Source organism: Schistocerca nitens, chromosome 10 (genome assembly GCF_023898315.1).
Source record: "Schistocerca nitens isolate TAMUIC-IGC-003100 chromosome 10, iqSchNite1.1, whole genome shotgun sequence".
NCBI lineage: Eukaryota > Metazoa > Arthropoda > Insecta > Orthoptera > Acrididae > Schistocerca > Schistocerca nitens.
In genome coordinates this window covers 15,289,551-15,433,729 of record NC_064623.1, presented here as the reverse complement: position 1 = coordinate 15,433,729, position 144,179 = coordinate 15,289,551, and the positions used below count along the sequence as shown (strand labels likewise).

The 144,179-nt window shown below is 43.9% G+C and overlaps 1 protein-coding gene across 1 annotated transcript; it reads left to right on the top strand.

The window, feature by feature from the left end:
• Window positions 1–67,247: 67,247 nt before the first annotated feature.
• Window positions 67,248–143,297, top strand: LOC126209804 (uncharacterized). Its single transcript, XM_049938940.1, has 5 exons — window positions 67,248–67,294; window positions 83,578–84,589; window positions 107,131–109,497; window positions 128,510–128,596; window positions 139,184–143,297. The coding sequence occupies exons 1-5, from the start codon at window positions 67,248–67,250 to the stop codon at window positions 143,162–143,164; spliced, it is 7,494 nt and encodes a 2,497-aa protein (XP_049794897.1). The 3' UTR covers window positions 143,165–143,297.
• The last annotated feature ends 882 nt before the right edge of the window (window positions 143,298–144,179 follow it).

The following is a 144,179-nucleotide window of genomic DNA, read 5'->3' as shown; positions in this document are numbered from 1 at the left end:
GTATTGAGCCTAGCTACAACGACCTTGTGATCACTAATCCCTGTATCAGTCATGATGCTATTAGCTCTGGACTGTTTGTGGCTAAGAGGTCAAGTGTGTTTTCGCAACCATTTACAATTCGCGTGGGTTCGTGGAGAAACTGCTCGAAATAATTTTCGGAGAAAGCATTTAGGACAATCTCGGAAGATGTTTTCTGCCTACCACCGGTTTTGAACAAGTATTTTTGCCAACATATCGAGGGAAGGTTGAAGTCCCCACCGACTATAACCGTATGAGTGGGGTAATTTATTTGTTACGAGACTCAAATTTTCTCTGAACTGTTCAGCAACTATATCATGGGAGTCTGGGGGTCGGTAGAAGGAGCCAATTATTAACTTAGTTCGACTGTTAAGTGTAACCTCCACCCATACCAATTCGCACGGAGTATCTACTTCGACTTCACTACAAGTTAAACCACTACTGACAGACACAAACACTCCACCACCAATTCTGCCTAATCTATCTTTCCTGAACACCGTCTGAGACTTCGTAAAAATTTCTGCACAACTTATTTCAGGCTTCAGCCAACTTTCTGTACCTATAAAGATTTCAGCTTCTGTGCTTTCTATTAGCGCTTGAAGCTCAGCGGCTTTCCCAGCACAAGTATGGAGGGGAACGCGTTACTACACCACTGTCATGGCCATTGTCAGTTTAAGAGACCGGAGCCGCTACTTGTCATTCAAGTAGCTCCTCAATTTGCCTCGCAAGGGCTGAGGATATCCATTAAAACGGACAGTAAAACACGAAGAATGACCGGCACCCCAGCAGGGGCTGAGCAGCCGTGTTGCGTTTCGGTAGCGGGAGAGAGCGGCGATTTCGATGCTGGAGTACCAGCTATTCTTCGTGTTTTACTCTCACTTTTAATGCATAGCGATAAAACGAATAACGCACTTGACAAACTTGGAACGACTGTAAATAAATGAAATAATTTTAGCTTTTACAATAATTTTGTTTGTAATGGTGTGCCACAGAAATTTGAGGTACTACTGAATAAACCAGGGAGAAGGAGATTCGTTAATTAATTCGCAGAATTGTGCCGATCCGTCACAAGGGCGTCATCCGAGCCGTCCCGTGGGCTCCAGCCAGCTTCCTCGCACCAGGTTTCCGCAAGAAAGGCACAAACGTCACCACGCTGGGCAGTCGCTTCTTAAGCCGTCTTCACACGGGACGTGAAGGCGCACGTGGACAAGGAGCTGGTAACGTCACAGTAAGGAATTCCACGTCCCACTACACTGCGGAGCGTGAAAATAGGGATTCTGGCCAGTGAGACGCAGAACATAGGGACCTCCGTATTGTATGGCGTTAAACATAGTATTTGGAAACTTTTATTTCTGTTAGAGTACGTGGTGCGAATAGAAGCTGTTTGAAAGCATCAGCAAACTGAGGACCTCTCGAAGACACGTCGTTTTAGCTACCATTTGTTATAATAAAGAGAGAGGAAACCACATATCGGCAGATAAATACTTCCTGTGGTTGACGCTTTTAATGTTATAACTTGGGTGCTACGAAAGTATACCGTTTCAGTGCTACGGCACAACGATGATCTGTCAAAAGCCCATTTTTTTTACAATTTGAATATCAAATATCAAATGCTGCCATTTGCAGATACAGCTTTTAGAAAGTGCATGGTTTATACGGCTGTTAGGTCGAAGATGTAGAGTAGTTCATAGCTTTGTGAGCTCACGAATGGAAGGTAGTGCGTTTGCGGCCACCTCACTTTCAAATTTTTTTTCTTGATCTTTTGTTTTCTAAAGTATTCTGGGGATTTTTTATTCATTTAATAGAGATACAGTATCTCAAATGCATTTGCTGCAATGGCCAGAAGTCTTGACGTGAGTACCAGTCTACGTCTGCAATTAAACTCAAGCTACACATCGTAAGTTTTTGCTGTTATGAAACTTTCTGTAAAATACATACACTTTCCTCTCGGTTTGTGGACGGCTTCGTATCTGTATCTTGCCGGTAAATATAATTTTAAATGATGGTGGGCAGCTTCGAAAAAATCTCCTCTTCCATGCGAATGAAATACGACTTGAAATCAATGTGATGAAGTGCGTTATTTCAGAGCATTGGTAGTCAGTCCAACATTAAAAAAAAAAGCCTTCTAGTATTACATGTGATTCAAAAATATTTCTGTTTGCTGATGACATCAGCTTGGTAGTGAAGGATCTTGTTTGTACTATTGAAACAGTGTCAAATAATGTAGTTCATGAAATAAGTTCTTGGCTTGAGGAAAATAATTTGATGCTAAATCACAGTAAGACTCAGTTTTTACAGTTTCTAACTCACAATTCAACAAGAACCGATATTTTGATCAGACAGAATGGACATATTATAAGCGAGACGGAACAGTTCAAGTTCCTAGGCGTTCGGATAGATAGTAAGCTGTTGTGGAAAGCCGAGGATCTTGTTCAGAAACTAAATGCTGCTTTATTTACCATTAGAACAGTATCTGAAATAAGTGACAGTTCAACACGAAAAGTAGTCTACTTCGCATATTTTCATACGCTTATGTCGTGTGATATTATTTTTTGGGGTAATTCTTCTGATTCAAAAAGGGTATTTTTGGCTCAAAAACGGGCTGTTCGAGCTATATGTGGTGTAAGTTCGAGAACCTCTTGTCGACCCCTATTCAATAGTCTGGGAATTCTGACAGTGCCCTCACAGTATATATTTTCTTTAATGTCGTTTGTTGTTAGCAATATTAGCCTATTCCCAAGAGTTAGCAGCTTTCACTCAGTTAATACTAGGCAGAAATCAAATCTTCATGTGGAATGCACTTCCTTGACTCTTGTGCAGAATGGAGTGCAGTATTGTGCTGCATCCATTTTGAATAAGCTACGACAAGAACTTAAAAATCTTAGCAGTAGCCCAATGTCTTTTAAGTCTAAACTGAAGAGTTTCCTCATGGCTCACTCCTTCTATTCTGTCGAGGAACTCCTGTAAGAACTAAAAAATTAAGCAAATTCCAGTGTTACATTGTTGATTTTCTTTATTTAAACTTACGACTTGTCGCCTGAATATGTTTTTTATATTTCATCTTATCTGTTTCTACTATCGTGTTATAATTTCATGTATTGACTCGTTCCATGACCATGGAGACTTCTCCTTAATTTGGTCCCACGGAACAATAAATACAATACAATACAATACACTCCGACTTTGGGAGTCGTATGAATGACACGATGGGCAGTAATTTTTTATGCTGACTCCGGTACACATTGCAAAACAGAAATTGCAAATGCCTACCAAACTACGAAACAAAATGAGCCTGTATGTTGTTATTATTAGTACTCTATTTAAATCCCTCTAATATCTACATCTACATCTACATGTATACTCTGTAAATGACACATAAGGGCTGGCAGAAGGTTCATCGAACCACCTCCACAATAATTCTGTATTATTCCACTCTCGGACAGCGCGCAGACAAAACAAACTCATACATCTTTCCGTGCGAGCTCTGATTTCTCTTATTTTATCACGATGATCGCCCCTCCCTATGCAGGTCGGCGTCAACAAAATTGAGCCGTGCACGGCTAACGTTTATCCCATTTATTGTTTGTCATCTTCTACTGCGGTACTGCCGCCTCGTTTTCTTATTCCACTTACTGGCGTCACTAACTCCCTGCCTTACTTGCCCCTGAGCGGCAGCAGCAGCGAGTATCGACAAGTGCACTGTCGTACCATCTCTGGAGCGACCGGTAGTATTTCCGGGCCGTCGTCTGTCTGGCAGTCAGTTCGGGACGAACCAGCAGTGCAGTCGGGATGCGGCAGCAGTGGAGTCGGGGGACGGAGCGCCGGTGGGGCGCCGACAGCCGGTGCTCGCCGACCGCTGGCGACACACTCGCACTGTCCGACGGAGGGAGATTGGGGCGGAACGACCGTTCGTTGGTCGTTCGGTTGGTCGTCTCATCGGCGGACGTACATTTGGTCCTTTCACCGTTTCCGGGCCTGGGCAGTTGGTTGGTAGGCGTGAAGCAGAGGTTATCTGTTGGTGGGTCCGCTGACTGTCTGTCGGTTGGGCTGTCGTCGGATAGACAATGGTTGGACCCACTGCCAGTCTCACCTACGCGAGGGTTAGTGTTTGAATTCCAGACCGACCCTCGGAACTTCTGAGCGCCCTTGGGTGTACTGCCTTTGCTTGTGTCATCTTGTTTTATGTACTTGTACGGCTTCTAGCCGATTTGCCGGCCGATGTGGTCGAGCGGTTCTAGGCGCTTCAGTCTGGAACCGCGCGCCCGCTCCGGTCGCAGGTTCGAATCCTGCCTCGTGCATGGATGTGTGTGATGTCCTTAGGTTAGTAAGGTTTAAGTAGTTCTAAGTTCTAGGGGACTGATGACCTCAGATGTTAAGTCCCATAGTGTTTAGAGCCATTTAAACCATTTTCTAGCCGATTTTTAGATTCAGGTTGTTTTGCCCTTAAGGCCTTCAGCCTAATTTAAGAACTGTTTTACATAAAGCCTTTGGCATTTTTAAAATTAACGTTATTGAGTTTTAAGTGTTGGGCCTTCAGCCGATTTTGAATTTAAGTTGTTTGCTCTTAAAGTGTCAGATTCTTTGGGCCTTCAGCCGATTTTGAATGAAAGTTGTTCTGCTCTTAAGGTGGTAGATGGTTTGCACCATCAGCCTAATTTAAGAACTGTTTTATGTAAAGCCTTTGGCATTCTTAAAATTGACGTTATTGACTCTTAAGTGTTGAGCCTTAAGCCGAATATGAATTTAAGTTGTTTCGCTCTTTAAGTGTCAGATTATTTGGGCCTTTAGCCAATTTTGAATAAAAGTTGTACTGCTCTTAAGGTGGTAGAATGTTTGGGCCTTGAGCCTAACTTAAGAACTGTTTTATGTAAAGCCTTTGGCATTTTTAAAATTAATGTTAAGTGTTGTACCCGTGGTCTAGGGGTAGCGTCTTTGATTCATAATCAAAAACATCTTCGGTCCCGGGTTCGATCCCCGCCACTGCCTAAATTTTGATAAATAATCAGCATTGGCGGCCTCATTCTGCCAACGGCCTTGTCAAAGAGGGCGGAGGAGCGGATAGAGGTTCAGGGCACTCTCTTGTCCTAGGGGTGGGAAATTGCCCCTAAAGGCGGAAGAATCAGCAATGATCAACGACATGAGGATGCAGAAGGCAATCGAAACCACTGCATTAAAGACACGTAACGTGTATCCACAGGACATGTGGCCTGTATTTGAAGAAGTGTCATGATGATCTCTCCATTGGCAAAAGATTCCGGAATAGTCCCCCATTCGGATCTCCGGGAGGGGACTGCCAAGGTGGAGGCTACCATGACAAAAAGATTGAATAATCAACGAAAGGATAACGTTCTACGAGTCGGGGCGTGGAATGTCAGAAGCTTGAACGTGGTAGGGAAACTAGAAAATCTGAAAAGGGAAATGCAAAGGCTCAATCTAAATATAGTAGGGGTCAGTGAAGTGAAGTGAAAGGAAGACAATGATTTCTGGTCAGATGAGTATCGGGTAATATCAACAGCAGCAGAAAATGGTATAACAGGTGTAGGATTCGTTATGAATAGGAAGGTAGGGCAGAGGATGTGTTACTGTGAACAGTTCAGTGACCGGGTTGTTCTAATCAGAATCGACAGCAGACCAACACCGACAACAATAGTTCAGGTATACATGCCGACGTCGCTAGCCGAAGATGAACAGATAGAGAAAGTGTATGAGGATATTGAAAGGGTAATGCAGTATGTAAAGGGGGACGAAAATCTAATAGTCATGGGCGACTGGAATGCAGTTGTAGGGGAAGGAGTAGAAGAAAAGGTTACAGGAGAACATGGGCTTGGGACAAGGAATGAAAGAGGAGAAAGACTAATTGAGTTCTGTAACAAGTTTCAGCTAGTAATAGCGAATACCCTGTTCAAGAATCACAAGAGGAGGAGGTATACTTGGAAAAGGCCGGGAGATACGGGAAGATTTCAGTTAGATTACATCATGGTCAGACAGAATTCCGAAATCAGATACTGGATTGTAAGGCGTACCCAGGAGCAGATATAGACTCAGATCACAATATAGTAGTGATGAAGAGTAGGCTGAAGTTCAAGACATTAGTCAGGAAGAATCAATACGCAAAGAAGTGGGATACGGAAGTACTAAGGAATGACGAGATACGTTTGAAGTTCTCTAACGCTATAGATACAGCAATATAGAATAGCGAAGTAGGCAGTACAGTTGAAGAGGAATGGACATCTCTAAAAAGGGCCATCACAGAAGTTGGGAAGGAAAACATAGGTACAAAGAAGGTAGCTGCGAAGAAACCATGGGTAACAGAAGAAATACTTCAGTTGATTGATGAAAGGAGGAAGTACAAACATGTTCCGGGAAAATCAGGAATTCAGAAATACAAGTCGCTGAGGAATGAAATAAATAGGAAGTGCAGGGAAGCTAAGACGAAATGGCTGCAGGAAAAATGTGAAGACATCGAAAAAGATATGATTGTCGGAAGGACAGACTCAGCATACAGGAAAGTCAAAACAACCTTTGGTGACATTAAAAGCAATGGTGGTAACATTAAGAGTGCAACGGGAATTCCACTGTTAAATGCAGAGGAGAGAGCAGATAGGTGGAAAGAATACATTGAAAGCCTCTATGGGGGTGAAGATTTGTCTGATGTGATAGAAGTAGAAACAGGAGTCGATTTAGAAGAGATAGAAGATCCAGTATTAGAATCGGAATTTAAAAGAGCTTTGGAGGACTTACGGTCAAATAAGGCAGAAGAGATAGATAACATTCCATCAGAATTTCTAAAATCATTGGGGGAAGTGGCAACAAAACGACTATTCACGTTGGTGTGTAGAATATATGAGTCTGGCGACATACCAACCGACTTTCGGAAAAGCATCATCCACACAATTCCGAAGACGGCAAGAGCTGACAAGTGCGAGAATTATCGCACAATCAGCTTAACAGCTCATGCATCGAAGCTGCTTACAAGAATAATATACAGAAGAATGGAAAAGAAAATTGAAAATGCGCTAGGTGACGATCAGTTTGGCTTTAGGAAAAGTAAAGGGACGAGAGAGGCAATTCTGACGTTACGGCTAATAATGGAAGCAAGGCTAAAGAAAAATCAAGACACTTTCATAGGATTTGTCGACCTGGAAAAAGCGTTCGACAATATAAAATGGTGCAAGCTGTTCGAGATTCTGAAAAAAAGTAGGGGTAAGCTATAGGGAGAGACGGGTCATATACAATATGTACAACAACCAAGAAGGAATAATAAGAGTGGACGATCAAGAACGAAGTGCTCGTATTAGGAAAGGTGTAAGACAAGGCTGTAGCCTTTCGCCCCTACTCTTCAATCCGTACATCGAGGAAGCAATGATGGAAATAAAAGAAAGGTTCAGGAGTGGAATTAAAATACAAGGTGAAAGGATATCAATGATACGATTCGCTGATGACATTGCTATCCTGAGTGAAAGTGAAGAAGAATTAAATGATCTGCTGAACGGAATGAACAGTCTAATGAGTACACAGTATGGTTTGAGAGTAAATCGGAGAAAGACGAAGGTAATGAGAAGTAGTAGAAATGAGAACAGCGAGAAACTTAACATCAGGATTGATGGTCACGAAGTCAATGAAGTTAAGGAATTCTGCTACCTAGGCAGTAAAATAACCAATGACGGACGGAGCAAGGAGGACATCAAAAGCAGACTCGCTATGGCAAAAAAGGCATTTCTGGCCAAGAGAAGTCTACTAATATCAAATACCGGCCTTAATTTTAGGAAGAAATTTCTGAGGATGTAGGCCTACCCCTGGAGTATGGTAGTGAAACATGGACTGTGGGAAAACCGGAACAGAAGAGAATCGAAGCATTTGAGATGTGGTGCTATAGATGAATGTTGAAAATTAGGTGGACTGATACGGTAAAGAATGAGGAGGTTTTACGCAGAATCGGAGAGGAAAGGAATATGTGGAAAACACTGATAAGGAGAAGGGATAGGATGATAGGATATCTGCTAAGACATGAGGGAATGACTTCCATGGTACTAGAGGGACCTGTAGACGGCAAAAACTGTAGAGGAAGACAGAGATTGGAGTACGTCAAGCAAATAATTGAGGACGTAGGTTGCAAGTGCTACTCTGAGATGAAGAGGTTAGCACAGAAAAGGAATTCGTGGTGGGCCGCATCAAACCAGTCAGTAGACTGATGAAAAAAAAAAAAATCCTGTTGCTTCCGCAGTGGCCGTGAATACGAGTTCGGACTGTGAAAAACATAAGAAATGCGCGGCGCTGCAGTACAACTAAAAATTGCTAGCAGACGGCATTCCCCGATGTAAGCGGGAAATCAAGCGAAAATCACCGTAAGTACAAATCAACTTTCTTAACGAGCTGTTTTTCGATCTTAAAGCAAATCAAAATGTTAATAACTTAATTACAGACCACGGTTGTATGTTCGAGTGTAACAGACAGCCGCTTATTTTGGCCCTTTTCCACAACTTAAACTACCTGTCCTGTCCTGCGGGTTTTGCAGGGCGTATCAAAAATAATTTCGCATTTGGAGGAGAAAGTTGATGACTGAAATTTCGTGAGAAGATTCTCCCGCAAAGAGAATCGCCTCTGTTATAATTATGTCCGTTTGAGATCCTTATCACGTTCGTGACGCTCTCTGCCCTACTTCGCGATAATACAAGGAGGGCTGCTTCGCTGAATTTTCTCGCTGTACTCCGTTAATCCTGCGTGGTAAGGATCCCAGACTATGCAGCAATACTCCAAAAGAGGACGGACAATCGTAGTGAAAAAAAAAAAAATGGTCCAAATGGCTCTGAGCACTATGGGACTTAACATCTGTGGTCATCAGTCCCCTAGAACTTATCGTAGTGCAGGCAGTCTCTGTAGTAGATATGTTACATTTTGTAAGTATTCTGACAATAAAACGCAGCTTTTGGTTTTACTTCCCCACAACATTTTCTATGTGTTCCTACGAATTTAAATTGTTCGTAAGTATAATTCCTAGGTATTTTGTTGAAATCACGGCCTTTAGACTGATTTATCGTGTACCCGAAATTTAACGGATTCCTTTTAGCACTCATGTGGATGACCTCACACTTTTCATTATTCAGGGTCAATCGGCAATTTTCGCACCATTCAGATATCTTTTTTAAACCGTTTTGCAATTTGTTTTGATCTTCTGACGAGTTTACTAGACTCTAAACGACAGCATCATCTGCAAACAACATAAGTCGGCTGCTCAGATTGTCTCCTAAATCGTTTATATAGATACGGAACACCACAGCATCTACAGGGTGTTACAAAAAGGTACGGCCAAACTTTCAGGAAACATTCCTCACACACAAAGAAAGAAAATATGTTATGTGGACACGTGTCCGGAAACGCCTACTTTCCATGTTAGAGCTCATTTTATAACTTCTCTTCAAATCACATTAATCATGGAATGGAAACCCACAGCAACAGAACGTACCAGCGTGACTTCAAACACTTTGTTACAGGAAATGTTCAAAATGTCCTCCGTTAGCGAGGATACATGCGTCCACCCTCCGTCGCATGGAATCCCTGATGCGCTGACGCAGCCCTGGAGAATGGCGTATTGTATCACAGCCATCCACAATACGAGCACGAAGAGTCTCTACATTTGGTACCGGGGTTGCGTAGACAAGAGCTTTCAAATGCCCCCATAAATGAAAGTCAAGAGGGTTTAGGTCAGGAGAGCGTGGAGGCCACGGAATTGGTCCGCCTCTACCAATCCATCGGTCACCGAATCTGTTGTTGAGAAGCGTACGAACACTTCGACTGAAATGTGCAGGAGCTCCATCGTGCATGAACCACATGTTGTGTTGTACTTGTAAAGGCACATGTTCTAGCAGCACAGGTAGAGTATCCCGTATGAAATCATGATAACGTGCTCCATTGAGCGTAGCTGGAAGAAACTAAAATGAGCTCTAACATGGAAATTAAGCGTTTTGGGACACATGTGCACATAACATCTTTTCTTTATTTGTGTGTGAGGAATGTTTCCTGAAAGTTTGGCCGTACCTTTTTGTAACACCTTGTATAACACTAGCATGGGGAAAGCCACAAATCACTTCTGTTTTATTCGATGACTTTCTGTCAGTTACTACGACCTGTGACCTCTCTGACAGGAAATCACGAATTCAGTCACATAACTGAGACGCTATTCCATAAGCACACAATTTCACTACAAGCCCTTTATGTGGTACAGTGTCAAAAGCCTTTTGCAAATCTAGAAGTACGGGATCAGTTTGATATCGCTTGTAAACAACACTCAACACAGGGGGGGGGCCCAAATGGCCTGCGCAGATCGGCGAATATTTCGTCGTTCTGCGCATGACGTCAGCATAGGAGCACGTTGTGTCGAGGCGCCAAAAGAGCTGTTTTACCGGTGTTGTTGTTTTGCTTTAGTTTATGGTGTTGTTGCGGTGATTTGTAAAAGTGTTGCGTTAAAATGCATGGGTGTGCTGTGACAGGGTGTCTGTCGTACAGCCGAAAGACAAAAGTCACGGATATAATTTATCATTCGTTCCCAAAGGACGTTAAAGTGCAGAAGGCCTGGATTATGAAGTGCCACCGAAAAGATCCTTCAATGTTGCGTCGTCAGCTGTTTGTTCGTTACATTTCACATCCGATGATTATCTACGTGACTTGCGAGCAGAACTTCTCAATCTACCGCCGAAGAAAACACTTAAACCAGACGCAGTGCCGAGTGTAAATATACCAGGAAGTGTTCCCAGTGTTAGTGGAAATTCAGGCCCTGATGACACAGTTTCTCCGAATAGGGCAGACAGGTTGCAGGCAAGAAAGACAATGAAAAATGCAATTGAGCACCTGGTTAGTGTGTCTCCGAAAAAAAGAAAAATAGACCAGTCAACAGCGACAGATGACTGTGACACTGATAGTAAACAGATTAGCGAACTCTGTAAACGTATAGAAGAATTAGAATACAGGAACCGCAGACTGACAGCTATGTGTGCAAATCTCAGGTGTAGTGAGAAGCGTTTGAAACTCAAAGTGAAAGCTTGTGGTGAGAAAATAAAATATCAACAAAAGTGTCAAAAGAAGCAAGTGCAGGAGAAAGTGACTCAAATATTAGGCAAATTGTTTTCAAAAACACAGATAAACTGCTTGTTGACTGGAAAGAAACGAGCAAAATGGCAAAGAGAAGATATTTGTAAAGCGGTTACACTTCGTGCTGTGTCTAGGAAGTGTTATTTGTTTTTAAGAAATCAGGTTGGTTTCCCACTTCCAAGACTGTCAACACTTAAGAGATGGACGTCACGCTCTTTCAGATGGTTTCCTGGTGTGCTGACAGACGTTTTGCAACTAATGGAAGCCCACTCATCTGTATTGACAAAAACTGAACGTGTGTGTGTGCTATCATTCGACGAAATTAATGTAGACAGCAATATTATTTATGATCCTGTTGAAGATCGTGTTGTAGGGCCACACAGTAACGTGCTATTTGTTATGGTACGTGGTTTGTTTTCTGGATGGAAGCAACCCGTTTACTATGATTTTGACACACAAATAACAGCTGATCGGTTAAATAGTATTATCTGCTCTGTACAAGATGTTGGTTACCACGTTGTTGCGGTAGTGTGCGACCTTGGAACAAAAAATCGATCTGTGTGGAAAGATTTTAATGTGACAGAAACAAATTCCTGCTTTTCCAATCCGCAGTATGAAAATAAACGAATCTGGGTGTTTTCTGATGTTCCGCATTTGTTTAAATTAATGAGGAACCACTTTCTGGATGACGGACTAAAGCTTCCAAGTGGAAAAATTGTTAATAAATCTATTGTAGAAAGACGGCTCGCATTAGATAGGAGTGAAATGAAGTTGTGTCCTAAACTGTCACAGCTTCATCTCAGTGTCAAGGGGAGAGAGCGTCAAAGGGTTTATTTGGCAATGCAACTTTTTTCGAGTACTACAGCTAAAGCCATAAAGTACCTAATGCCTGAAGAAGAGGAAGCAGCAAATTTTTTTCAGTTAGCAAAAGACGCATTTGACATTCTGAATGCTCGGAGGTACAATAAGAATGTGTTATCATGTGGTTATGGGATACATAAGGATGTTCAAGAAAGAATATTGAGAGAACTGTATACGTGTGCCGAAAAAATGCGCGTAGGCAATGCAAATCACTTGCTCCCATTCCAGAAAGGCATTATGACAACTGTTCGGTCATTATTTGGACTGTTTTCAGATCTTCAGCCACTACAAATAACATATATTTTAACTGCAAGATTGAACCAGGATGCACTGGAAAATTTTTTCTCACAGATCAGAGGAATTGGTCATTTCCATTTGAACCCTTCTCCAACAGAAGTAAAATATCGATTACGGCTGTTACTGCTGGCACACAATGGTCATGACATTCCTCTGTCAAGTGACACGTCAGTAGAGGCAGATGAGTGTGACGGATTTTTGACCTCACATCTGTTCACAGGAATTTTGCCTGACATGAGCGAAGCATTGCAAATGATAGATGGTGAAAAAGAGCTACGAGATATTAACTTTCCTGTTCAACCTGCACCAGAAGAGTCTGCTGTCAAAGAGGGATGTGACTGCTCTGCAGAAGGATTCCGTTACCTGGCTGGCTACATTGCATATCGTGCAAAGAACTGTGACAAGACACTGGGAACGCCGTCTGCTGATATTTTAAGTCCTCCAACAAATGAAAATTGTGGTTGGGTTGAATTTCTATCTCGCGGTGGGCTTACAGTTCCAACAGACGAGTGGCTACATAAGGTGTTTCAGTTTGAAATAATTTTCAATGAATTTAATGGATTGGATAGTATTTCCAAGGAAAAAAATATAGTGAAAACAATATGCACTGCTGTCCAAACTAAATATACGGAATTTTCGTTACACGTTATAAAACTCTATGTCAGAACACGACTTTTCATTCGTATGCGGTTCCTCAATACGAAGCATAAAATGCAGAAAGCAGCAGCAGCACAGAAGCGGAAATCAAGACAGTGGCACTCTTCTTCTACTGCAAACATCTAAACAGGTAAATCAACTGTTTTAAATAATTTCCTGAGAACTTTATTGGTGTTATAAGTAGTTGCTTGTCCTTAGTAAGAGTCGCTTGCTACGCTAGCCGCTGCCTCGCTCTGCTCCTACAGTGACGTCACTGCGCCAGCCAACCAGAGCCGATTTAGCTTCGGGCCCAACCTCCCTTTTAAATAACCTTGACTCAAAAGTTCGTGTGTTCAAGAGCTAGTTGTGTTTCACGAGAATACGCAACGAAGGAAAAGGTAGCAGCTTACACGCAACGTCTTATCGAAATGAAATAAGATACCAATACTGCTATGAGATAATCTGAACAAAGAGCAGCACAGAGGACCTGACCTGACACAAAGAGAAGCAGTCGCGAGCTGAAAGCTTCACACCTTGCAACACACGCACACTATTGTTACAGACACCGAAAACTTTTCCATAAGTTCTCCACGTAGATGTGAGCGCCTTGAACGGGTGCAGCACAAGGGCAGTCTCCACTTACTCAGACGGAGAAACCACGCCAGGTGAAACACAAGTACATTCCGCTTATGAATCCTGGCACATTTGCAGGGCCGTTTGGCTATGTATCGAGTACATGTGTTGTTATGTTGGCTGGGAATCAGACATTGACTGTGGCGGCTGTGCGATTTATCGGCACGGAGCAGGCGTTCAGTCTGTGACGTGTTTGTGATGACCTGTGTCCACTGACGGATGTAAGACTGTTCGTTGCGCTGGCTGGAGAATAAGGAGTTTCCAAATGACAAAGGAATTGTCGGAAACGATTGAGGCTGCAATTACAGAAAACAAGCGCTAAAAGTAACGAATCTCACCTTTCCTTTAAAATTGGTACGGAAAACTACCATGCAAGGCGTGTATTCATCTTACCACTTCAGAGACTGAACAGAATCATAACACTTCAGAGAAATATCAGTGAGGCGAGGAGCACGACAAGGCTGTGGGTTCGTTCGAGAGGATACTCAGCAACCCAGCTTTTACTTAAGATCATTTTAGGACACATTTTGAATTCTGCTGTTGAATAAAATGCCTTTTCTCTAAATCCTATTCGTGTGGTGTTTCCGAACGCACTGAGAGACACAGCAAATGCCTGTTTTGCCAACCTCTTAAATAATTGTAAACCCTTGTCTGTGTGTGTAACTTCCTTTAGTTTCCATAAGTTAGTTAGCCTGGACACCATTCTGCTGGTTTTGACATTTGTCATGTCGATTACTGTCAGAATTAATTGTGTTTCTTTTTTCATTTTGTCTGTATTACACAATTTAGAATAGAGAGGGAAACAAAAGTTGGTATTTTTTTTATTTTTCTTGCTCCAGGGATATCACTTCATTATAGAAGGCCATACATTGGTGGTTGTACAAAAAGGCGTTGTACGTTGGCACTGAGCACTAGCTTAGTGCTGATACTGGTCCTAAATTTAGTTGTTGTTGTTGTGGTCTTCAGTCCTGAGACTGGTTTGATGCAGCTCTCCATGCTACTCTATCCTGTGCAACCCACATCCTTCTGAATCTGCTTAGTGTATTCATCTCTTGGTCTCCCTTGTAGCGTTGCTCTTGGGGGACGAAAAGAAAAAGAATTGTTTTTTTATTTTTTTTTTGAAAAATGTCGAAAAAGTTAATATTTTGGTGGGCCACTTGGCAACAGAATCAGGGATTGATTACACTATTATAATAGCATACGTTGACCATTAAATACCTGAATAAGAGCAGCATATTGATATATATATTTGAGATCGCTCGGAAGAAACATTATCATTTCTGTGTATTTTTATAGTCGCGATGTAGTCATACCCGGATCAACACTAAGGGACCAGAAGATTTATAGACTTTAAAAGAAATGCAACACTACACAAAAAGATATTGGTTCAGAAATAATAGGAAAACGATAATGTTCCTTCTGCCTCATGCTCATTCGGCCCATCAGCATGATCGTAATTTCTGGTGATGAAGTAACACAAAATAATTAATATTCATCTTAATAAGGAGATGGAATTATCAAGGTTAATTTACGAAAATAAGCACACTTATCTTTAACACACGTTTTTTTAATGCTACGTACCTTTTCATATTAAATTACAATAGATGACCATTGTGGTTAAATACTTTATACATAACAGTCAAAATGTCCTCTTGATGCTGTCTGTTCGATATCAGTTACAAGAAACTACATGTTTTCTGATTGGAAAAAATAACAGTTAGCGTATTCACTCAATATTTTTACATAGAATATAAAATACAGTTGCGGAACGCAGCAAGTCCGCGTCCGCCTCTCATGGAATACAAACAGTAAAAGGTGAGGCGCCAAAAGCCTCATTTGTCTTGAAACAACAGAATTCTTTTTTACACCATTAATCGATACATGTACATAGAGATTTACTGGCACCGCGCAAGAACGGCAAAGATAAAGAATAATAGATTATGTCGCTGCTATGCGATGGTTCATTTCTTTTACCTTACAATTGTTCGTTAACTTAGGCCATCAGGCGTTTACTATTGAGCGTATATTAATGTTTGTGAGGCGAAAATTACTAATATTACACTACCTCCCATGAGGAGGGAAGGAATACCGAAGGTATTACTTTCATCCTCATGCCCATTGGAATATTTGTAATTTTCGGGTGTAACATACAGGTTATTAAAAGTTTCATTTCATATTCATTCCATAATAAAAGTATTAACGCTTCAATTTGTAATTACTGACGGTGGATCATTGTGAATTTGTTCTGTGTGTCTATCAGTGTTTGCATGGATTCAGTGCATCTTTACAAGTTGATCCTGAGGAGTGGATAGGATCAAGGATCTTAAAGGATTCGCACTTAGGAAAGGGATTCAAAATCACAGAGAAAACAATAAATATTGCAGTGTGCACTTAAAATAAAATCTATCACTTCAAGCATGTATATCTAATATGTATCTTGCTGCAGCTTGCTTACTACTCTTTGCTCATTTCTTAGACTAAGTCAAGTTTACGCATTACGCATTTGGGCATTAATTATCATTTGTATATATAAGCCTCTCACTAGAGTGTTGTCGTTTGCTGCTGTCGCGACCTGTGAAGCTTGGGCGAGATCCTTATTCTATTTGCTGCTAGCTTGTGAATTTGCAGTATCGCTAATGCTCAGTAGTACCGTGAAGTTGGCATAATAAACCATGCTACTTATATGTTCTTTTACTCAGCTTGTTTATAGTCTGGACTCATCTTACTTTGCGTTATATAATAAACTTCCTTTTTATTCCATCATGCTTTTACTTAAGGTTAACGTCAGGCCTTTTTAGAACAATTGCACTGCGTTATCAATTTGTTCATGCTTAATCCTAGGTATCTGTTTACTTCAAAGAGATGTTATTTCATCGCTGGCACAGTACTGTGCTGGAAGTTACAAGTTAAATCTACCGACTGTTTTTCGCTAACAGGTGGTGCCTTATTTACGTCACATTTGAAAATAGGGAATAACCTCATGGAATCGAATATTTTCTCACAACTTTCCTCTTTTGTCTGGACGTTTAAGTATTTCCTTTTAAAACAGGTCATTAATTTGTCCTCGATTAAATTTCACTTACTAATACTAAGCACATATAATCATCATTTTCATATTACTATTTAGTGAGAGAAGTGCATTATTCGCTCCTTCCTGCTCATTCTCAAATTACTATTTAGCGAGAGAAGTGCATTATTCGCTCCTTCCTCTTTCCTCATTTTAGTACATCGGGGCTAATTAATACCTCTCGAGTACATAATTTTTCTTACATACTAATTTATAACTAAAATTGAAAATCGCCTCTAGGACATGTCCTCCTGTTTACATAAAGATTATTCATGTAAATACTTGTCTACAACTTATTCTGTATTTTATTTTCCAGACGCGTTGTTTTAATACATAGGTTGCCTTTTAGCACCGGTTAACGTCAGTAGTCAGTTCAGTTCCGTTCTTGTTACTCATTGGTTAATCCTGATCTCCAATACCTTAGAATTTTCTTACAGCTTAAATTAACTTAATTCCTGGCGCTATAAAATTTTCTTAAATCATGATGGTGGAACAATCCTTTGATTTTATTCGTGGCAGGGTCAGATAACAAATAGCTACCAATGTGTGGTTTCCTCATTATCACAAAGGGACCTTCATAAATGTGTTGCCACTTACGATTCTTCTTTAACAACAGGGATGGTTTAAAGTGAGTCCTGACTAATACCTTTTCTTCTTCTTTGAAATCTATAACTCTGTTTACCTTCTTATCAAATGCCTTTTTTCGGAGGTTAGCATACGTTGTCAATGATATGAGAGCTTGCCTGATTTTTTGCGTCTAGGTCCAATTCGTTGTCTTGTAACTCTGGAAGGGGGTCTATGCATTCAAACCTGCAGCATCCTCTAGGAGGCTCAAAGGTGCTGCTTTTAATTTTCCGCTCGACGCTTACTTTCCTGCTGATTTATATTTCTTAAAGTTTCTTCCGTCTGGAACTGGTGTTGGTTTTGTGGTACGAACTCGGTTGGAAATGGATCTTGTTGTCCTGGCGCATTCGCTTGCGCATAATAAATTTGCGTATTATGCGGGCGTTTAGGCTTCAGACTTCAGGCTTCAGACTTCGCTTGTTGCGTGAAGTCTATATTTTGTGGCTGAAAGGTATTTTGCTGTGGCTTGTGTTGATTGTAACCGTTACTGAAAGGTGTACATTGGTCTCCACCTTGATTATGCCATTTATTTCTTTTCCACTGACGATTTGAATCGTAAGACTGATCGTTTTGATAATTACCGTTGATCGGTTGCGTGTTTCCATATTGCTGGGGCTGTGTGTTATAATGTGCATTTTCGTACTGAGGTGGTGACGAATTATATATTGGATTGTATCTCTGGCCGTTATTGTACTTATTTTTGTATTTGCTGTTGGAGTACGTAGTGTGTTTATTTTTGAAACCGTTGTGGGGTTGGTACTGGCTGTCGCCTTGACGCGCTTTCGCTCGGCCACCATTGTTGCCTGCATATTCTGTATTGTGCTGGCCGCCTGCACTGAAGTGAGCGTTGCCAATATCAACTCGAGCGTCCTCGTAAATCAGATCTAACGAGTCTAACACAGATAGGAAAGTGTGCGTATCGTCCTCAGACACGTTTACTAACTTTTCTCTGATCGCAGTAGGTAGCTTAGTTTTTAGAATCATAATAACGTCTTTGGGGGTGATCGGCGAATCCCAGAACTTGATTTTCGCTAAATACTTTTCAAAATATCTTCTAAAACTACCGCGCTTACTGTTAAACACTTCGGCGTTGTAAACCTCTTTTCTCAGGCGCTGCTGCACACCAGAACTCCAGAATTTAGCTAAAAACATCTGTTCAAACTCTTTGTAACTTTTACAAGAGTCGACCATTTCGGTTCCCCATAAGGCAGCATCGCCTACGATAAATCCACTAACGAACTGAATTCGCTGGCGGTCACTCCAGCTATTCGGGAAAATTCCTGAAAAATTTCGGAGGAACACTATAGGATGAATTTCTCTTTTCTGTGGGTGAAAGGTCGGAAAAATACGATGTTTGATCACGCTTTCCTCCTGCATCAAACTGACAAAAGTGGGTGGGCTGGTACTCTGGTTAACTTGTGCTTCTATAGAACTATGAGCTTAGCATTATCAAATTGTGAACGGTAATGTACCTGCTGTTGTTCATTACATCGTGGTGAATTATTCCACTCTCCTGACACGGAAGGTGGGGAATTTTCAACTTGACATTCTAGTGTACGAACTTCATCAACTATCTGTTGACGCCATTCAGGTAAATCTTGAGCTAACGTTCGTCTTATCTGGCCTAATTCTGACATCACCGTGTCTCCTGTTTTTCCAGGGGCTGCCAATATTTCAAAGGTCACGTTTTTGACAGTTTCCCTGAGTTCGTTCTTGACCTTGTTTTCTATGAATCCGTCTTTGTTTTTAATCCACTCTTGGTAGTGGTCGGACAATGCTTCAGCATGTGCCTTAACAGTATTCTTTATTTGATCCTCTACATTAAGAGTCTCAATCTGTTTGGAAAGATCATCAACAACATCCTCGATCCTGTCAACTGCGGTTTTAACTCCTTTGACCTCATCAGAGATTGCAGTATAATCTTCTTTTAAGGTCGCAGCTTGTTTTTGATATTCCATCACTTTTGAATTTATTTCTCCTTTGGCTGCTTCGATTTTTTCATCTAACCGTTTTGAAATATCCTCTATTTTTGACTCTACTTGTGTGTCAATTTCTAGCCTCATGGTCGTGATCTGACTACTGATTTGTCTTTGGACATTACCCAACAGGGTATTTAAATCAGCTGTTATGTCTGCCTTTAGTTCGGCCTTTACCGAATTTAACCGTGTATTTAGGTCATTTATCTCCGTTTGCAGATCTGTTTTTACTGAATTTATGTCTGTTTTTACTGAATTTATGTCTGCTTTTACTGAGTTACACAGATTTGTAAGGACCTGATTTTTATTATGCCGTCTTTCGGCCTTCTCTTTTTCTTCGCGGGCCTTTTCATCTAATTTTTCCTGCTTTTCACGTTCCTGTCTTTGCGCCTCTCTCTTTTGACTTTCGAACTTGCGTTCCATTATTGCTTCGATCATTGCAGCCAAGTCATTTTTTTTCAAAAGCGGGAATAGTTTGCACACTAGGACCAACTTCTAAAACTTCGGTCGAGGCTGCTTCTGCCTCCGCTCGTGTACCTATCGCGCGTGATCGTAATGGATGGTGAGGTCCATTCGTATCACCGCTGTCGTCTGGTTTTGTTTGTGTCCGCTGTTTACCGTCAGCCATGTTCATGAATTATTTGTCAAACGTCAAAATGCTACAGATATTGTTTGTCACTGCCGTCAGTCGTTTGTCTGTGACGTAGTGCTATGGCTTACTGGGACCTAAGATGAAATTTAAACTCTGGGTAACAACTGACGTTCATGTACGCCAAGAAGACAAGATGGTTCCTACTAATTACAAACAAATGAAATATCACACGTTTTACCAGTTTTGAGCGTAGTTATCCGCCATATCGTAATTTAATTTTTTTTTATGCACTGACAACAATGGTACACTTTCACTGAATTTAACTACATAAGAGTGGACTATGGACAAATTGAAATAAAGCTGTTTCAAGGCAAGGAAAGACAGGTTTACGTTCTGATCAACTCGAAAGACGCTACGTCACTACGAAAGCTTGGCTACTGCGTATAAAAATTTGACTTACTATGGCCGTCTTGATGATGATACGGCTGGATACTCGCGTTTTTTGGTAATTTCATCAATCGTTCTCCTGGATTAATTAAAAGCTTTTCCCACTTCTCTTTCTCGGTTGAATTGCATCCACATGAAAAAATGAAACAATTATTAGAACAAGCACTGAAAAATTTTTTAAACACATACATGAAATGATTTTTTGATCAAGTCCCTGTTCGGGCGCCAAGTGTAGCGTTGCTCTTGGGGGACGAAAAGAAAAAGAATTGTTTTTTTATTTTTTTTTTTTGAAAAATGTCGAAAAAGTTAATATTTTGGTGGGCCACTTGGCAACAGAATCAGGGATTGATTACACTATTATAATAGCATACGTTGACCATTAAATACCTGAATAAGAGCAGCATATTGATATATATATTTGAGATCGCTCGGAAGAAACATTATCATTTCTGTGTATTTTTATAGTCGCGATGTAGTCATACCCGGATCAACACTAAGGGACCAGAAGATTTATAGACTTTAAAAGAAATGCAACACTACACAAAAAGATATTGGTTCAGAAATAATAGGAAAACGATAATGTTCCTTCTGCCTCATGCTGCATTCGGCCCATCAGCGTGATCGTAATTTCTGGTGATGAAGTAACACAAAATAATTAATATTCATCTTAATAAGGAGATGGAATTATCAAGGTTAATTTACGAAAATAAGCACACTTATCTTTAACACACGTTTTTTTAATGCTACGTACCTTTTCATATTAAATTACAATAGATGACCATTGTGGTTAAATACTTTATACATAACAGTCAAAATGTCCTCTTGATGCTGTCTGTTCGATATCAGTTACAAGAAACTACATGTTTTCTGATTGGAAAAAATAACAGTTAGCATATTCACTCAATATTTTTACATAGAATATAAAATACAGTTGCGGAACGCAGCAAGTCCGCGTCCGCCTCTCATGGAATACAAACAGTAAAAGGTGAGGCGCCAAAAGCCTCATTTGTCTTGAAACAACAGAATTCTTTTTTACACCATTAATCGATACATGTACATAGAGATTTACTGGCACCGCGCAAGAACGGCAAAGATAAAGAATAATAGATTATGTCGCTGCTATTCGATGGTTCATTTCTTTTACCTTACAATTGTTCGTTAACTTAGGCCATCAGGCGTTTACTATTGAGCGTATATTAATGTTTGTGAGGCTAAAATTACTAATATTACACCCTCTACGTTTTTTACCCTCCACGCTGCCCTCCAGTGCTAAATTTGTGATTCCTTGGTGCCTCAGAACATGTCCTACCAGCCGGTCCCTACATTTCGTCAAGTTGTGCCACAAACTCCTCTTCTCCCCAATTCTATTCAATACCTCCTCATTAGTTATGTGATCTACCCATCTAATCTTCAGCATTCTTCTGTAGCACCACATTTCGAAAGCTTCTATTCTCTTCTTGTCCAAACTATTTATCGTCCATGTTTCACTTCCATACATGGCTACACTCCATACAAATACTTTCAGAAACGACTTCCTGACACTTAAATCTATACTCGATGTTAACAAATTTCACTTCTTGAGAAATGCTTTCCTTGCCATTGCCAGTCTACATTTTATACCCTCTCTACTTCGACCATCATCAGTTATTTTGCTCCCCAAATAGTAAAACTCCTTTACTACTTTAAGTGTCTCAATTCCTAATCTAATTCCCTCAGCATCACCCGACTTAATTCGACTACATTCCATTATCCTCGTTTTGCTTTTGTTGATGTTCATCTTATATCCTCCTTTCAAGACACTGTCCATTCCGTTAGGGGATGTATAGCACGTGCTAATATTGTACAGAGTTGTTATGACATTTCCGCGAAAACTCTGAATTAAGACCAATCCGAGGCAGAAGCGCTGACATGGTCATCATCTGACACAGAAACTGAAGCAAATATTTACGGTTTCTTCACGATTAACACACAGTTCATTGATTCCAGCCCGTGTATTGGGCCGTCTAACATGATCTCTGTTTTGATGCTTTAATGGTTCTAAGTCATTTCCAGCTGTAACAAATGTGGTGTCATCTGCATGCAGTGTGGAGTCGATAGTGTTGCACTCTTGTTGCCAAAACCTGCTGCCAACCTTACACTAAATCGCAAGCAGTATCTTTGGTTACTGCTCTCTTTACTAATATTCATTATATACCATTGCTGTCGTCTTTTCTCACTCTTTGTCCAAGTTGTCCAACTTCTCTTAAGTATGCTCTCTGTGCTTCCAGTCTCGTGCTAAATCACGTCACAAAATCATATCACGGAGCTACTGAGACAACCCAAAGACACATTCTGACTGTTCCAGAACACCTCAGAGGGCTACAACACCAAGAAGAACCGATTCTCGCCGTTTGGAAAGCTCAATGTGTAGTATCTTTGGTTATTTCTCTGTTTATTAATGTTAATCGTACATCATTAGTGTTGTCTTTCCTAATATCACGTGCAAGTTTAACATCTTCCTGAAATTTGCCTTTCTCTTTATTAATAATGATAATACATGATAAGTGTGAGTACTGCGTTTTGACTGTGATGTAACAATTTATTATCATTATTAATAAACACAGATGCATGCTTAGAGAAGACGTGCAAAAAATGGTTCAAATGGCTCTGAGCACTATGGGACTTAACATCTATGGTCATCAGTCCCCTAGAACTTAGAACTACTTAAACCTAACTAACCTAAGGACAGCACACACCACCCAGTCACCACGAGGCAGAGAAAATCCCTGACCCCGCCGGGAATCTAACCCGGGAACCCGGACGTGGGAAGCGAGAACGCTACCGCACAACCACGAGCTGCGGACAGAAGACGTGCAACTCAGAAATGATGTTAGAAAAGACAACACCAATGATGTACGATTAATAGTAATAAAGAGAGCAATAACTTAAGATACTACACAGTGAACTTGTCAAAACCCGATGAGCGATTTTTCTTGATGTTATAGCTCTCTGGGATGCTGTGGAATAGTGTGTCTCTAGTTTGCCTCAGTAGTTCTATGACGTTAATGACTTCTCTTTTTTTTCAGATTGCTAGTAAAGAGCTTGGTACTTCGTTATATGCTAGTGATTCTCCGTTGTTTTTGCATTCAAGAAGCAGGAGGAAGGTTAGACCTTTGGAGGGTGCGTATTTTTGGATTACAGGACGTGGTAAGTGTGAGAACTATGTTTTGACTAGTGTGTAACAATGTATTATCATTATTAATAAAGACAGAGGCATACTTAGAGAACGAATAAAATTTCGAGGTGACAGATCATCGTACTAGTCGAGTCATTTACATAGATTATTAATAGTAATCGTCCAAACGCAAAACCTTGACATTAGAACATTTGATATCATATTACTCAACTGCACTATATGTTTTCTATCACTGAGGCATGACTGAGCAAAGAGGATTCTAAGTCTCTAAATCCGTAGCGTGCAGTTATTTTCTTTTTTAGCAGAATCATGTAGTTGGCACTGTCAACTACTTTGCTGAGACCCACGAACGTACTATTAAGCGACCTCTGCTCGATTTCTCAGCTTTAATTGGCACGGTTGTCAAGCCTGGCACGAGTCCAGCATTACGAACACGGCTTAGGTTCCACCAAAGTTGGAGAGCACAAAGTACATAGCTTTCTTCTCGATGAGCTCGTAGAAGTCGAAACTGTATAGTACCTCCAGTTTCCTAGTCGCGGCTCTGCGGGAATTTGCATAACAGATTTCGTTAATTTCCCCAAAATAAGAAACAGCTGTTAGTTTCAGTAATCTTCATTGTTTATTGGTGCTTCAGGCTTCAGACATATATCCAAACCATTGAAGTTGCTATTAACATCGAACAACACTTTAACACATACAGCACATGTATCTCCTGACATATATGATAACCGACTAGCTTCTTCGTTTTCCTGTGTCAGACACGTTGCACTTCTCCAAAGACAACACAGTTCTTACGTACAGTGGTTGTTGTGAATACTAGTAGAGACAAAATTAGACTCGAAAGTTGTCTTTTTTCTGAACGTGACTTTTCATGTTTTGCCTGTTATCTGAGTGTTACAGTAATCCACACATGGCGTTAGTACAAGCACTTGTGTGAATAAGTGTGTTCTAGAATTTCGATTTGAGTAGCAATTTAGGTAATTAATAGTTAAATGTTTGACGAAATCTACAGTTTTGACGTAAATTACAATACATTATGTTCACTCTTTCCATCAACTTTCTCAGTGGCATATAAATTATGGAAAGGTAATACGTATTCTAAAAACAGATGTAAATATTGAAGCTAAGCGTTTCATCGGATTATGAGTCAATTCACATTTGTTAATAGTTCGGTTGGCTTTTCGCTTTTTTAAAAAATATATGACTATTAAATTGCTTTTCAAGATTTCTCTTTTGATATCCAGATGGCTGTATGCATGGTCGTACTTAATATATTTCAGAAGTCCATCTTTTCTTTATCATTACGTGAGAATCAAAGATGAACATTTTTGTAAGTAACAAATATATTATGATGATCTATATGTCTTCATGTGTGGGTCTTATTTGCTCACATCCGACCATACAGAACTGTATTGCAATACCAGATATATGGCAAAGCAGTATTGCAGTATCCAACAAATCAACTAAAAACATACAACATCCCCTACAATTCCATATACAATCCACTATTAAAGGAATTCTATTAATTTTACTTACATAGGAGGTGGAGTTTACTTATTTAGGCTACCACCACGTTTGTTATCATGTCCAGAAAAGTAAAATTTCTCTCAGGTTCTACATGAATGGCTTATTTCAATAGTGGCACAAGTCCATTACCTCCACTTTTCTGTCTGTAATGCTTCTGAAATTAATGAGGCAAACAAACAGAAAGAAAGGTTCATCTCTAGCAAGAAGCCATATGCTTGAAAATTTATGGTATCTCAACTGCAGATTTTTCAGCGCTCATTTAACTTGAGGACTCTGTATCTCAATATAAACAAAAATGGACTAGTAGCACTATTGATATAAGCCCTTCATGTGTGTGTATAAACTATGTAAATGTGAAAGTATTAGTATAAATAACATCAAAACTCGTTCGAAATATTATGGACTGCGTTTGAAGATTTGAGCCGGCACTTTTTCCACTGCACGGGAAAAATTTTACAATACATTTTACAGAATAAAAGGAAGTGTACAATAATCATTCCGTTATGGGAACATTCATTAAGCATAGGACCTGAACGGTGATGTTCAGCTAATTCCAGTGGCATACGCAACAAGAGAGGCATTGCGCATCAGGGAGACGATTACCTTTAAAAGTCTTTTAGTGTAGTATCAAGAACACTTACTTCCCCACCACATTTGTTTCATAAAATGACGACGACGGGAAAACCGGAGGAATGTTAACTCACAGAGAATTGTGCCGGAAGGTGCTCTCGCCACGTACCGTTCTTGAATCCAGCTGGAGAGACTGCAAAATGGCGGTGGCAGCGGAAGTACCCTCCACCGATCACCACAGGTCGGCCTGCGAGGTGTAGATCACGCCGCAATACGATCGGCGGATATTTTCCTGAAACCCACTTCCGCCAATTCTTGTTGGTGGTATTTAAATGACCTCTTAAAACAACAATAAAAATAGTCATGATGCTTTTGGGTGAGCCTTTAAACTGGCAAAAACTGTTGCACCGTATAGGAAATATCACTTTTGCCAACACGCAACAGAAGTATGCACTGACGGAAAAAGGAAACCGGAACACCGAGGTTGAGTTGTGCTACATAAACGAAAGTTGGTAGGCGTGTTTCTACGTCTGGAAGATGATGTCTACTCACATTTTGCACCATTTACACAAGAGTGAGGCTAGTATCGCCAATATGAAGATGAAAATCAGGTTTGCTTTAAATATACGCTGTATTGGAAGCGAGCGTTACTTATGTCTGAGAATGGACACGATGAATTGATGTTAGTTAAGAATGCCTTTAAGGCGACAAAGACGTCACTATGAAGATCTCTCTGAACTTGGCCGAGGTCGAGTAAAATGGCCACGAGAAGCTGGATGTTGCTTCTGCAAAACTGCAGAAAGACTTGCTAGGAAGGTTGACACTGTACACCGATTGCTGGCAGCGGTTGTCATTAGAATGTACGGTCGCAAGAAGACCGCGATCCAGACGGACATACGGTGCTGTCGAGAGGGAAGACAATACTGGTCGGCGTATGGCGCTGGTACATCGTACTGCATCTGCCGCAGCAATTTGAGCAACAGTTGGAATCGCAGCGAAACAACGAACGGTTCCAAGTCGGTTACTTCAAGGACGGCTCCGAGCCAAGTGCCCTGTAGCGTCCATTCCACTGACCCCAAACCACCGCCATTTGTGACTTCAGTGGTGTCAAGCTAGAGTTCATCGGAGGGTAGGACGGAGGTCTGTTGTGTTTTGTGACGAACGCCTGCTGTGCCTCCGAGCCAACGATGGCCGTGCGTCGGTTAGGATGAGGGCAGCTGAGGGCCTGCAAATAGCTTGTCTGCGTGCTGAACGCACTGGATCAACAGCAGGAGTTATGGTCAGGGGTGCGACTTCGTGTGACGTGGTTATACCACGCACCCTGACTGCAAAACTGTACGCCAGTCTTGAGATTCGAACTCTTGTGCTGCCAGTCACGAACGGCATTACAGGGGGTGTTTTCCAACAGGATAACATTCGACCTCAGACCGCTGTTGTAACCCAACATGCTCTACAGAGTGTCGACGTGTTGCCTAGTCCTGCGCGGTCACAAAATCTGTCTGCAGCGGACGACAGCCCCAGCGTCATCCACAAGTAGTACTAAATGTTCCTCTACTGAAAACACTCCTGTCCGCTACTGCTGTTCCATAAGCTCGAAGCTGGAGGCAGTTTGTAAAATAGAACTATTTTGTTAGAGTAATTATGGTATAGCTTTGAGGAATGAAATAGTGAAGGCAGCAGAGGATCAAGTAGGTAAAAAGACGAGGGCTAGTAGAAATCCTTGAGTAACAGAAGAGATACTGAATTTAACTGATGAAAGGAGAAAATACAAAAATGCATTAAGTGAAGCAGGCAAAAAGGAATACAAACGTCTCAAAAATGAGATCGACAGGAAATGCAAAATGGCTAAGCAGGGATGGCTAGAGGACAAATGTAAGGATCTAGAGGCTTATCTCACGAGGGGTAAGATGGATACTACCTACAGGAAAATTAAAGAGACCTTTGGAGAAAAGAGAAGCACTTGCATGAATATCAAGAGATCGAAATCCAGTTCTAAGCAAAGAAGGGAAAGCAGAAAGGTGGAAGGAGTATATAGATGGCCTATAAAGGGGCGACGTTCTTGAGGACAATATTATGGAAATGGAAGAGGAGGTGGATGAAGATGAAATGGGAGATATGATACTGCGTGAAGAGTTTGACAGAGCATTGAAAGACCTGAGTCGAAACAAGGCCCCCGGAGTAGACAACATTCCATTAGAACTACTGATAGCCTTGGGAGAGCCAGTCCTGACAAAACTCTACCATCTGGTGAGCAAGATGTATGAGACGGGCGCCGGCCGAAGTGGCCGTGCGGTTAAAGGCGCTGCAGTCTGGAACCGCAAGACCGCTACGGTCGCAGGTTCGAATCCTGCCTTGGGCATGGATGTTTGTGATGTCCTTAGGTTAGTTAGGTTTAACTAGTTCTAAGTTCTAGGGGACTAATAACCTCAGCAGTTGAGTCCCATAGTGCTCAGAGCCATTTATGAGACGGGCGAAATTCCCTCAGACCTCAAGAAGAATATAATAATGCCAATCCCAAAGAAAGCTGGTGTTGACAGATGTGAAAATTACCGAACTATCAGTTTAATAAGTAACAGCTGCAAAATACTAACGCGAATTCTTTACAGACGAATGGAAAAACTGGTAGAAGCCGACTTCGGCGAAGATCAGTTTGGATTCCGTAGAAATGTTGGAACACGTGAGGCAATACTGACCCTACGACTTATCTTAGAAGAAAGATTAAGGAAAGGCAAACCTACATTTCTAGCATTTGTAGACTTAGAGAAAGCTTCTGACAATGTTGACTGGAATACTCTCTTTCAAATTCTGAAGGTGGCAGGGGTAAAATACAGGGAGCGAAAGGCTATTTACAATTTGTACAGAAAGCAGATGGCATTTATAAGAGTCGAAAGGGAAGCAGCGGTTGGGAAGGGACTGAGACAGAGTTGTAGCCTCTCCCCGTTGCTATTCAATCTGTATATTGAGCAAGCAGTAAAGGAAAAAAAAAAAGAAAAGTTCGGAATAGGTATTAATATCCATGGAGAAGAAATAAAAACTTTGTGGTTCGCCGACGACATTGTAATTCGGTCAGAGACAGCAAAGGACTTGGAAGAGCAGTTGAACGGAATGGACATTGTCTTGAAAGGAGGGTATAAGATGAACATCAACAAAAGCAAAACGAGGATTATGGAATGTAGTCGAATTAAGTCGGGTGATGCTGAGGGAATTAGATTAGGAGATGATACACTTAAAGTAGTAAAGGAGTTTTGCTATTTGGGGAGCAAAATAACTGATAATGGTCGAAGTAGAGAGGATATAAAATGTAGACTGGCAATGGCAAGGAAAGCGTTCCTGAAGAAGAGAAATTTGTTAACATCGAGTATATTTTTAAGTGTCAGGAAGTCGTTGCTGAAAGTATTTGTATGGAGTGTAGCCATGTATGGAAGTGAAACATGGACGATAAATAGTTTAGACAAGAAGAGAATAGAAGCTTTCGAAATTGCGGTGCTACAGAAGAATGCTGAAGGCTAGATGGGTAGATCACATAACTAATGATGAGGTATTTGATAGAATTGGGGAGAAAAGGAGTTTGTGGCACAACTTGACTAGAAGAAGTGATCGGTTGGTAGGACATGTTCTGAGGCATCAAGGGATCACCAATTTAGTACTGGAGGGCAGCGTGGAGGGTAAAAATCGTAGAGGGAGACCAAGAGATGAATACACTAAGCAGATTAAGAAGGACGTAGGCTGCAGTAGGTACTGGGAGATGAAGAATCTTGCACAGGATAGAGTAGCATGGAGAGCTGCATCAAACCAGTCTCAGGACTGAAGACCACAACAACAACAATTATGGTATAAAGCAACACAGCAGTGTTACCCCCTGAGAGGAATTTTGTTTTATTGACCGTGTTGTACCTAACGGAGGTGGCTTATCGGAAGTGAAAGTCAGAACTACTTAAATATTCAAACAGTAACAAATAATATTTTACCTAGCTACACTGTTTAAAGAATAAAGGAAACGGTCGCCAGGCTAATTAGGCAAGAGAATGATTAACATTCTTGTTTAAGAAAACAGTTATTAGTAACTTTAACGGACAAACACAATCTGTATTTTACCACATGCGAGTGCAATAAACTCTGACGCCTGCGTATGTCCACGGTTAAGATTGGAAGCTGACAGAGCAGGACAGACTATTTGCATAAATATAACAGATAACGGAACACATTATTACTTTCAGGGCTTATTCAAACCGATTAACTTTTATAACATTACTATTAATCGTAAATTGGACATAGGTTAAGTATTATTTTTCAAACACTTTCCTAGTAAACATAAAATTATAAATGTAGTTCACTGCAAAATTATGAACTGGTCACAGGTTAAGTCTCTCTCAGTTAAAAACTTTACTATTTAAAGTGAAAGTTAGTTGGAATTCAGTATCAGGTTACTTCTCACTACCTTTTGAATAAAGAAATTATTGTTTTCATAAATAGTGGTCTTTCTATTTAATTGTTATTTATTATGAGCATAAAGGATAACCTGCGGATCCTATTACGCTATTAATATGCACTTTCATTACCCAAAGGAAACAAGTACTTAGCAAGCATGAGTATATAACTTTCCACTATTGCAGTTTTCCACTTTTACTACAGTGAGACACAATGTTGACAAATTTGCAAGAAACTGACTCACCTTTTAAAATTTACTACAGGCAGCACTATGATCATTAATTAATCAAAACTTTATAAGCCTCAGTTTTAAGAACTTTCAATCTTTAAAAGAAACAGCAAATTTTTATTACCACAGTCTTCTACTTTCAAGTAAATGGTTAAATAGGTGACTTTGAAACTCCAGAAAACTTTAAATTGGACTGTTTACATCACTGGGAGGCTTTCACAAAGCTACAGTTACTACCTACCACAATTTCACTAAATCCACAGTAAATCTGAATACTCCCTTCTTACCAAAGATCAAACAACATTATTTAAAACTATTTGGCTTTGAGGCTTTCATTTGTTCCACCAACTAGGACACTCGGTAATAATAGTTCAAATGGAGAGAAACCTGAGAGGTGCTGTGATAGGGAAAAAATTAAGGTAGGTAAATGAATTCAGTTATAAGTTACCTTATATTTGTGCACACTAAAACATCCAATGAGCTGATCCTGCACTGTACATTACTATAGTGCTCCATTATAATGACTGCGCAATGTGGTGGTAACTGCATGTTGGTAGGTGGATTTGCAGGTAGAATTGCCGGACTCGTGTCATTTCTTGGTGGCGATGCTAGACATCAATTCCAGAATAGTTCCAACTCTTTATCCATCCATCCGAGGCATTGGAAAGGGGCACGAAAAGACTCTCTCGGAACCTGCACAATATACAACTTTAACATGGGAAGTGCACAGTTTGGTAGCTCGTCCCCGACTGACTCTTGTTCCACCTTTTCTACCTAGGCCAACCACAACTTGCGCCCGTTACTAAGTTCCGTTCCCGAGGGGAACCACCCTACTTTTTACATACAGGATAACTAAGAACCCTAAGTGAGGAACAGCAGTTTACATAACAGCAACCAAACACACTAAATAAAACAGAGCATTTGCACATATTGACATTTCTAGAAAAAAAATTATTCACACAGAAATTACAATTATATACAGTAAGTTTTGTTCCCCCCAAATGGGACAAAGAATTAAATGATAGATACACCACATAGCATGGAAGCAAACCATGACATCAAAGTTTTTTACAAAGAAAGGAGTATACGATTTGGTGTTATCGATTCAATCAAACAACATTTACAGAAGTTCAACGATGTAACATTAAATAAAACAAAAGCAAAATAAATCAGTAGAGTCTTAGAGCTATGGTGTTACATACTGACCGACCAAGTGCAACAGGTATGGAACTCCGTCCCACAAACTGACATCCGGGACATGCACAGTACAGTGCATGCATGTTTGCGTGCATTTCACGTTTGCACTGGCTTATCTCGGGCTTACATTGACCTGTGATCTCGCAATGTTAACCAGTTAGACGTGTTACCTAGACAAATGTATTCCCGATGTTTTATTATTCTACACTACTTATTTTTTGGTGTTGCGACTTTTTTTTCCGCATCAGTGTGTATGTCCAGCTCGAATTAAAGAAAAATTATTCAAGTCCCCAGTCATGCCAGATCTTTACGACTGTCATGTAGCTGAATGCACAGGAAATGGTGAAATCTCCAGACGATACGAGTTATCTATAAGTGCTTACGCAAGGTGGGTGTGTACCATTCGGTTGTTTGATAACGTCAACCTTGGATCCAAGCGACTGGAGAGCAAACGTGGTTTTCGCTGCTCTATTTACTTCACTGTTTTCTTAGTCTCTAGTATCCTCAGTTGGTTACCTGACATATCAGACACCATTCATCATTCCATAAGAGTATTAGTTCCCCTCACGGATTGCTATTTTCGCCCTGTATAACAGGGAGGCAATATGTCTTTTACGTTCTAAACCATCCATGCCCTTCTCATCCCCTGCTATTTCCGTTTCCTTTCTCCCACCTCATCCGGTAATCTTACGGTATCGTTTCTCATCTTTCCTCTGACCAAGCAACTTCTTCTCCACATACATCCCTTCTATACAACCGTCACTCATTTCTCTTTGATTTAGTTATTCACATTCAGCAAGAAAGACTGGGAAATGGCATGTCTGATCGCCGAAATATTGTGCCCGTTGGACACTATGGACCGGCAGTACACCCGTGGAATTTTTGAGCAAAATTAACATATGTTGTATATTGACTACGGTATATATTGTCGTTATTATTATTATTATTATCATTATAATAACATGTTGCTCATCTGCTCTGCCAGTTACAGTATTCACCCACTAAGGGTGTCTGGTTAGGTGTAACAGAGTGCCTGTGGTCCCTAATCCTCCCAGACGAAATAAATGCGTAAACGAATAATACCTGTTTACTAAATATGCTGTAGACCAACCGTGACATGTAGACAAGATTTACAACGTCGTAGTGGAGTTAAAATCTACATCTTCTCACTAATTGTCTTTACATGAATTTTCTGGTAGACTTGGTCACAAATGTTGGTGAATTCACTGACACAGTATTTCGTAATACGACGAACCATTTCAATCACGTAAAATTTGCGTTCTCCTAAATATAGTGTGCATATTTGTTCGGTTCTTTTTCAACTTTCGAATTTTTCGCATGGATTGTCGAGATTTTCTTCCGTGGTATGAAAAATCCAGCGTCCTCCAACACATTTTGTGACTGACCCCATATTTAGTTGACACTTTACCGTCTACTGTTTCTGTTACAATTTATATTTGAAAACAGCGCATAAATTGCATTTTATTTTGTTTCTTGTGTTATGTTTAATGTCTAATTTTGCTGTCGATGCTGTAGCTTCGCTGTTACCGATTCATATTTGGGTATGAACCCTCTCAAATTATTTACGATTGCTGTTGGGAGGTGTAACATACCACAGCTGCAGTGTAAATTTCCTACGTGCTACAGAAACACTTATTTTACACTCACGGCTTCATGGTTGTAGCTTTGATTATCCTGTTATGGCTAAAATGTCAAACATTTTCCTCCTCAAGTTGATTGAAGTTTCGAACAGCCGTACAGTATAATGGATGCCTTTTTACGAGCAGCTGCAAGTTCGGAATCTGGAACACTAGAGAAGTGTCTTTCATCTTCCTTCCACTACCAAGAGTTGTTTATCTCAGTTGTAAGTGACGGAAAATTCGCTATGAGAACACAGTTTCGAACAGCAGTATTTACACATCTCCAACGCAATTTAACCCCCATACTCGGTCACTGATTTGAGCAGGATGTGGGAACACAGTTTCGGACCATTGGAAGTATAAAAATGAGAGAGTTATTCTAAAAACAGCAATACTCACAATACAGCTGTGTTTTACAAAACATCCAGGAGATGCGCAGCTCAGTACATTAGATTTTTGGTAAGCGTTGGGGCCCCTAATAACTATATAACCACACCTCTTTCGGAAGTATAGAACAACAGACTTTTCATTCTGAAAGAAGAGCGGCACTTTAAAACGTACGTCATTGAAAAGTCGAAGATCTTCACACGATCAAGAATGTATCAATCTCTTACATTTACTTTGTATAAATATTTTTACCTCTAGCAATCATTTACGCACAATACAGATCCCAACAACACAGCTTACAAGACACTCGTAGGAGCTTCACTTGTAAAAACTGTCGTGCACCTGTTGGATTTACTTCAACTGTGGGTGGCTTCCCTAGAGACTTGTTATGCAGATAATCAACAACAAAATAATACTCCACAGTTCGAACCATTTTTCTCCTTCTTATGGAGGAGCCGAATCATTTAGACTCCCTGGAGGTTAGGCCTGTATTATCTAAATCAGTTACGTAATTTCACGACCTACGAGTACAAAGATTTCTGAAACTCTTACGTACAGTTTGATTACAAACAGGTACGTTTGAGCACAATTTGCGTGAACTGGAATGAAATGCCTGAGTCTCTGAACTTTTCTGTATTATAAAGAATGTTTCCTACTTGCCATATAACGTCCGCTGAGTGACACCCAACGTACAAATGTTTCACATTTGCCAGAAAAACTGTTTATACACAGCAAGTCATAACATTACTAGTCAACACCGTGTCATCAAAGGGACACTTCGTAAGTCTCGCTTAGTTTTATGGCCCCATCGTTTCCGGGAAAATGGTACACCAATTCGTGAACCAAATATCAACAGCCAATAGAGAATATTTATTTATGGCCCTCCATCGTTAGTGTAGCATCTGTTCACACACTCCTGCAGAAACCCACCAGTACTGTCAGAGAACGTGAAATCTGAAGATGTCGATTATTAATTTAACTGTATTTCGAGCGAAATATGCACATATCACTATTTTTCCGTTACTGAGTATAGTATGTTTAGCTTGAAAATAATTGTAAGATCTTCAAGTTTCATTGTCAGAGAGTAGGAGGTGATTCTGTTTTACTACTGGTGTATTTGTCCTTGGAAAACAGTTCAATCGTTTACTGGCGCCTCTGTCTCCTAACTGCATTGATAGTGACCGGACCACTATCTCACGAAATAAGCATCTAACGAAAAAACTACAAAAAGAACGAAACTCATCTAGCTTGAAGGGGGAAAACAGATGGCGCTATGGTTGGCCCGCTAGATGGCGCTGCATAGGTCAAACGGATTTTAACTGCCTTTTTTAAAATAGGAACCCCCATTTTTATTATATATTCGTGTAGTACGTAGAGAAATATGAATGTTTTAGTTGGACCACTTTATTCGCTTTGTGATAGATGCGCTGTAATAATCACAAACGTATAAGTACGTGGTATCACGTAACATTCCGCCAGTGCTTTCGCTATTTGCTTCGTGATACATTACCCGTGCTTCGTTAAAATGCACCGTTTACCAATTGCGGAAAAGGTCGATATCGTGTTCATGTATGGCTATTGAGATCAAAATGCCCAACGGGCGTGTGCTATGTATGCTGATCGGTATCCTGGGCGACATCATCCAAGTGTCCGGACCGTTCGCCGGATAGTTACGTTTTTTAAGGAAACAGGAAGTGTCCAGCCACATGTGAAACGTCAACCACGACCTGCAACAAATGATGATGCCCAAGTAGGTGTTTTAGCTGCTCTCGCGGCTAATCCGCACATCAGTAGCAGACAAACTGCCCGAGAATCGGGAGTCTCAAAAACGTCGGTGTTGAGAATGCTAGATCAACATCGATTGCACCCGTACCATATTTCTATGCACCATGAATTGCATGGCGACCGACTTTGAACGTCGTGTTCAGTTCTGCCGCTGGGCACAAGAAAAAATACGGGACGATGACACGCATTCTATTTAGCGACGAAGCGTCATTCACCAACAGCGGTAACGTAAACCGGCATAATATGCACTACTGGGCAACAGAAAATCCACGATGTCTGCGACAAGTGGAACATCAGCGACCTTGGCGGGTTAATGTATGGTGCGGCATTATGGGAGGAAGGATAATTGGCCCCCATTTTATCGATGACAATGTAAAGGGTGCAATGTATGCTGATTTTCTACGTAATGTTCTACCGATGTTACTACAAGATGTTTCACCGCATGACAGAATGGCGATGTACTCCCGATATGATGGATGTCCGGCACATAGCTCGCGTGCGGTTGAAGCGGTATTGAATAGCATATTTCATGTCAGGTGGACTGGTTGTCGGAGCACCATACCATGACCCGCACGTTCACCGGGTCCGACGTCCCCGGATTTCTTTCTGTGGGAAAAGTTGAAGGATATTTGCTATCGTGATCCACTGACAACCCCTGACAAAATGCGTCAGCGCATCGTCAATGCATGTGCGAACATTACAGAAGGTGAACTACTGGCTGTTGAGAGGAATGTCGTTACACGTATTGGCAAATGCATTGAGGTTGACGGACATCATTTTGAGTATTTATTGCATTAATGTGGTATTTACAGATAACTGCAACAGCATGCGTTCTCAGAAATGGCAAGTTCACAAAGGTACATGTATCACATTGGAACAACCGAAACAAAATGTTCAAACGTACCTACGTTCTGTATTTTAATTTAATAAACCTACCTGTTACCAACTGTTCGTCTAAAATTGTGAGCCATATGTATGTGACTATTACAGCGGCATCTATCACAAAGCGAAAAAAGTGGTCCAACTAAAACATTCATATTTCTCTACGTACTACACGAATATGTAATAAAAATGGGGGTTTCTATTTTAAAAAAAAAGCGCAGTTGATATCCGTTTGACCTATGGCAGCGAGATCTAGTGGACCAACCATAGCGCCATCTGGTTTCCCTCTTCAAGCTAGACAAGTTTCGTTCTTTGTAGTTTTTTCATTTGACGCTTATTTCGTGAGATATTTGGCCCGTGACGTTCAATGGACCACCCTGTATACAAGGTGTACATAAAAACCGAGAACACATTGAATTACTTATTGCACAAGAACCAAACATTGTACTGATATCATACGTATGTCATTTTGAAGAGAAATCCTGAAAGTTTTTTTTTTTTTTCATGTATAGCGCCACAGCGTAGTTTCGTAATTTGCCGATAGTCAGCGCTAGTCGCAAACATGTTGCGTTCAAGTGCGGAGCGAGCTTTCTATGTGTTGGAGTTCGACAAAAACAAGTGTGCTGCAGCTGTGCAACGGATGTTTAGAACCAAGTTCGGTAAGAAGCCACCAACAAAGAAGGCCATTTACCACTGGCACAACAAATTCGTTACGGCGGGTTGCTTGCACCCGGCAAAGAGAAGCGGACATCCCAATATGAGTGAAGTGAATATATAGCGCGTAAGAGAGATATTCATAACGAGTCCAAAGAAATCGGTGTGTCGTGCATTCTGTGAACTCGAAATGGCTCCAATGAGAGTGTGGAAAGTCCTGCGACAGAAGCAGTCTACGAAACCATTCAGATTGGAGCTAGTGCAGAAGCTCAATGACGACGACAAAGACAAGGATTTTTAGTTTTGTTCGCCACTCCAACAACTGAATGAGAACGGCGATTCCATTGTTGATCGCCAAATTTTTAGCGACGAAGCCACTTTTCACACTAATGGGAAAGCGAACAGGCATAATTGTCGAATCTGGAGTACAAAGCATCCACACAAATGCATTTGAGCATGATTCTCCAAAGGTAATTTTTTTTTTTTTTTATTTTGTCACGTCGAAAACTGTGTGGACCATTCTTCTTTGCCGAGAGCACTGTCACTCGATATTCCTACTTGGACATGTTGCAGCTATGGCTGATGCCTCAAATGCAGTCGGACTGTCCATCTTTCAGCAGGATGGGGCTCCACCCAATTTTCATCACCAAGTTCGTGGGTACCTGAACACGGAGCTGCCGCATTTATGGATTGGCCGTGTTATAGAAGGGGACAGCTGTTTCATGAATTGGCCACCCCGATTACCAGATCACACTCCATGTCAATTTATACTGTGGGGCACATTAAAGACTTTGTGTATGTACCGCCTCTACCACGTGATGTAGCAGAGTTCTGGGAGAGAATACGGGAAGTGACTGGCACAGTCGATGCGACCATGCTGGGACTGGTATGGCAAGAATTCGTTTACCGTACGGACGTCTGCCGGTTTGCATATCAAATGTTTGTAAAAAAAACTTTCAGAGTTTCTCTCCAAAATGCAATATGTATGACATCTGTACAATGTTTAGTTCTCATGCAATAAATAATTGAAAGTGTTCCCAGACTTTATGTACACCCTGTATATACACTGCTGGCAACCGTAAGTGCAACACCCTGAAGGAAGCATCCGAATCAAGTGAAATTTACACCATGGGTTTGCAGCGATGAGATATGCAACTGATTAGAATTTCAGCGCAGACGCACATCACGCGCGCCTGTGGCGCCACCTCATAGCGCCATTTAAGGCTTGGCGATTTCGACGAGTGTACGTTCGGCACGTGTGTTTACCTTGTGGTTGTTTCACAAGACGATCAGTTATGCCTCGTAGACAACAGCGAACATCGTTTGATCAAGTATCCGAGTTCGACAGAGGAAGGATAGTGGCTTACCGAGATTGTGGATTATCATACAGAGAAATCGCTAGTCGTGTTGGGCGAAACCAAAAAACTGTAATGCGGATTTGTGACCGTTGAATGCAGGAGGGTACGACGTACCGACGTGGTCGATCGCATTCACCTCGGTGCACCACTGCACGTGCTGATAGGCAAATTGTGCGCATGGCAGTGACGGATCGCTCAGTGACATCCCGAACCATAGCACAGCACATTGCGTCTGTAACGCATCATCCAGTGTCTGCGCGTACCATTCGACGCCGTTTACAGCAGAGTGGTCTGTCCGCAAGACGTCCATTGCTTCGTCTACCATTGACGCAGAACCACAGACGTCTCCGTCGCCAATGGTGTGATGACAGACGGATGTGGACGGCAGAATGGAATGACGTTGTCTTTACTGACGAGGCACGCTTCTGTCTGCAGCACCACGATGGTCGGATTCGAGTGTGGAGACACCGTGGAGAGAGGATGCTGGACAGCTGCATTATGCACCGCCACACTGGTCTTGCACCGGGTATTATGGTATGGGGCGGTATTGGATATTACTCTCGCACGCCTCTAGTACGCATTGCCGGTACTTTAAATAGCCGGCGCTACATATCCGAGGTGCTGGAGCCAGTTGTCCTTCCTTACCTTCAGGGCTCGGCCACAGCCATATTTCAACAGGATAATGCGCGACCACACGTGGCACGCATTGTCCAAAGGTTCTTCGTCAATAACCAGATTGAATTGCTTCCCTGGCCGGCTCGCTCTCCGGATCTTTCGCCGATAGAAAACATGTGGTCCATGGTTGCTCAACGAGTGACCCAGATTACATCCCCAGCTGCCACACCAGATGATCTTTGGCAACGTGTGGAAGCTGCTTTGGCTGCTGTACCCCAGGAACACATCCAACGTCTCTTTGACTCAATGCCGAGACGTGTGGCAGCGGTGATCTCCAACAATGACGGCTACTCTGGCTACTGATTCTGGCAGGAACCACATGTCACAGACGTCTGTAAACGTAATCATTTGATACTTGGTCAACATGTTATCTACAAAATAAATTTTGTTGTGCTACCTCTTGTCTTCCTTGGTGTTGCATTTACGGTGGCCAGCAGTGTATACATAAATAGGTTGGAACTTAAATAGTGGCAACACTGCTGTGGAGACACTATGCAAAGGAATCTACTATTGTCGCTGACAGCACACGTTGTTGACATACCCACCTTTCCTCCGAGGAAACGGACTCGCCAGTCCCACGTCACCGGCGTGTGCACAATCGAGAGAAACACCGTCACCTGTGAGTAGGCAGTCTGACGTAATGGTGTCACTATGTTTTCGAAACAGGAACGACGTACTTGGATCAGTGCACAGTATTACTGTTCGTTTCTGGAGCATCACCTGCGACCGGCTTTGCGAAAGAAGCGGCGACACTTCCTGCACAACCCACCCATCATTTTGCACGACAATGCGCGGGTGCATACAGCGCAAGCTGTGACTGCTCTGCTCGGTCGATGGGACTGGGAAGTACTGTACCATGCACCACACTCCACGGACTTAAGTCCTTGCGACTTTCATTTGATTCCGAAGATATAGCAACCACTTCGTGGCATTCGCTACAGAAATGTTCCAGAGATTCGACAGGCGGCAGACTGCTCCATTCGTACCATCAACAGAACAGGCTCTGCTAACTGTATACTATGCCTTCCACATCGCTGGCAACGAGTTCAGCATAACGCTGGTGACTACTTTGAAGGACATTAACAGGTGCAAACATGTAACTCTTTTGTATCGGTTGTGAATAAATAGTTGCCATATTTAAATTACAACCCTTGTATATACATACATCAAAAAAGTTTTGTCTCACACAGGTTCCCAGAACTCCTGAAGATAGACGTTGGCTGTGGACATTGTATCACAGACACAGTCCCTCTGACTGTTTAGAGAAGCCACTAAACCCACCCAAAGATGTAAACGACGATGTATGAGCATGGATGGAGGGATTCTGACAGCCGTCCGGAGTGGCCGAGCGGTTCTAGGCGCTACAGTCCGTAACCGCGCGACCGCTACGGCCGCAGTTTCGAATCCTGCCTCGGGCATGGATGTGTGTGCTGTCCTTAGGTTAGTTAGGTTTAAGTAGTTCTAAGTTCTAGGGGACTGATGACCTTAGAAGTTAAGTCCCATAGTGCTCAGACCCATTTGAACCATTTGATTCTGACAGCTGATCAGTTCCAGTAATTCCACCAGAAAGGAGGTACACGGCTGGTGTTGTCTTTAGTTCAACCATGCCGAGACGGTCAATACCGTGGTTCGATCGCGTCCGCATGTTACTTTGTGACAGGTAGGGCTCTCAACAAGGGAAGAGTCCAGGCGTCTCGGAGTGAACCAAAGCGATGTTGTTCGGACATGGGGGAGATACAGAGAGACAGTAACTGTTGACGACATGCCTCGCTCAGGCCGCCCAAGGGCTACGACTGCAGTGGATGACCGCTACCTACGGATTATGGATCGGAGGAACCCTGACAGCAACGCCGCCATATTGAATAATGCTTTTCGTGCAGCCACAGGACGTCGTGTTACGAATCAAAAAGGTGCGCAATAGTCTGCATGATGTGCAACTTCACTCCCGACGTCCACGGCGACGTCCATTTTTGCAAGTACGACACCATGAAGCGGGGTACAGATGGGCCCAAAAACACCCCGAATGGACCGCTCAGGATTGGCATCACGTTCTCTTCGCCGATGAGTGTCGCATATGCCTTCAGCCAGACAATCGTCGGCGACGTGTTTGGGGCCAACCCGGTCAGGCTGAGCGCCTTAGACACACTGTCCAGCGAGTGCTGCAAGGTGGAGGTTCCCTGCTGTTTTGGGGGTGGCATTATGCGGGCCGATGTGCCCCACTGGTGCTCATGGATGGCGCCGTAACGGCTGTACGATACGCGAATGCCATCCTCCGACCGATAGTGCAACCATGTCGGTAGCATATTGGCGTGGCATTCGTCTCCATGGACGACAATTCGCGCCCCCATTCTTCAGGATAACGACATCGCTCGACTAGAGTGACCAGCATGTTCTCCACATATGAACTCTATCGAACATGCCTGGCATAGATTGAAAAGGTTTATGGACGACGTGACCAACCGACCACTGTGAGGGATCTACGCCGAATGACCGTTGAGCAGTGGGACAATCTGAACCAAGAGTACCTTGATGAAGTTGTGGATAGTATGCCACGATGAATACAGGCATGCATCAATGCAATAGGACGCGCTACAGGTTATTAGAGGTACCGACACCGGTACAGAGCAATCTGGACCACCACCTCTGAAGGTCTCGCTGTGTGGTAGTACAACATGCAATGTGTTGTTGTTCCATATTCTTTCGGGCGTGCACTAGGGATAGCGACAATTCTTCTTGCGATATTTCGGCTAGAAACCTCCCAGCCATCTTCAAGGCGAGACGGTGGTGACTCTCCGTATAAATAAGCACGCGCAAACGCTATGAACTCCGTCTCCGACTCGCCTTGGAGATGGCTGGGAGGTTTCTAGCCAAAATATCGCAAGAAGAATTGTCGCTGTCCCGAGTGCACGCCCGAAAGATGATGGAACATCATGTCCGCCGCGAAAACTTCAGGAATCACATGCAATGTGTTGTTTTCATGAGCAATAAAAAGGGCGGAAATGATGTTTATGTTGATCTCTAATCCAATTTCCTGTACAGGTTTCATTGTACGTGGTGGCAGTGGCGTACCTAGTGTAGGTGGACTTGTTTTGCTGATAGAGACATTACTGCCTATCGCACCTATCATATATATATATATATATATATATATATATATATATATATATATATATATATATATGGCTGTGTGCATATAGTGTATACTGCTGTCTAAGGCGGGTGACCTTGAGCGGGACTTAGCCGCTGGACGAGGCTGCCGGGCAACACGGGCCCTAGTATTACTAGGCCCGTGTTGCTGGAAAACTCAGCTTCCGGTTGCGCAATGAGAGCTGATAAGGCGCGCTGCCGCTGTGCTTGCGCCTGGGGGCAGGAAGTTCTGACGTCATGTTGCTTGATGACTGTGTCTAGAGGCAGCAGCAGGCTCATTCGACTCGAGGCAGCCGCACGAAGCACACAGCCATGCCTTACCGTCGGAGAAGATACTACAGGAGGCAAAGGATGCCAGTGTATAAGACCGTGGACACTTTTGTTCCTAATAATGTTGTTCAACAAGAGCTTCTGAGTGGTCCTATCACATTTGTAGGATGCAAGATTAATTTCTCCTGTACTACTACCGAGGTTGTTACTGGCAATTCTTGGTTAACACTTGCTATAGTACGAGGTGGTGACAAGCCATTATTAGGATTTGAATCGTACTATGACAGAGACATTATCTCTTATCGTACCTTTTCCATAGGAGTAAAAGGTGATAGGAATTATGGTACAGCTGTTGCACTTACTGATAAACCATTCTCATTGTATACAAGAAACTTGAAAGTTTTGTTGATAGAGACATTATTGCCTATCGCACCTATCATATATATATATATATATATATATATATATATATATATATATATATATATATATATATTACATTATTGCCTATCGCACCTAACACACACACACACACACATATATATATATATATATATATATGTTAGGTGCGATAGGCAATAATGTCTCTCTCTCTCTCTCTCTCTCTCTCTCTCTATATATATATATATATATATATATATATATATATATATATATATATATATATGATAGGTGCGATAGGCAATAATGTCTCTATCAACAAAACTTTCAAGTTTCTTGTATACATATGTTGTTGTTGTGGTCTTCAGTCCTGAGACTGGTTTGATGCAGCTCTCCATGCTACTCTATCCTGTGCAAGCTTCTTCATCTCCCAGTACGTACTGTTACCTACATCCTTCTGAATCTGCTCAGTGTATTCATCTCTTGGCCTCCCTCGACGATTTTTACCCTCCACGCAGCCCTCCAATACTAAATTGGTGATCCATTGATGCCTCAGAACATGTCCTACCAACCGATGCCTTCTTCTGGTCAAGGTGTGCCACAAACTCCTCTTCTCCCCAATCCTATTCAGTACCTCCTCATTAGTTATGTGATCTACCCATCTAATCTTCAGCATTCTTCTGTAGCATGTATACACACACACACACACACAGATATATATATATATATATATATATATATATATATATATATATATATGATAGGTGCGATAGGCAATAATGTCTCTATCAACAAAACTTTCAAGTCCACCTACACTAGGTACACCACTACCACCACATACAACAGCTACTGTGAGAATTCCCATGTGAAAATGTATCATTAAGGTCAATACTAAAATTATATAACAGAAACACTGTGTTCCTCCGAAACATAACCTCAATCAATTATTTTATGTGTAGACACATATCACTCTCACAGTAATATAATAATATTTCGGAGCGAAAACAAATGAAACACGACTGTAATAGCAAATAAAACTATTTATTACATGATAAAAACATCCGTACAGTAGCTACAAAAGTTGCAAAATACATAATGTACAGTACTGTACTATAAACTCACAGGTGAAATAGTTTATCTAGCTTCCAAATAGTCAATTTCTTCTGCCTTTTTGATGTTCGAGCTTTCACCGCGGCAATATTTAATATTTTTCGGAGCAGTAGTGGCTGCGTTTCATTAGCCTCTTCTTGACTTTCAAACCATTCTATACACTTGGACAGCATTGTTTCGGCCTCTGAATGGCTAATGGTTTGTTTTTCTTCATGGTTTGACCTCTCGTCTTCAGCAGCCCCTTCTTCTTCTTCTTTGGTGGCACTTACGCTGGCAACAATTTCGTCATCACTCAAAATTAGAAAACCCCCACTCTAACCACTCTGATACTTCTTCTGACGTCAGATTTGTGCTGATTTGTAAATTAATAGAGTAAATAAACAAAGCGAACGCGTCACTGCACCTCAGAGCATTCTGGTATTACAGTATTATTATGCTGTTACGGCAGTGACGGTTAACAGAAACTGACGGTTTAAAGAGTGACGGTTAAACGAGTTTTTACTGTATATATATATCCGCACAGACTGGTTGGCTCGTACAGGTCGGAAATTATTGCTTGAACTCGAGAGTGCAGTCCAGCCATTGTAGAGGCGCTGTCGTAGCCTTGTCCTCGGCACATTGTTGTACCCAGACCATAGTTTTCAATAACTTGTAAAATATCTTCTGTTATGCCATCGGCTTTCTTCCCATTTTGCTGAAAATAATCCAGAACTGATTCATTTACTTGTCCTTTTATGCTTTCTTTTTTGAACGTAACGAATGATTTCAGTGATTTGAACTATGTACAGAATGTTCGAAGTCCTGCAAAGATGATACAAAGAGACTTCGAATTTTGTATACTATTTATAATATTTGTCTTAACACGTCGGCCCAGAAGTGGAAGAAATTCACTTCGTGTAGAGAGGGAAGAATATTTTGTAAATATTTAGCCCGACTGTTCTGGTTGAATCAAGAATTCTCTGAGTACAGCGTCACAGTCAGATAACTATCTAATCAGCTGCGGAAAATTTCCTTTGTTTTTCTCGTTGTGGCTACGATAAGGAAGATTTTGTTCAGCCAAAAACATTGACGTCTAGCAGGCTTCTTAAAAACGTCGCTTCATTTTCTTTTTTGTTTGTTTTAAATGCTGTCTGGGTAACTGGTATTAGACCTGTTCTCAAGTTTTTCCATTTTTCGAAAGAAGCTTGATTGTACTCAGAGGTTTGTAAGCTCTCAAGTTTCCATCAAACTTGAAAACCAGCGACAAATTCAGATGCAGTGTTCAAACTTGCACCTACGCTTTTTTTTTTAAAAAAAAAAAAAAAAAAAAAAAAAAAGAGAGAGAGAGAGAGAAACAAACTACAGAAAAAAAGTATAAACTTTGGTTTTTAGTTCAGTATGCAATCCACATTCTCGAACTTTTTCACCTTTCGGCTGACTGATACAAAACCAATTACACATCAACTGGCAGTCAGCACCTTTCTTTCTTAACCTTACCGTTTCGTCTGTTGTTCTCAAATGCTCCACCCCAGCTGTTTTATTTACGTCAACCCTTACATGTCTTGGAACAGGGAGAGGCCATTGAGAGATTTCTTAAAACAAAATATTGCTACTGCTGTCGGTGGTTTCTGCTTCGTTCCCACCCTCCTTCGTGTGGTGCAGAGTCCTCCAATCTATTTCTATTTACGTTACGATTTACTACAGTATTTTCTCCGTTTCCTGCGAGCTCTTCGGTATCTTCATGAATATCCCCGCTAAGTGGTTCTTCACTTCTCTTACTTCCGCCAGTTTATTAGCTGTCTACGAATTCACTCTCGGGCAGAGGTAATTTTGCGACGTCTTCTTCTCCTGCGTCATTTTGGTCTGCTGCTTTTTGAATACTCGCCTCTGACGTAGGATCGAGTTAACCTTCCAAAACTTTCGAACTGAGTGGTTTTCTTTGGTGTGATCCTCTTGGTCGATATCGTTCCCCCTGTGTAAATATATTTTAAATTACATTTCTATAAAAAGAGATAAATTATCAGGTCTACTACTTTGCTTCCGCCGTTTTGCAATAGACGGCAGCAGTGGAAAGTAGTAGTGCAAGTCGGAGGTCGTAAGTGCCTTACAGTAAGCTTAGGCATTTCAGAACATAACGCCATCAAAATATTAGTCGATTTTCGGTTGCATCATAAGAGTTACTCTCGAGTGAATACATCAGCTGAAGAGCCCAGTTCTCGTCGTCTGCGGTAGGTTTCAATTTTCTGCTTTGATGTGAAGAAATCTGCGGCTGTGGCTCATGAAGAGGTTGGAAAACAGCACAGGTAGTCCCAGTCTTCAAGAAGGGTAGTCGAGCAGATGCGCAAAACTATAGACCTATATCTCTGACGTCGATCTGTTGTAGAAATTTAGAACCTGTTTTTTGCTCGCGTATCATGTCGTTTTTGGAAACCCAGAATCTACTATCTAGGAATCAACATGGATTCCGGAAACAGCGATCGTGTGAGACCCAACTCGCTTTATTTGTTCATGAGACCCAGAAAATATTAGATACAGGCTCCCAGGTAGATGCCATTTTCCTTGACTTCCGGAAGGCGTTCGATACAGTTCCGCACTGTCGCCTGATAAACAAAGTAAGAGCCTACGGAATGTCAGACCAGCTGTGTGGCTGGAGTGAAGAGTTTTTAGCAAACAGAACACAGCATGTTGTTATCAATGGAGAGACGTCTACAGACGTTAAAGTAACCTCTGGCGTGCCACAGGGGAGTGTTATCGGACCATTGCTTTTCACAATATATATAAATGACCTAGTAGATAGTGTCGGAAGATCCATGCAGCTTTTCGCGGATGATGCTGTAGTATACAGAGAAGTTGCAGCATTAGAAAATTGTAGCGAAGTGCAGGAAGATCTGCAGCGGATAGGCACTTGGTGCAGGGAGTGGCATCTGACCCTTAACATAGACAAATGTAGTGTATTGCGAATACATAGAAAGAAGGATCCTTTATTGTACGTTTATATGATAGCGGAACGAACACTGGTAGCAGTTACTTCTGTAAAATATCTGGGAGTATGCGTGCGGAACGATTTGAAGTGAAATGATCATATAAAATTAATTGTTGGTAAGGCGGGTACCAGGTTGAGATTCATTGGGAGAGTCCTTAGAAAATGTAGTCCATCAACAAAGGAGGTGGCCTAGAAAACACTCGTTCGACCTATACTTGAGTATTGCTCATCACTGTGGGATCCGTACCAGATCGGGTTGACGGAGGAGATAGAGAAGATCCAAAGAAGAGCGGCGCGTTTCGTCACAGGGTTATTTGGTAACCGTGATAGCGTTACGGAGATGTTTAGCAAACTCAAGTGGCAGACTCTGCAAGAGAGGCGCTCTGCATCGCGGTGTAGCTTGCTCGCCAAGTTTCGAGAGGGTGTGTTTATGGATGAGGTATCGAATATATTGCTTCCCCCTACTTATACCTCCCGAGGAGTTCACGAATGTAAAATTAGAGAGATTCGAGCGCGCACGGAGGCTTTCAGACAGTCGTTCTTCCCGCGAACCATACGCGACTGGAACAGAAAAGGGAGGTAATGACAGTGGCACGTAAAGTGCCCTCCGCCACACACCGTTGGGTGGCTTGCGGAGTATAAATGTAGATGTAGATGTAGATGTGGACGCCCGTTGGTGACAGAACTTTGCAGAAAATGGTTTCCATGCTTCAAGAACGGGGATTTTGACGTTGAAGACCGGCGTGGTTGTGAGAGACAGAAAGCTTCTGCAACCGACGGAAACAGTCACAGGAGATCGTTATCGAAAGCAGTTGATGTGTTTGAGCCGAGCACTGAAAGACAAATGGCCACAGTACAGCGATAGACGGGGAAAGGTGATTTTGCAGCATGACCATGCACGACCCCATTTCGAACATCCCGTCAGAACATACTGGGGAACGTTGAAACGGGATGTTGTACCCCAGCCGCTGTATTCTCCAGATATTCCTCCCTTTGACTGTCACCTTTCTCATTCTATGACACACGACCTAGCTGACTACCGCTTGCGGTCATATGAACGAGTGCAAAATAGGATCGGTTCATGGCTCCCCTCAAAAGATCCCCAGTTTATACGTTGCGGTGGTAGTATGCTGTCCTAAAGCTGAGAGAAAGCAGTGGCCAGCGACGGTCAATACTTTGAATCGTAAATTTTTTGTAGTTTTTTCACAATAAAGCCTCGAACTTCAAGAAAAAAACGGTAGAAGCAAAGTTGTAGATCTAGATATGAAATAATTTATTTACTATTTTAGTAAATAAGAACATTTATTCGTTTGTAAAAACGAAGCATGAGCCGTGGTAAAAATTGCTGTTTTGAAGAGTGTGCCACAGCGCGTTGTGTGAAGCAGTCGCCCTCCGTTTCTGGCGGTGGAGCAGCTGTGGCAATCGCAGCTTTGGTGTTTCCCTCTGGTGGGAAAGCGGAAAGGTTGCCTGTTCACGTGCATTTAAGGGGAGACGGTGGCAGAAATAATGAAAAACTTACAAATTATTTTTATTTGCTTATCTGATACTAAATATAATTGATATTATTGTCCCAAATTTTTTCCTTGAAATTCGAACTACAAATGGCATAAGAAAAATATAACCCTAAGCAGTGTAATGCGCCAAGCCCGCTTTTCAATGTACCAAACGGAGGAAAAATTTTATTGCAGAATTTGGCCTGTGAACCTAGAAAATATAGCTTTAGAAGGCTGTGATATTTTTGTAAACATAACAGCAGTGTTGTAAAGAAGGCTGTGGAGCCATTTTCTGGTTCAATCAGTGCGGTATATAAGGCTGTGGAGTGTTGTAAACAAGTTTTCGTGCTGTTTAGTGGAATTTGAGTGACGCTTGATTTATTGTGCCATTCTTTGTGCAAGGTTGAATCTGTTGATCCATTTTTACAATGCCTAGGCCTAGTAAAGTATTTAAAAAATATAGTAAGTCCCATATTTCCAATATAAAGCGAAAAACTGACATTGAGTTTTGGGTCAGGCCTGCAGATGCAAACATTAGCTTGTCTCCAAATGCATCTAAAATAAAACTTGGGACAGGGATTGTGTCAGAAGAAACAAATCATGACAGAAATACAGGTTTCAGAATTGTGGATCTGGAAATGGTGGCACAAACAGAAAAGACTGCAAGTGCTCTGTTTGTGGAGGAAACGTGGATTTGGTTGATGATGGAAAGAGATAAGGTTTGGTTTGCACATTGCACATTTTGTGTCAAAACTGTGATGCTGACAAACCATTCAAGACATCAAAGGTTAGTAATAGAATCTACGAAACCAATATGAGATTTGCTTATGGACTAAGATGTATAGGGATTGGAAGAGATGGTGGAAACCTTTTATGTGGTATTATGAACATGCCTGGTCCTCCCCTAAAATTTTCTGCAATGAATGCTGCTCTCCTCAATGCAGTTGCAGAAGTAAGTGAAGAGAGCATGAAAATGGCAGTCCTGGGGGCAATTCATTACTTGTCGACAGACACTACACCTCAACATGGCCTCTGTTCTAATGAATGATGCAAATTTTTGAAAAGTAAGGAAAGTGGGGAAGCTTATACCCATAAAAATAACCTTCCTTATGAGGTTTCAGTGGCCATTAAACCAACGTTTAGAGCACTGGCTTCACCAGAACTGCTAGAAAATGTCTGCATGGGAAAACACAGAACCCAAATTAAAGTTTCAATGCTCTTATTTGGAAAAGATGTCCAAAGACTGAGTTTGTTTCCCATTGCTACGGTCGCAGGTTCGAATCCTGCCTCGGGCATGGATGTGTGTGATGTCCTTAGGTTAGTTAGGTTTAAGTAGTTCTAAGTTCTAGGGGACTGATGACCTCAGCAGTTAAGTCCCATAGTGCTCAGAGCCATTTTTTGTTTCCAATTTGGTGGTGAAGATTTCTGCTTTGGAAGCTGCAGCAGTGTTTAACGATGGGAATGTGGCAAGACTTCACATCCTCAGCAGGTTGGGCTTTACACTTGGAGTCATCAGTGAGCACATGCTGCAGATCATCGATAAGCAAAGAATCGCGAAGGCGGAGACTTCAGCTGTAGAGGATGATGAGAAAGAAATGGAATATGGATATGGGCAGTTTTAGCTAAGGTATGATAGATTTTTTTCTTTTTTTACATTTCATCCAAACTTTAAAATGATTTTTCTGCAACTTAAGGTTTTCTGCTTTCGGGAATACATATATCAGAAACTACTGGAAGTGAAACTTCCTGGCAGATTAAAACTGTGTGCCCGACCGAGACTCGAACTCGGGACCTTTGCCTTTCGCGGGCAAGTGCTCCACCAACTGAGCTACCCAGGCAGTGGCTAAGCCATGTCTCCACTACATCCTTTCTTCCAGGAGTGCTAGTTCTGCAAGGTTCGCAGGAGAGCTTCTGTAAAGTTTGGAAGGTAGGAGACGAGGTACTGGCGGAGGTAAAGCTGCAAGGACGGGGAGTGAGTCGTGCTTCGGTAGCTCAGTTGGTAGAGCACTTGCCCGCGAAAGGCAAAGATCCCGAGTTCGAGTCTCGGTCGGGCACACAGTTTTAATCTGCCAGGAAGTTTCATATCAGCGCACACTCCGCTGCAGAGTGAAAATCTCATTCTGGAAACATCCCCCAGGCTGTGGCTAAGCCATGTCTCCGCTATATCCTTTCTTTCAGGAGTGCTAGTCCTGCAAGGTTCGCAGGAGAGCTTCTGTAAAGTTTGGAAGGTAGGAGACGACATACTGGCAGAAGTAAAGCTGTGAGTACCGGCCGTGAGTCGTGCTTCGGTAGCTCAGATGGTAGAGCACTTGCCCGCGAAAGGCAAAGGTCCCGAGTTCGAGTCTCGGTCGGGCTCACAGTTTTAATCTGCCAGGAAGTTTCATATCGGCGCACACTCCGCTGTAGAGTGAAAATCTCATTCTGGGAACTACTGGAAGGATTGCAATGAAATTTGGCACAACTATTCTTTTACTTTGAAGCAATATTTAAGTGGAACAAAATTTTAATCGTGATATTATACACAGTTTTGTGGTTGATAATATATTGAAAAGTTTGCTTGTAAAAAATGTTGGAACCCAAAACATCACAGAAAATAATAGCATTAATTTACCAAAAAGTTACTGCACTTAATTGTACACCTATTAGTGTAGATTATTTTACCATTAAAAAATTTGCTAAATTTGCCTCGAAATTATGAGAAAGTGTACCTTAAAATAATAATGCAATAAAAAATTCAAAATTATCTCACTGCATTAGATTGTTATTAAAAATTCTGAATTTTTTAAAACAAATCATATTAGATCTCTATACATACGTGTGCAAAATTTCAATGAGATTGAACAAAAAATGGCAAAGATATGGATTTACAAAAATATCAGTACAAGACTGCCACCGTCTCCCCTTAAGGGGCGCTATTAGCTCGGCAGTTCGGCAGTCGGAGGCAGTTGGTCAGCCGAGGGAGTCTGTCAGTCTCAGCGAGTTTGGTCAGTTGGTCAGCCATCAGTGTGGGACAGTCAGTGTCTGTCTGTCGTCCGGAGTGCTAGTATGTGTTAGGCCGCCAGTCTGCTCGAGTTGTTCTGGGCAATGGTCATTGGATCGATCGGTTGGTCGGTCGCCCACTGGGACACCAGATGACTGGTCCGTCTTGAGCGTCGGCGCATGTGAGCTCGCCACATGAGTTCAGTGGACCGCGCCGTATAGCGAGGCGTAGTGGCTTCTCGGCCGACACGAGAGCAACAGGAGTCAACCCACGACGTCGGTCTGGCCGGTGCGAGCTGCGGCGCCGTGAGACGGGAGATCGGCGCGCCTCCCTGCGTCCGTTGAAGCGGCTGGCAGCGGACGGTTCGGGAGAGCGATTTGGGGTGCTGCCCCAGCTCTTCACCAGACATCGCGGTTATTAGAAGTTAAGTGATTCGAGATATGTTGTTTCATTTCACTCACTAAATTTTACTTGTTTCTTGGTCAGTCTCTCGTCCCTAGCTTGCTCGTCTGTCGCTCGTCCGCATTTGTTAGGCAGTTAGTGTCTGTCTGTCTGCCGTACGTTAATAGCTGCCTCTGTCATGTTTGTCGGATTCGGTGTTAACGAATTTATAGAATTAAAGGCTGAATTCCTGAAACATGTTTTATCTTGCCTATCAGCTTGCGAGGCACTGTATGTGTAATGTAGAGCATGTTGTACATTTTATGTAAGTCTGAATTTCATGGGTTTTATTTAAATATTCATTTTTATAAAGTTGCCACCCTTCCACCGTAAGAGCCCTTTTAAAAACAAATTGCACTTTTGGTGGAAGATAAGTTCTTAGTGTGAGTGTTTGTACCATTTCCATCCCTCTTACGGGGTGCATAGTTAATGTGTTTGTGTGAGCTGTTAAAATTTTTAGTTTAAAGTAATCTGGTGTGTTGCAGATTTGCGCCAGTGTAGTCTTTCAGAGGTTGTTGTGAGCGGTCGTGACTACGGCCGTGTTGAAAGGGAGCGGCAAGCTTCTCAACCCGAAAGCTCATACTGTCAACAACAACAAAAATTAAAAATTTTTTTGTTCTGCCTCTGAATAAATTATAATTGATATTTAGAGGGTGTGTTCTGCTATTAAATCTGTTCTGAAAGGGTTTTTAAGAATAAAATTCACATTTGTTAAATTGTGACTTGATAATTCGAGTGTGCTTTTCTGCTTATAATTTTAAATCTGTTTTGAAAAAGTTTTTATTAATAAAATTTCCATTGGTTGAAATTTAATTTGTTTCCAGCAGTTACTCCTTGGCAACAACTTCCACGCTCACATAGTGTGTTAATGTTCTTGATGAATCGCTACTAAATAAAGTAAATTCTTTAAGAAAAGATTTTGAAAGAAATTTACACGGTTCAGAGTAATTATAAAGAACTTTTAATTCCTTATGTACAAATCCATTTATCAGGACGTAATGACACTGACATTATTATGTTCAAAATAAAGGAAACGTTAACTATCAATTAGTACACAGTGTTAGAGTATTACAGTACAAAAGTCTTATAGCATTAACATCTGTTCGTTCCCTGAAGAGCGTACAACGTTCAAAAGCATTTTACAAACACTTTCCTTGCAAGCAGCACACTGTGTTGAGCGATAGTCAACGTTGCTGCTACGGCAGCTGCACTGTGTTTTCATTCCCTGCAATGGTGGCCCAGTTCTCCGGGTAGTTTTCTTTGTGCTTCCGCTATTTGACGTCACAATGCATTGAATCATCAATCCATTTGTTTTTCTAGAATTTTCAACGTCTTATCGTTACACCATTCACTACGACGTGACGTAGTGATAGTTAAGGCAACTGCACACGCCCCACATCATTAGAGAGCAGTCATCAAGGGTATACGAGTAGGCCTTCGGTGCCGAAAGCCCATATCGATGATGTTCTGACGCTGACTCTTGTTGATGGCCCAGTATTGATATCTGCAGCAATTTGGTGAAGGGTTGCACTTTTGTCACTTGCATAGATTCTCTTCAGTCGTCGTTGGTCCCGTTCTTGCAGGATCTTTTTCCGGTGGCAGTGATGTCGGAGATTTGACGTTTTACCAGATTCCTGATGTTGATGGTGCACTCGTCAAATGGTCGTGCGAGAAAATCCCCAGTTCATCGCTACCTCGGAGATGCTGTGTCCCATCGCTCGTGTGCCGACTATAACACCACGTTCAAACTCACTCACATCTTGATAATCTGCCATTGCCGCAGCAGTAACCGATCTGACAACTGCGCCAGACACGTGTTGTTGTATTTAGGCTTTCGACCGCAGCGCCGTATTCTGCCTGCCTGCATATCCCTGTATTTGAATACGCATGCCTGTACCAGTTTCTTTGGCGTTTACAGTGTAGCACCGACAGCATTTGGGACCACTGATAGCTAATAAATTAATATGAGACGTAAGTGATCCCCCATGGTACGGAAAACAGTGCCACTAAAGTGAGGTTACCATGTTCGCTTCCCTAACCAAGTACATAAATATCGATGGGGAGTATAAGGACACACAGGAGCAGTAACTGAATTATGTAGTATATAAAAGTTCTGATGCAGAGCAGATGTTGCTTGCATATAAACGTCGGATAGTTATGTACTTGATGTACTTGACGTACTTGACGACAATATTATGGAAATGGAAGAGGATGTGGATGAAGATGAAATGGGAGATACGACACTGCGTGAAGAGTTTGACAGAGCACTGAAAGGCCCCGGGAGTAGACAACATTCCATTAGAACTACTGACGGCCTTGGGGGAGCCAGTCCTGACAAAACTCTACCATCTGGTGAGCAAGATGTATGAGACAGGCGAAATACCCTCAGACTGTAATAACACCAACGCTATACTATTGTACGTACGATAATTTTTTCTTCTGATTTTCGATAGATTAGTGTAATCGATATTCTGATTTCATTTCTTTTTTGTTTCATGTCATTATGTCAAAGAAACTGTAAACAAATTTCGATGTGAATTTTAATGTTTATGTCAAATTTCAAGCAATATTGCAATAGAATTGAAGTTTAACAAATGTTGAGACTGCTGTAAGATGTTAAAATTGTAATTGTGCGTCTGGTCCATACGTAGGCAATGTATTAGAATATGTAGAATGCAAAACCTCGGGTGAATACCCTGTCTGTAGGGGAGCGGAAAAGGTGGATGGCAGGCGAGCGCGGGAAAATGCACACGGGCGCGGCACGGCATAACGGGCTCAGCAGTAGTAGTCGGAGTTTGGCATTGGTCTGAGTAACACGTTCTGGATCGAGGATGCTCTCCTGGAAGACGTAGTTTCATTGAGCCTTGGATGTGCCGTTTCCGACGACTATACAGCATGGCAAAATTACATAGGCACTAAATGGAAAAATATTGCGACGCTATGAAGAGGTAAAGTGCCGATACATCAAGAGCCATTGCTGTGATTGTATGTGTGCTCTGTGCCTCGCCATCTCACCGCCCGCCAACCGCCGCATCGATACGAGCAGGTTGAAACTTTTAGTACTGTATTCGTGTGGACCAGTGTTACTTTTGTTCCTTACTGTTCAATAACAACTTAACTTTTACCAGAATTGTCCTATCATTTAATTATCCTCATCACTAACCTAAACAGGATCCTTTCCACATGTTGTGCAATCCGAGTGTCCCGAGATGAAGATTTAAAGTTTATGTTAATAATAATTACCTGCAGACCTATCTATGTTAGAATGATGTTTAAAGAACTTTGTTGTTAATGAATATATAGGTAAATAATATAGGTCTGACAAAGTTGGAAGATAATGTTGAAATTGGTTTAGTAATGAAGGCTAATTAATTTGAGACAAAAATAATGGTAGTTAAATGAGCAAGAAATAAGACAAAAAGAGTAGTAACTCATATATTGGAAATCTTGAGTGCTTAACGATTTCGATAATCAAAAATTTCAGTACAGTGATCATAACAGTTTCAGGGTCCCCCCCCCCCTTTTTTTCTTTTCTATTCATGTAAATTCTGAAATGTACTGAACTGATTTGACCAGCAAAGTTAAAGTCAAGATAAAACCAAAAGTTATTAGTGTTTTACCTTTTTCAAAATTGACATTGTATGTGTGTTTCGAAAGTGCTATTTCTAGTGTAACCTATGCCCAATTTTAATCAGATCAGTACACTGTACGAAGTTTGTAGTAAACATTATAGTGTATTGTTGTGTATTTATAGCTTGTTCATATTAGTACAGAAAGTGAAATTATTAGTTCAGTAGATTTTCTGGTTCTAAAATTTACCATATTATGCAGTGTAATTACGTGTTTTTGCATACACGTACTTCAACTTGTACAGGGAAGAAACTCAATTAATGCCTAATTAGGCTGGCGACCGTTTTATTAACAAATTGGTAGCATGTGCTGTATTGTTTCTTGTCTGTCCTAACGTGTAGTTGCACTTCAGACTTACTTGACGTATCATTGTTGTAACCTGGAATACTCTCTTTCAAATTCTGAAGGTGGCAGGGGTAAAATACAGGGAGCGAAAGGCTATTTACAATTTGTACAGAAACCAGATGGCAGTTATAAAAGTTGAGGGACATGAAAGAGAAGCAGTGGTCGGGAAGGGAGTGAGACAGGGTTGTAGCCTCTCCCCGATGTTATTCAATCTGTATATTGAGCAAGCAGTAAAGGAAACAAAAGAAAAGTTCGGAGTAGGTATTAAAATTCATGGAGAAGAAATAAAAACTTTGAGGTTCGCCGATGACATTGTAAATCTGTCAGAGACAGCAAAGGACTTGGAAGAGCAGTTGAACGGAATGGACAGTGTCTTGAAAGGAGGGTATAAGATGAACATCAACAAAAGCAAAACAAGGATAATGGAATGTAGTCGAATTAAGTCGGGTGATGCTGAGGGAATTAGATTAGGAAATGAGACACTTAAAGTAGTAAAGGAGTTTTGCTATTTGGGGAGCAAAATAACTGATGATGGTCGAAGTAGAGAGGATATAAAATGTAGACTGGCAATGGCAAGGAAAGCATTTCTGAAGAAGAGAAATTTGTTGACATCGAGTATAGATTTAAGTGTCAGGAAGTCGTTTCTGAAAGTATTTGTACGGAGTGTAGCCATGTATGGAAGTGAAAGATGGACGATAAATAGTTTAGACAGGAAGAGAATAGAAGCTTTCGAAATGTGGTGCTACAGAAGAATGCTGAAGATTAGATGGGTAGATCACGTAACTAATGAGGAGGTATTGAATAGAATTGGGGAGAAGAGGAGTTTGTGGCACAACGTGACTAGAAGAAGGGTCCGGTTGGTAGGACATGATCTGAGACATCAAGGGATCACAAATTTAGCATTGGAGGGCAGCGTGGAGGGTAAAAATCGTAGAGGGAGACCAGGAGATGAATACACTAAGCAGATTCAGAAGGATGTAGGTTGCAGTAAGTACTAGGGGATGAAGAAGCTTGCAAAGGATAGAGTAGCATGGAGAGCTGCATCAAACCAGTCTCAGGACTGAAGATAACAACAACAACAAAGTTATTGATTTTATATCAGTCCCACTGCCTAGTTCATCTGGGCGAGTTAGAAGAATTACACCGTGGACAAGAGGTGCAGAAAACGAGACGGGGCCGAGACAGAATTGGTCTAAAGTATTATGAAACCATTCCATAGGGACGATTAAAACTGTGAGGTCACTGGTATGACTACTAAAAGGAATGTGTTATGTTTCGTTTAGACGATAAGTCGCGCAAATATAGACGCTGTTAATTCAATTAAATATGTAGTGATAACTGTTAAGAAGAGTTTAACTTGCAACGGTCGCAGAGATAAAGTTGTGGGAAAGCCGATGCAAGGAGTGCGTTTTATTGGCAGATCTCTCAGGAGATGCGACAGGTGTACTAAAGAAACTGCCTACACTACGCGTATCCGTCCTCTTCTGCAGTGTTGCTGCGCGGTGTGGGATCCTAACCAGACAGGACAGGCGGACGAGGACATCGGAAAAGTTCAAAGAAGGGCAGCTCATTTTGTGGCATCATGAAAGAGAGGAGGGCTGTCACGGATATGATACGCGGCTTGGGGTGACAGTCATTAAAACAAAACAGTTTTTCGTTGCGGTGAGGTATTTCCATAAAATTTCAGTCACAAACTTTCTGCTCTCCGTGTGTTAATATTTTATTGTCGCCAGTCTAAACACGGAGACACGATCATCGTAATAGAATAAGAAAAGTCAGAGCTCGCAGGGACAGATTTAGGTGTTCGATTTTAAAGCCCGTTCTGTTCGATTGTGGAGAACGGTACAGAAATAGTGTGAAGGTGGTCCGATGAACAACGTGCCAGATAATTAACTTTGAACTGTAACGTAGTTGAAAGATCCCGGCAGATTAAAACTGTGTGCTGGGCCGAGACTCGAACTCGGGACCTTTTCCTTTCGCGGGCAAGTGCTCTACCAGCTGAGCATCCAAAGCACCACTCACGCACCGTCCTCACAGCTTTACTTCTGCCAGTACCTCGTCTCCTACCTTCCAAACTTTGCAGAAGCTCTCCTGCGAACCTTGCAGAACTAGCACTCCTGAAAGAAAGGATGTAGTGGAGACATGGCTTAGCCATGTCAGCGCACACCACGCTGCAGAGTGAGAATCTCATTCTGGAAACATCCCCCAGGCTGTGGCTAAGCCATGTCTCCGCTACATCCTTTCTTTCAGGAGTGCTAGTTCTGCAAGGTTCGCAGGAGAGCTTCTGTTAAGTTTGGAAGGCAGGAGACGAGGTACTGGCAGAAGTAAAGCTGTGAGGACAGGGCGTGAGTCGTGCTTGGGTAGCTCAGATGGTAGAGCACTTGCCCGCGAAAGGCAAAGGTCCCGAGTTCGAGTCTCGGTCCGGCACACAGTTTTAATCTGCCAGGAAGTTTCATATCAGCGCACACTGCACTGCAGACTGAAAATCTCATTCTGTAGCGTAGTTATTTAGTTGTTGGTGATAAATGTTTTCTTTGTTTGTCTTATGTGCACTATCACAGCAGATAATTTCACAAGGCAACAAGGAGTGAAATTCAGAAAGATGAGACAGAACTTGGATGTCTCCAAAGCGAGAGTGGCTTGTAAGAGCAAAAGACTCTGAAATGTGCTTCTTGATTAGTGCCGATCTCATTTAACTATTTAACCCCGTAACGAATTTTTCCGCAAACCGCTTTGTGTGTCCACTTATGACTGCCTGTTGTGCAATCAGGAAAGTTTTGCTTGCTTCGAATAGCATAATACGAGTTTTTCGTGAGTTTAAGATAGCGCACGTGCTAAAGAACTGTCGAGATGGAGTGAGGTACTGAGATAAGACATATCTGAACTGATAGCAATACTGGATTTCTCACAAACAGAATGTCAGGGCTGCACTAGTGAAGTGGAAACTTCAAGCTGCGCATCGAGCCCAGTGCTGCCAAAGAGACGACAAGCGTTCCACAAGTTCTCGGCGTAGAGGTGAGTAGTTTGAAAGTGTGTTTCCACTTGCTCAGACGGAAAAAACTAGCCAGGTGATCCACAAGTACGTTCCGTTGATGAAACGTGGCGCACTGCGTAGGCGTTTTCAGGGTGCGTCGCGTAAACGATTTGCTGCGTTGGCTAGGAATTCAGACACCCACTGTGTCGTGTGTGAAGTTCACGGGGACGAAGCAGTCACTCATTCTGCGTTGTGCAGACTGTGGCTAATGTTCGTCGAAGGGTTTCAAAAATATTCACTGTGAAGGCTGAAGAGCGGGCAGTTTCAAAATGACAGAGTAACTGTTGGAAAGTGTTCTCTTATGACGGTTAGATTTCATACACCGGATGGATTACATTAGCGTCTTAACAGTTTAGTTTCTGTGTGCTCTACGTAGCTAAAGGGTTTGTCCAGGTCGCAGAAAACGCTCACAGACTAATTTCTCTCGAACAGAAGCGAAATGCCTCAACGAACTGCACGAAGAAAGGCCGCGAAGCAGTGTACACACATGTGTAACCAAAATGAAATAAGATATTGGGCTGTGACAGATGTATGGCAATACTGCGGTCTTGAGACGAAGGTAATTTTAAGGACTGAGTCAAGAGTCGGAAGTTTCAGAGGCAAACAGTACTGGGACAGACACGAAAAGCTTTCGACAGTTTGCCGCCGCAGGGGTGACGGGTTCCAACGTGTGTAGCACATGGCCACCATCCACTTACGCAGACGGCCAAACTGGGCCACATGATCCACAGAATGCATTTCGGAACAGTTTTGACCACGTGTGACGCGAATATGAGGCTGCGTTGGCTGGGATTTCAGATATTCATTGTGACATCTGTTGAGATGTCCGTAGTACCACAGGCAAGTGTGATAAGACCGCTGCTTTTTACAATATACAGGGTGAGTCACCTAACGTTACCGCTGGATATATTTCGTAAACCACATCAAATACTGACGAACCGATTCCACAGACCGAACGTGAAGAGAGGGGATGCTGCAGTTGTTTAATACAAACCATACAAAAATGCACGGAAGTATGTTTTTTAACACAAACCTACGTTTTTTTTAAATGGAACCACGTTAGTTTTGTTAGCACATCTGAACATACAAACAAATACGTAATCAGTGCCGTTTGTTGCATTGCAAAAGGTTAATTACATCCGGAGATATTGTAACCTAAAGTTGACGCTTGAAACCTCCGACGTTCAGTTGCGTGTTGTAACAAACACGGGCCACGGTCGGCGAGCAGCGTCTGCAGGGACATGTTTACGATGACGACCGTGTTTACGAGTGTGGCTGTAGTGCACTGTTGTGGTTTGGTCTAGCTGTCGCAGTGTCCGCATGCAGCGCTTGCTGCTTTTGTTATTCTGCATTCGTCTCCGCACGCACACCAACTGTAGTACACCGTGTTACCAGACGTCTGTGATAGTGTAGTGTTGTAGAAACTGTGACCATGGTGTATTCGAACTCTGAAAAGGCGGAGATGATACTCATCTATTGCGAGTGTCGACGAAATGCAGCTGAAGCCTGCAGGGTGTATACAGAACGGTACCCGGACAGAGAGCATCCGACGTGCCGCACATTGCAAAACATCTACCGCCAACTTTATGCAACAGGTATGGTCGTAGCACGCAAACGGGTCCGTAACAGGCCCGTCACGGGAGAAACGTGTGCAGTTGGTGTGTTAGCTGCTGTTGCCATGAACCCACACATGAGTACACGGGACATTGCGAGAGCCGGTGGACTGAGTCAAAGTAGTCTCATGCGCATACTGCATCGTCACCGCTTTCACCCGTTTCGTGTGTCGCTACATCAGCAATTACATGGTGATGACTTTAATCATCGAGTGCAATTCTGTCAATGGGCATTAACAGAGAATGCGTTGCAGTTTTACCTGTTTACCGATGAAGCGGGTTTCACAAACCACGGGGCAGTGAATCTACGGAACATGCATTACTGGTCCGTGGACAATACTCGCTGGCTCAGACAGGTAGAGCGACAGCGACCGTGGACTGTAAATGTATGGTGCGGAATCGTTGGCGACGACCTCATTGGTCCTCACTTCATTACAGGGGCCCAAACAGCTGCAACATACATCGCGTTTCTACAGAATGATCTGCCAAGGTTGCTCGAAAATGTCCCACTGGAAACGCGTCGACGTATGTGGTATCAGCATGATGGTGCACTTGCGCATTCCGCAATTAACATTAGGCTGACCCTTGACAGGATGTTCGACGGGCGTTTCATAGGACGTGGAGGACGCATAAATTGGCCAGCCCGTTCTCCTGATCTTACACCTCTGGACTTTTTTCTGTGGGGTACGTTAAAGGAGAATGTGTACCGTGATGTGCCTACAACCCCAGAGGATATGACACAACGTATTGTGGCAGCCTGCGGCGATATTACACCAGATGTACTGCGGCGTGTAAGACATTCATTACGCCAGAGATTGCAATTGTGTGCAGGAAATGATGGCCACCACATTGAACATCTATTGGCCTGACATGTCGGGACACACTATATTCCACTCCGTAATTGAAAACGGAAACCACGTGTGTACGTGTACCTCACCCCTCATGGTAATGTACATGTGCGTCAGTGAAAAAGACCAATAAAAAGGTCTTAGCATGTGGACGTTATGTGCTGTTCCAGTCTCTTCTGTACCTAAGATCCATCACCGTTCCCTTTGGATCCCTACGTAATTCGGTGCTCTCCGATACACACGATCGAACAGCGGAGGAGTGGTACTCAAGCGTCAACTTTAGGTTACAATATCTCCGGATGTAATTAACATTTTACAATGCAACAAACGGCAATGATTACGTATTTGTTTATATGTTCAGATGTGCTAACAAAACTAACGGGGTTCCATTTAAAAAAAACGTAGGTTTGTGTTAAAAAACATACTTCCGTGCATTTTTGTATGGTTTGTATTAACCAATTACCCTAGCTCCTCTCCTCACGTTCGGTCTGTGGAAACGATTCGTCAGTATTTGATGTGGTTTACGAAATATATCCAGCGGTAATGTTAGGTGACTCACCCTATATATATAAATAATCTAGTACAAAAGATCGGATGCTCTTTAAGGCTATTCGCAAATGTTGCGGTTGTCTGTACCGAAGCAGCAACGCCAGAAGGTAGTAAGAATTTGCAGAACGACCTGTAGAGAATTCATGAATGGTGCAGGCTCTGTGAGTTGACGCTGAGCGTAAATAAATGTAACATATTGCTCATACGTAGAAAAAGAAATCCACCACTGTGCAGCTGCGCTATTGATGGGAAACTGCTCGAGACAGCGTCTGCCATAAAATATCTAGGCGCAACTATCCAGAGCGGCCTCCTACATCTACATCTACATTTATACCCCGCAAGCCACCCAACGATGTGTGGCGGAGGGCCCTTTACGTGCCACTATCATTACCTCCCTTTCCTGTTCCAGTCGCGTATGGTTCGCGGGGAGAACGACAGCCGGAAAGCCTCCGTGCGCGCTCGAATCTCTCTAATTTTATATTCGTGATCTCCTCGGGAGGTATAAGTAAGGGGAAGCAATATATTCGATACCTCACCCAGAAACGCACCCTCTCGAAACCTGGACAGCAAGCTACACGGCGATGCAGAGCGCCTCTCTTGCAGAGTCTGCCACTTGAGTTTGCTAAACATCTCTGTAACGCTATCACGCTTACCAAATAACCCTGTGACGAAACGCGCCGCTCTTCTTTGGATCTTCTCCATCTCCTCTGTCAACTCGACCTGGTACGGATCCCACAGTGATGAGCAATACTCAAGTATAGGTCGAACGAGTGTTTTGTAAGCCACCTCCTTTGTTGATGGACTACATTTTATAAGGACTCTCCCAATGAATCTCAACCTGGCAACCGCCTTACCAACAATAAATTTTATATGATCATTCCACTTCAAATCGTTCCGTACGCATACACCTACATATTTTACAGAAGTGACTGCTACTAGTGTTTGTTCCGCTATCGTAGAATCATACCATAAAGGATCATTCTTTCTATGGATTCGCAATACATTACATTTGTCTATGTTAAGTGTCAGCTGCCATTCCCTACACCAAGTGCCTATTTGCCGCAGATCTTCCTGCATTTCGCTGCAACTTTCTAAGGCTGCAACTTATCTGTATACTATAGCATCGTCCGCGAAATGCCGCATGGAACTTGCGACACTATCTACTAGATCATTTCTATACAGGGTGTTACAAAAAGGTACCGCCAAACTTTCAGGAAACATTCCTCACACACAAAGAAAGAAAATATGTTATCTGGACATGTGTCCGGAAAAGCTTACTTTCCATGTTAGAGCTCATTTTATCACGTCTCTTCAAATCACATTAATCATGGAATGGAAACACACAGCAACAGAACGTACCAGCGTGACTTCCAACGGATTCTTACAGGAAATGTTCAAAATGTCCTCCGTTAGCGAAGATACATGCATCGACCCTCCGTCGCATGGAATCCCTGATGCGCTGATGCAGCCCTGGAGAATGGCGTACTGTATCACAGCCGTCCACAATACGAGCACGAAGAGTCTCTACATTTGGTACCGGGGTTGCGTAGACAAGAGCTTTCAAATGCCCCCATAAATGAAAGTCAAGAGGTTTCAGGTCAGGAGAGCGTGGAGGCCATGGAATTGGTCCGCATCTACCAATCCATCGGTCACCGAATCTGTTGTTGAGAAGCGTACCAACATTTCGACTGAAATGTGCAGGATCTCCATCGTGCATGAACCACATGTTGTGTCGTACTTGTCAAGGCACACGTTCTAGAAGCACAGGTAGAGTATCCCGTATGAAATCATGATAACGTGCTCCATTGAGCGTAGGTGGAAGAACATGGGGCCCAATCAAGACATCACTAACAAAGCCTGTCCAAACGTTCACAGAAAATCTGTTTTGGTGACGTGATTGCACAATTGCGTGCGGATTCTCGTCAGCCCACACATGTTGATTGTGAAAATTTACAATTTGATCACGTTGGAATGAAGCCTCATCCGTAAAGAGAACATTTGCCCTGAAGTGAGGATTGACACATTGTTGGATGAACCATTCGCAGAAGTGTACCCGTGGAGGCCAATGAGCTGCTGATAGTGCCTGCACACGCTGTACACGGTACGGAAACAACTGGTTCTCCCGTAGCACTCTCCATACAGTGACGTGGTCAACGTTACCTTGTACAGCAGCAACTTCTCTGACGCTGACATTAGGGTTATCGTCAACTGCACGAAGAATTGCCTCGTCAATTGCAGGTGTCCTCATCGTTCTAGGTCTTCCACAGTTGCGATTCATAGGCTGGAATGTTCAGTGCTCCCTAAGACGCCGATCAATTGCTTAGAACATCTTCCAGTCGGGACACCATCGTTCTGGTAATCTGTCTCGATACAAAAGTACCGCGCAACGGCTATTGCCCCGTGCTAATCCATACATCAAATGGGCATCTGCCAACTCCGTATTTGTAAACATTGGACTGACTGCAAAACCACGTTCGTGATGAACACTAACCTGTTGATGCTACGTACTGATGTGCTTGATGCTAGTACTGTAGAGCAATGAGTGGCATGTCAACACAAGCACCGAAGTCAACATTACCTTCCTTCAATTGGGCCAACTGGCGGTGAATCGAGGAAGTACGGTACATACTGACGAAACTAAAATGAGCTCTAACATGGAAATTAAGCGTTTCCGGACACATGTCCACATAACATCTTTTGTTTATTTGTGTGTGAGAATTAGTGTAACTGTTCATTCTAATAAAGCCACCCTGTTAAGAGAAAAATTTCGGTGCTACCATTTGTTTCCCCCTTGTTACCCTTCCACGGCTCAAATGTCTAATTCGTCCCTACAAATCTCTACATCTACATCATACCCCGGAAGCCACCTAATGGTGTGTGACGGAGGTTACTTTCGGTACTACTTTCTGGTCCTTCCAACCCTGTTCCACTCGCGAATACTGAGTGGGTAGAATGATTGTCGGTAAGCCTCGAGTTATGTCTGCACTTGTTTCAGGTTTTGAATATGTTACAAACTTAAAATGATTACGTCTACTATATTTCCTCCACGGTACGCCAGATGATTTATCAGGCTTTAAACTAAAAGGCCCCAACTTATTAGAACATGCTATTTTCTCCTCGTGGTCGATGCGTGAGATGAATGTGGGAGAAGTAATATGTTGTCCGACTCCTCCTGAAAAGTGCTGTCCCGACATTTCAACAGTAAATCTCTCCGTAATGCACATCGCCTCTCTTGTAACGCCTGCCAGTGGAGTTTGTTTTAGCATCTCCGTACCGCTCTCTCGCCAGCTGAACGATTCCGTGGCGAAACGAGCCGCTCTTGGTTGGACTTCTCTATCTCCTCTATCCGTTCTAGCTGACGGGGATCCCAGACAGATGAACAGCACCCAAGAATCTGGCGAAAAAGCGCCTTATATGCCACTTCTTCCGTGGATGAGTTACATTGCCTTAAGATTTTTCCCAGCAATCTGAGTCTGGTGTCTGCTTTTCCCACTACCTGTTTTATGTGGTACTTCCACTTAAGGCCTGCTGCTTCACAATATACAGGGTGCTACAAAAAGATACCGCCACGGACCTCTCACTCCGCAGCTGCTCACGCTAACCACAGGACCACGGCGCTCCTGAGCTCACACTGTCCTTGATGTTGCCTATCTTGCGCATGGACTACACAGTTTGTAAATTTTACTTACTTTTTTTTCATAGTTCCACACAACTTACTCCTGTTTTCTCGATTGATCTGTGTTCAGTTTTTCAAGGCCTATCCACTGTGCCAACTTATAACAAAATCTGAGGGGGGTGCGATGGGTAGGTTCCATTGTCAGTACTGATTTCGTCATCTTCCTCCCTTCACAAGGGGCTGTATTTTCAGTCGTGTGGTCTCTGTACAAGTTGAAATGTGTCCCAAACCACTTTAGTTGCGATACCTCCGGCCCTTCCCAGTGTTGCGTTTTGGATGGCCGACAGTGTAGAAAAGAGGCGTTTTATAAATAACGACTGTCGCGTTTCCATTATAACTGTGATGGGAGATTACGAACCAAAGTGCGTACTCGACTTAACGTTTCAGAGTATGAGCAGAAAGGTCAGGGGTACTCCTAGGTCCTTCAAGAGCACACGCAGCACCAAAGGTCATGGAACGGAGAATTTGCCTGCCACTTTAATCCATATGTTATTTATTGGTTGTGAGAAAAGGCATAGTACCCACTGAGCAATAGCTAACAAGGGAACCTCCCCATCGCACCCCCCTCAGATTTAGTTATAATTTGGCACAGTGGATAGGCCTTGAAAAACTGTACACAGATCAGTCGAGAAAACAGGAAGAAGTTGTGTGGTACTATGAAAAAATAAGCAAAATACATAAACTGAGTAGTCCATGGGCAACATATGCAACATCAAGGCATATCTGGGCACAAGAGCGCCGTGGTCCCGTGGTTAGCGTGAGCAGCTGCGGAGTGAAAGATCCTTGGTTCAAGTCTACCCTTGAGCGAGAAGTTTACTCACTTTGTTTTTGCAAGTTATAATCTGTACGTTCGTTCATTGACGTCTCTGTTCACTGTAATAAGTTTAGTGTCCGTGTTTTGCGACTGCACCGCAAAACCGTGCGATTAGAAGACGAAAGGACGTGCCTCTCCAATGGGAACCGAAAACATTTCATCCACGAAAACACGTCTGATATATTCTATGCAACACTGGCGACGGCCTGTGCGTCACATGACAGGAATATGTTGTCGACCCACCTAACTTGCACACTTGGCGAATGGGTAAAAAGATTCTTCTACTTTGCCCGATTTAGGTTTTCTTGTGGATGTCATAATCACTCCCAAAAAAGTGATGAAAACAGAAGAGTGTGTCACGTAAACTGCAAGAAATGAATGCAACAGTTTCGCAGTCGCACAGTTTTCTCTGTGCTCTGTCAAAACATATGTTTTTAACGTTTTCAAATTTTTCCGCGTGTAGACCGTCAAATCGTGCATATGTCCGAGAAAATCTGAACACGTCCTGGAATTTTGAAGAGCGAAATTGATTATGTGTGAGTGACTGAACTCTGATAATTGTCTGAAAATAAAAATTAAACCTTTTTACTGGAGGGAAGACTTGAACCATGGACCTCTAGTTCCGTAGCTGCTCACGCTAACCACGGGACCACGGCGATCCTGTGCCCACAAAATCGTTGATGTTGCCTATGTTGCCCACGGACTACTCAGTCTGTATATTTTGCTTATTTTTTTCATAGTTCCACACAACTTGTTCCTGTTTTCTCGATTGATCTGTGTTCAGTTTTTCAAGGCCTATCCACTGTGCCACATTATAACATAATCTGAGGGGGGTGCGATGGGGAGGTTCCCTTGTCAGTACTAACAGTGCACATTAGTTTACTTTACAAATATTTAACGCACGCTAATTTGTTAATGTGAAAAATGCGAACAACACTATGGTTCGGCATCCACGTTAGGGTGCGGGTCCACCGGTAAGTGGCAGGGTCAGTCAGTTCAGAAGCCACAGAGAGGCAAGGACATACCATCACCAGTAGCAAGGTCCCCAGCGTTCGTACCAAGCTTCATATTGAGCACTGGACTCCTCCTCATAACTCACAAATGAGACATTTTGAACTTCGATAGCCTTACACCAGGACTGTGGAAGGTGGCAGGCGTAGAATCTGAGTAGTTTCAGTGCCAATAATGCTGTTTTTTTTATGTTTTACAGGATGTCATTCATCAAGGAGCGAGCTGACCTGCTGAAGAGGGGAAGCGGGTGAGTAACGCTGAAAGAAGTTGGTCAAAATTCATGAGATCCGTCTCGTTCTTCTGGGGTGTGAGCTTCTAATCTTGCTTGTTTCACCCTTAGTGAGCTATACACTGTGTGGTCAAGAGTATCCAGACACCTGGCTGAAAATGACTTACACGTTCGTGTAATACTGGAATTCAGTGTGGTTTGGCCCACCCCTATCCTTGAAGACAGCTTGCACTTCCGCACGCATACGTTCAATCAGGTGCTGGAAGGTTTCTCGGGGAATGACCACCCATTCTTCACGGAGTGCTGCACTGAGGAGAAGTCGTTGAGGCCTGGGACGAAGTTGGCGTTCCAAAACATCCCGAAGGTGTTCTATAGGATTCAGGTCAGGACTCTGTGCAGGCCAGTCCATGTTATTGCCGTGTAACCACTCCGCCACAGGTCGTGCATTATAAACAGGTGCTCGATCGTGCTGAACGATGCATTCGCCATCCTCGAATTGCTCTTAAACAGTGGGAAGCAAGAAGGTGCTTAAAACATAAATGTACGCCTGTTCTGTGATAGTGCCACGCCAAACAACAAGGGCAGCAAACCCCTCCATGAAAAGCACGACCTCACCGGAACACCACCGCCTCCGAATTTTACTGTTTGCACTACACACGCTGGCAGGTGACGTTCACCGGGCATTCGCCATACCCACACACTGCCATCGGATCGACACGTTGTGTACCGTGATTCATCACCCGACACAACGTTTTTCCACTGTTCAATCGTCCAATGTTTACGCTCGTTACACCAAGCGTGGCGTCGTTTGGCATTTACCGGCGTGATGCGTAGCCGCTCGAACATGAAAGCCAAGATTTCTCACCTCCCGCCTAACTGTCATAGTACTTGCAGTGGATCCTGATGCAGTTTGGAAATCCTGTGTGATGGTCTGGACAGATGCCTGCCTATTACATATTACAACCCTCTTCAGCTGTCGGCAGTCTCTGTCAGTCAACAGACGAGGTCGGCCTGTACGCTTTTGTGCTGTACGTGTCCTTTCACGCTCCCATTTCACTATCACATCTGAAACAGTGGACCAAGGTATGTTTAGTAGTGTGGAAATCTCGCGTCGAGACGCATGACACAAGTGACTCCCAATCCCCTGATCATGTTCGAAGTCCGTGAGTTCCGTGGAGCGCTCCATTCTGCTCTCTCACGATGTCTAATGACTACTGAGGTCGCTGATATGGAGTACCTGGCAGTAGGTGGCAGCACAATGCACCTACTATGAAAAACGAATGTTTTTGGAGGTGTCCGGATACTTTTGATCATACAGCGTATGTTATTCTGTGTGCCCAGTTGTGAGCAACATTCGCGTGAGTGACTAACTTTTCCTTTTTCTTGTTTTGTTTCGAGCAGTATTATTCAGTGGCTATACGAGACTCGCAACCAGGGGACAATGATTCGGACGCCCACCTGATCTAGGTTTTCCTGTGATTTCCGTAAACCACTCAAGGCAAGTGCGAGGGTGATTCGTTTGAAAAGATCTAGGTGGTTTCCTTCCCTAACGCGAGCTTCTGTGCTGTCTGTAATGAGGCCATCTTCGATGGGATGTAAACCTTCACCTTCACCCCGCCCTTTCATAGTTTTCATATTTCCAAAAAAGAGGAAACCATGTTGGCAGTGATGATGGGATGTGGTATGGAGGCGATGGTGGCATATTTTTATTGAAACGAACAAAAAGGGAAAACAGCGTTGGTAGCGTATGGGGTTTCGCGAAATTTGGTTATGGAATCGAAAGTTAGACATGGTGTCTCAGGCTGTTAATACATGATGCAAGAAATTGATGATGATGTCACCCACTGCAATAGAGCATTCGTTGACCAAAAACAGGGCGAGAAATTGCGAAGCAGGAAAGCTATTTCCGTTTTCAACACGACACAGCTTACTTCGTCTTTGTCACCCATTACGTACACAGCCATCGACACCCCTGTGTCCTGGTTGTGCACACAATGTATTTTGTCGAGAGTAGTAGGTATGGTACAGGATTTCATCTGCCTCTGGACAGAACGCTCCTAAACCTTTTGGTGTCAGCGTTTACATGCTATCACAGTTATTAGGAGGCGAACATGTTTATTTAATGGCCCACATTGTAACGCAGCTGTCGCTAAAACTGATCGAGATTGTGAATAGAAATATTTTTTATACGTGTACCTAATTTTCCATTTTCCATTGCATTTTTCTCTGTTTTAACGTGTCCTGGCAGTATCAACCCCGTTGCACGGACAGGGTTCCCTTACGTTCACCATTGGGCCACTGATGTAGACTACATATTTTGTACCATGATACAGGGTGATAATTATTGAAATATATGAAAAAAAAGCCACCCATCCACCCTAGACCTTGTCACTGGTGGGGAGGCTTGCGTGCCTCAGCATCTTGTCGAAATCAGGGTCACTCTGAATAATGGGGATGGTATCATCTTCCAAAACCTTCACGTATCGATCGGTGGCCACCGTGCCATCAAGTAACATCGCACCGATTGTTCCGGGACTGGACACTGCACAGCACACAGTGACCCACTGAGTGTGAAGAGACTTCCAGACCGCGAAATGCGAGTTCTCGTTTCTCCAAGTGCGCAAATTTTCCTTACTGACGAACCTATCCAAATGAAAGTGGGCTTCGTCCCTAAGCCAAACATGCATGCATATACTAATTCCCATCACGCCCCGCGGCTAACCGTGCAGTTTGAACATCCTAATGGAAACCGTTCTGACGTTTTATGTCATATCTTTCAATGATCGCCAATGTGTGCTTTTAACAATGTCAATATTCCTGGTGTTCCATAAGCTTTGAGTAAGCTTTCGTATGAAAAGTGTAGTTCAGTTAGTGGGGGAAAGCTTTTCTCCATCCACTGGTACGCCATTCCGGCTCACGCTCGCTTCGCGACCACGTACGCAATTGTCAACACGCAACCGTGTCGCATTCGCAGAGGCTGAATGTCTCTTTCTGCTTGCTCGGAAAATTGGCTGCAGGTTGTTGCTATTTTCCTCGCAAGCGCATACACACGTCCGAGCTAGCAGCTGTGCTGTCAACATTTAGCGTGAGTGCACCTGTGTCCCGTTCTGAAAAATAACCGGCAGCACGACTGCACGCTCACTTGCATCAGTGCTGCCCTCTTTTAGCCTGCAAGGAAATCACAGTTCTCTAACAAGCACGTACAGTCCTGCGATTACCCACCGGGTTAGCCGAGAGCGCCCAGTCTGCTTTCGGCTGCGGTGGGGCGAGGACGTCCGCTGCGCCCCGCCGTGCGCGACCGTGAGCGCTTGCTTGTGTTTACCTTCTCGCGGCGCGAGTTGTATTTGTTCCAAGTTCAGTGCGATTATGGCACACACATGGCGCCACGATACGATCAAAATTACTTTCCAACCAGATCACGCGCGTCCTCGAGCCTATGAAATAGAACAGTTCATACGCGACGATCTACGTTTAGATCCGGCGACTGTCGTCGGAATACATTTTTCTATAACGGCGAGCGTGGTTTATGTTAAAATGACCAGTGCAGAGGTCTGCGCGACAGTGGTTTCTAAATACTCGAACTCTCTCCGATTCAAACATTCTGACGGGCATATCGGTGCAGTGACGGTGGATCATGCAGGCATGGGCCTACGGACTGTAAGAGTTTTTGAGCTCCCCTTCGAGGTCCCAGAGGAAGTTGTCAAGGACGCCTTCCGACCATATGGCAATGTTATCGGCCACGTTGCAGAAAAGTGGCAAACTTTCTCGACGTATAAGGTCTACAATGGTGTGCGCCAAATTAAACTTGAGCTCAAGAAACATGTGCCGTCCTATTTGAACATCGGTGGCTGTCGTGCAATCATCATGTACGACGGTCAACCGCGTACCTGTTCCGGATGTGGGCAGGAAGGCCATGTTCGATCGAGCTGCTTACAACGTAGAATTACGCAGATACCAGTGGGAGACTCCGTTTCCCCGACGGGGACGACAATCCTGCCCCTCACGTACGCTCAGACGACGATGCGCACCATAGTCGAGGACGAAACGGGCGATCAGACACATCCATCGACGCCAGAAGTACCACGGGAGGAAGAGGAAGGACCCTCGGTGCCAACCCATATGTCGCCCCCTCCACAGCAACAACAGCAGCAACAGTCCCACGGACTCCCGACGCAACATCACATTCCGAATGCGATGGACGTGAACGCGAACATTGTCCCGACCGCGGCTTTCCTAGCGGAAGGTGATACGACGCTGGATTGCCTCCCACATTCGGATACGGATGTCCACGTTCGCAAGCAACGTTCGCCCCGACGACGCAAGCGACGTCGGCGGACCCCTTCTGACGATTGCCTCCTACACACGGCCGGTCAAGAAGGTGACATCTCATCAGACAGCATGGATGCTGCGCCAGCTGAGGATCTAAGTGGTGTAGACGGTTCACTTGCCCATACTACGTGTTGTGTCTATGCTCATACAGCATAGACACAATGAGTGGCTAGAAGCACGCGAAACTAACGCAGACGGGCGTAAATTCTGAAACAGGAGACTGGATGAAAAACTATAAAGAAAAGAAGAGAGATTGTCATATACTTAACTTTACTGAGTTCTTCCTGTTGAAATACATCTCTTGCATAGTAGTAAGCTATTAACACTGATACCAATGGCGCCTTGCTAGATAGTAGCTATGGAATAAGCTGAAGGCTATTCTATCAGTCTCTCGGCAATTGAGAGGAATACTAGGTAGGTCTAGTCGCAAGCTATGTCGTCCGTACAACTGGGGCGAGGTCAAGTCCGTGTCTTGTGACCTGCCATGTGGTGGCGCTAGGTTTGCGATTACACAGTGGCGACACGCGGGTCCGACATGTACTACAGGACCGCGGCCGATTTAAGTTACCACCTAGCAAGTGTGGTGTCTAGCGGTGACACCACACTACGAGTGCCCAGTTAGTTCTTGCACCACAAACGCGGCAGGTCGCGTCGATGGATGGCGATCCGTCTACCTCTACCAAAGACGACATACGTGAGAGAGATTTAGATGCCGATCAGCCACACAGCATCGTGTTGCACCCACTGTGGTCGGACGATGTTGAGGAACTTCCTGAAGAGGGCACGGGTGACAGGGGCGGGGGCGGCATTGGGGATGCCACTACTAGCGTGACAGACTCATAATTTGTAACGGGTTGGTGGGTCCGCCATCTCTTGCGGTTAGCTTTTCTTGCCATGGCGTCTACCCTAGGTGAAGAGGCTAGGCAGCACACCTTTCGCCTTGCCACAATCAATATCAACGCGATAAGGGCACCACACAAACTGACAATGCTACAACGCATGCTTGATGCGGCGGACATCGACGTGGCCCTCTTACAGGAAGTATGTGTCGCTAGTTTCCCTGACTTCTACGGATATACCGCCCACATCTCCCACGCCTCTTCTACCGATTGTGGTGTGGCTGTTCTGCTACGGGACGGCTTGGCGGCTACGGACGTAATGTACTTACCAAGTGCACGAGCCATGGCAGTAACTGTCAACGGTGTACGACTCATCAATGTGTATGCCCCTTCAGGATCAGGGAGACGGAGAGATCGGGCCCGTTTTTTTTCGGAAGATATTACGCGTCTATTTATGGGCCACATAGACGATATGGTGATCGGAGGAGATTTTAACTGTACATTATCTCCATCTGATCAGCAGCCACATCACGTCCCGTGTGCGGAATTGGAAATGCTAGTGCGTGACCTCCACCTGATTGACACGTGGCGCCACATCCATGGCCCAGCTCCTGGTTACACCCATTATACAAGCCATTCATCAAGTCGGTTGGACAGGATTTACGTCACAAGCACCCTTTCGACGGCGACGAGAGGAGCAGAGCTCTGGCCCACTGCATTCACCGACCACACAGCCTATATTTGCACCATTGCCCTCCAACCTGCACGTGTGTGGCGCAGTAGGCCCCCCTGGAAACTGAACGTCGCCCATCTGGAAGAGCCGGCATGTAAAGGTGCTGTCGAAGAGTCGTGGAACGCGTCCTTACGGCGTCGTGGTCGTTACCGATCGACCCTCAGTTGGTGGATTGAATGTGCGAAGCCTGCTCTTAGACGCATCTTCATGGCTTACGGCCGGGAAGCAGCGGCATGGAGGAGGAGCACGGAAAACTTTTATTACACCGTCCTACGGGAATGTCTTGCTATGGAGCCCTCACCTGACAGGCAGATCACAGTCAATCGCGCGAAAGCGCGGCTCGTCTCCTTAGCACGCCATCATTTACAAGGCGCTGTTATACGGTCGCGTGCTCCAGACATGATACAATCAGAAAGGCCATCTATGCACCACGTGCTCATGGAACGCAGGAGGCGCCGTAGGGCACTGGTAACCGACATGATAACCGACGACGGTCGACATGTGGTAGAACAAGCAGATATAGCAGAAGCCTTCTATGGGCGTTACGCTCAACTTTATTCAGCAGTGCTCCCTGATATGGCGACGGTAGACACCGTTTCAGCACATGTCCACGGTACAGTTCCACCAGACCTGGTACCGACTTTACTGGGAGAAGTGACAGAAGAGGAAGTGCTCGACGCCATTGGTAAAGGTGCTTCCCATAAATCACCAGGACTCGATGGGTTACCAATAGAGTTCTATCGAGCCTTTAAACAACTGTTGCTACCGTGTTTGATCGAAATTTGCCAGGAATTGATGTCCCCGGGTATAACATTGCCTGCACCATTCTTGGAAGGTCTGATTGTCCCCATCCATAAGCCGAAGGGACGGAATCATGTCCGCGACTATCGTCCCTTAACGTTATTGAACAGCGACTTCAAGATCTTTTCGAGGCTGCTATCAGAACGTATTCGCGGCACACTATGGCACGTCTTGTCCGGCGATCAGACGTCCTTGGGGGGACCCAACAACATCAGAACTGCGTTATGTCGTTACAGAGATCTCATCTCCCTTGCACGGGTGAGACGTTTGCCGGCAGCCCTCGCGTCTATCGACTTTAGCCAGGCTTTTGACCGTGTGGACCACACTTTCCTCACGGCCGTTCTACGGCGCATGGAATACCCCGACCCCTTTATCACAGTGTTGACACGCCTACTACATGGTGCAACTTCTCGAGTTCTTGTCAATGGAAGACTGACGGCACCCATGCCGATCCGCCGATCAGTACGACAGGGATGTCCATTATCAACATTGTTATTTGCATTGGCCTTAGAACCCTTGTTGTCTGGTCTCCGAGACAGGCTCACTGGGATACAGTTCGGCGGCTCCATCTATCGCTGCACCGCATATGCGGATGATTTGATGATCGTCATACGAGGAGCTGACGATATGGCCGCGGCTTTGGACTGGATTGCAACCTACGGTACAGCTTCTGGTAGCCAAATCAACGTTGACAAGTCCGTCGCCTTGAGCATCGGGATTGGGCTACCGCAGGAACACATTGCCCCCTTACGCTTCAGTGATACTGTACGCTGCTTGGGCTTAGATTTCATGAACGACATGCGACGCGCGACGACGCTCAATTATCGACGCCTTCTTAACCAAATTAGGGCCGGAATTGCAAATCAGCGCTTGCGATCCCTCAACATCGTTCAGCGGGCGTATTATGCCAATGTATACCTTGCGTCCCGCATGCCGCATGTCGCCCAAACGCTACCCATTCCGAAGCCCTTGGCTCGTAGCATTATGGCAGCGCTGGGATACTTCGTCACCGCTGGTATGTTACTGAAGATCAGATACGTATCTCTTACCCTCCCCAAGGAAAAAGGTGGTCTCGGCCTAGTTAACGTCCATGATAGGGCCATTGCCCTCTATGTTAGCTCACATTTATGTTGCTTCGCCGTTGTCCTACGAGCCTCACGATTCCGCTTCTGACGGCGCTACTACCTGCTTCACTAAGAGCGCCCGTGCCATTTCAGGACATCCCAGCGCCCCTCTTTTATATAGGACGTTTCTATTTAGAACAAAGTTATTGTAGTGTCGCTCTCACGACACCACAAATGGCCACAACTCGACGCCTATATCATGACATGCTGCAATGCCGCCCCCTAAATGTGGTCGAACTAAAATATCCTGACGTACGGTGGCGCGTGGTGTGGAAGACTGTACACGATGCCATGCTCGATTCCGATGTTGTTTCTCAATGGTATGTCGTCGTTAATGGGAAGCTCGTGACGCAAGAACGTCTCTACAATATCCACATGACAGAATCTCCCAATTGTGTGGGTTGTAATACAGTAGATTCTGACGAGCACCGCCTCAGCTGTGGAGAGGCGGAAACGGTTTGGCACCTAGTGCAGCAGATGCTGGCTTATCTCTTGCGAGTTAGGCCGGAGCATATATCTGCACGCACGTTATTGTTTCCGGATGAGACATTTTACCCCAAGACTCGAACCAACTCTGTCACCTGGATACGTGGACATGCAGTCCATTACCTCTGTCGTGACGGACACAAGGATTTCCTTGACTTCTGGCTCTATTTGCAAGAAAGGCATCATGCTATTTCCGGGCATACCAGATATCGACAGTGCTTCGCAAACTACCTATGGAGTGCCTTTCACAGCCCGCCGTGTAGCTGGAATGTTCCAGGCGGTGGCAGATGAGGTCAGAACGAACTGCAAACGACCATATATTGAACAATCTTATCAGTGGGCGCAGTCGCTGGGAAGCCTCACTACGACGTGGTAGCTTTCTTTTCATGTTATTTATGTTTCATATCTGCGATGGCATCTTCATTCTGTTTTAGTTTTTCAGGCTTGGTTAACTGTGACTGTTCGCACATTAATAAAAAAATAAAATAAAATAAAATAAAAAAAATAAAAATAAAACGTGGGCAGGAGACCTGCGTTCAAATCCAAATAAATACACAAGAACAAAATAAGAACAAAATGAACAACAAATCAAATAAAAAAAAAAAAAAAAAAAAGAGCGCTAAATGTGCTGCTTCCTGGACTCGGGTAGGTGTGCCAGCCCCAGATCGAATCCGCCCGGCGGGTTAACGACAACAGCCGGTCTGCCACCCAGCCTGGATGTTGTTTTTAGGCGGTTTTCCACATCCCACCAGGTGAACACCAGGCTGGTTCACACATCGCGCCTCAGTTCTCAGCACTATGGGAGTTAACATCTGAGGCCATGTGGTGTGCGTACTGTAAGACTTTCGGTACACACACCATCAGATTACGTCACTTATCGCTCTAACAAAGTAGGCGAGTGTCATCAGTATGTCTCGTGGTCTTATCATGGCGTGTTTATCTTCTGCCGTTAGGTCAGACGATAGAAATGCCACTTGCACGCTTAGAGTAGCAGATTGACGGTGACCAACTTTAAACAGAACTTCATTAATTTCCACACACATTTATTAAAATAATAACAAGCATAAAAAAAACTTGGTTCTGGATGCTATTTACAATTGACAATCTGAAGTTCCTTTGGTCTTGGTACATTGATCTTATTCTCACATATCGCTGATACTTGACAAAGTGTCTATACATTTCTCATCATGGCTATGTACAGGAATATGATAATCGTATTAGGCTTCCCTGCATCACGTTTTCCAATATTTCTACGGAAGCCAACCTGATCTTCCCCGAGGTCGGCTTCTACCAGTTTTTCCACTCGTCTGTAAAGAATTCGCGTTAGTATTTTGCAGCCGTGACTTATTAAAGTGATAGTTCGGTAATTTTCGCATCTGTCAACACCATAAGCACGCTTAATTTGGCTACAGGCCCCTTGTGACGAAAGGTGGCAGAAGCCTTCGGCAAGTCTACAAATACGGAATCATTTGGAAACCCTTTGTCGATAACGCTCCAGATTTGGTGTGAGTGACGAACTAGCTGTGTTTCGCAGGGACGATGTTTTCTAAATTGGTGTTGACTATGTTAATTTGACAGTTATCTTCGAGATAGTTCGTAATGTTGGAACACAATAGATGTTCAAAAATCCTGCAGCATATCGCAGTTAGTGATATAATTTAGTTTGATATTATTGTATTGTATGTTAACTGGGGACCTAGAAACGACGGAGAGGCTCCGTCCCCGCCGCAGCCGCAGTGGTCCGCAACCCCACGACGACTACCGCAGTCCACGTCACCCCTCCGCCGCCCCACACCGAACCCAGGGTTATTGTGCGGTTCGGCCCTCGGCGGACCCCCCAGGGAACGTCTCACACCACACGAGTGCAACCCCTATGTTTGCGTGGTACAGTACTGGTGGTGTACTCGTATGTGGAGAACTTGTACGCCGACATACTGTAACTGAGGCGGAATAAGGGGAACCAGCCCGCATTCGCCGAGGCAGATGGAAAACCGCCTAAAAACCATCTGCAGACTGGCCGGTTCACCGGGGTGTGCGGACATTTGCCACGCCGGACATTTGCCACGCCGGACATTTGCCACGATTTTACCTGCTGCGAAGGGTTGGGTCCCTTGTCTCCCCCTCCTCCTCCTCATCGCTTGCTGAGCCTTTCCGCTGGTTTACTTAACACAGGACCAGAATCTCTATGGATTTTCTGCCACATGTCTAGAGAGAGTTTCGTTGTGGAAACTATTAAATGCATCTCGGATTGAAATCCGCACCAAATTTCGAGCCACAGTAAAACTTCGCCAATCTTGGAGATTTTGCGCTCGTCTAAATTATACGTGCCTTTTTCGGTGCTCCTGCAGCAGCTTTCTGTCGTGTTTTGTGTACCATGGGGGATCAGTTCCGTCTGATATTAATTTATTTGGTATGAATCTCTCGAGTGCTGTTGATACTATTTCTTTGAACTTAAGCCACATATAGTCTTCACGTACATAGTTTGGAAGGATTGGAGACTGTCTCTTAGAAAGGCGTCAACCGAATTTTTAGTTTGTTTTATAAATATATAAATTTCGCGTTTAGTTTTGGTGAATTTCTTTGTTACGGAATTGAGTCTCGCTACGATTGTGTGTTCACTAATCCCTGTATCTGTCGTGATGCTCAGGATTATTTGTGGCTAAGTGGTCTAGTGTGTTTTCGTAAGCATTTACAATTTGAATGGCCTCGTGAACTAATTGTTCAAAATAATTTTATAAAAAGCATTTAGAACAATTATGGAAGTTGTTTTCTATGTACAATAGGGTCTGAAAATGTATTTTTGTCAACATACGGAAGGTAGATTGAAATCACTGCCAACTATAATTGTATGAGTAGGGTACCTGTTTGCGATGTAACTCGAGTTTTCTTTCAAATGTTCAGCAACTGTTTCATCTGAGACCGGGGGTTGGTAAAAGGAGCCAGTTATTAATTTATTCCGGTTGTCGAATATAACCTCTGTCCATACTAAGTCACAGTAACTATCTGCTTCAGTGTCGCTTGTGAGCTGGAACACACATTACATTATTTTTCCTCAAGTTGTCCTTCTTGTTTCTGTTGCAATGGAGATCATTACAATTACGGCTTTTCCCTCCAAAACCTAGGATGCTTTGTCTGTGACCCTGTAAATACCAGAGCTAAACAATGTAGAACAACAACGTATGTTATAAGCATAGCATTCTATATTACTTCATTTCCTTATTTCTAACATTTTAAAATTGTACGTCGACTTTAGATGACATGTCAATCATAGATGTTCTTATCTCTGTTTATGAACGTACTTTCAGTCATGTTTTGAACATTGCCCCGCTACACTTTATTAACTAATGTTTCACCGCAAGGGATATCGGATTTTAGAGAGTAAATTAATATGGAGTATGTCGTTCTTCTTTTCAAACATTCACATACCCATTTCTTCTTTCCTTATCGTCTTTTGGGCATGCAGTTGTAGTAATTAAAGTAGGCACAAATGCAGTGATCAAAAAGAAATGATTAGCGTACTTTCGCATTCTCTTTACATCGTTCCTTTCTTGTTGCTCCCATGCCGATGGACTTTTTCTATCGCAATCAGTAAGCGTGAAAGGAAGCTACCGTACAGACAGAGGGATCTATATTTATACTTGGCAGAACTAATTACATACTGACATGATCGTCGGAATTGCTTTCGTTTCCCAAAAGTTATAAATATTTCGATTTCGGAAAATAAACTCTGTATCTCGCCAAGATGTCGAAGAAGAGGGTCCCGTATGTACTGGTTGTATCGAGTAAGATGTGGAGACGGCGGTTTGAAAGCCGACAGAAGAAGTACGAGGGAGGGCGTCCCTTACCTGAGGGATCGCTACCTGGCGAACGGCCACGTGTGGCAAATGTCCGGCGTGGCAAATGTCCGGCATTCGTTCACCGGACCTCGACACAAGTCCGTCGGGCGGATTCGTGCTGGGGACCAGGCGCTCCTTCCCTCCCGGAAAGACGTGCGTTAAGCCGTCGGCACACGGACCGTGCTGTCCAACGTTAACGTTCAGCGTGCCAAGTTCAACGTGGTGCTGAACGCTCAGGGATGATGCGACTTGTACATACGGTACGTGGGGCCCAACGCACTCCAGCGGCAGTTGAGCGATGTTCCTAGTTCGTAAATCAAGCTGTTTACTCAACGGGCGCGCGTAAAATTCCCACGTTAGCTCTATTAAAACGCACATTTCCTCCATCGTCCACGAAAAGGAATGTACCATGTCCAATCAATAAGGACAGAGACACATAAAAGTTCCATTACAAAAAGTGCGGTACAAATTTGGAACACTTCTCCGCATAAGATAAATATTATTTCATCATTCCCACATTTTATTAAAACCGCTAGGTCAGTCTTACTTGATCACTGTTCCTACCCAGTAGCAGAATCTTTGCAACATCTGAATTACGAAGCGTAAAAGAAAAAGGAGCAAAATATCTTCATGGAAGTAGCGCAAGCTGTCCTGTAGATTAAGCCAATCGAACAAAGTCACCCCTCAAAAAAAGGTGAACTTATATTTACATAACATCAAATATCATAGTATATACTTATATTAAACTAATAATAAAGTATCAGAACCTAATAAAAACGCTAATATTAAGAAATAAAATACAGGAGTAACTAACAACTAAATACAAGACAGTTACACTACTCATAACGCTAAACCAACAACACACAGGCACATCTCGCAAGTAATCCAAGTATGTTACCCGTTGCAGAAAACCTTATCGTAGATACGTTACTAATTGAAATTTAATTATAACAAATTGTACTAGAACAATGCATTTTGGGTGGATCATCCTTGTGTCACTGCCTTCAAATAGCCTACTCTCATAAGACGCAAGTTACAATAATTCTTTTGCCACGAATATGATGTTTCTCGTTATTTTACTGGAGCGAATCACAGAGTTAACAACGGGTTTTCCAATGATTCTGAATTTGCTGATGCTCAGAAACGGCATATATACTAGGGTGTCCATTTCATTTTCATTAAAAAAGGGGACATTTAAAATAAATTAGAGAAAAACTTGGGACAATGAAGGAAAAAAACGGGACTTAAATATTGTATTGACTGAATTTAATACACGAACAAGTTTACCTTTACAACGTGCGCTCAGATGATCCCAAATCACTTTTTACAATTATTCTGCCACACTATCACCGTACTTTTCACTTTTATGTACTTTATCAAGAAGTGCATTTTCGTTTGAAATTGTATCATAAGAGTCAGTACACGATACACCATTAAAGTGTGTTTTGACAATGAGCAAGGCCCTCACTGTTTAAACTTTCATTCTGTTTTTTTTTTTTTTTTTTCATCTGACCACAAAGCTCACTAACGAAAACACACGTTCCATAGCAGCATTTGACCCAGGAATTGCCAGACAAAACTCTACCAAATGAATCATGTTTTTCATGTTAATGTTTTTACTTTTGAAATAAGCAAATATTTTACACCGAGCGAGGTGGCGCAGTGGTAGCACACTGGACTCGCATTCGGGAGGACGACGGTTCAATCCCGTCTCCAGCCATCCTGATTTAGGTTTTCCGTGATTTCCCTAAATCGTATCAGGCAAATGCCGGGATGGTTCCTTTGAAAGGGCACAGCCGATTTCTTTCCCAATCCTTCCCTAACCCGAGCTTGCGCTCCGTCTCTAATGACCTCGTTGTCGACGGGACGTTAAACACACTAACCTAACCTAAATATTTTACACCACGTTGAACTAACTCTTTCTTTGTCTCCTTCTTCACTTTTTATGAGGTTCTGTGCACGCGAAAATTCATCGAACAGTTCGTCTTCATCGACAGGAAAATTTGGTAGAATACTTTTAACAAAAACACAACAGTCCTGAATATTATTTCTCTGTAGCTGCTCCTTTTCAGTATTAACCCAGTCAAATGCTTTAAAAGGTGTGAGAAATGGTAAACACCATTCTTTAATATTTAAAATTACTTGCGATTTTTGACAGTTCGGTACGTGTTTGGGGTATGCTGAAAGTCATCACACGCCTCCTAGCGCTAAATAATTGCGCAGTTAATGGCTACTCAAACAACGAGTAAGGTAAAATACTCTAGCCAAGCGGAATCATAAGAAAAGGGACATTTGAGCGTCCCCAAAAAAACTTTCGGGGCAGCGGGACATTTTGGTAAAAAACGGGACTGTCCCGGGAAAAACGGGACGAGTGGACACCCTAATATATACATATAAGCTTGAAACGAGTGCCAATATGGCGTCTCACAACTCTGTACCGAAGGGAGACGGCGTGCGTGTGACGTAGGTGGCGTTGCGCCATCTCATTGGTCAACGCTCAGACGCACCCTCTGAATATCTGACATGCTAAAGTGCGCGTCATTTATGACGGCGGCCGAGTTTAGGTTCGTTCTGCGCACCTGACGTCACAAAACACAGTCAGCCAATGAACAGAGAACGACGTTGCCAGAGCTCGACTGCAGTGCAGAGCATGGACGAGTGTCTTCAGTTTTAGAAACGTTCAGTCATAGCCGGCCGTGGTGGTCTCGCGGTTCTAGGCGCGCAGTCCGGAACCGTGAGGCTGCTACGGTCGCAGGTTCGAATCCTGCCTCGGGCATGGATGTGTGTGATGTCCTTAGGTTAGTTAGGTTTAAATAATTCTAAGTTCTAGGGGACTAATGACCTGAGAAGTTGAGTCCCATAGTGCTCAGAGCCATTTGAACCATTTCGTTCAGTCATAAATAAAGTAATAGAACAAAAGCAATGTCTTGATAGCAGACTTTCTTTTATAGAAAGTTTGGAAAAAGCATTCTTTATACCAATTGATTCATATTCTATTAATTAATTAAACCAAACAAGCAATACGGCACCAAATTCAGGCGATAGCAAGGAAAGGTGTTTGTATCATTCTCACGAACCGCTTTTTCGCAGTAAAGAACAGCGGTAATTGTTTATTTCCTATTGTACTTCGACAAAGCGTGAGTAATTCATAGTAATACCAACAGTGTTTGTCGGTATTTTGCGTGACGTGTTAGAATCCTCCGGGAGTTGCACTTGTCGACGAGTGCTTTAAAATAAAGCCAAACGCACCCGGTGTAAATAAAACTTTTGTTACAGTCGCGAAAGATGGAAGATTTCTCATTATTACATACGACACCTATCTGGTACTTAAATTAAATGAGATATTGTTATACAGTAAATTTTATATGAAATTTAGGTATCTTGTCCACAATTCATTCTCACCATTGTGGCAACTAAAATCGACCATACGGAAAGTATACGCTATGGACTTTTACCTCTGGAAACTCTTCAAAATTTCGTGCAATGGTTTACTACATTTAATGCTGCACAGAACTGCGTTGAACATCGAAACAAAATTCATTTATGGGGGGAAGGTATCAGTCAAGAAGACGTGTAAAAATCAAATTTTTGGGCCAAATAGTTTTTGTGAAATCGAATGATAAGTGTGTCAAAGGAGCCGAACACCATGTCTCTGCACAGGCGAGCAGGGCGGGGAGCACGTCTCTGTAGCAGCGAAAGGGTTAATGCGGCCGTGGTGGCTTTATCTCATACACTGCGTGCCCCCCCCCCCCCCTAAACGTAAGTTTCCGAACTATACTATACTATGGCGCTGTTTCTCTTGGCGCGTGCGTCGTTTGCAACTGGCAACGCAGCAATCTCCCGTGTCAGGGCGTGCATGCGCCAGCCGCCAAGATAAAAGAATTGAACTGTAGTCATAGCTCTGCACGTTCGGAAAGACTCCCGAGCGTGCTGTTCCACGGTATGACGTCAGAATCTCGGCACGCTCAACGCTCAACGTTCGGATGCACGGTCCGTGTGCCGACGGCTTTAGACCGCACGGCCAACATGGCGGATTTAGTGGATTACTTCTGTTGCCTATACCTAACGCGTAACTTGCCTTTGGAAAACGTAGAGACACATTGTATGACGAAGTGTGCCGAGCGAACAATGCAACGGGAGGTCTTTGTTTCAGGGCGGCCCAGCTGAAGTACAAGAAGACGGGTGGCTGCGCCACCAGCGAAGGCGACCGTTACGAAGAGCGCTGCTTGGCCCTGCTGTTTCTGAGGGGCGTCCGGGAGGGCCTGCAGTTCGCCCTCTCGGCCAACGACGCCGCCGGCGGCAAGTTTGACGACGCCGTCCTCTGCTGGAGCAGCAACCAAAGCCCCGGCGCGTGTACTCTGCTGGCGCAACTGAAGCACAAGACGTCCACCAAGCAGACAACAGTTACGAAGGCGAGCCTCATGAGCCCCAAGGGGAATAAGAAGAGCGGTACAGATTTCTCTATAGACGCGTACCACGAATCTTACGGGAAAATCAAGAACTCTTTAGAGGCTGGCAGTTACGCACTTGTATTGTCTACAAATATCGACCTGGACGAAGACGCACGGCATATGTTTGTGGAACACGAGGCGAAATCAGTTCCTGGGTTGCCACTTCTTGAAGCGGGCGGTTCTTCCTACAGACTTAGAGCAGATAACGAGGATGTCAGGAGTGTAGTGCACGATGACGAGCAATTTCTGAAAAACTTTTACTTTTTCTTTCGTCAGAGCAACGCTACAACAATAGAGAGCTACATTTATGAAGAGTTGAAACAGTTGCTCGGCGCCGGTGAAACCTCCTGCATACGTATGTGTGGAGATTTATGCAGAAGCGTAAGGGAGTGGATGAACGCGGAGAGCGTTTGTCTCACCACCGACTGGAAAAAGTGGCACAATATTGTTGGGGCGTACGTTAGGAATGAGGTGACAACTTGCAACAGCGTAGTGACTCGAATAAAGTACGACTGTGTAGGACCTCTTGAGGCGCACATCCAGCGTTCGAATCCAGCTTGGATCAGGCCAGCGGGCGAGGAAGTGTCGCCGCTCTCCGCAACCAAAGTTCATCAAATAATCTGCGGTGAAACACACGTCGTGGTCAGCACGACGCGTCTGAGAGAGTTGGAAGAAAAAATTCTTTGTTGCTGGGGCCCGTTCTGCCGATGGCTGGTAAGTTTCAGTCTTGTGGTGTGCGTACTGTAAGACCTTCGGTACACACACCATCAGATTATTTGACTTGTCGCTCTAACGAAGTAGGCGAGTGTCAGCAATATGTCTCGTGGTCTTATCGTGGCGTGTTTATCTTCTGCCATTAGGTCAGACGATAGAAATGCCACTTGCATGCTTAGAGTAGCAGATTGACAGTGACCAACTTTAAACAGAACTTGATTAATTTTCACACACATTTATTAAAATAATAAGCACAAAAATTACTTAACTTGGTTCTCCATGCTATTTTCAATTCATAATCTGAAGATCCTTTGGTATTGATACGTCAATCTTATTCTCACATATCTCTGATACTTGACAAAAGTGTCTATACATTTATCTTCATGGCTATGTACAGGAATATGATAATGTTATTAGGCGCAGACTGAAACTTGACTACAGACTAATGCAGACTGGTACAGACTGGTGCACACAAATGCAGACTGACTAATCGGAGGTCTGTACACTCGTTATAATACCTCGAGCGTTCAGGTATCACTGCGCGAGTGTGATCTGCGAGAAGAAAATGTTCTACGTTAGCAGCAACCTCATTGGCTGCGTTACATATTAATACGCGGATCGGCAGGAGCAGAATTTGGTCCGTCTCTAAGGCAGCGCCATCTCATAGTGCGGAGACGGACGAGCGCTGCGCCTGCGTTGTTGTGCTTAGCGGGGCGCGCTCTAGTGGGAAAGTTGTGTACGCACTGACTACGCGGAACTACGTACAGAACAAGTCTAGCTTGCATTTATGACTACTCAGTTAAATACAGACACGTAAATGGAAAGTGTTGCACCACGAGGCACCAGTGTCGGGTTTCTCAAGCTTTGTGGAGGTATTCATCACTTAATGGGCACTACATGATTAAGTGTCGGTGTCACGTCTGTGCGCCACAGGCAAGAATACAGTCTCGTATTCTTCGAGCTGCGGAAGCCATCCGCCTCTGAAGACTGTAGCGCCTAGAACCGCACGGCCACTCCGGCCGGCGGTACTCAGCAGACCAGTCGAGTATCCGTACACTCCTCGAGCATTTTGGTCTCTCATTATCCTGCTGGAATATCCTATTTTGTATACTACTGACTGACAATAGAGTTTTTTTTAAATACTTTATTGATACAACACAAGATATTAATACAATTGAAAACAAGTATTATGATACAAGTGATTCATGAACAACATTATGTTATACACACTAACCCACCACCTTATTTAATTATTATTACACAGTGTGGCGCAGCTGAACGGGAAATTTTGAACGTTACAGTTGGCAGCACTGTAACGCCGGCAGAAGTTCGAAACTTTGCACAATTGATGTGAACGCATTGCCATTTAGTAATCATGGAGGACTGGACTGGTGCGGAACGTGCAGTAGCCGTGGGAGCGTTTTACAAAAATTGTGGTAGTGCGACTGCCGCGCAGAGAACATTTCGACAGCATTACAAGATTGGACGTCATGGGCGTGTCCCATCTGCGCATGCGATTACAACGTGGGTGCGTAATTTTGAACAAACAGGATCTGCCTTGAAAAAGAAACCTGCAGGTGGCATTCCAACGGTACGTACCCCAGAGAACATTGCAGCTGCTAGAGCTGCAGTCGAGAGAAGTCCTCGCCGCACCGTTCGACAGCATGCATCTTCGCTAGGGATTAAGCGACGAAGCTTACAAAGAATACTGCACGAATTAGACTTCCATCCCTATAAATTTCAGGTTGTGCAACTCTTACATGAACGAGACCCAGCCTCACGTATGGAGTTTAGTAGCCAGATATTGGCTAAAATCAACGAGGACGCGAATTTCCATTTCCACCTGAACAAACAGAATTTTCGTTATTGTTCGCAGGACAATTCTTGTGAGTTTCACCAGCGACCTCTACATAGCGCCAAGGTCACAGTATGGTGTGCTGTATCATGTCACGGTGTTATCGGCCCTTATTTTTTTGAACGTGAGGATGGTAGTGCAGTGACAGTAACATCCGCTCGATATGTTGAAATGCTTCAAACATTCTTTACACCGAGACTGTACGAGCTTAATCTTAACGTCGAAAGCATGTGGTTTCAGCAGGACGGAGCCACGTCACACACTGCTCGACAATCGATGGCAGCAGTTCGTCACTTGTTTGGAAGACGCATTATTTCACGTAACGGTGACATTGCATGGCCTGCGAGATCCCGTGATCTTAGTGTGTGCGACTTCTTCCTGTGGGGATATCTTAAAGGCAAGGTGTACCGTACACGTCCTACAACAATCCATGAACTGAAGGAGAACATTGAAAACGAAATCACTGCCATTCCCCAAGATTTGCTGCACCGCGCATTCCAGAGTTTTCGTAACAGGCTGTTAGAGTGTGAACGCCGAATGGGAGCACATCTTTCCGATGTCATCTTTAAAAAGTAAAGAGACACTTTTGGACATTTTGATTGTAAAGACATACTGAATAATGGCATACTGAATACATTCACTTTCGTTAATAAATTACTAGTTTTGTGAATTTATTCATGGAAATGACGTTATTTCGAAATTTCCCGTTTCCCTGCGCCACCCTGTACGTAACAAAGCAGCTTATACTAATTGGTTAATGATGGCACTTGCTATGGACAGGGTTAATCTAACTGTTTGACTACACTGGGTTATTCTAAGACTAATTACCCTGCAGCGTTACAGGTGTGCCAGATGATATACAAACCTACTATTAAGGCCTGCTCACAGAGCTAATCCCAGTGAGCGTGCCCCCGGCATTGGGCTGGCCATCTACTTTAAAATCGCTGCAGTCCCTACCTATGTTAGTAATGTTAGAGTTTACCATTCGTGCGACATTCTGGCTATAATTCACCCTCCCCAACAACAATTACCGAATCAGTCCTGTTGACACATCCAGCACCCCCCGCTGCATGACTGCACGGGATGGAGCGGTATGGGCATCAAGAATCAACCAGTTCTTCTACAGGCACGCTGACATGGATCTGACGGTCAGCAGTTGAACCGAGTTTCATCTTCAAAGACCACAAGATGCAATTCAGTGTGCTAGCTGAGTCTGGATCCACACGTTGAAAGATTTTGTTGCTTGTAGTCTAGTGTGAGTGGTTAAAGTGCCATACCACCCAGTTTCCGGTAATCTCTTCCCGACAGTTCATGGTGACACTCTGCTTGTAATCTCTGCCTCGATTTCAGCTGTTGTCAACCGTCTGCTCGTCAGTCAGGCAAACAATTATACAGGGTGGCCCATTGATCGTGACCGGGCCAAGTATCTCACGACATAAGCGTCAAACGAAAAAACTACAAAGAACGAAACTTGTCTAGCTTGAAGGGGGAAACCAGATGGCGCTATGGTTGTCCCGCTAGATCGCGCTGCCATAAGTCAAACGGATATCACCTGCGTTTTTTTAAATAGAAACCCCCATCCACGATATTTCGACTGGGGGCTCTCCACCCAAGTACTTCTGATCTTTTAGCTAGTTTTGACGTGGTGTCTCTTTTTACAAAGGTACCTCTTGCAGACTCCTTGGCACTGATTGGCAATAAGTTTCAGGTGGGAGTCACTGCTTTGTTTCGCCACGCTCTCTCCTCAACATATTTTATGTTCAACCAAGAATATTTTGAACAGATTGACGGCGTCGCCATGGGTAGCCCCTGGTCTCCCTTGGTGGCCAACCTTTTTATGGAAGATTTTGAGGAGAGAGCACTTGAATCAGCAGCCCTCAAACCAACAGTTTTTTGGAGCTACGTGGATGACACTTTCGTAGTGTGGCCTCATGGAGAAGAAAAATTAATGGACGTTTTATATCATCTCGACTCCATTCATGAGAAGATTCGGTTTACCATGGAATTCGAGAAAAATGGTTGCCTCCCTTTCTTGAATGTGCTAGTTAGACGGAAGAGTGATGGTTCCCTGGGGCATTCGGTTTATCGGAAGCCCACACATGCTGATTTGTATTTAAATTCGTCCAGCTTTCATCACCCATCGCAAACAATGAGTGTACTTAAAACACTTGTACACAGAGCTCATGTAGTGTCAGATGCAGATAGTTTGCCTGAAGAGCTTGCCCATCTGAAGAGGGTTTTCAAAGAGAACGGATATTCTACCCGGAAAATTAGCAAGGCACTTGCAATTAAGCCAAAGAAACAGGGAGTGGAGAAAGAAGAGAGCACGCCTACTAAAGCTTTAGCTTTTCTTCCCTTTGTTGGCAACATTTCCTTCAAAATTGCTAGAATCCTCTACAGTTTCGAAGTGAAACTAATTTTCCGTCCACCATCGAAGATTTCCGACCTGTTGGGATCAATGAAAGACGATCTGGTATTGCGGAAGGCGGGAATTTATAAAATACCTTGTCAGTGCGGCATGTCATATATAGGACAAACATTGCGAACAGTGGAAGAACGTTGCACTGAACATCAACGCTGTACTCGCCTTTTGCAACCTAGCAAGTCTGCAATTGCTGAGCATTGCATTTCCACTGAACACTGAATGGAGTATGAGAAGACCACAATTTTGGCCACAGCAACATCCTTTTGGGACTCTGTCATAATAGAATCAGTGGAAATTCGCATGACAGACGACCTTATGAACAGTGGCAATGGCTACCAGCTGGATGATGCGTGGAACCCCGTCATCTCTAAGATCTGCTCCAGACGAAGACGTCAGAGTACTCCGGTGGCCGCGGCAATTGACAACGCCGAAGACAGCTGAGTTCTGCAGTTCCACCAGCGAGGGCGCTGCCGCCGGGCGGTGTGGTTCGTCTGTCCATACGATTTTGACGCATGCGCGGAATACTCGCTGCACGCTATATATTACGGAACGGAGGGCGTCTTCGTCAGTCTTCGATGGCTCACCTGAGGATGGCTGGCAGGTGTCCAGTCGAAATATCGTGGATGGAAGCTAACGACGACCGGCTGCAAGCCCGAAATCTTTTTGAATACTTAGTTCGCCGGGAAAAAATTTTAATTTTCACAGAAACCCCCATTTTTTATTATATATTCGTGAAGTACTTTTGCCCGTATCTCGTGGTCGTGCGGTAGCGTTCTCGCTTCCCACGCCCGGGTTCCCGGGTTCGATTCCCGGCGGGGTCAGGGATTTTCTCTGCCTCGTGATGGCTGGGTGTTGTGTGCCGTCCTTAGGTTAGTTAGGTTTAAGTAGTTCTAAGTTCTAGGGGACTTATGACCACAGCAGTTGAGTCCCATAGTGCTCAGAGCCATTTTGAAGTACTTTTTTTTCGCTTTGTGATATATGGCCTTTTAATAGTCACAAACACATGGCTCACAATTTTAGACGAACAGTTGGTAACAGGTAGGTTTTTTAAATTAAAATACAGAACGTAGGTAAGTTTGAACATTTTATTTCGGTTGTTCCAATCTGATACATGTACCTTTGTGCACTTACCATTTCTGAGAACGCATGCTGTTACAGCGCGAATACCTGTAAATACCACATTAATGCAATAAATGCTCAAAATGATGTCCGTCAACCTCAATGCATTTGGCAATACGTGTAACGACATTTCTCTCGACAGCGAGGAGTTCGCCTTCCGCAATGTTCGCACATGCATTGACAACGCGCTGACGCATTTTGTCAGGGGTTGTCAGTGGATCACGATAGCAAATATCCTTCAACTTTCCCCACAGAAAGAAATCGGGGGACGTATGATCCGGTGAACGTGCGGCCCATGGTATGGTGCTTCGACGACCAATCCACCTGTCACGAAATATGGTATTCAGTACCGCTTCAACAGCACGCGAGCTATGTGCCGGACATCCATCATATCGGTAGTACATCGCCATTCTTCCACGCAGTGAAACATCTTGTAGTAACATCGGTAGAACATTACGTAGGAAATCAGCATACATTGCACCATTTAGATTGCCATCGATAAAATGGGGGCCAACTACCCTTCCTCCCATAATGCCGCACCATACATTAACCCGCCAAGGTCGCTGATGTTCCACTTGTCGCAGACATCGCGGATTTTCCGTTGCCCAGTGGTGCATATTATGCCGGTTTACGTTACCGCTGTTGGTGAATGACCCTTCGTCTCTAAATAGAACGCGTGTAAAAAATCTGTCATCGTCCCGTATTTTTTCTTGTACCCAGTGGCAGAACTGTACACGACGTTCAAAGTCGGTCGCCATGCAATTCATGGTGCATAGAAATATGGTAGGGGTGCAATCGATGTTGATCTAGCATTCTCAACACCGACGTTTTTGAGATTCCCGATTCTCGGGCAGTTTGTCTGCTTCTTATGTGCGGATTAGCCGCGACAGCAGCTAAAACACCTACTTGGGCATCATCATTTCTTACAGGTCGTGGTTGACGTTTCACATGTGGCTGAACACTTCCTGTTTCCTTAAATAACCTAACTATCCGGCGAACGGTCAGGACACTTGGATGATGTCGTCCAGAATACCGAGCACCATACATAGCACACGCCCGTTGGGCATTTTGGTCACAATAGCCAAATAGCCATACATCAACACGATATCGACCTTTTCCGTAATTGGTAAACGGTCCATTTTAACACAGGTAATGTATCACGAAGCAAATAGCGTCCGCACTGGCGGAATGTTACGTGATACCACGTACTCAAAGCGAAAAGAGTGGTCCAACTAAAACATCCACATTTCTTTACGTACTGCACGAATATGTAATAAAAATGGGGGTTCCTATTTTAAAAAAACGCAGTTGATATCCGTTTGACTTATGGCAGCGCCATCTAGCGGGCCAACCATAGCGCCATCTGGTTTCCCCCTTCAACCTAGACGAGTTTCGTTCTTTGTAGTTTTTTCGTTTGACGCTTATTTCGTGAGATATTTGGCCCGGTCACTATGAATGGACCAGCCTGTATAGCCCGTCGTTGTGCAATCCATTTGGAAGTACCTGTGCCTGTTAGTCCTGCCAGGCTGCTGTCCTGAGTTCGTTTCGTCACCAACCGTTGTAGAGTGATTCCACTGCAGACAACTGTCCCTGAGATCTGTCTGTGTGAAGCTCCCATGTCCACTATGTCAATCAACCAACATGCCAATGATCTGCGCGTTTACAGCCACCGGACGTTTTGTGAAACAATCTCTACCTGAAAAGTTCCAGTAACGTGATACACACCCAACAGCCATCACGCACTCTCTCCTTTCTTCATCCATAGGAATGACTATTTTTTCTGTATTGAAAGGCTTGAGCCGGCCGGAGTGACCGTGCGGTTCTAGGCGCTACAGTCTGGAATCGCGCGACCGCTCCGGTCGCAGGTTCGAATCCTGCCTCTGGTATGGATGAGTGTGATGTCCTTAGGTTAGTCAGGTTTCAGTTGTTCTAAGTTCTAGGGGACTGATGATCTCAGCAATTATGTCCCATAGTGCTCAGAGTCATTTGAACCATTTTTGAAGGGCTTGAAATATACGCTCGTATGGGTGAGATTTTGGTCAACACATCCCTCAGACACGGAAATACGAGAGTATCAGTTTGCAGGCGTTCGGTCAGGGTGTTCACGGTGTAGCATTGTCCATTTTCGTCAGTGTTTAAGGGGACACCGCGTGAACGGGTTGCAATTTTGGCTTTATGTCCACCTTCATGGTGCAACTGATCTATAAATGAGAGGTAGCTCAAATCTCTTACTCACCGTTAGGGTCATTAGTCAAAGCATTTACCAAAAACTCACTGTGATATTTATTATATTTTGGTACTCACAACAATATTTATAATAGTATAAAAAACGGAACACTATTTCACAGCAGTACCATAAAAAACGGAACACTATTTCACAGCAGTACCATTTTCTTTGGAAACACTGACTGCACAGCTTGGAAAAATAGGCAGAGTACAGACAACATTCACAAAAGTGTTTTATGCCTCCAGTGTCCTTCCCTGACGCTGATCTGTGAGAACGAAAAGTAATTTATTTTACTACAACAAAAAAGATTTAAAAATATAGCTCAAATATGACCGACATGATCATCATGTTAATAAATTTTTCAGGAAATTGTAGGCAAGGGAGGTAGAGAAGGACATTCTAAATATCTGTACCAATTTTTGTGAGTTTAGTCATTTAGGAGAAAAGTGTACCTGAGTGATGAAAATTCAAGTTTTCGGTGAATCGCAAAAGAAGATTTACAGATTTATTAACTTATCACTATACTCGTTTAGAACATTCCAGCTGCATACTCCATTGTCCGCCTGTTTCCCTATCCTTCATACTCTTTCTCTTCGTTCCTTTCTTTATCCTCGACTCTTCTGCAGCTGTCTCTGCTTCGGTTACCCGCCGCTTATCAATAGCAGTTAGAGCTGAAGCCGTATGCCTTCCCCTCTGGATATTCAATTTCTTCCTAACATTGATCCTTGAAATTGCACCATCATTGATGTTATTATTGCATTCATTACACCAATCTTCAGCGCTGTCAGCCCGACAAATATAGTTTTGGGTATTCTCTCCCTTATAAAGCTCCTGAAGCTTTCATTTGCATTCTGAGAGAGACCGTGCATACATTTCCTAAGTAGATTTTTATTTGCCAGTTCCCTATATACAGGGTGTTACAAAAAGGAACGGCCAAACGTTCAGGAAACATTTCTCACACACAAAGAAAGAAAATATGTTATGTGGACATGCGTCCGGAAACGCTTACTTTCCATGTTAGAGCTCATTTTATAACGTCTCTTCAAATCACATTAATCATGGAATGGAAACACACATCAACAGAACGTACCAGCGTGACTTTAAACACTTTGTTACAGGAAATGTTCAAAATGTCCTCCGTTAGCGAGGAGACATGCATCCACACTCCGTCGCATGGAATCCCTGATGCGCTGATGCAGCCCTGGAGAATGGCGTATTGTATCACAGCCGTCCACAATACGAGCACGAAGACTCCTTACATTTGGTACCGGGGTTGCGTAGACAAGAGCTCTCAAATGTCCCCATAAACGAAAGTCAAGAGCGTTGAGGTCAGGAGAGCGTGGAGGCCATGGAATTGGTCCACCTCTAACAATCCATCGGTCACCGAATCGGTTGTTGAGAAGCGTACCAACACTTCGACTGAAATGTGCAGGAGCTCCATCTTGCATGAACCACATGTTGTGTCGTACTTGTAAAGGCACATATTCTAGCAGCACAGGTAGAGTATAACGTGCTCCATTGAGCGTAGGTGGAATAACATGGGGCCCAATCAAGACAACAATGCCTGCCCAAACGTTCACAGAAAATCTGTGTTGATGACGTGATTGCACAATTGCATGCGGATTCTCGTCAGCCCACACATGTTGATTGTGAAAATTTACAATTTGATCACGTTGGAATGAAGCCTCATCCGTAAAGAGAACACTTGCACTGAAATGAGGATTGACACATTGTTGGATGAACCATTCGCAGAAGTGTACCCGTGGAGGCCAATCAGCTGCTGATAGTGCCTGCACACGCTGTACATGGTACGGAAACATCTGGTTCTCCCGTAGCACTCTCCATGCAGTGACGTGGTCAACGTTACCTTGTACAGCAGCAACTTCTCTGACGCTGACATTAGGGTTATCGTCAACTGCACTAAAAATTTCCTCGTCCATTGCAGGTGTCCTCGTCGTTCTAGGTCTTTCCCAGTCGCGAGTCATAGGCTGGAATGTTCCGTGCTCCCTAAGACGCCGATCAATTGCTTCGAACGTCTTCCTGTCGGGACACCTTCGTTCTGGAAATCTGTCTCGATACAAACGTACCGCGCCACGGCTATTGCCCCGTGCTAATCCATACATCAAATGGGCATCTGCCAACTCCGCATTTGTAAACATTGCACTGTGCAAAACCACGTTCGTGATGAACACTAACCTGTTGATGCTACGTACTGATGTGCTTGATGCTAGTCATGTAGAGCAATGAGTGGCATGTCAACACAAGCACCGAAGTCAACATTACCTTCCTTCAATTTGGCCAACTGGCGGTGAATCGAGGAAGTGCAGTACATACTGACGAAACTAAAATGAGCTCTAACATGGAAATTAAGCGTTTCCGGACACATGTCCACATAACATATTTTCTTTATTTGTGTGTGAGGAATGTTTCCTGAAAGGTTGGCCGTACCTTTTCGTAACACCCTGTATAGGCCTAACTGCCTCCATTACATCAAGTAGTAAGGAATGCTTGTGGGTATATTGTATGCCTGTAGCATTGCTAAACCAGTACGTGCACCACGAATCTTCCCCTTTTGGAAACAAACCACGTTGTGGGGTTTCATCTGTTGACACTCTCTCGAAACCATTTTGCCCAAACAGCTCGTCTCATGTTCTCCAAATCTCCTACATTTCTCCTTATTGATAGTCCATTATATTGAGTCAAACAATCAATTTCACTTTTTGTAAGAAGACCTGCACCACCTATGTGTTTTCCGTCTGACGGTTTTTTTCCACTGAAGTCTTTACGTAATTTTCTCAGCGGAACTCCCACTCTTGTTAGTAGCACATGCCCAACACATTCAAACTTTTCTGTCAGACCACACGGTCTGTCATTAACAACAGGAGTGTGTCCTTTATAGTCTCCATCCCCAAGTAGCCTACATACTTTACACCATGACTGATCTAAAAATGTTCAGAACTTGTTTCGTTTCCATGTTTCCATTTGGGCCATCGAAGTTCTTTACACAAACGTGGGTGCCAATAATTTGCACTGTAATGTCGACTATCAGTTACTGGCGATGTCATAGTATCACTGTGCTTCTTACACGAATTACGGGCAATCACTAACCGACTTCAAAAACCTTTCCTTGCTGAAATGTCCTCGGAAACGTCAATACTATCTTCACAATTGCAGTACTTACATTTCACAGCACTCTTCAAAAGTCTTGACAGGATATTTAGGTTTACAATAACATTTCCGTCGTTATTGCTGCTCACAATACTACTAGGCTTGTTCTTATTACATTCAGAAAGCGAAAGTTTACGTCTAGAAACACTGCCTGTGGACACAGTTTCCACGGGCGTCTTTAGAAGCAACTGATGTGTATTATTCGGTTGGAATTGGTTGCAGCGAAACTTTCGTCTGATGCTAAATTTCTTTACTCTCGGCATTTGTAGCACGGGAAACACACACGCAGAAACAAAACAGCACACAATAACTACAAAACCACACGCGTATATTCTCAGATCTCTGTTTACATTGGAACTATACCTTCTAGACACGCCTGTACTTTCGTTCCCGGAGTCAGTGCCTTCTAGGATACGCCTGTGTTAACGATCCATAACTAACGACGGAGAAAACGGAAGAACAAAATAATGCATCACGTATTCTGAGGTACTTCGAACTGAGAGATGGGCGTGGCCCCTGTGCAACATTACGTTCAACCTCAATTTTAGAACGAACGGAAAACGATAATGCCCGTGAACTATAAATTTTTGAAATCAGCATGAAATGCTCTTTTCTATAGACCAAGAATTTTTTTTTCAAATTTCTGGTCATTTTCACGATCATGTCCCCTTAACTGTATGTACTTGATATACACAGGAGTCTAGCAAAATTATCGAAACGTCAATGTTTGTGGCGCTAATAATTCTATTTTGAAACTTCTCTATTGGTTCGTGTTCGCATACGAAAGCAACAATATGGGAATTGGGTCAACCTTAAATACCAAAACACTTTTGATATTTATTTATTTATTCCCAAACTAGTTTCGGCGAAAAATATCGCCATCATCAGTGGGTTCTTTGATTCTGAAAGAACCACTTACCCATCACACACAGAGATACAAATAAGCAAGAGAAGTCGTCAGAACTGCCCCTACAATTGTCATAACCTTCTCGCAGTATGCGATACATTTCTGGCGACACACGCGAATAGCCGGTTGGCATAAGAAGGTGCGAAAGTTGTGTCTTTCTGTGTCTAAAAGTAGCTGCAAGCCGTCCAACGATTGTGAGTACATGGCGCACAACCTAGTACGCACCAAAACTGTATCCACAACACTACGGCAATCCCAGTTGTATAACTCTGACAAAATACATAAGGTCACGTTTTTATATTTGTTTACCAACAACCGCTCATACGGCTGCAGATGACATGATGTACGCAAATAAAAACGGGAACAGCAAAATGCAGAAAACATGCCGGAGACAGCGGTAACAATCGCAAAAAACATGCTGTAACGTACAGTAAAGAAGATGATATGAAGTTTTTCCAGAAAACAATGTTTTCAACCGAACAGGCATGTAACAATATTTTACAATGCGTTAAATGTATGCTATTTCTGCATGTTTTAGAATCAAAGAACCCACTGATGATGGCGATATTTGTCGCTGAAACTGGTTTGGGAATAAGTAGGTAAATAAATAACAAAAGTGTTTTGCTTCAAACAGGACCCACAATCCCATACTGTTGTTTGTGGCACTATTCGTTGTTCTGTTAATTCACTAGCCACATAAACGTATTAAAAATTGGATATCTACGTAGAAATGGGATCAGAAGGTAATCAATGCATTTTAACATATGTTGTTTTCACATTTTTCTAATGAAACCAAAATCCGTGAATTTCACGTGACAATGAAGCAGTGACAAGTTGTACACCGAAACTGCACTGCATGGGTGTGGTCGCAGCCCTAACTCAGTCTGAGGGTCGCTGTTTGAGACCATTGCAGTCCTCATCCTTAGCGTACAGCTGATGTTACCTCTATGTTTGGAAAAGCCTCTGTATCAGACTATTCCTTCCATGTTTCCAGTCTCCTTTGGCAGTCAGTGGATGTGCTCCACAAGCCTAATTTGGCATGCAGTACTTACGTAGCCATCAGAATTAAAGCTAGCTCCGAACTGTCTTCCGCTTCTTAGTCACCTGTGTTTCATCTCTGCATGAACACGTATCTTCGCAACCCCAACACCAGTAAGCACTGACGTATGTCAGGTAACCCACACGACCGTAGATGGGGAGTACTGGTTATGTTCAAGAATGGTTCAAATGGCTCTGAGCACTATGCGACTCAACTTCTGAGGTCATCAGTCGCCTAGAACTTAGAACTAATTAAACCTAACTTGTAAGGTGTCAGGCAAATCCAACACCTTCCATGAAAACCCTGACATGATAAGCAAATCCAGTAGTATGTCACATAGCTCCGAATAAATCGTGACATTAAATTAACCAAAGTAATACGAGTAACGAGTGAGCAAATGGAATACCACAGACTAACACAAGAATGCCTAAATGCATGTCATACCTTCGCACCGTGAGACAGACGCAGTTCGGAGGGGAGAAACGAGAACAGAAGCCGAGAGCAGAACCGTGTTAAGCTGGAAGGCCCTACGATAAGGGACGGACACCCACGTCGCCAGCTAACTGCTAGGACCACACCCCAGCTGCAAGTTTTAGCGTGAGACTTTTTCGCGTCTCTGTTACGTCAGGACCACCCCCCAGCCCATGTTAAAAGCTAGAGCCCTCCAGAAGAACAGTATAGATCTTACGATAACACAAAAAGGGCCACCCCCAGCCGCAAGTTTTAGCGTGAGACTTTTTCGCGTCTCTGTTACGTCAGGACCACCCCCCAGCCCATGTTAAAAGATAGAGCCCTCCAGAAGAACAGTATAGATCTTACGATAACGTTATAAGGACCACACCAGCTGCAAGTTTTAGCGTGAGACTGTTTCGTGTCTCTATTACGTTGCAAACTTTAAAAACATTGCCCCACCACGAAAAGTATAACGTTTCTCATTGGATAGAATTTTTGTAGGCGGAGCTTAAGGTTAACATTGAGACCCTGATTGGTCAGATGAAAACACAGCCAGATAGTTTTTTTTAAACCAACTTCGGTAAATTGTAGTAAGGAGAAGTTAGGAAGGAGTTGCTTCCGAGATGGCGAGGTGAGCGGAGCTGTGCTGCCCGCCGCCCCCTGACGAACACCGACAAGGTAATGAACGCACGCGATGTCGCATAACAGCGCATAAAACTTCACTCAGAACTGCAGAAGTCTCAACTGTTACACCCCCTTTTTGTGTAATACTAGTGTCGATCGTCAATTAAAGCTCATGGTGTTCACATTTGCCACTTGAAGTAAAAATCTGAAACGCGATGATTTTTCTGTTATATAGTTATTGAGAAGCCACATCAGCCACTGTAATTTACGACAAGTTAGATAAGTAATTAAAGATAATTGAGGGTCACTGTAGACAATTTTGATATTTTCTCTCTTGTGAAACTTAATTTAAACCTAGATTATAGATGTGATATGGCATAGGTCATCCTTCGATCCATTGTAGAACTTGGAAACCCATTCAGGGAATATTCGTTCACATTTTTGTTGAACGCAGTTGGTTTTTACCATCCTGTATTAAAACATTTCCTTTTATCAATAGTGCAATTTATAAACGATGTTTTGTGAGTAGAATAAAATTTCCAATGGTAAACTTAACTGCTTTTTCGTCGTTATTTTACCAGCTAACTAAAAATAGGAAAGCCTTGAACCCCTTCGACTAAATTTAGTTAGTATTAAGATTCTTTTACATCATCGCTAGTCTCACTGAACTCTTCTGAACTCTACATGTCATGTGTGGTCTGGCGTCTCCTTACTAGCAACAGGTCCCAGGTTCAAACTAGTCAATTCCCTAAAAAACACGCTCAGAGCGCCGTTGCGCGAAAGTGGCAGGGAGACGCGATATAGAACAAACAGACACCACGCAGAATGTTAGAAACTAACCTAAGGACAGCACACACATCCATGCCCGAGGCAGGATTCGAACCTGCGACCGTAGCGGCCGCCCGGTTCCATACTGTAGCGCCTAGAACTTGTAGCAGTGCTGTAAATGATTACCGTGTCAGAAAGAGTGACACAGGTAACCGTACATAGTGCAAAAATTTTTCTGACGGAACTGTGAGTTGCAGCAAAAAGCAGCTCATGTCCTTCCCTCACGACTCCCATCAGGCACTTAGCACGTGCGACAGCTAGAGACCCTGCCACCATGGCATGTGGTTAGCTAGGCCCTTCCAGCGCAGAAACAGCTAGTACAAGATATTATAAGTTGTTATCCTCGTGAAAGCAACGCTGATAGTTTTATTTAAATCCTAGCATGATCACAAATCCAAATGAATTGCCCGGGGGTGGATTCTGATTGTGAAAGTCTGCAGTCAAAAGCAGTGCTGGCCAGTTTACTCAAGTCCTCTACAAAAATTCTTCTGACCAATACACTCAGTTTGAGCACCTGGTGCCTTTATTACTGCCCAACGAAATATGGCCTCCTAGTCGCCTTGATCTCCAAATACGGGAGAGTCCCTGTCAGAATCTCCCAGAACTGTCGCCCAGTTAGTTTTCTTTTTGCGACTTTAATGTCTGGGCAGGAGAGCCAGCCCATGTCGCTCAGTTGGTGGTGATGGGTTCACTCACCTTGTGGTGATTTTCTTCTTCTGCAGTCACGTCCTCACGCCTTCCCTATTAAAAACGAATGATTTTCTTCTACTTGGAAATAAATCGTAGTACCAGTAGCACTATACGAATACAAAGAGTGCAACTTGTAGTTTTCTGTATCAGGGTAACTGAGCGATTAATTGAAAGGTAATTTGTGACTGGAAACTTCACTAAATTGGCGCTTAAGATCTTCTGGGTTGTTACGCCGTGTGTTATTTCTTGTGGTGTCTACAGTAGATTGAGCGCCGTAAGAGACCAGTGTCGCCTTCTCTTATGAAGAGGGAGCTTTCCCGCACTTGTACTGGAGAAGTAGCACTATGAGGTAAAAATATTTTCATCTTCCAGAGGTGGGCCATCGGCATTGGATAGTAAGCGAAGTTTTCCCACGTTAATTCCAAAGAATGGTGTTACTTGCTAAAACGCCTGTGGGTACCAATGGTGGGCTAAAGTCATTGGTTGGAAATGGGTTTTCCCAGAAATTATGCTGGAGAAACGTTATTGGTTAAAATTCCTCCTGCCGCTATCAGTGGCTCATCATCATAGCCTAGAAGCGAACAGGGCAGAAAATGAGAGAGGGAATCTTCATCCAAAATACAGTTGTTGTTTTTGTGGTCTTCAGTCCAGAGACTGGTTTGATGCAGCTCTCCATGCTACTCTATCCTGTGCAAGCTTCTTCATCTTCCAGTGCCTACTGCAACCTACATCTTTATCTGTTTAGTGTATTCATCTCTTGGTCTCCCTCTACGATATTTACCCTTCACGCTGGCGTCACATACTAAATTGGTGATCCCTTGATGCCTCAGAACATGTCCTACCAACCGATCACTTCTTCTAGTCAGGTTTTGCCACAAATTTCTCTTCTCTCCAATCCTATTCAATACCTCCTCATTAGTTATGTGATCTACCCATCGAATTTTCAGCATTCTTGTGTAGCACCACATTTCGAAAGCTTCCATTCTCTTTTTGTCTAAACTATTTATTGTCCACGTTTCCCTTCCATACATGGCTACACTCCATACAAATACTTTCAGAAACGTCTTCCTGACACTTAAATCTATACTCGATGTTAACAAATTTCTCTTCTTCAGAAACGCTTTCCTTGCCATTCCCAGTCTACATTTTATATCCTCTCTACTTCGACCATCATCAGTTATTTTGCGCCCCAAACAGCGAAACTCATTTACTACTTTAAGCGTCTCATTTTCTAATCCAATTCCCGCAGCATCACCCGATTTAATTCGAAAATATTCCATTATCCTAGTTTTGCTTTTGTTGATGTTCATCTTATATCCTTTTTTCAAGACACTGTCCATTCCGTTCAGCTGCTCTTGCAGGTCATTTGCCATCTCTGACAGAATTACAATGTCTCGGCGAACCTCAAAGTTTTTATTTCTTCTCCATGGATTTTACTTCCTGCTCCAAATTTTTCTTTTGTTTCCTTTACTGCTTGCTGAATATACAGATTGAATAACTTCGGGGATAGGCTACAACCCTGTCTCACTACCTTCAAACCACTGCTTCCCTTTCATGCCCCTCGACTCTTATAACTGCCGTCTGGTTTCTGAACAAATTGTAAATAGCCTTTCGCTCCATGTATTTTACGCCTGCCACCTTCAGAATTTGAAAGATAGTATTCCAGTCAACATTGTCAAAAGCTTTCTCTAAGTCTACAAATGCTAGAAACGTAGGTTTGCCTTTCCTTAATCTATTTTCTAAGATAAATCGTAGGGTCAGTATTGCCTCTCGTGTTTCAACATTTCTATGGAATCTAAACTGATCTTCCCCGAGGTCGGCTTCTACCAGTTTTTCCACTCGTCTGTAAAGAATTCGTGTTAGTGTTTTGCAGCCGTGGCTTATTAAACTGGTAGTTCACATCTGTCAACACCTACTTTCTTGGGGATTGGAATTATTATATTCTTCTTGAAGTCTGAGGGTATTTCGCCTGTCTCATACATCTTACTCACTAGATGTATACTTTTGTTAGGCATTGCTCTCCCAAGGCTGTCACTAGTTCTAATGGAATGTTGTCTACTCCTGGGGACTTAGGTCTTTCAGTGCTCTGTCAAACTCTTCACGCAGTATCGTATCTCCCATTTCATCTTCATCTATATTCTCTTCCATTTCCATAATATTGTCTTCAAGAACATCGTCCTTGTATAGACCCTCTATATACTACTTTCACTTTTCTGCTTTCCCTTCTTTGCTTAGAACTGGGTTTCCATCTGAGCCCTTGATATTCATGCAAGTGGTGCTATTTTCTCCAAAGGTCTCTTTAATTTTCCTGTATCCAGTATCTATCTTACCCCCAGTCATATGCGTCTCTACATCCTTACGTTTGTCCTCTAGCCTTCCATGCTTAGCTATTTTGCACTTCCTGTCGATCACATTTTTGAGACGTTTGTATTCCTTTTTGCCTGCGTCATTTACTGCATTTTTATATTTTATCCTTTCATCATTAAATGCAATATCTCTTCTTTTACCCAAGGATTTCTATTTCTTCTTCTACTGTCTTTCTTTCCCCCATTCTTGTCAATCGTTCCCTAATGCTCTCCCTGAAGCCCTTTACAACCTCTGGTTCTTTCAGTTTATCCAGGTCCCCATCTGCTAAAATTCCCACCTTTTTGCAGTTTCTTCAGTTTTAATCTTCAGTTCATAACCAATAGATTGTGGTCAGAGTCCACATCTGCCCACGGAAGTGTCTTACAATTTAAAACTTGGTTCCTGAATCACTGTCTTACCATTCTAGAGACCATCCAATATCTCCAGGCTTCTTCCATGTATACAACCTTCTTTTATGATTCTTGAACCAAGTGTTAGCTATGATTAAGTTATGCTCTGTGGAAAATTCTACCAGGCGCCTTCCTCTTTCATTCCTTACTCCCATTCCACATTCATCTACTACGTTTCCTTCTCTTCCTTTTCCTACTATCGAGTTCCAGTCACCCAAGACTAAAATTTTCGTCTCCCTTCACTATCTGAATAATTTCTTTTATCTCATCATACATTTCATCAATCTCTTCGTCATCTGCGCAGCTGGTTGGCATATAAACTTGTACTACTGTGGTAGGTGTGGGCTTCGTATCTATGTTGGCCACAATGATGCGTTCACTATGCTGTTTGTAGTAGCTTACCCGCATTCCTATTTTCCTATTCATTATTAAACCTACTCCTGCATTACTCCTATTTGATTTTGTATTTATAACCCTGTATTCATCTGACCAGAAGTCTTGTTCCTCCTGCCACCGAACTTCATTAATTCCCACTATATCTAACTTTAACTTATCCATTTCCATTTTTAAATTTTCTAACCTACCTGCCCGATTAAGGGATCTGACATTCCACGCTCCGATCCGTAGAACGCCAGTTTTCTCTTTGCTAATAACGACGTCCTCCTGAGTAGTCCCCGTCTGGAGATCCGAATGGGGAATATTTTACCTCTGGAATATTTTACCCAAGAGGACGCCACCATCATTTAGCCATACAGTAAAGCTGCATGCCGTCGGGAAAAATTACGGCTGTAGTTTCCCCTTGCTTTCAGTCGTTCATAGTACCAGCATAGCAAGGCCGTTTTGATTAGTGTTACAAAGCCAGATCAGTCAATCATCCAGACTGTTGCCCCTGAAACTACTGAAAAGGCTGCTGCCCCTCTTCAGGAACTAAAGGTTTGTTCAAATGGCTCTGAGCACTATGGGACTTCTGAGGTCATCAGTCACCTAGAATTTAGAACTACTTAAACCTAACTAACCTAAGGACATCACACACATCCATGCCCGACACAGGATTCGAACCTGCGACCTTAGCACACGTTTGTCTTGCCTCTCAACAGACACCCCTCCGTTGTGGTTGCGCCTACGGTACGGCTATCTGTATTGCTAAGGCACGCAAGCCTCTCCACCAACGGCTAGGTCCATGGTTCGTTGGCTGCATACTTGGCTTCTAGGGCGTTGTTTGTATTGGTCGCATGCCGCTGCCGCGTCTTTACTTCCTTAATGGCGGCGAGCGAGGAAGCCTATAGCTGTCCCCTCTGCTTAAGTTACACGAGTTCTTAGAAATTTCAATCGTTTCTCGCACTTTTCACCTGTAAATGTTGGTTCCTTAGCCAGCACACGTACGTTATTGAAATCGATGTCAAGGCCACAATTTCCTCTACCGCCGATATCGTACTTTGTTTCAGCCGCGTGTGACGTTTCTTGTTGATTACTATGTTCTTTAACAGTCCTTCCCGTTTCGCCTACATTCGCTTTGCCGCAGAGACACGTCGTTTCATAGACGCCCACAATGTGGAGGCAGTCAGTTCAGAAAAAGTCTTTTACTTTGTTTTGACCGAAGAAAGTGCTCTGAATACCATTTTTCCTTAGAATTCCGCTTATGCGGTCAGTGACCCCAGAGACAAACGGTAACGTAACAGAGTGAAAAGGTTGTTCTTCGTCCTTTCCATCAGCATACCTAATATTTCGCTTACCAGCCCCGTCTGTGGACAAACTGTCGCAGCCCTAGGCCTTCACTGCCTTCTTTGAAAAATCCAGCTCCGATTCCAAGCTGTTGTCATCACTGGTGTGGAAGGCACGAGACGACAGAATGTTGAGCACTGCTATTTGTGGGCTGGGTGGTGGTGCTAAGTGGCATCTAAATACCTATTTTTGTTAGTAGCCTTTCTATACACTCAGTGAACTAGAGTGTTGTCAGATCTTCTATATACCAACATATCCAGCAACGGAAGACCGACCTGACTCTCGGCCTACAAGGTAAAGTTGATTTTTGGGTGAATACCATTCAAGAAAGTGTGGAACCCATGAAACTCTTCTTCATCTCGTGGCCATACAATAAATCTGTCGTTCACATAGCCAACAGGAAGCCTTCAAAGGAACACTACCTAAAGCCTGTTGTTCAAAATGTTCCGTAAAAAAATATCAGCCACTGCTGGCGGCAAGGGTCACCCCGTAGCAAGACGGTCAGTCTGTTCATAGAATTCACCACCGTATTTAAAACAGCTCGATCGGAGACGTAAATCAATTAAGACACAAGTATCTGCAGCAGCTCTCTCCCTTATGATCTCCACTGTATCTGATACTGTGATGTTAGCAGATAACGATGTCACATCGAAGCTAACAGTATGTCACTTACGGCTGTCTTCACCGTGCGTCTAATTTCTGAAATTGTCTCGAAACTTTGACCAAACTAATGGTTTTATCAACCGGATGGCTCAGTTTTCCAGACAAATCACTTGCTACAAAGTGAGTTAGCCAGTGATCCCACTCACTACAGGTCTCAATGGAACCCATTCCTCTTGTATCTTGGGTAGTCCACACGTTCTAGGTGAGACTGGCATTCGATGCATTAGGAAGAGCTATCCATTCTGCAATCTGAAATCAGATTTTTCACTTTATATTCGTCGGATCATTTTTTTAACTTGCGTTATTCAGGATCAGCTAATAGTTGCTCCATCTTCTTGTGGTAATCCGTAGCGTTCGTAACAACTGTAGCATTATCTGATTCCGTCACTGTACCCTTATCTGATTCCGTCACAACCACACTTTCGTTTCTCGATTTCATTAAGAGCTTTCCTCTCCTGCGCCGATGTGCTGCTTTTGGGTGGTTTCGTGTCTGTAGAATTCTCGACACGTCTTGTTATTTGGGTCTGCACTTTTCGGAAGACAAAATAAGGAACCTTCGGCGGAACTTACGATGTCTTCAGAGGGAATTCTCTTTGGTGCAGCTGCGAAATTTTGACCTCTGCCCAGGACTGAAACAGATGCTTCATCGAGAACCTCTGACGAGAGATTCACCACCATTCCTCTCGTATCTACAATGGCGTCTTTCTTGTGCACATTATCCATTAGTTTGTAGAACTTCTCCTATTGCTTCATAGTGCTTAAGTCCTAAAATCTTGATGAAACGTTATTCTGTCCACTTTATCAGAGGCGTGAGGTGTGAGACAATAGCTTGGAATCGGAGATGGATGTTTTAAAGAAGACAGCGAAGGCCAATGGCTATGACAGGGATGTCTCGAATCGAGTCACAAGTCCGATCTGATGCTCGGTCAGCTTGTACGAAGACTGCTCGGTCGCGAAACGGAAACCACAGTGAAAATCAGAAACGTTACATCTGCAGCAGTTTTCTACGCCTTACAGCCGCTTCTCTAGATAGCAGCCGCTGCCACTGGGACATTTGTCGCAGCGCTGTACCAACTTAGCAGTACAATCCTCATAGAAAGGCAGCCCCCTGTGCTTTCCACCACCTCTCTACGCTGACCTTGTAGCTCGCTGTCTGTGCCAGGATGTCGCCTTCTTAGCCATCAGTTCATGTGAACAGAGATCAAAATCAGAGGGAGCCAAGTACAGTGGGTGACCAAACACTTTCCATCGAAAACGCCGCAACAGTGCCCACACTGCCCCTGCAGTGAATTGACATCAGGCACGAAATGCGTGACAGTGACGCATTGAGGGCTGCACGAAGTCAGGCGAAATCTCTCGCAGGCCTTCAGAGTTGGCGGGAGACGCCGTCGTTCTAGCCATATTTACGTCCCCTCTGTGCCCTCAGACCTGAAATGAGCGACATGACGCGATCGACGAGCACGCGAGGAACACTGTCCAATACATCAACGCACAGCTTCATCGGATTTTCACTGTGGTTCCCATTTCGCGATAGATGGGATCCCACTTTCCGAATAGGCCTCGTGTTTTGTTTTCCTTTTTTTCCTATAAACGTGAGTGATCCAGCAAGATAAAGTTTTTCGCCTGACTGCAAGACTGTCAGTCTTTATAAGGTAAGTTATTTTGGTCTATAAACGATGCAGACAAATCCTCACACACCCACTGCCAAAAAGCTAAGCACCTAGGTTCAAATGGCTCTGAGCCCTATGAGACTTAACATCTCAGGTCATCAGTCGCCTAGAACTTAGAACAACTAAAACCTAACTAACCTAAGAACATCACACACAGCCATGCCCGAGGCAGGATTCGAACCTGCGACTGTAGCGGTCGCGCGGATCCAGACTGGAGCGCCTAGAATCGCTCGGCCTCCAGTGGCCGGCTAAGCACCTAGAACAAGAGGAGGAAGACAAGTGTAACTCCACATGTTGCGACATCATATCGTATTATTTCAGCCCAATTAAGGTCTGCAATGAACAAAGTCGGTTGCAAGAACAGTTGCAATATCATACTTTTTCTTTTCTTCCAGGTTGTTGTTGACGATGCGGAACACAGCTACGACACTCTACTTCGCATGGAGCAACTGGCTGGACCCGAGCGACGCCTTGTAATAGTGTCGTATAAGAAGGACGACTCGTTTCTAGATTCATGCAAGTCAGGTGATATTAGTGAAGAGAGCTGGAAGGAGCTCATAGACGTCTCTGTCAGACTGAACAGTGACCAACATTCGTGCTGTCTGGGAGATCTCTGTGACGAAGAAAGTCTCAAAAAGATCTTAGACGGGAAACCTGAAGCAATACTCTCCCTATCGCAGCTGTCAGGCCCTTTGAGGATGGGTCAAGACTTGGATCCACTACCAGTGAACCACATTCCCAGAGAGCTCACATTTCGGATGCGTGTCAAACACGAATTTCTCTCATCACTCGGAGACAGGGAAGTGTGCATCATGGATGAAGTATCCTATAAGCTCCTCACCAAGAAGTCTATTTTGAAGAATATTATCAACTTTGAAGACTTTGACAACTACCTCCGTGATTCAGACCCACTCTGGCCTCTCATTGCCGTTACTAACAACATCGATCTTTCTGCAATTCGAATGATATGCAGTAGATATGCAGACATACGTGTGTATGTTCTAAATAACCTAGATGACGAATGGCTATACGTTGAAGAGCAATCAAGAAGCGTATTGCAAGTTCTGAATAGCTCGAATAATCGAGTTATCGTTGAAGGGAAACCAGGTATAGGGAAATCTACTATGTTGCTAGATATGGCAAGCCAGCTGAAGTGCCAGGATCCTTCGTGGTGGATCCTGAGAATAGACTTACTGAACTACTCAGAAGTCTTAGACAGTTGCATCAGCGGTCAGAAAGCCAGTAAGCTTATTTTGGAACGAGTGTTATACAACGAGAGAAACCTGGGCGTACTGGAACGCTCACTTCTTCAGCACTGTCTGCTGGAGTATCCTCGTATCATCTGCATGGCGGACGGCTTCGACGAGGTCTGCCCAGACTACGGAGACAAATGCTTACAGGCTCTGCGGGAGTTGGCTCCACGCCATGGGAAGCTGCTGGTGACGACTCGACCCTCCGTGACGGGCCGCCTCGAGGCTGCCCTGGATGTTTCGGCGCACACGCTGCCTGCTCTCAGTGATGACCAAGTGGACGAATTCCATAGGGGGTCCAGCTCAGATGTAGTAGTTACTGGTGTGGTTAGAGATCTGTTGAAGATCCCTCTGTTTTCAAAAATGTATGCAGACTCATTGGAAAGTGGAGCTGAGGTAGAGGACATTGTGAGCCTTTATGAAGCTTTTTTTGAAAGGAAATTGAAAAGATTGCACGAAGAGAAGTGGGGTGATAATTTATCCATACCTGGTAGAAGGAAAAAGGTGAAGAGGGAATGGCAGGAGCACGAGAAGCTGTTGGGGTTTCTTGCAGTGACACACCTTCTCCCTAGAATTGAAGTACCTAGGCGAGAGCAACAGTCCACTGTAGATCGAGAGGATCTCGTGAAGGCTGGAGTCATTTACCGATTTATTGATGATAAGCCAGTTTTCATTCACAGGACCTTTGCTGAGCATTTCTTAGCCAAGTGGTGCTTTACCGACGATGCAGCCAGTCAGTGTGGAAATGTGTACCGCAGTGCTCTTGCCGACAGCAGCTTGGAGTTTTTCGTCGAGTCTTTCGACAGAATAGCGAGTAGGGGCCGACCGCTCCTGACGGCAGTGATCAACGGCAGTGAGAGTGAGGTGAAATCGCTGCTAGAGAAGGGCGCTGAGCCCATGGAGAGGGATGAGATGGGACGCAGCTCACTGCATCTGGTACCAGCCTACACTGGCGACTCCTCACTGCTGCGGCTGCTTGTAGAACGGCTGGAGGTGGCGGCGGTGACGAGGGACGGAGGATCGGCATCAGGGGCAGCAGAAGCAGCAGTGTCACGGGGAGCCGCGGAGGCGAAGTCAGTAGCCGAGGTGGATGAGGCGCTGAGGTCCGTCGAACCCCACCGGCTGGCGACCGACTCGGATTCGGCAGAGGCTTCGGGGACACCTGGGGCGTGGGGTGCTGGGGAAGAGACGGGAGCAGTTGGTCCACTACAGTATGCGAAGGCAGCGAAGGCGGTGTCTGAGGCGATGGGTGCGGAGGACGGGCTGCTGCACTGGACGCCACTGCGCTACGCTGCGGAGCACCGGCGCTGGTGGGCAGTGCCTGCGCTTCTGGAGATGGGCGCCGAGCTGCGTCACCTGGGAGACTTCCAGCGCGGCCGTTACACACCTGAGGAGCTGTGGCGCGTTTTCCAAAAAAATGGATACAGAGCACTGTTCGATTATATACTTGGCAAGAATCAGTCCCAGATTGTCAAACAGACAAACGAAAACAAGAGGCTTTTAGAGATCCAGGTAAAGTACACATATTTACTTTTTTGGGTTAACACAAAGCCTATTCCACAGGCTCCACAGAGAATATTCTATGAAGAGAAACAAATAAACCACATTTAAGGGTATTATCATCTGCATCTGCATTACATAAAGATTTAACATATATCTACTGCAAGCCAATGTGAAGTGTTTAGCAGAGAGTACTTAGCATGAAAGCACATGTTTCTTCCCATTCCAGGCAGGTATGGACACCAGAAATAATTTATGCTTAAATGCCCTCTATAAATGGTGACATTACTCTAATCTCGTCTTCACGGTACGGGAGGGATATCTTGGGAGCTCAAGATTATTCATTTATTCTTCCTTTGTATAATCTCTGGAAGTACTGTAATTGGGCTTTCGCGGGCTAATTTTCATCCTTCTTCAAGAGTCTGCAACATCAACTCTGTCAAACAAAACTGCGATTATTCGTGCCTCTCTTCTCTGTATACGTTGAATAACACCTGCTGGTCCTACCTGATATGGGTCCCATACACTTGACTAATATTCTAACATAACCCTCACAGTTGACGCGTATGCAACATCATTTGATACATTTCTGCCATTTTCATACCAATGAACGAAAATCTGCTACCATCATTAGCTGTGTCTGATCGTAAGTTATCATTCCGCTTCACATTCCAACAATTTGTTACACCCAGGCATTTGTACAAGTAAAACCACTCAAGCTGTGACTCACTGATATTGTAGTCATAGGATACTATTTTCCTGAATTTTACGAACTGCACAATTCTACACTACCTCACATTTGAGACAAGACGCTAATCCTTGCACCACTTTGAAATCTTATCAACATCTGACAGGATATCAGTGCAGCATATTTCACACAGTACTTTGCTGTAATCAAATGCATCATCTGCAAACAGATTAGTGCCGTCTTGCAGCGTCGACGACGTGGGCCTCAACATATTTCGCTGGACCACATCTAAAGTTGTCTCTACTTCTGCCAATGACTGTCGATCTGAGGCAACATATTACATCCCTCCCATCAAGAAACCCTCAATCTAATAACAAATTTCGTTTGATGCCATTCTATATGCATTGACGTAATACCGAATCCAAAGCTTTTCGGGCGTCAAGAAGTACTGCATTCGACTGGTTGTCTGGGTTCATAGCTTTCGGGGTATTATGTGAGAAAAATGCAACTTGGGTTTTTCATTATCAAATGGAAATCCATACCATAGACAGACACAATATCACAAAATAATGTATCAGTAAGGTGCAAATTACGAGGTCCTTTGGGTTATTTGTTCCAAGACTTTTTGGTCAAAATTTTACAGGTGTTGGGGGATCCCAAAATGAGTATCGCTGAGTGGAGGATAGAGTTTTCAGAAAGAAATATTTGGTATTTTATTGACATAAACGAGTTACACATTATAGCATCAACTTAAGCCCGTGCTGACTGTTGTAAATGAGCACCGTCAGTCCTGTTACAAGCATTACATCCGCTCCTTGCTGCACATTGTGACAGGAGGCTAGAATCATGCCAGGCAGCTACTTTACAGGTTCTGTTAGGTGTTCATACGTAAACGTTTTCATTTAAACTCATAGAAAAAAACATGCATGGGAGTAGGATCTAGTGGTGGTGTGAGAAAGAGAAAGTCCACCCCCTTCGAATCCAGCAAAGTGTATGTGTTTGTTGCTTACACAGTAATATGGAAGTGGGATGGTGCAGCCTCCCACTCACGCCACATCCTCTCCATCTGCTCATAGACTACAAGAGGTACGACCTCCGACAGCTGAGGCACTATATATCGAATGAACAGCAGGTAATGTCCCCCTGCGAAACAGAGTGGTAACTAATAAAATCCTATTAGTTATTGTTCTACAACTGCGACTCACAATTTCACTGTTGTTAGTTACCCCGAACAGAATACGATTTCGTTGTGCATAATTTTCCATATATATATATATATATATATATATATATATATATATATATATATATATATATATATATATATATATATATACAGGGTCTTACAAAAAGGTATGGCCAAACTTTCAGGAAACATTCCTCACACACAAAGAAAGAAAATATGTTATGTGGACATGTGTCCGGAAACGCTTACTTTCCATCTTAGAGGTCATTTTATTACTTCTCTTCAAATCACATTAATCATGGAATGGAAACACACAGCAACAAAACGTACCAGCGTGACTTCAAACACTTCGTTACAGGAAATGTTCAAAATGTCCTCCGTTAGCGAGGATACATGCATCCACCCTCCGTCGCATGGAATCCCTGATGCGCCGACACAGCCCTGGAGAATGGCGTATTGTATCACAGCCGTCCACAATACGAGCACGAAGAGTCTCTACATTTGGTACCGGGGTTGCGTAGACAAGAGCTTTCAAATGCCCCCATAAATGAAAGTCAAGAGGGTGGAGGTAAGGAGAGCGTGGAGGCCATGGAATTGGTCCGCCTCTACCAATCCATCGGTCACCGAATCTGTTGTTGTGAAGCGTACCAACACTTCGACTGAAATGTGCAGGAGCTCCATCGTGCATGAACCACATGTTGTGTCGTACTAGCACATGTTCTAGCAGCACAGGTAGAGTATCCCGTAGGAAATCATGATAACGTGCTCCATTGAGCGTAGGTGGAAGAACATACTGACGAAACTAAAATGAGCTCTAACATGGAAATTAAGCGTTTCCGGACTAATGTCCACATAACATCTTTTCTTTATTTGTGTGTGAGGAATGTTTCCTGAAAGTTTGGCCGTACCTTTTTATAGACATTCCCTTTGTCGGAATATGTGGCGAAATACACATCGGGTTGAAAAACAAGTGGTAATGAACGTAGTTCACCTCGAAGAGCGACATCCATTAACATAACGCTCGAACCCCCTACACCCGCCCCGGGGCGGAAGGGATGCAATCTTAAAGTGGAACCCTTATTTTTTATTGCGGATTTGGATTCTCCGTGAAAAGTGAAAAAATATGTAATTTTTGTATGAAAAATGTCTTTCATTTCTTAATATATGGCGCTGTAATCGGCAAATATGGAAATGAATTGAGAATTGTTGCAAAACGGTATTATCTCAAACAAATACACATACGATTATGACAATTGAAGTCCTTTTTTGATATTTTTGATAATGCTATTATGTGAGACGTTCCACAGTCGAATGAAGTACAGACAGTGATCATGCACTGAGTACAAGGTCGGACTGTGCATGTTGCTTCAATATTAACGATTGCACGGAGGGGAGATATCATTGACGCGTATTTTGAGGCTCAAAGAAATGTTGACGAAGCTCAACAAAGGTATGCTACTCCGTTTCCCGATAGGAATGTTCCGTCTGCAACGACGTTTCGCTCTATTGTCCACCTGTTTACTGAAACGGAAAGTGGTACAGCTAGAGAAAGAGTCCGACCGCTGCCTGTGACAAACCAAACTAACGCAGTGAATGTCTAGCTGAGGTTGCTACAGATCCTCACATCTCGGCAATTTGCGCGAGGTTCAGGAATTTCGCAAAGAAGAGTTCTACGCACACTGCATGCACACACATGGCATCGATTTCATTTATCGGTGCGCCGAGAACTGCATGGTGACGATTTTAATAACCGCCTGAACTTCTGCAACTGGACACAGGAACTACTGGCAGTCAATGAGAATTTCATTTCACAGTTACTTTTCGCAGGTCAACCCAATTTTACGAATCGTGGTCAGGTGAACCGACATAATATGCATTATTGGTCAGTGGAGAATCCCCACATGGGTAAGGCAAGTTGAACATCAACGCCCATGGAATGTCAACGTTTGTTGCGGTATTTTAGGTACGCAGGTAACTGGCCCATACTTCATAGAAGGTAATCTGACTGCTCAAATTTACAGCGACATTGTGGATAATGTTCTACCGATACTAATGGACGATGTTCCACTTCAAACGAGACCGGATGAATGGTTTCAACACGATGGACGCCCAGCGCCTTATTCACGACTACCTCGAGAAGTTCCTAATCGAATCTATCATGGTCGACGGATTGGACGAGGAGGTCCTCTAAAGTGGGCTGCGCGACACCCCCTTTGACTTCTGCCGATTTTTGCATCCGGGGATGACGAAAAGAGACAGTTTACATGGATGTACCAACAACTCCCGAAGATATGCGGCAGCGAATTAGCAATGAATGCGCAAACATTAGCGCAGAGACACTAATACAAGTCGGATTGTCGTTCAGACACAGAGCTGCAGTGTGACAATTAGAGACTACGGACAACATTTCGAAATATGCTGCACTGAAACACTTTTGGGAGGCAAAGGGACTCACAGTAATCAAGCACCCCAAGATAGTGGGAGGCAATGGGACTCACCAAAATCAAGCACCCGAGATTGTGAGAGGTAAGGGGGAACACCAAAATCAAGCACGACGAGATAGTGAGAGGCAATGGGACTCACCAAAATCAAGCACCCCAAGACAGTGAGAGGCAAGGGGCTCACCAATATCAAGCACCTCAAGGTATTGAGAGACAATGGGACTTGCAGTCGTTAAGCACCCCACCATAGTGAGAGGCAATGGGACTCACCAAAATCAAGCATCTGAGATTGTGAGACGCAAGGTGCCTCACCAAAATCAAGCACCCGAGATAGTGAGAGGCAATGGGACTCACCAAAATGAAGCACCCAAGATAGTGAGAGGCAAGGGGTCTCACCAAAATCAAGCACCAGAGATTGTGAGAGGTAAGGGGGAACACCAAAATCAAGCACGATGAGATATTGAGAGGCAATGGGACTCACCAAAATCAACAACCCCAAGTTAGTGAGAGGCAAGGAGACTCACAGTAATCAAGCACCACGACATAGTGAGAGGCAATGGGACTCACAATCAATCAAGTACCTGAGCTTGTGAGTGGCAAGGGGGCTCATTAATATCAAGCACCTCAAGGTATTGAGAGACAAGGGGACTTGCAGTAATTAAGCACCCGCCATAGTGAGAGGCAATGGGACTCACCAAAATCAAGGATCTGAGATTGTGAGAGACAAGGGGACTCACCACAATCAAGCACCCTAAGACAGTGAGAGGCAAGGGGTATCACCAAAATCAAGCACCTGAGATTGTGAAAGGCAAGGGGCTCACGAAAATCAGGCACCCCAAGATAATGAGACTCAAGGGGACTCGCAGTAATCGAGCACCCCGACATAGTGAGAGGCAATGGGACTCACCAAAATAAAGCATCTGAGATTCTGAGAGGCAAGGGGACTCACCACAATCAAGCACCCCAAGACAGTGAGAGGCAAGTGGACTTACCAAAATCAAGCTCTCAAGATAGTGAGAGGCAATGGGACTCACCGAATTCAAGCACCCAAGATAGTGAGAGGCAAGGGGTTTCACGAAAATCAAGAGAGATTGTGAGAGGCAAGGGGGCTCACCAATATCAAGCACCTCAAGGTATTGAGAGACAATGGGACTCGCAGTAATAAAGCACCCTGACATAGTGAGTGGCAATTGGCCTCACCAAAATCAAGCATCCGAAACTGTGAGAGGCAAGGGGTCTCACCAAAATCAAGCACCTGAGATAGTGACAGGCAATGGTACTCACCAAAATCAAGCACCTGAGATAGTGAGAGGCAATGGGACTCACAAAAACCCAGCACACCAAGACAGTGAGAGGCAGAGGGGCCTCACCAAAATCAAGCGCCCAAGATAGTGAGAGGCAATGGGACTCACCAAAATCAAGCACTCGAGATTGTGAGAGTCAAGGGGGCACACTAAAATCAAGCACACCATGATAGCGGTAGGCAAGGGTTCTCACAGTAATCAATCACCCCGAGGTAGTAAGAGACATTGGGACTCACCAAAATCAAGCACCTAAGATAGTGAGAGGCAAGGGGCCTCAGCAAAATCAAGCACCCTAGACTGTGAGAGGCAAGGGGGCTCACCAACAGCAAGCACCCCAAGACACTGAGAGGGAATGGGGCTCACCAAAATGAAGCACTGGAGACTGTGAGAGGCAAGGGGTCTCACCAAACTCAAGCACCTGAGATAGTGAGAGGCAATGGTACTCACCAAAACCAAGCACCTGAGAGTGTGAGAGGCAATGTGATTTGATGTGTTGGTGAATGTGCCAACACCTTGTAGATAGAGGAGGCCGAAATGCACGCTATCTAACGCAGACGGGCGTGAATTCTGGAACAGGATAAATAGTGAATTCTAATAAGAAAAGTATGCAGCTCCTCGAATACTTAACTTATATTTATCCTTGTTGTGAATACAGCATTCTTGATGAGACATTTCATACGATAACTATCAAACTATGTAAGGCTAATGGCGCCTTGCTAAGTCGTAGCCATTAACTTAGCTGAAGGCTATTCTGTCTCTCGGCAAATGAGAGCAAAGGCTTCGTCCGTATCGTCGCTAGCAACGTCGTCGTACAACTGGGCGAGTTCTCGTACGTCTCTCGAGACCTGCCGTGTGGTGGCGCTCGGTCTGCGATCACACAGTGGCGACACGCGGGTCCGACATGTACTAATGGACCGCGGCCGATTTAAGCTACCACCTAGCAAGTGTGGTGTCTGGCAGTGACACCACATGATTCACCAAAATCAAGTACCCAAGATAGTGAGAGGCAAGGGGACTCACCAAAATCAAGCACCCAAGATAGTGAGAGGCAAGGGGACTCACCAAAATCCAGCACACCAAGATAGTGAGACACAAGGAGACTGACAGTAATCAAGCACCCTGAGATAGAGACAATGGGGCTCACCAGAATCAAGCACCCAAGATAATGAGAGGCAAGGGGACTCACCAAAATCAACCACACCAAGACAGTGAGAGGCAAGGGGACTCACCAAAATCAAGCACCCGAGATTGTGTGAGGCAAGGGGTCCTACCAAAATCAAGCACCTGAGATAGTGAGAGGCAATGGTCCTCACGAAAATCAAGTACCTGAGATAGTGAGAGGGAATGGGATTCACCAAAATCAAGCATCCGAGATTGTGAGAGGCAAGGGGACTCACTAAACCAAGCACCTGAGATAGTGAGAGGCAATGGTACTCACCAAAACAAGCAACTGAGATAGTGAGAGGCGATGGACCTTACCAAAGTCAAGCAGCCCAAGACGGTGAGAGGCATGGGAACTCACCAAATACAAGCACCCGAGATTGTGAGAAGCAAGGGGTCTCACCAAATTCAACCACCCCAAGATAGTGAGAGACAAGGGGACTCACAGTAATGGTTCAAATGGCTCTGAGCACTATGGGACTTAACATCTATGGTCATCAGTCCCCTAGAACTTAGAACTACTTAAACCTAACTAACCTAAGGAAATCACAAAACATCCAGTCATCACAAGGCAGAGAAAATCCCTGACCTCGCCGGGACTCACAGTAATCAAGCACCACGAGATAGTGAGAGGATTTTGACTCACCAAAATCAAGCACTCGAGATAGTGAGAGGCAATGGGACTCACCAAAGTCAGACACCCAAGATAGTGAGAGGCAAGGGGGTTCACCAAAATCAAGATCCCAAGATTGTGAGAGGAAAGTGGGCTCTTTATAATCAAGCACCCCAAGATAGGGGCAGGCAAGGGGACTCGCAGTAATCAAGCACCACGAGATAGTGAGAGGCAAGGGGGCTCACCAAAATTTCGTTAGTGGATGCGTGGCAGCAATCAAGTACCACGAGGTAGTGAGATGCAAGGGGGCTCACCAAAATTTCGTGAGTCGATCCTTGGCACTCGTCCAGGGTATCATCATGAAAACGTCATGGCTGAAACGTACTATTATTGCGTAGCAAACGACGGAAGCCATGACGAGGCTTAGAGAAGCCAATGCGCCAGGACGTGAGATGTATGTGGCCAGTGAAGGGTTGTGGTGTTGTCAGCGGGTGCTGTGGCGACTCTCAGCGTCGCACGGCCGCTGGAACGGTGACGGCAGTAGCTCGCCGATGACGCTCCCTCCATCAGGCGGGGGCGGGCTAGAGACTTTGTAAAATGTAAACTTTCACGGCCGGAAATGACACAATCATTAAAATATTCCTGGCCATCATGCTGCAGTCGAATGAATTTCGCAACACAACGTTTCGTCATCATTTTCGAAGGACACTTTCATGGCGGACCGCAGCTTTTTTCGGGTTTATTCGATTTGCACCCTCGCTCGCTACTCACTGCAGCAAAATTCTGTTCACGCGTGCTCCCGTGCAGTGGTGTGCCGTCACGTGGTTTGAACATAAGAGTGCAAATGGGCGCTATTGGTTGCCGTTCTCCGCCATTGATAGGACACCATGGTGGAAAACTGGTACACGTCCTCTCCAGAAGCCGGATCCAGACGTCAACCAATTTCACTCTCTCCTCCGTCCTGTTGAAATATCTGGTGCATTTGACAATGTCTATGGCCTCTTTGAATGGCCTTTCATGGTACCCGCTTGTCGCTGCGAGTACTTGAACCCTACCAAAATGAAAGTAATGGTCTTTTGGCTGCAAAACATGTTCCGCAAATCTCTTCCCGCGATTGCGACCATGATTGGCCAAGTTTAGGTGATCCTGCATCTCCCGGGTTGATTTCCAGATTACCGCGATGTTCTGTTTTTTCACGATTTTCCCTTTGCGGTCAGTAAATTCCCTACTGAAAGGCAGGAAATCTTTCGATTTCAAAGGATCGCTCTGACGTTTGCCTGGCGGTCTTCAGGATCTTTTTACCTCTCATTATTGTGGAGCAATACGTTGCTGAGGTGTTTTAATTCCCCGCAAGCAGGTCTGCTTCACAGATGTTCCTTGCTTTATCCGACAACGTTTTTATAATGCCACGCTTTTGTCGTCGATCGTGGTTCGAATCTTGGTGTCGGTAACAGTCTCCGAGCGTGGGTTCTCTGTAAACTGTGTGGTCTCAGCTACCATCTTCTCCCTTGACAAGTAGCACACCAAGAGAAGTTAATCTTCTGCCTGCAGCTTCCTCCATGGTAATTGGAAATGAACGTTTGGCGTCATTGGCCGGGAGGCCCCTTACGGGGCAGGTCCGACCGCCTTGGTGCAGGTCTTATTACATTCTACTCCACACTGGATGACCTGCGCGCCGGATGGGGATGAAATGATGATGAAGACAACACGGCACCCAGTCCCTGAGCGGAGAAAATCCGCGACCCAGTCGGGAATCGCACCCGGGCCCGGAGGACGGCAATCCGTCACGCTGACCACTCAGTTATCGGGGCGGACTTTCCTCCATGGTAAACTGAATCTTCGGATTAACACCGTTGAGATGTTTGTGAAAATGAGCTAGTTCCTCTCCGCCATGCCTCCACAAAACAAACATATCATCTACGTAGCGGAACCAAATATTCGGTTTTTTGTTGGCACCTTCCAGTGCCTACTTCTCGAATTTTTCCATAATAAAATTCGCTATGGTTGGATTTGATGGTCTCCCTATAACCACGCCGTTCAGCTGTTCATGGAACTCACCGTTCCGTTTGAAATAGGTGGTCGTGAGGCAAAATTTAAACAGCACTGCAATTTCGGGGCGAAAACTCCGATTCAGCTGTTGTAACATCTCGTTGAGATGAAGCATAGTAAATAACGATGCAACATCAAAATTAAGTATTCCCGAAATCTCATAGAACAACTAATGTGTCCTCTGGCTGGACCACTATGCGAATTAATTTACTGATAAAATGTGCCGAATTCTTGGTATAGGAGTCCGGCCGGCCCACGTATGGTAGTAATAATGTTATCAAAGACTTGACAATTAAATGTGTGTGTTAACCAATGGCACTCACTATAGGTCACATCGGTACATGTTTTTTTTTCTTTTTTTCTTTTTTTTTCCCCCCCTTGCGTCATCGGCAATCCATAAGCTGGCGGTGGTGGCCAACTGAACTGAACTGACACTTCTGTACGCTCTGTTGGACAGAGGACGTTTTATCAGCCGTGTAACAGTTCTAATAACTTTGTCAGTTTTCTCTACGTCTGCGGATCTACTAAGTCGTTAATCTTACTACAGTAGTTGGGCACATCTAAAACAAGCCTCGCATTTCACTTGTTAGAGGGGAAAATGATAATGCTGTCGTCCTGATTCAGGAGTTTATGACATTCCTCTCACCCACAGTTAAATTACTTTTTGGAGGCTTTGCGTGGGCCAATACTTCCACAGCACTGCGAATGCCTGCTTCCACACTGGCCTTTAGTTCTTCCATGGGCACAACTCGCGGACTGATGGCAATGGCAAATCCGTTAATCATATCAACAGATTTTCCATAACTGTCTTATCTTTTCCTTTTAAATACTGTACTTTTTCATGTAATACAGATGCATTGATGGATACCTTGTGGAAAAGATCTCCACTCGCTCCCTCTCAATTAGGACACCCAAACTGACAATCAATAATCCTTTTCACAGATTCACTTTGTCATGGCCAAAATTACCCTCAGCCACCAGAAGCGTGAAATCTCCATTTACTTCCGGCATACGTGCAATGCTTTTATGTAAAAAACAATGTGAAGTATCTATTTCGTCACTGTATTCCAATTCCTCTATAATATACAAAACATCATTTGGTAGATCTGTATCCACGCTCTATGAGAGCAATTTTCCCATACCTATTGATACGTTATCATGCAAACTAAGCTTTAATGAACGTGAATGCAGTTTACTTGGTTCCACCTTCATGACTTCAACGGTGTGCAGTAGAAGATCAACTTTTGCATGATGCTCATACATACAATCCGGCCTTAGGATTGTACAGTACACCCCCCCCCACCCCCAATTGCGTGGGGCAATACTTCCATATATTCCTGAACACTCCCTACTCTAGTAGAGAAACTGTCCAATGTTGCTACGAGTGATGCCACAAGATTGTCCCCTACTCCACACAATCTATATCATGGAGAACTCATTCCCTCCCTACCCAGCAGGTCTAGAGTAGTCGCTGACACATGACTTCCTGTGCCCACTAAAAACTTACGTTGCATTCCTTTCATCACACCGACCAAGTAACAATCTTGCCTTTGCATACGCCTTTGCAGCATTATGCTTTACTGGGAATGTCATCTGGCAGTTTATGAATTCCTGTTGCAGTTTAACGAACTCTTACATCATTGTCCACTTTGCATTTTATGTCAGGAACCAACACCTAATGCACCACCCCCCCACACTCACAGTATTGTGATTGGCAGAATTATTTACGAGTACAGAACACATGTCCACACCTATAAAAACTCTCTTTATCCTGCATCCAAGTTGTTAAGTCAGCTTCGGTCAGTGCCATAGCAGTCTTAAGGGGGGTAGGACATCAAACGGGCCGACTTGGAGCAGGAGACGCACCACAGGACATTTTATTTTCTACTGTCTACACTTTTACTAATAAATTCATAAAACTTTGTCAGCATGACCAGGAAGGATTCAGAATTCACACTCATTGCAGTGGAAGTGCAAAAACATAACAAAATAATTTTTTTTAGATATGAAATTTCATCATTTTTTCACTTACTGTTGGCTGCATTTGTTGCTATAGGTGCATTTTTCTTCACAAGTAAGAGAGATTCTTTGATGAATTTTGCACAGCATACAAACCATACTTACAGGTGTATGAAACTCTAGAATTTTCCAAATCTATTAAAAACTGTGGTGAAAATTTAGATAATTAACAACAAAATTTGATTTTTTTCTAAACATAAAGTTTAAAACGTAACAGCTCATTCATTTTTTCATAAATTAAATAGATTCTAGAGTTTCAGACACCTGTAAGTATGGTTTGTATGCTGGGCAAAATTCATCGAACAGTCTCTCTTACTTATGAAGAAAAATGTACCTATATTAACAAATGCAGCCAATAGTAAGTGAAAAAATGATGAAATTTGACATGTAAAAAAAATTATTTTGCTATGTTTTTGAACTTCCGCTGCTACGAGTGTCAATCCTGAATCCTTCCTGGTCATGCTGACAAAGTTTTATGAATTTGCTTGTAAAAGTATAGACAGTGGAAATTAAAATGTCCTGTGGTGCCTCTCCTGCTCCAAGTCGGCCGGTTTGACGTCCTGTCCCCAATTTAATGGCAGTAGCCAAATCCTTTGGATTCTCCATCTGTAGCCTCCTCAACAAATCAGGTGTAAGTCCTCTCAAAAACACATCTAACAGTCTGTGTTCTGCAGGTTGCAGAATTATTTTATCCGCATCCTAGGTTATCTAATAAGTTGTGCATTCATTTGCCTACTTGTGTCCAAGAATATTTCCACTGACTCGTTTCGCTTTTGGGGCATCTCGTTAAATTATTCCCCAAATAATCTAGTATTATGCTGGCTGCAGAATCGCAATTGGAGTCCATTCCTGAGTTGTTCAGTTGTGTATGCCTTATTCAGCCCTTCATGATACATATATGCCTTTGCCTCACTCAGTAGCTATAGCTTGGTGATGTGCAAATTTACGTCATCTGACCAACTACCCAGACTTCCAATAGCTTCCAGACATCCTCAGCCAGTTTACTCCCCCTCCACCCCCCGCCCCCAAAAAAAGAGCCACTGTTCTAGTTGCAATAGGATCGAGAGAAGGTACACAAATGAAGTTCTTACCTCTACTGCCCCAGCTAGTTAACCCTGTATCATGATTGGTCATAGCCCATCGAGACTCCGATAACGTGCCTCGTACCCATACTGTCAGCTTGCGCTACACGCTTCCTGCATATACTGGGTGTCAGTATAAATTTGAAAACTTAATAAACCACGGAATAATGTAGATAGAGAGGTAAAAATTGACACACATGCTTGGAATGACATGGGATTTTATTAGAAACAAAAAAAAAGTATTGGTAGACACGTGAAAGATTCCTTGCACGCGTCGTTTGGCGATGATCGTGTGCTCAGCCGCCACTTTCGTCATTCTTGGTCTCCCAGGTCCCCAGACCTCAGTCCGTGCGATTATTGGCTTTGGGGTTACCTGAAGTCGCAAGTGTATCGTGATCGACCGACATCTCTAGGGATGCTGAAAGACAACATTCGACGCCAATGCCTCACCATAACTCCTGACATGCTTTACAGTGCTATTCATATCATTATTCCTCGATTACAGCTATTGTTGACGAATGATGGTGGACATATTGAGCATTCCCTGTAAAGAACATCATCTTTGCTTTGTCTTAGTTATGCTAGTTATTGCTGTTCTGATCAGATGAAGCGCCATGTGTCGGACATTTTTTGAACTTTTGTATTTTTTTGGTTCTAATAAAACCCCATGTCATTCCAAGTATGTGTGTCAATTTGTACCTCTCTATCTACATTATTCCGTGATTTATTCAGTTTTCAAATTTATACTGACTTTTTAATCACCCGGTACATAGCGATATGTGTGCCAAATTACGATTTTGACGCTTCACTGGTGATAAATAGTACTCTGCACAATAAACTGTAACAAATCTACAGGTCCCTCAGGTTTCACTAAATATGCTTTGAAATTCCTAACACGTCAATTCTATCCACTCTAATAGTGTACAAGAACAGAGAAACAGAGGCTACAAAAATATCAAGCCCACTTACCAAAACATTACTGTTGAAATGTACATTGCAGTTGGAGATGACGTCCTGAATGCAACTGCACACATCAGTATTTTTAGTGGTACAATTTAAAGAGGCCAGGAGTGACAGGCCTCTGTGGTGGGTGTTGGAACTGGGTTGGCGGAGGTCAGGCAACCAGTAGAATACCACCACATCGTTGCTAAAACATTCATTGACGGCTCAGCAAACTACAGCTGACGTAAGACTGCTCATAGAGGTCGATGCCCCGGAACTTAAGCTGTGTATGGCTGGAAAATGGGTGAAGGTGTCGGCAGACAGCCTGGCAACACATGTCCAGCCAAACAATGATGGCGAGGACGCTGACTCCGGCAGCTGGAGGCACCGTACAAGAGGGAGCCTTGCTACTCAGTCCGGGCATGTCGAGGCATGCGGAAGCATGGTGTCGACCCAGTGTGAGTGAGCCGGCTCCCGGAAAAAGTGTGTGCGCATGCGAGTAGAGGTAGGCAGCGAGGAGTTTGCTCGTACAGGCGATAGCGACTGAATTGCTGCACGAGCCCGGGCTCAAACTGCAGACCACCAGGGCAGGGTGGCAGCAGTTGAAGCAGGCGCGCAGTTGGCATGCCGGCTCGAGGTCGCAAAGTCAGCAGCGTGCACCTCATTTCTCACAGCAGGGCCACATATAGCACTGGCAGAGCCCGTACGTGGTGATTTGTTGATCCACATAGACATACAGACTCATAGACCCTCACAGGTTCTCCCTTGTAGCTGGTGGCTAGTGGATTGTAATGCACCTGTCTAGAAATGTATTGTATTTACACTGACATGACAAATGTCAGGGGATGCCTGCTAATATCTTTTCCGACATCCTTCTGCCTGGCACAGTGCTGCAACTCGATGTGAAATGGACTCAACAAGTCCTTGGAAGTCCCCTACAGAAATACTAAGGCTCCGCTGCCTCTATAGGCATCTATAACTTCGAAAGCGTTGCTGTGGCAGGATGTAGTGCACGAACTCACCTCTCCACTGTGTCCCAAAAATAATCGATGCGTTTCCATGTTGGGCGATGAGGGATGCCAAATCATTCGGTCGAATTATTCGTAATGTTCTTCTAACCATTCGTGGTCAATTGTGGCCTGGTGAAATGACGTCGATGTCTGAGAACACGGAGTACATGAAGGGCCACAAGTGGTCTGCTGGTAGCTGAACACAAGCATTTCCAGTAAATGATAGTTTCAGTTGGACCAGAAGAGCTGGTCCATTCCATGTAAACTCAGCCAACACCATTATGGAGGAAACAACAGCTGCACAGTGCCTTGTTGATAGCTTGGGTCCATGGCTTCATTGTGTCTCCGCCACACTCCAACTCTAGCATTACCTCTTCCCAACTGAAATCGTGACTGAACTGACAGTTGTTGCTACTCTATCCTGTGGAAGCTTCTTCATCTCCCAGTACCTACTGGAAGCTACATCTTTCTGAATCTCCTTAGTGTATTCATCTCTTGGTCTCCCTCTACGATATTTACCCTCCTGCTGCCCTCCAACACTAAATTGGTGATCCCTTGATGCCTCAGAACATGTCCTACCAACCGATCCCATCTTCTAGTCAAGTTGTGCCACCAAATCCTCTTCTCACGTATTCTATTCAGTACCTCCTCATTAGTTACATGATCTGCCCATCAAATCTTCAGCACTCTTCTGTAGCACAGCTTCTATTCTCTTCTTGTCCAAATTATTTATCGACCATGTTTCACTTCCATACATGGCTACGCTCCATACAAATACTTTCAGAAAAGACTTCCTGACATTTAAATCTATACTCGATGTTAACAAATTTCTCTTCTTCAGAAACGCTTTCCTTATATTGCGAGTCTACATTTTATACCCTCTCTACTTCGACCATCATCAGTAATTTTGCTCCTCAGACAGCAAAAGTCACCTACTACTTTAAGTGTCTCGTTTCGTAATCTAATTCCCTCAGCATCACACGACTGAATTCGACTACATTGCATTATCTTCGTTTTTCTTTTGTTGATGTTCGTCTTATATCCTCCTTTCAAGACACTGTCCATTCCGTTCAACTGCTCTTGCACGTCCTTTGGTGTCTCTGACAGAATTACACTGTCATCGGCGAACGTCAAAGTTTTTATTTCTTCTCCATGGATTTTAATACCTAAACCGAATTTTTCTTTTGTTGCCTTTACTGCTTCCTCAACATACAGATTGAACAACATCGGGGATAGGCTGCAACCCTGTCTCACTCCCTTCCCAACCACTGTTTCCTTTCATGCCCCTCGACTATTATAAGTCCCATCTGGTTTCTGTACAAATTGTAAATAGCCTTCCGCTCCCTGTATTTTACCCCTGCCATCTTTAGAATTTGAAAGAGAGTGTTCCATTCAACGTTGTCGAAAGCTTTCTCTAGGTCTACAAATGCTAGAAACGTAGGTTTACATTTCATTAATCTATCTTCTAAAATAAGTCGTAGGGTCAGCAATCAGCATTGCCTCACGTGCTCCAGTATTTCTACGGAATCCAAACTCATCTTCCCCGAGATTGGGTTCTACCAGTTTTTCCATTCGTCTGTAAAGAATTTGCGTTTGTATTTTGTAGCCGTAAACTGTCTCACACATCTTGCTCACCAGGTGGTAGAGTTTTGTCAGGGCTGGCTCTCCCAAGACTGTCAGTAGTTCTAATGGAATGTTGTCTACTCCTGGGGCCTTGCTTCGACTTAGGTCTTTCAGTGCTCTGTCGGACTCTTCACTAGGCCATCGTTTTCCAGTCGTCTGCAGTCCAACCGATATGGTTACGAAGTCAAGAGAGGCGCTGCACGGGGTGTTAGCAAAAGCACTCGCGTCGGTCATTTGCAGGGGTAGCCCATTGACGCCAAATTCCTCCACACCGTTCAAACGGTTACGTTCGCCGTACGTCCCTAGTATTGCTTGTCTGTCAGCACTGACAACTCTACGCGAATACCGCCGCTCTCGGTCGTTAAGTGAAGGACCTCAGCCACCGTATTGTCCGTGGTGAGAGGCAAAGCCTGTAATGAGGTGTTCTCGGCACACTCTTGACGCTGTGGATCTCGGAGTATTGAGTTTCCTGACGATTTCCGAAACGGAATGTCCCATGCCGTCAGAGCCCTGACTAATTTTAAAAGTAAAAGTAATGGAGAACTTAAGAAATACCCTCAGACTTCAAGAAGAATATAATAATTCCGATCCCAAAGATGGCAGATGTGAAAATTACCGAACAATCAGTTTAATAACTCACGGATGCAAAATACTAACGCGTATTCTCTACAGACGAATGGAAAAACTGGTAGAAGCTGACCTCGGGGAAGATCAGTTTGGATTCCGTAGAAATAGTGGAACACGTGAGGCAATACTGACCCTACGACTTATCTTAGAAGCTAGATTAAGGAAAGGCAAACCTACGTTTCTAGCATTTGTAGACTTAGAGAAAGCTTTTGGCAATGTTGACTGGAATACTCTCTTTCAAATTCTGAAGGTAGCAGGGGTAAAATACAGGGAGCGAAAGGCTCTTTACAACTTGTACAGAAACCAGATGGCAGTTATAAGAGTCGAAGGACATGAAAGGGAAGCAGTGGTTGGGAAGAGAGTGAGACAGGGTTGTAGCCTCTCCCCGATGTTATTCAATCTGTATATTGAGGAAGCAGCAAAGGAAACAAAAGAAATGTTCGGAGTAGGTATTAAAATCCGTGGAGAAGAAATAAAAACTTTGAGGTTCACCGATGACATTGTAATTCTGTCGGAGACAGCAAAGGACTTGCAGTTGAACGGAATGGACAGTGTCATGAAAGGAGGGTATAAGATGAACATCAACAAAAGCAAAACGAGGATAATTGAATGTAGTCGAATTAAGTCGGGTGATGCTGAGGGAATTAGATTAGGAAATGAGACACTTAAACTATTAAAGGAGTTTTGCTATTTGGGGAGCAAAATAACTGATGATGGTCGAAGTAGAGAGGATATAAAATGTAGACTTGCAATGGGAAGGAATTCGTTTCTGAAGAAGAGAAATTTGTTAACATCGAGTATAGATTTAAGTGTCAGGAAGTCGTTTCTGAAAGTATTCGTATGGAGCGTAGCGATGTATGGAAGTGAAACATGGACGGTAAATAGTTTGGACAAGAAGAGAATAGAAGCTTTCGAAATGTGGTGCTACAGAAGAATGCTGAAGATTAGATGGGTAGATCATATAACTAATGAGGAGGTACTGAATAGGATTGTGGAGAAGAGAAGTTTGTGGCACAACTTGACTAGAAGAAGGGATCCATTGGTAGGACATGTTCTGAGGCATCAAGGGATCACCAATTTAGTATTGGAGGGCAGCGTGGAGGGTAAAAATCGTAGAGGGTGACCAAGAGATGAATACACTAAGCAGATTCAGAAGGATGTAGGTTGCTGTAAGTACTGGGAGATGAAGAAGCTTGCACAGGATAGAGTAGCATGGAGAGCTGCATCAAAGCAGTCTCAGGACTGAAGACCACAACAACAACAAGAAATACAGGCCCTAGCGTTTGATGTATCTTCAGTATATAGAAAATTGGAGTGAAAATGTCACGGAAAACTTAGGAATTATACTCTCGGGAATGCAATAAGCATACTAAACTGATAGCACAGAGGTTTCCGGCTGCCAGGCATCACATTGTACACTGTAACTTAAGAGAAGCTGACATCTCATCTTGCACGTGTTTATCTGGCTTCTCCGAAGAGCATTAAATATAGCTCAAAAGGAATTCTAAAGCAGCTTTACTCATTTATTTACCTTTTGAACACTTCGTCTTCTGTCGACAGGACTTTTATTAACTTTTTGAAAAGATGAGACATCGTCTGCTGTAAGTCCTTCATCTACAGGCCTATTAAAAAGGGAATTGTAGCTACAACGGTCTTTTCTTTGGCACTGTGTTGAGTTCAGTGCCAGCAAAAAATTGAATCCCTCTTGTGGAATCATTTGCTGGGTTCCGTGGGAGGTGTGGGTGTATGCACGTGCGAGATGTCGTTGCCTGTAGAAATGTCGCTTAGCAAGGGCCCACTTGTCTTTTTGCGCTATTATTATCGGGGCGTTTCCTCTTGTTCAAAGTTGTCGGCAGATGTCCATGAGTGACGGACTGCGCGTGTAGAATTCCTCAAAAACATAATGACCTTTAAAGCAGAGACGAATACCATGCTAGCATATTTTACAATATTTCTCGTTGTATACGTATATGCGGTCACATTTCTTTCGCCAGATGAAAAGTAAGTGGGAATATTTGGTATAGTACCATTTGCAAGGCTGTTATATTTGAGTTTCACATGTACAAAAATAATTCCCAGACAATATTGGTTGCTCGTAGACGTCTTCACTTAATTTCTCTTTGACGCCTGCTTCTCTTAAAATTCTTCATCAAAGTGGTGGTTGAAATCTGCTGCTGAGGCAGTGCGAATTCAATAGCTAATCTTTTTTTTTTTTTAATTTCACTGAACCGAGTTCAGTGTCCAAAGGACCTCACTATGTTGTTATCTTTGTTACGCAGGTTGGAGTATCCATCGCGTGTGTGGACATGTCTGTATTGCAGCACACACTAATCGAGCTTAAAGCTGAAAGAAATCGTGATGCTGAGGTAAGTCCAAACTGACAGTAAATGTTCTCGTTCCGGACTAAATGATATTCTTTATGCTGGCTTTTAAACGAAAAATTCACTTTGCCTATAAAAAAAATTGTATCATGATGTGAGTATTGACTGGTGAATACGCCTGATATTTGTCGTGAGCAACTAGATAGCCCCGCTTTCAATCTTAGTTAAGTGGTGAAGACTTTGTTATATACAGGATGGGGCAAATGAAAGAGGCCCCCTGCGATTGGACGTGAGTGTATGCATACAACCACACCCTGTGGCGCGCACACCACGTGGGCACCGGCCACGTCGTTCACACCGATTCATAGCGTAGTGCGGGCCGCGTCGTGGAAACGGTGGGGTCAGTTGTCTGCTGAGAAGTTTGACGGCGTCAAAGTGCTAGTAAACAGTTGCCACGCAACGCTAAGTCCGAAAATGGAGTCAGACTGGATCTGTTTTGAACAAGTCAAAAGAATTCCGAAACGTGCTCACACACCAGAAAATGTGGCTGCAGTTCAGCTGAAAATGCTTCAGAGTCCTACCTAATCAACCCGACGCCTTCCGCAAGAGACCGGCATATCACTTAGATCATGCGGACGAATACTCCACCTGGACCAGCACACGCATTCCTACCCTGTGTCTGTTGTCCAAGTACCAAAAGCAGCAGGTGTTCCTCAGGAGCGCCGGTTTTGTGAGTGGCTGTTCAGTGAGATGATAATGAATGATTTGGACGTGGATCTGTTCTTTATGTCTGATGAAGCCCGGTTTCACCTGGGTGGTTATGTCAACTCACAGAATCACAGGTTGTTGGCAGCGGGAATACGATTGACTTCCACGAGGCACCATTGCATCATCGGAAGGCTGGGGTTTGGTGTGCAGTTTCTGCACGCCGCATTGTAGGTCCCATCTTCTTCCGTCAGACGCAGACTTACATCGCCAACATTTTGAAACCATTTGCGGCGGCACTAATGGAGGAGCGAAAGAGCTGCAGTAACTTCCAACAGGACGGAGCAACTGCCCACACAGCCGCCCGAACCTTGGAGCGCATTTACACAGGCTTCACGCCTGACGGAGTTGTTAGCAGGGGTTAGTCTAGTCGCGGCTCTAGCTGGCCCCCCAGGTCACATGATCTGTCAATGTACCGATTACTTTGTGTCGCGAGACCTCAAGTGTAAGGCATATCGAAACAAGCCTGACTGTCTTCCAGAACTGCAGCAGAACGTTTCGGGTGAGACCGCAGAAATTCCAGCAGTCCAGCTTCGATCTGCCTTCAGCAACTTGCTGAAGGGGCTCAAAAGTGCCAATACATGAATGATGGTTACTTTCAACATCTGCTGTAGTCAGCCCTGCATTTCCTTTCCTCCTCTCTGTTTCTTTATACTGTGGAACTCTGTTCTCTGGGCCATTTTTATTTGCCCCACCCTGTACTTTTACTGCAGTTAGGTTTAGGTGAACGAGTTACAGAAATATAACTAAATTATATTACAACCACGGTCATTGAAAAAATGTTATGTTTTAGGCGACAGCTAAATTTATTTCTGTTTCCATTAGCAAAATATATTTGGAAACAACTGATACCTTTCCATGAGCCACTACGATAAAAAGATAATAAGCAGCCAGTTTCCAGAGCGCTTGTGATGATATTCGCTATTACTTTGAGCCAAGTGGAGCGTTGGCAGGCAGACTCGTTACGCAACTGGTTCGTGCATCTCATTCTGGCTGTGCACGCTACGGAGTTTCACAAGAGACAATGGAGGACATCAGACAAACGTTTCTCATAAGCACATGTAAGTCAATTCGTCAAGCATCTAGGCAACTTGATGCACCTCGATCAACATTGCATCGTGTACCTCACCAGCGTCTTCGTATGCGTGCTCACAAAGTTCAAATTCTGCAACATCTGACACCGAACGACAAACCACGCCGACAACAATTTGCTGCGGATATGCTGCAGCGTATTGATATTGTTGCCAGCTTCCTGGAAAGATGTTTCTTCTCAGATGGGACAACCTTTCAGTTAAGAGGGAGGGTTAATAGGCGTAATGTTCGGGTTTGGGGTTCGCAAAATCCGCACGTTGTCATTGAACATGTTCGTGATAGCCCTAAACTAAACATCTGGTGTGGGCTAATGCACGACAGGATTGTTGGACCTTTCTTCTTTGCGGAACAAACAGTGAATGGGTCAGTGTATCTGGACATGTTGGAACAGTTTGTATACTCTCAGATACAAGACTTGCAACCCAACATCACTTTTCAACAAGCTGGAGCTCCGCCGCATTTCCTGGATAGGAAATTCCCCAGTCGTTGGATCGGACGTGGAGGACCCATTACCTGGCCACCATGTTCACCCGACATTACGCCACTTGATTTCTTCATGTGGTGATTCGTGAAAGACGCGTGTATGTGACCAAAGTAGACGATATTCCTATGTTGCGACATCGTATCACTAATGCGATTGCAACAATAACAGAGGAAATGTTACAAAGAACTTGCCAAGAAATTGAATATAGACTCGATATTCTTCGTGCTACAAATGGTTCACATGTAGAGGTGTGTTGATGATAAATAAATAAATTGTTTGAGATGCTCTACAATGTGGTGCATTTTTCATTGTCTTCATTGTCGTATATATTGTGTTTTTTGTTCGTTCCTGGGTCTTTGAAATCAGGGAGGTTTGAGTGGGACACCCTGTGCTAATGTTAGTAACTTTGTGTGCTAATGTTAGTGTGACCTCTGTATTACAATTATTCTTTGATACAACATCTATGTAAACGTTTTGTTAATAATTTATATCACCGTAATCAATGCACGTATATAATTTCAAAAGTTATGTTCCGTTAAAGTCTTGGAATGTTCAAACTGTTCTTGTAGAACTGGTTCATCGACAGGGCAAAGTGTTCACATCTTGTGCGCTGAAATAGGCAAGAAGAGCAGAAAGGTTATTTGATATAGCCTCCGATGTGAGAGAATTTTGACTTATCATTCATGGGGTAAATAGGTTAGCTCCGAAGTACGAAAATCCGACGGTAAGAAGAAAATTTCAAAGCTTGTTTTACACCAGGAGCCATAACGATTTCGCCGCCTTTTTTAGTAGCCACAGAAGATATCCGCAACCACCGCCTGGGTCTTAACTAATCAAGTCAGAATTGTATAATTGCATGTACGAGTTACGCGGTTTCTTTTTCCATTACAAGTTTGTGTTATTTTAACTCTGTGTTGAACACCTAGACAGGGCTGCAGTGTTTCTGAGTATCCTGTTTTACTGAACTGAAAAGTAATTGCTTTCTTTCATAATGAGAAATAGTTCACGTAGAGTAATAGATTTCTTTACTATTAGTGAGTTTTTTTTTCTGAAGTACTCCACGCGTTTCTTTATATGAGGTTACTCAGTGTTTCACCAAAGTACAATTACGAAGAAAAGATCTAAGGTGTTTTGCTTAAGTGTTAATCTTATTGAAATTTCGGAACAGTATTAAAGTTACATTCACAAAACTGTGGTAATACAGGGTAGTTACTGACTAGTAAACTTGAAGGGCGAGCATAAGGAATAGTTCCTGTACAGCTTTGTAACAATGTTCTCCATTTGACTGACGAGGTCATCCATTTGAAAGGCATGCGGCCATACAGACTTGACACGTACCAGTAGTAATTCCATGGAAACGTCTTGATCGCTAGAAACTTTATTTATGACGCGTTTCGAGTAATCATCATCGTTATTACTGTGGCAAAATTTACACAAAAGGAAATTAGAAAAGTTTATACATATATATTACAAGGCCAGTGTAACATCAGCAACGAAAGTACATACCAATTACAAGGACACACAATGTGCTAGGGAAGCCTCTTAGAAGTATTCTATTTCTCACTTGTATGAGCTTTCCTAAGCCTATTGTAAGTACCTGTAACCAGTATCTACTTCCGTTCCTAATGTTACATTTTCCTTTTAATATTTATGCATGTTGTTGTTGTTGTTGTGGTCTTCAGTCCTGAGACTGGTTTGATGCAGCTCTCCATGCTACTCTATCCTGTGCAAGCTTCTTCATCTCCCAGTACCTACTGCATCCTACATCCTTCTGAATTTGCTTAGTGTATTCATCTCCTGGTCTCTCTCTACGATTTTTACCCTCCACGCTGCCCTCCAATACTAAACTGGTGATCCCTTGATGCCTCAGAACATGTCCTACCAACCGATCCCTTCCTCTAATGAAGATGTGCCACAAACTTCTCCCCACTCCTATTCAATACTTCCTCATTAGTTATGTGATCTACCCATCTAATCTTCAGCATTCTTCTGTAGCACCACATTTCAAAAGCTTCTATTCTCTTCTTGTCCAAACTATTTATCGTCCATGTTTCACTTCCATACATGGCTACACTCCACATAAATACTTTCAGAAATGACTTCCTGACACTTAAATCTATACTCGATGTTAACAAATTTCTCTTCTTCAGAATCGCTTTCCTTGCCATTGCCAGTCTACAATTTATATCCTCTGTACTTCGACCATCATCAGTTATTTTGCTCCCCAAATAGCAAAACGCCTTTACTACTTTAAGTGAGTCATTTCCTATTCTAATTCCCTCAGCATCAACCGACTTAATTTGACTACATTCCATTGTCCTCGTTTTGCTTTTGTTGATGTTCATCTTATATCCCCGGGGAGAGACTACAACCCTGTCTCACTCCCTTCCCAACCACTGCCTCCCGTTCATGTCCTTCGACTCTTATAACTGCCATCTGGTTTCTGTACAAATTGTAAATAGCCTTTCGCTCCGTGTTTATTAACCCTGACACCTTCATAATTTAAAAGAGAATATTCCAGTCAACATTGTCAAAAGCTTCTCTAAATCTACAAATGCTAGAAATTTAGGTTTCCCCTTCCTTAATATAGCTTCTAAGATAAGTCGTAGGGTTAGTATTGCCTCACGTGTTCCAACATTTGTACAGAATCCAAACTGATCTCCCCCGAGGTCGGCTTCTACCAGTTTTTCCATTCGTCTGTAAAGAATTCGCGTTAGTATTTTGCAACTGTGACCTATTAAACTGATAGTTCGGTAATTTTCACATCTGTCAACACCTGCTTTCTTTGGGATTGGAATTATTATATTCTTCTTGAAGTCTGAGGGTATTTCGCCTGTTTCATACATCTTGCTCACCAGATGGTAGAGTTTTGTCAGGACTGGCTCTCCCAAGGCCGTCAGTAGTTCCAATGGAATGCCGTCTACTCCGGGGGCCTTGTTTCGACTCAGGTCTTTCAGTGCTCTGTCAAACTCTTCACGCAGTATCATATCTCCCATTTCATCTTCATCTACACGCATAAGCTTTCCTTATTTTTCTTTTGTGTAAATTTACCAGAGTTATCCGATGATGATAAACGCATCATAAATACAGTTTTTAGCGATCAAGACGTTTTCATGGAATTACTATATGCCAAATTCTAAGAATGTTTATATTTTATGTATTTGCAGCTAAACGTGATTTTCATAATGTGTTTTAACTGAAATTTTCAGCTTTGGAATGAATTTCTGATACAGTAATGTTTTGGGCCGCAAGGTTAGTTGTTGAGCCAGTGTTGCAATCCATACTACAATAACAGTATAATGAAGTGCTGTTATCAATTTTATAACATTTGTGTGCTTCAATAAGTAACTGGCTGCAACTGTTCTATCTATAGTTGATTCTGGTGCCTCGCGTTTCATTTGTGCGCCAGCTAGTATAAGTAAGTGAATGCTTCCTGATAAACGAAATGGTGATCGGTACACGTAATATGACTATCTGAAGACTGTTCCAATCCCAGTGTCTGTCAATAATTAAACTGATAAAAAATTCTCATGTCCCAGTTAGCAGTACTCCACCATCAGCAATTAATTGCCTATGATGATCATTAACTTCTCTGCTTTAATATAGAGGTAGTAAGTGTTACTCAGAGCCAGTTGTTGTTGAAACGATTCAGTATTCGTTCTGTGTTGTGCATACCACACCACCGGTACAATGCTTGCTACAATGTGCTACTGTCTCGAACCCTATGTGCAAAACAGAATATCAATACCAAGTAAAGTCATTTCTAGTAGTTAACATACTTTACTAACAGTGCTACTATTTGATTACAATTTTTCCTAATGAGGGTATCGGCCGTTGTCTTTTGTAGTTTGCTTTGTATCTGGCAGAACCTTGGTTCGAGTCCCGTTTGTTCTGCCTCTGCTTCCTTTCATTAGAATTCTTTTGAGAAACGAAACACAGTCCGAATGCCTCTCCATGACGCACGATAGCGGTCAAATCAAAATTCCTTTCAGAGAAGTAAGACTGTCGGCATATTGCTAATTTAGTAGAGCGGGTAGTGTTACAAGACCTGCACAGTTAAATCTCCCAGCTGCGTTTAAATAGTTTCATTATCCGACCGACGTTCGGACGTAGCCTATAATCGGGGAATGAAACATGTAGTTTACATCTGCTTTTGATCATTTCATTAAAGCGACCTAATCTGGCGTTTATGTATACAACCAGATTATGGGCTGGTCCGATAATACAATACATTACATGCGGCTGAGAGGTGTTGCTCTGTAAACACGATCTTGTTAGGAAATTCGTATTGTCTGATGTTTCTTTTCTGTTAATGTAAATAGTGTATGTTTCCTGGGAAACAAAGGTTTGTTCATGATGTTTAGGCAACTTGTGTAGCACAAGGCTCCAAAATGTTTATGAAATACAGGGTGTTTCAAAATGAATGTACAGGTTATAAGGCACTGTGGCAGATATTACATTCACCTTACAATTATAAATAATGCACCAAATGAAGGAGAAACGCAAACAGTTTTTCTTACAGTTATTCAGTGTGAACACAGATCACACATCGAGTCGATAGGCGAATTGTTCCGAAACCTTGATCAATCTGTCAGGAGTAACCTTTGCAATAATACAGTTTCTAAAGCCGGATAGATCAGCTGGTATCGGAGGAACGTACACATGATCGCGTCAGATCGTGCGTGAACGTGGAGGTCATGCATAAAATGCTGTGTCAACCGACCCTTGCGCCCAATCAACCCGTCGGGTACGGCGCCGTTTAACCAGCCGCGTACTAAGTTATGCCAGAGAGGCTCTAACATTCTGCGTGGTGTCTGTTTGTTCTACGTCGTGTCTTCCTACCACTTTCGCGCAACGACGCTCTGAGCGTGTTTTTTAAGGAACTGACTAGTTTGAACCTGGGACCTGTTGCTGGTAAGGAGACGCCAGACCACACATGACATGCAGAGTTCAGAAGAGTTCAGTGAGACTAGCGATGATACAATCAAATACTTAATGATTTCAGCGTCAGTTCCACTGCACTCCCTGTAACTATTTTTAGTTAGCTGGTAAAATAACGTCGAGAAAGCAGTTAAGTTTACCATTGGAATTTTTATTCTACTCACAAAACATTGTTTATAAATTGCGCTATTGATGAAAGGAAATATTTTAATACAGGATGATAAAAACCACCTGCGTTCAACAAAAATGTGAACGAATATTCCCTGAATGGATTTCCAAGTTCTACAATGGATCGAAGGATGACCTATGCCATATCACATCTATAATCTACAGTAGATTTAAGTTAAGTTTCATAAAAGAGAAAACTATCAAAATGGTCTACAGTGTCCCTCAATTATCTTTAATTACTTATTTAACTTGTCGTAAATTACAGTGGCTGATGTGGCTTCTCAATAATTATATAACAGAAAAATCATCGCGTTTCAGATTTTAACTTCTAGTTGCAAATGCGAATACCACGAAGTTTAATTGACGATCGACACTAGTATTACGTAAAAAGAGGATATAACAGATGAGACTTCTGCAGTTCTGAGTGAAGGTTTATGCGCTCTTATGTGGCATCACGTGCGTTCATTACCTTGTCGTTGGTTAGTCAGCGTCAGGGGGCGGCGGGCGGCGCAGCTCCACACACCTCGCTGTCTCGGTAACAACTCTCTCGAACTTCTCTTTACTACAATTCACTGAAGTGGGTTTAAGAAAAAGGTATCTGGCTGTGTTTTCAACTGACCAATCAGGTCAATGTTAACCTTAAGCTCCGCCTACAAAAATTCTGTCTATCCAATGAGAAACATTATACTTTTCGTGGTGGGGCAATGTTTTTAATGTTTGCAACGTAACAGAGACGCGTATAGTCTCACGCTAAAACGTGCAGCTGGTGTGGCCCTTTTAGTGTTATCGTAAGATCTATACTGTTCTTCTGGAGGGCTCTATCTTTTAACATGGCCTTGGGGGTGGTCTTGGCGGTCGGCAGACGATGTGGGCCTTCTAGCCTACACGGTTCTGCTCTCGGCTTCTGTTCTCGTTTCCCTCGGAACTGCGTCTATTTCACGGTGGGAAGGTATGACATGCATTTAGGCCTTCTTGTGTTAGTCTGTGGTATTCCATTTGCTCACCCGTTGATCGTATTACTTTGGTTAATTTAATGTCAGGATTTATTCGGAGCTATGTGTCATACTGCCGGATTTGCTATCATGGCAGGGTTTTCATGGAAGGTGTTGGATTTGCCTGACACCTTACAAGGCAGCACACCATCTTGCTCCCAAATGAAGATATGTTGATTAACTTCTTCCCATTGAGGCACAGGCCACAGCTGTAGCACATCAGGGTAAGAAACATCAGTTACAGTTTAATCACCGAAAAAGAAAGCCCCTTTAACATTCAGCCCCCAAGGGCTAAGTGTGAAAGACTCGCACTCGTTCAACACGTTTTTCAGTCACTATTTTGTCATTCCATACTCTTCCCATTGTGCACCGGTATACAAACTGTTTCAGTTGCTCTTTCAATTTGTGTATTACACTACTGGCCATTAAAATTGCTGCACCAAGAAGAAATGCAGATGATAAACAGGTATTCATTCGACAAATATATTATACTAGAACTGACATTTCAATACATTTTCACGCAATTTGGGTGCGTAGATCCTGAGAAATCAGTACCCAGAACAACCACCTCTGGCCGTAATAACGGCCTTGATACGCCTGGGCATTGAGTCAAACATTGGATGGCGTGTACAGGTACAGCTTCAAACGATACCACAGTTCATCAAGAGTAGTGACTGGCTTATTGTGACGAGCCAGTTGCTCGGCCACCACTGACCAGACGTTTTCAATTGGTGAGAGATCTGGAGAATGTGCTGTCCAGGGCAGCAGTCGAACATTTTCTGTATCCAGAAAGGCCCGTACAGGACCTGCAACATGCGGTCGTGCATTATCCTGCTGAAATGTAGGGTTTCGCAAGGATCGAATGAAGGGTAGAGCCGCGGGTCGTAACACACTGTACAAAGTGCCGTCAATGCGAACAAGAGGTGACAGAGACGTGTAACCAATGGCACCCCATACCATCACGCCGGGTGATACGCCAGTATGGTGATGACGAATACACGCTTCCAATGTGCGTTCATCGTGATGTCGCCAAACACGGATGCGACCATCATGATGCTGTAAACAGAATCTGGATTCATCCGAAAAAATGACGTTTTGCCATTTGTGCACCCAGGTTCGTCGTTGAGTACACCATCGCAGGCGCTCCTGTCTGCGATGCAGCATCAAGGGTAACCGCAAGCTGTGGACTTCAAGCTGATAGTCCATGCAGCTGCAAACGTCGTCGAACTGTTCGTGCGGGTTGTTGTTGTCTTGTAAACGTCCCCAACTGTTGACTCAGGGATCGAAATGTGGCTGCACGATCCGCTACAGCCATGCGGATAAGATGCCTGTCATCTCGACTGCTAGTGATACGAGGCCGTTACGATCCAGCACGGCGTTCCGTATTACCCTCCTGAACCCACCGATTCCACATTCTGCTAACCGTCATTGGATCTCGACCAACGCGAGCAGCAATGTCGCGATACGATAAACCGCAATCCGACCTTTATCAAAGTCGGAAACGTGATGGTACGCATTTCTCCTCCTTACACGAGGCACCACAACAATGTTTCACCAGGCAACGCCGGTCAACTGCTGTTTGTGTATGAGGAATCGGATGGAAACTTTCCTCATGTCAGCACTTTGTAGGTGTCGCCACCGGCGCCAGCCTTGTGCGAATGCTCTGGAAAGCTAATCATTTGCATATCACAGCATCTTCTCCCGTAGGTTAAATTTCTCGTGTGTAGCACGTCATCTTCGTGGTGTAGCAGTTTTAATGGGCAGTAGTGTATTTACAATTGTAAGTTGAACGTAAGAAATGCTACAACGCCTTAAAACTGGTATGGTTCAAATGGCTCTGAGCACTATGGGACTCAACTGCTGTGGTCATCAGTCCCCTAGAACTTAGAACTACTTAAACCTAACTAACCTAAGGACTTCACACACATCCATGCCCGAGGCAGGATTCAAACCTGCGACCGTAGCAGTCGCACGGTTCCGGACTGCGCGCCTGGAACCGCGAGACCACCGCGGCCGGCTTAAAACTGGTATGTTCATTGTGACACGCCCTGCAGTTTACATAAGTAAGAGCAATTATGTATCTGTTAGAGAAGCAGTCGACATTCTTTGATGATCAGAAGGTGATAATATGTATCGAAATTAATCGTTGATGTCATTGTATTCAGTCTAAGAGCTCAATACAATTTACAGGTGGCGAGGCTCTCTGCGTTTAAGGCACGAGACATATTCAAAAAGAGACTAAGTGATGGATCTACAGCACAGAAGGCTGAGCTACACCAGTGGAGAGAGATACTTCCTGAATCTACGTTTGACAGTATAGTGCAGCAGCTGAAAAGAGCCCGTGACGGTAGGACGCTGCGCGGTGCACGTGGTGCGACGATGTTTTCCAACGCAGTAGTAACAGGTGATGCAGAATGTGTACGACTGCTGATCCAGGCTGGGGTTGACCTCAATGTACAGTTCAGTAGTGGTAGGACAGCTACACATGAGGCAGCAGCTGCTGGGCATGTCGACTGCTTAGAGTCGCTACTCTCTGCTGGTGCTGACGTCAATGTGAAAGACAAGTCAGGTCTGACTCCCCTGCACTGCGCAGCAGCGACGGGCAGGGCGCAGTGTGTGAAGCTACTGCTGCGGGCCGGCGCAGACGCGCTTGCGCAGGACTCGAAACGGAAGAGTCCGCTGCATTGTGCAGCATATGCAAGGGCTGCGGAATGCGTCAGGCTACTGGCCAATTCAGCCAAAAACCTGGAGGTTAGAGACCTGAAAGGCGCCACAGCACTGCACTACGCTGCAGAGAATGGCGATGTTGAAAGTGTGGAGCACCTGTTACGAGCAGGGGCTGACAGCAGCCCACTGAGTGACACCGTGGGCACACCTCTGCACGTGGCTGCAAAGACAGGCAACGTCGACTGCGTGAGGCTGCTGCTGCAGGCGGGGGCCAATCTGACGGCGGGAACTGCTGGTGGTTTAACTGCGCTGCACTTGGCCCCACGGGGAGGCAACCCAGATAGTGTGATGCACCTGCTGAAAGCTGATGCGAATATCCAAGAGAAGGCTGATATCGGTTTGACTCCGCTTGCCACTGCAGCAGAATCCCGCAGACCAACCTGCGTGAGGGTACTGGTGGAAGAAGGAGCTGACGTGGACGAGATGGACAGGGAGGGTCGCACACCACAGCACCACGCAGCAGGAACGGGCAACGCTGAGAGTGTGAAGCTACTGCTGGACGCTGGTGCAGATGCACTTGCCCAGGACTCGCTACGTAGAACACCACTGCATGCAGCATCAGGCGAGGGGAATGCAAAACGTGTCAGGCTCCTGGTGAAGAAAGAAGCTGATGTCGACAAGAGGGACAGCAACGGCCTAACACCACTACACCATGCAGCATCCAGTGGCAAGACTGAGATTGTGAAGCTACTGCTGGACGCTGGTGCAGATGCACTTGCCCAGGACTCGCTAAGTAGGACACCACTGCATGCAGCATCAGGCGAGGGGACTGCAGAATGTGTCAGGCTCCTGGTGAAGAAAGGAGCTGATGTCGACAAGAGGGACAGCGACGGTGCAACACCACTACACCGTGCAGCATCCAGTGGCAAGACTGAGATTGTGAAGCTACTGCTGGACGCTGGTGCAGATGCACTTGCCCAGGACTCGCTAAGTAGGACACCACTGCATGCAGCATCAGGCGAGGGGAATGCAGAATGTGTCAGGCTCCTGGTGAAGAAAGGAGCTGATGTCGACAAGAGGGACAGCGACGATGCAACACCACTACACCGTGCAGCATCCAGTGGCAAGACTGAGATTGTGAAGCTACTGCTGGACGCTGGTGCAGATGCACTTGCCAAGGACTCGCTAAGTAGGACACCACTGCATGCAGCATCAGGCGAGGGGAATGCAAAATGTGTCAGGCTCCTGGTGAAGAATGAAGCTGATGTCGACAAGAGGGACAGCAATGGCCTAACACCACTACACCATGCAGCATCCAGTGGCAAGACTGAGATTGTGAAGCTACTGCTGGACGCTGGTGCAGATGCACTTGCCCAGGACTCGCTAAGTAGGACACCACTGCATGCAGCATCAGGCGAGGGGAATGCAGAATGTGTCAGGCTCCTGGTGAAGAAAGGAGCTGATGTCGACAAGAGGGACAGCGACGGTGCAACACCACTACACCGTGCAGCATGCAGTGGCAAGACTGAGATTGTGAAGCTACTGCTGGACGCTGGTGCAGATGCACTTGCCCAGGACTCGCTAAGTAGGACACCACTGCATGCAGCATCAGGCGAGGGGAATGCAGAATGTGTCAGGCTCCTGGTGACGAAAGGAGCTGATGTCGACAAGAGGGACAGCGACGGTGCAACACCACTATACCGTGCAGCATCCTGTGGCAAGACTGAGATTGTGAAGCTACTGCTGGACACTGGTGCAGATGCACTTGCCCAGGACTCGCTAAGTAGGACACCACTGCATGCAGCATCAGGCGAGGGGAATGCAAAATGTGTCAGGCTCCTGGTGAAGAAAGGAGCTGATGTCGACAAGAGGGACAGCAATGGTGGAACACCACTACACTATGCAGCATACAGTGGCCAGAATGAGATTGTGAAGCTACTGCTGGACGCTGGTGCAGATGCACTTGCCCAGGACTCGCTACGTAGGACACCACTGCATGTAGCATCAGGCGAGGGGAATGCAAAATGTGTCAGGCTCCTGGTGAAGAAAGGAGCTGATGTCGACAAGAGGGACAGCAACGGCGTAACACCACTACACTTTGCAGCATACAGTGGCAAGACTGAGATTGTGAAGCTACTGCTTGACGCTGGTGCAGATGCACTTGCCCAGGACTCGCTACGTAGGACACCACTGCATGTAGCATCAGGCGAGGGGAATGCAAAATGTGTCAGGCTCCTGGTGAAGAAAGGAGCTTATGTCGACAAGAGGGACAGCAACGGCGTAACACCACTACACTTTGCAGCATACAGTGGCAAGACTGAGATTGTGAAGCTACTGCTTGACGCTGGTGCAGATGCACTTGCCCAGGACTCGCTAAGTAGGACACCACTGCATGCAGCATCAGGCGAGGGGAATGCAAAATGTGTCAGGCTCCTGGTGAAGAAAGGAGCTGATGTCGACAAGAGGGACAGCGACGGCCTAACACCACTACACCGTGCAGCATCCAGTGGCAAGACTGAGATTGTGAAGCTACTGCTGGACGCTGGTGCAGATGCACTTGCCCAGGACTCACTACGTAGGACACCACTGCATGTGGCATCAGGCGAGGGGAATGCAAAATGTGTCAGGCTCCTGGTGAAGAAAGGAGCTGATGTCGACATGAGGGACAGCAACGGTGGAACACCACTACACTATGCAGCATACAATGGCGAGACTGAGATTGTGAAGCTACTGCTGGACGCTGGTGCATATGCACTTAACCAGGACTCGCTAAGTAGGACACCACTGCATGCAGCATCAGGCGAGGGGAATGCAGAATGTGTCAGGCTCCTGGTGAAGAAAGGAGCTGATGTCGACAAGAGGGACAGCAACGGCGTAACACCACTGCACTTTGCAGCATACAGTGGCGAGACTGAGATTGTGAAGCTACTGCTGGACGCTGGTGCAGATGCACTTGCCCAGGACTCGCTAAGTAGGACACCACTGCATGCAGCATCAGGCGAGGGGAATGCAGAATGTGTCAGGCTCCTGGTGAAGAAAGGAGCTGATGTCGACAAGAGGGACAGCGACGGTGCAACACCACTACACCGTGCAGCATCCAGTGGCAAGACTGAGATTGTGAAGCTACTGCTGGACGCTGGTGCAGATGCACTTGCCCAGGACTCGTTAAGTAGGACACCACTGCATGCAGCATCAGGCGAGGGGAATGCAGACTGTGTCAGGCTCCTGGTGAAGAAAGGAGCTGATGTCGACAAGAGGGACAGCGACGGCCTAACACCACTACACTATGCAGCATCCAGTGGCAAGAATGAGATTGTGAAGCTACTGCTGGATGCTGGTGCAGATGCACTTGCTCAGGACTCGCTAAGTAGGACACCACTGCATGCAGCATCAGGCGAGGGGAATGCAGACTGTGTCAGGCTCCTGGCGAAGAAAGGATGTCGACAAGAGGGACAGCGATGGCCTAACACCACTACACCGTGCAGCATCCAGTGGCAAGACTGAGATTGTGAAGCTACTGCTGGACGCTGGTGCAGATGCACTTGCCCAGGACTCGCTAAGTAGGACACCACTGCATGCAGCATCAGGCGAGGGGAATGCAGACTGTGTCAGGCTCCTGGTGAAGAAAGGAGCTGATGTCGACAAGAGGGACAGCGACGGCCTAACACCACTACACCGTGCAGCATCCAGTGGCAAGACTGAGATTGTGAAGCTACTGCTGGACGCTGGTGCAGATGCACTTGCCAAGGACTCGCTAAGTAGAACACCACTGCATGCAGCATCAGGCGAGGGGAATGCAGACTGTGTCAGGCTCCTGGTGAAGAAAGGAGCTGATGTCGACAAGATGGAAAGCAACGGTGCAACACCACTACACCGTGCAGCATCCAGTGGCAAGAATGAGATTGTGAAGCTACTGGTGGACGCTGGTGCAGACCCGCTTGCGGGGGACTCACATAGGTGCATACCACTGTACAACGCAGCCTTGAGGAGGAATGAAGTGTGTGTCATAATGTTACTGTATGCAGCCTGGGTCAGACACAGAGCAAGCAAATAAAGCTGGCCATAGACCACTCTACTGTCCAGCTACGTCTGGTGTTGAGGTCAATGTTCCGGCGGCGCAATGTTCATGTGAGTGAGGTGTTCAAAATTTACGTCTCGTCTACAGGTCCTTTAAAAGACGCACTGAGCTGTTCATTCACGGAAATCAGCACTCGTTTGAACACCCACTTAAAAAGACCCTTCTCCTACCAGAACACCAACCTCAACGCAGCTTATGGTAAGCTTGTACAGTCCAACCGAAAACTCTGAACGTTTCAAATTCAGTAAATAAAATTTTTAAAGCTTTGATGTAAGCTCATTTGTACACAGTTGGTTTAAATACATAAAGTGCCTGGCAGAGAAAAAATAATGTTGTGTTAAAAAAATTGTAGCTCGTTGCTGTACTCTCACAAATAACTAAATAAACTATGTTTATATTCTGTAATAACGTTCCTTACCTTTACCTGTCTACAAAAATATG

Bases quoted from the DNA above. Each gene is read 5' to 3' on its own strand.
- LOC126209804 (XM_049938940.1), top strand. From the start codon at position 67,248: ATGTCATTCATCAAGGAGCGAGCTGACCTGCTGAAGAGGGGAAGCGG. The intron at 109,498-128,509 runs GTAAAGTACACA...TTTGTTACGCAG, and splicing joins AGAGGCTTTTAGAGATCCAG to GTTGGAGTATCCATCGCGTG. The intron at 128,597-139,183 runs GTAAGTCCAAAC...TACAATTTACAG, and splicing joins AAAGAAATCGTGATGCTGAG to GTGGCGAGGCTCTCTGCGTT.